General features: G+C 47.0%; 2 protein-coding genes and 1 long non-coding RNA gene across 4 annotated transcripts; 2 read left to right on the forward strand and 1 right to left on the reverse strand.

The window, feature by feature from the left end:
• Positions 1–14,201: 14,201 nt before the first annotated feature.
• LOC141155255 (uncharacterized) lies at positions 14,202–33,537 on the reverse strand. 2 transcript variants are annotated; one of them, XR_012247530.1, is made up of 3 exons: positions 33,223–33,537; positions 31,725–31,904; positions 14,202–14,455 (listed from the first exon to the last, which is right to left on the reverse strand). It is a non-coding gene; the product is annotated as an uncharacterized lncRNA (long non-coding RNA). The 2 variants fall into 2 exon arrangements; XR_012247529.1 differs by lacking the exon at positions 14,202–14,455 and adding an exon at positions 17,083–17,916.
• A 5,816-nt stretch (positions 33,538–39,353) lies between these two features.
• Positions 39,354–55,413, forward strand: LOC141155254 (class I histocompatibility antigen, F10 alpha chain-like). Its single transcript, XM_073642055.1, has 5 exons — positions 39,354–39,987; positions 45,961–46,230; positions 47,589–47,678; positions 54,217–54,254; positions 54,367–55,413. Exons 1-5 carry the CDS (start codon positions 39,729–39,731, stop codon positions 54,544–54,546), a joined length of 837 nt encoding a protein of 278 aa, XP_073498156.1. The 5' UTR covers positions 39,354–39,728; the 3' UTR covers positions 54,547–55,413.
• Positions 55,414–61,561: 6,148 nt separating this feature from the next.
• LOC141155253 (class I histocompatibility antigen, F10 alpha chain-like) lies at positions 61,562–105,078 on the forward strand. Its single transcript, XM_073642054.1, has 8 exons — positions 61,562–61,722; positions 67,997–68,260; positions 91,500–91,778; positions 95,063–95,335; positions 98,060–98,155; positions 102,862–102,888; positions 103,808–103,839; positions 103,924–105,078. The coding sequence occupies exons 1-7, from the start codon at positions 61,653–61,655 to the stop codon at positions 103,831–103,833; spliced, it is 1,035 nt and encodes a 344-aa protein (XP_073498155.1). The 5' UTR covers positions 61,562–61,652; the 3' UTR covers positions 103,834–103,839; positions 103,924–105,078.
• The last annotated feature ends 39,101 nt before the right edge of the window (positions 105,079–144,179 follow it).

Raw genomic sequence — 144,179 nt, forward strand, 5'->3', positions numbered from 1 at the left:
ACAGAGCTCCAGCGTCATTCTGTGCCTGCTCATCTGTCAGCAGACATATTTGTCTGATGGTAAAGATGTAACAGAGCTGAAGACAGAAGACCCATGGATTACGTCGGAGCGAGGATTTTTTTTCTATTAAAGATGGAGTCCCTTAGGCTACGTTCCCACGCGGCATAATAGCCGCATATTCCTGCTTTTATGCAGCGCTCCTGTCATCAGGATTTTGATAAGTAAACTACAGGCAGTGAAAGGTTGGCACTGTTACACTGATTAAACAAGAACCATAAGACAGATTTCTTCAACCCAGGTATCATTTTAATCTGTGTTTGCAGTTAATGAGATGCTCGTGCTCTGGGCTTAAATAACCTTCCATGACCTTCCTCCTATTTTAAATACTGCACATTTAATATTGTGGTCTTAAAAAAAAAATTTGGCTCCAACAAAATGGCGCCGGTGCATGGACAGTAGCATCTATCTGTACAAGCGCAGTATTTAAAGGTTCAGTGACCTGTCATTTAAGCCCAGAATGATGACAATGAGGCCAGAGAACCCAAAAAAGACCTGCCCACAGGCCGGTCTCGAAGCACAAGCATCTCATTAACTCCAAACTGCAAACACATTAAACAAGAACCACTAGACAGATTTCTTCAAACTGGATATCATTTTAATCAGTGCAACAGAACCAACCTGACAGTGCCTATAGTTTACTTAACAAAATCCTGATGACAGGTTTCCTTTAACGGTAGGGATAAACCTTCTAACAATCTCCCAATAGCTGCCAAAGTCAAACATTAAGCGTTTATGCTACACAGTGTTGAAGCATGGATGTACCTACTTTCAATCAAAGGTGACAAGAGAAACTTTTCTGTTTTACCAACATCTAACCTGTGGTATGTCATTTACTGTTTACCTGTTGAAATGTGGGTGCGGTCTCCAATATGTGAGACGCAACACTCAACAGGTTCACATCAGGTGATGGAGGGGATGTTACACAGATCAGCATTGATAGTGAAGTATACAGTCACCGTGTTCCCACCGCCATCACCCTTGTTATAAGATACCACACAGTGGTTTATATAGAAGCTGGACACTGCACCTCTCATTCATGTCCACTACCAACATTTCTGTACACTGAGGAAGGTCTTACATGACCGAAACGTTTATTTTGTACTACTTTTTCTACTATTAAATTCTCAAAATTCATTGAGTCATCTTGAGTGCCAAGTTTTTCATCTTATTGCAGTCACACAGAGTGACTGCATGTTACGCTCGCGCCCGGACTGACTAGCGTGAGTGTGATTAGTGATCCCACTGTACCACGAACTGATCAGTGCCTGGAGGGGCGTGACTAACTATCAACCCGATCCGACCAAGGTCGCACGGTGGCTCAGTCGACACCGTGAACCAGGGAGGAACCGAGCAGAGGGACCAGGTGCTACTCCAGGTCAGACCCCGGTCACAGCTGTTGACCCACACCGGGAAATGCAGGAACAGGCAGGTTAAACTGGCATATTGACTGGTGGGTACTGGCAGGCACGGCTGGTATGCAGACAGATGGATATTGACAGGCACGGCTGGTATGCAGACAGGTGGGCACTGGCAGGCATGGCTGGCATGCAGACAGGTGGGCACAGGCGGGCACGGCTGACATGCAGACAGGCGGGTACTGGCAAGTAGGAACATAGGCAGGATAGGGACCAGTACAGACTGGGATACAGGAACAGAGCTGCAGGTGCGGTAGACAAGCAGAGCGGAGCAAAACCCGCAGATGCGGTGAACATGCAAAGCAGAGCAAAACCGCAGATGCGGTGAACAAGCAAAGCAGAGCAAAACCCGCAGATGCGGTGAACAAGCAAAGCAGAGCAAAACCGCAGATGCGGTGAGCTAGCAAAGCAGAGCAAAACCCGCAGATGCGGTGAACAAGTAAAGCAGAGCAAAACCGCAGGTGCAGTGAACAAGCAGAGCAAAGCAAAACCCGCAGATGCTTTAGACAGGACAGGGCTCTGTTCACATGGAACATTCTGGAGAACACAAGAAGATAGCTGGAACACAGGAGTTAGATACAGAGGCAGGGAAACAGAACCAGATACACACAAAGTACTTGCAATGAAGTAGCGAGTGGACACAAAACTCACAAACAAAAGTACAGAGACGAGTTGGAGTTAGGTGCAGGTTAAGATACTGCAGGAAAAGGGTAAGGTGCAGACTTAGAGACAAACAGGTAACGGACTAGGACACTGTTCAGACAGAAACTGAACCGGGAACAAGATACAGGAACGAGCCTGGGAACTCAGCCCCCAGGGTGGCGGAAACTGACTAAGGTCACAGGTACAGGTAACAGGCCTGGGTATACAGCCCCCAGGGTGGCAGAAACAGACTAGATACAGGACAGGACCTGGCAACTAAGTTGCAAGAAACACACAGATGGAAAGTGTTGCTCAGGCACCTCCTACTGGGTGGAGGGGGTTTAAGTATCCAGTGACTCACAGCAATAGGCTGGGGACGCATTAGGACTGTGCACACTCAGTAGCTATAAGAAACAAGCAGAAAGCCGCACCGACGCCCTAAGCAATCAGACAAGAGACATGGACACAGCAGGTACTGGAGCAAAGAGTTCAGCATGGACTGACAGGTAAGATTGCGGTCTTGCATGGTGGGGGGTGGTGCACCATGCAAGCACGCTGCCAGGGATGTTACACTGCAGACTTATCAATTTAGACCAGACAATTCCTGTAAAGGGTAAAAAGTAGTCTCTGTGCTGCTTGGTATCATGGTGTGTACCACACTGAACATGGACCAAAGAAATGTAAGGAGAGAGCTGTCTCAGGAAATTAGAAAGAAAACTATAGACAAACATGTTAAACGTAGATGCTATAAGACCATCTCCAAACAAATGTTCCTGTTACAACATTTGTACATATTATTCAGAGCTTTAAGGTCTATGAGGCTGCAGCCAATGTCCCTGGATGTGGCCACAAGAGTAAATTAATGACAAATTGAAGAGATGGATAATTTGAATGGTTACAAAAGAGCCCAGAACAACTTTCAAAGAGATTAAAGGTGAACTCCAAGGTCAGGGTACATTAGTGTCAGATCGCACCGTTTGTCGCTGTCTTGACCAAAGTGAAATTCATGGAAGAAGAGGAGGAGGAAACCATTGTTCAAAGCAAATCAGAAAAAAAGCAAGACAGGAATTTTCCAAAGTTTCTGGGAGAATGTCCTTTGGACAGATGAAACAAACCTGTGCTTTTTGGCAAGTCACATCAGCTCTATGCTCACAGACAGGAAAATGAGAAAATAAAGCAAAAAGTGAAGGCGCGCCATGTATGTCACAGCATATAGATGGAGGGGTGAGAGGTATTCCACTCACCTCTGGTAGTTGTGCATGCCAGACACAAAGCTGATACTAAGCGGTAATGACTGCGGTCCTGGAGCATTGCAGCACCTTCTGCCCTCTCCGGCATCATGCTCAGGAGCCATGATACAGTGAAAGATAATGAATAGTGGGTGGTAGAGATCCACAGGTCACCACGCTCTGAGTTAGGAACCACCAGGTTAGGCTAGAGAAGTCGATTTATTCAACACATAACGCGTTTCAGAGACGATCTGTCCCCTTCATCAGGTGATTCCAGAATGTATACCACGCTGAGTGCTTTAAATAGATAGGCACTGATGTGATTGATAATTGCATACAGGCTTTAGAAATAAATAAATCTACATATAATTTTCATGATTACAAATAATTAAAACCAATAATACACAAAAAATTAACTCCTTTCTGACGTGTGACCTAATAGTACGTCATGGTGACCCGGGCCGATTGGACCAATGACATACTATTAGGTCATATGGCCATCGCGCCCGCACACAAGCGGTGCAGGGCGATCGCCGCCGGGTGTCAGCTGATAGCACCGGGTATTAGCTGTGACTATGTGCAGCGAGTGGTCCCTCACTGCTCCCGGCACATTAACCCCCTCAATGCTGCGATCGAAGTCGATCGCAGCATTGCGGGGGAAAGGGGAGGTGATCGCATTACTCACCTCGTCTTCCGGCCTCCAGCGCTGTCTACCGCAGCTTCCCGGATGTCGTCATGACAACATCCAGGTCACCAGAAAGCAGGAAGATATTTTGGTCATGCGCAGTACATGACCAAAGTGTCTTCTGCATCTGCAGCGCTGACAGCCTGTATAGCACAGGGATGGTGCTCCATCCCTGTGCTATACCAGTGATCAGAATAAAAAAAGTGAAAGTCCCATAGTGGGAAACAGAATAAAAGTTCAAAAAGTGTTAAAAAATGAAAAAAAATAATTGTAAAAATATTTTAAAAAAATAATCCACCAAAAAAAAAAATATAATGTACCCATCAATAAATATTATTATGAAAAAAACAAAAAAAACAATAAAAGAACACATATTTGGTATCGCCGCGTCCAAAATGACCTGACCTATAAAACTGTCCCACTAGTTAACCCTTTTAGTGAACATGGTAAAAAAAAAAAAAAATCAAAGCAAAAAACAATGCTTTATCATCATACCGCCAAACAAAAAATGGAATAACACGCGATCAAAAAGACAAATGTAAATAAAAATGGTACCACTGAAAACCGTCATCTTGTGCCGCAAAAAACAAGCCGCCATACAGCTCCATCAGCCGGAAAAAAAAAAAAAGTTATAGCTCTCAATATAAAGCGATGCAAAAAAATATTTTTTCTGTAAAATAGCTTTTATTGTGTAAAAACACCAAAACATAGAAATACGATATAAATGTGGTAACACTGTAAACGTACTGACCCGAATAATAAAGCTGCCTTATCAATTTTACCACACGCGGAACAGCAAAAAAAAAACCCCATAAGAACTATTCCGGAATTGCTGGTTTTTGTTTATTCTGCCTCCCAAAAATCGGAATAGAAAGCGATCAAAAAATGTCAAGTGCCTGAAAATGGCACCAATAAAAACGTCAACTCGTCCCGCAAAAAACAAGTTGTCACATGACTCTGTCGGCCAAAATATGGAAAAATTATAGCTCTCAAAATATGGCGATGCAAAAACTAGATTTTACAAAAAAAATTGTCGTTTAGTGTGTGACAGCTGTCAATCATAAAAACCTGATATGATTCTGGTATCACTGTAATCGCACCGACTCGAAGAATAAAGTCGTCTAATCACTTATACCGCACGAGGAACGGAGTGAAAAATAAACTCTAGGGTTAGGGTTGTGTTAGGGTTAGGATTGGGGTTAGGGTTGGGCTAGGGTTAGGGTTGGGCTAGGGTTGGGGTTAGGGTTGGGGTTAGGTTTGGGGCTAGGGTTGGGTCTAGGGTTGGGCTAGGGTTATTGTTGTATTAGGGTTAGGGTTGGGACTAGGGTTAGGGTTGGGCTAGGGTTGGGGTTAGGGTTGGGGTTGGGCTAGGGTTAGGGTTGGGTTGGGGTTGTATTAGAGTTGGGGTTAGGGTTGGCACTAGGGTTGTATTAGGGTTGGGATGTTTTTCAAAAGGAAAAAAAAAAAGATGATGATATGGTGACTAGTAGCATTGAGCGAGCATGCTCGACACTGCTCGGTACTCGCCCGAGCATCTTGCTACTCGAGATGTTCGGCGAGCACCGAGCATTTCCGGGTTACTTGGGCGGGAGCTCGGGTCTCCGTCCTGCACGTCTGGCGCTCTTTACAGAGCCAATGAACATGCAGGGATTGCCAGCCAGTCACTGTAATGCCGCAGCCATGTTGTTTGTGGGCATTACAGTGATTGGCTGGCCGCACAGCGTCAACTCGAGTATTTAAAACCGGGCGCCGCCATCTTGGACACAGTCGCTCCAGATCAGACAGTGTAGGGAGAGTGCTGCTAAGTTCGGGGGAGATATATAGTGTGAAATAGTTAGTGTAGGGTCTGTAAAGCCTGCCAAATCAAACAAACAGTCCTTCTCAGGACTAAGATCCATCCCAGATATCAGGCAGGCAGGCTGTATAGGAGACAGAGTGGTTATACCAGCAAACAGTGCATTACAGTCCTGTGTGCTCCTGCTGGTCAAATTGCTAGACTTATCCCCCGGTCTCAGGGGCCAGGAAAAATCCTTTTTTCATCTAAATCCTGTATTTTTTTTTCCTCAGTCAGACTGTACAAATACGCATCTTATTAACCTTTTAGTATCCCCCCCCCCCAAAAAAAAAAAGAAAAATTGAGTGTGTCTGTGACTGTTCAGACACAAATATATCTGTTTAAAATATTCTGGTGTAGGCCAGATAACTAGAAGTTTGGTTTTGCAGTTCCACGGTTCAAATCTCTGTATTATCCAGCTTTTGGCCTTGTTTACATAAAAAAAAACAGTAATAGTGTCTCCCTGACTGTTCAGACACAAATATATCTGTTTAAAAGATTCTGGTGTAGGCCAGAGAAATAGAACTGTGGTTTTCCTCTTCCACGGTTCTAATCTCCTTTCTATTACCCTTCTTCTATTGATAGTGCGAGTGTAAGCTATTTTACTTCATTTACAATGGGCAAGGCGCGTGGCAAGGGACGTGGAACTGGACGTTCTGGTGATGGTGCGTGTAGAGGACGGGGCCGTGGCCAAGGTGAAAATGTGCCACAACTAACAGCCACATCTTCTCGCTCCCACTTCTTGACCGAATTACTAGGGAAGCACACTACAACACCAGTATTGTGAACTGATCAGTGTGAACAGATTATTAATTGGATAGCAGATAATACTTCCAGTTACCTGGGCACCACCACCACCGGTCCGTCTTCCACACGGTCAAGTTTTAGTAGCCGTGAGTCTCAACCGCATACTCCTCCTCACCCTGATGCTCCTTCCTCCCACCATGCCGAGTGTCGTCAGACAGCAACTGTTCCCACAGTTGGACACTCTGAAGAGCTGTTCACTGGTCCATTTCTATATTTGTGCCCCTCGCCTGCTCCACTTGAAGTGGTGGAAGAGGAGATCCCATGTAGCGATGCCCAAATATTTGAACAGCTACGGCCACAGGAAGTCGACGCTGGCAATTTGTCACAAGAGGTGGACGATGACGAGGCACAATTGCCACGAAGTGGGGAGGAGGATCGTGGTGCACAAGTGGAAGAGGAGGATGTGGTGGATGATCTAGTAACTGACCCAACATGGCAGGAGGACACGCAGAGCGAGGCCAGCAGCACACAGGGGGAGGGAGGCAGAGTACCCAAACAGGCAGGAAGAAGCAGTGTGCTGGCCACACACAGAAGGCGGGCAACAGTTCCCCGTAACACCAACACGAGGGACGTTGCCAGTACAACCGGTAGGTCTTCCAGTGTCTGGAATTTTTTTAAACACTCTGCTGATAACCCCAAAAAGGCGATTTATACCACCTGTCATGCCAGCATCAGCCGGGGGGGACAAAACTACCAGCCTGACCACCACCAGCATGATCAGGCACATGTCAGCAAAGCACCGCAGGGTCGAACCGCAGGGTCCACGACCAGTGTCAGCGGGTGTCACCATTGCTTTTTCCGCTGTTGTGCTTGTAAGAGAACCCCCTGTTGTGTGTGCAAGGCAATCCCCTGTCCATACTGCATGCAAAGATGCCCCCTCCTCTCAGTCTTCACTTGTTAAGGCAGTTTCTCAAGAAACAGCATCAACGTCCACGTCCACGTCCCACCGCAGCGTTCAGTTGTCCATATCCCAGACCTTTGAACAAAAGCGCAAATTTGCAGCGAAAGCCCCGCAGGCCACAGTCCTAAATTCGCATATTTCGCGACTGCTTGCGTTAGAAATGCTGCCTTTTAGGCTGGTGGAGACGGAATCCTTCCGCAACCTTATGGTGGTGGCCATACTCGATCCCCAGCCGACACTATTTTGCCTGGGTGTGCCATCCCCGCACTACACAATCACGTGTCCCAAAACATCTGCCGTGCCCTCAACAATGCAGTTACTGGGAGAGTCCACCTGACAACGGACACGTGGACAAGTGCTTGTGGCCAGGGATGGTACATCTACCTGACGGCACACTGGGTAATCATAGTGGAAGCCGGGACCCAGTCGGACCTTGGGACGGAACACATCCTCCCCACACCGAGTATTTCGGGCCCTATGTCAGTCAGAGTTGCCCCCACAGTGTACAGCTCCTGTGTATCATCCTCCTACTCCTCCTCATGTTCAGCCTCCATCTCAGATATCACCACATCAGTTACAAGCTGGAAGCACTGCAGTACTACCTCAGCCAAGCGGCAACAGGCTGTGCTGAAACTCATAAGCTTAGGTGATAAACCTCACACTGCTTGTGAGTTGTGGACAGCTGTGAAAGAGCAGGCAGATCTGTGGCTGAGACCGCTGAACCTACATCCAGGCATGGTCATGTGTGACAATGGTCATAACCTGGTGGCGGCTCTGAGGCGAGGCGAGATCACACACGTACCATGCCTGGCTCATGTGCTTAACCTCGTGGTTCAGCGGTTTCTTAAATCGTACCCCGAGTTGCCAGATCTGCTCGTCAAAGTACGCCGCCTGTCAGCTCATTTTCGGAAGTCGGCTACAGCTTCTGCCGCCCTTGCTGTGTTGCAGCAGCGTTTGCAGCTTCTGGCACACCGACTGGTGTGTGATGTCCCCACACGTTGGAACTCTACCCTCCACATGTTGCAAAGGATTTGTGAGCAGAAGAGAGCAGTTGTGAAGTACCAGCTGCAACAAGGCCGTCGATATTCAGGTCAGACTCCACACATAAGACCTCAGGAGTGGACCTGGATGTCTGACATATGTACCATCCTGACAAACTTTGAGGAGTCCACCAAGATGGTGAGTAGCGATGATGCCATCATTACCGTCAGCATCCCACTTGTCTGTCTTTTGCAACGCTCTCTGCAGAGAATTAAAGAGGAGGCATTGCAGCCAGAGTATGATGAGATGGATCAAGAAGCCGTAACGGGCGATTACACACAGCCCAGCCTCATCTCATCCCAACGTGCATTGGGGGACAATGAGGGAGAGGAGGATGAGGAAGAACAGGAGCTAGTATCATGCGCTGTAGACGGTAGTACCTGTACAACTGTCATACCGTCGGTTCAGCGTGGGTGGCCTGAGGACAGGAGGGAGGAGGAGGAGGAGGAGAGCATGGTCAGTTGTCATCTTGGTGAGGACACGGAAGTCTTGCCCGTTACGTCTGGCACGCATGTCTGACTTTATGTTACGCTGCCTTAACCGTGACCCTTGCGTTGTCAAAATGTTGGGTGACAGTCATTACTGGTTGGTGACACTTTTAGACCCCCGCTACAAGGAGAACTTTCACTCTCTTATTCCTGAGGTGGAGAGGTCTACAAAAATGTAGCAGTACCAGAAGGCCCTTGCAGCAGAACTGTTAAAAAAATTCCCATCTGAACATGCTAGCGGCAGAGGTCACAGTTCGTTGACCAACCAAGGCGTACAGGCGAGAGAAACGCAACTCCAATCCAGCAGAGGCAAGGGAACACTGTCAACATTGTGGGACAGTTTTCTGAGACCCGCCCAGCTTACAGGCCCTGAGGCGCAGGGTACTCTCACAAGGAGTGGAAAGTTTCAAAAGATGGTGAGGGAGTACCTTGCTGACCGTACCAGCGTCCTCCGTGATTCCTCTGTGCCTTTTAATTATTGGGTATCCAAGCTGCACACTTGGAATGAACTCGCTATGTACGCCTTGGAGGTCCTGGCCTGCCCTGCCGCTAGCGTGTTATCGGAGCGTGTTTTTAGTGCCGCTGGGGGAATTATAACTGATAAGCGCACTCGCCTGTCAACTGACAATGCTGGCAAGCTGACCCTTATCAAAATGAACAAGGGCTGGATTTGGCCAGACTTCTCATCACCACAAAATGACAGTAACAAAAAGTCAAATCCACTGTGTTATTTCGGGAGGTGTATTCCCATGCACCGCTTCACACCCACACATGGGTATACGCTTCCTCATTTCGGCTGTATTTTGCTCTTCTCCTTATCCTCAGCCTCCACCACCACTATACCACCAGACCAGAGTGACCGTGGTCCATGTTGCCAGCATTGCACTTCCTCCGTCCTAATTTTTGGCAGCTTTTTCTTGGAAGGCATATGACTAGCCCAGGAGATGGGGATGACTCGGTACCCGGGCCTTGGGGATGTCGCGGTGGTCGGCTCCCGGGCCCATACCCTGGGGTCACTCTTTGAAAGGGCGATTGTATATTAGTTTTAAGAAAGTTTGTGACGCCACCTGTGGCTTCTGGTGAGAACCACCAGCACTGCGCAGTCCACTGAGGCCGATGATAAGGCATCTTGATGGTATAGCTCCCCACAGGTGAAGCTAGGCCTCAGGGCAGTGTATGAAGGGGGATGCAGGACAGGCGAGACCCAGCCGGGTCAGAGCAAGAACAGCGACAGACACGAAAGTCACTTCAGTACCTTTTACTGATGGAAATTCAGGCACATCTGGGAGCACTGTAGGGTGAAGGATGCATATCAGGATCCTCCCCAATGAGCGGGTGTAGGGCCTCCTGTTTGTTGTCTCTGCGTAGTAAGCTTCTGACCTGCCTGGAGATAGGCCTAACTTTGTCTCTGTCTTGCGCTGGCTGACCTTGTGGTAGGGCCTTTTCTTGGAGTGCACGCTCCTCACCTTGCGGGGCCTATGTGTCTCCCGGCTCTGTTACGTATCAGCACTTTAGCGATCCTGGGACTTGTAGTTCTCCAGGGATTCCGGTTATGCCTTATTGGGTCATAGAGATCCTGGTAAGTTTTGGACCCGGTGTCCGGTAACTGCTTCGGGGTGAGCTAGTTAAGCTCCTCTGCCCCCTATGTACTGACTCTCCACTCGCCTTCGGCCTACTCGGGCCCTCACTAGGCTATACACACTAATGGCTGCTTGCCGCGCTTCACCGATCTTATAGCGCCGGCACACCTAAAGCTCACTACTCTGATCTACAACTGAGTCTGGACTGTGCTCAACTGCAGACTGATCTCTCTCAGGCTTCTCTACTGCAGGAACTCTCTCAACAGACTTGGCTCTCTGTCGACTCCAGACCAGACTAACTGCTGCCTGGCTCCACCTTCCCTATTTATCTATCCCTAACGGGCTCCCTCTGCTGGTCTGAGGTGGAAGGTGGAGATGTGTGAATGGTTATGGGGGCCTCTTGTGGAGGAATCCATCAATGCACTCTTCCAGGATCTGTGATGCCAAGCGCAGCTGGGTGTCACACATAGGCAAAGGCTATGGGAGACCCACTCCCCAATAATGGGAGTAATGTTTTGAATATGCTGTACTGCATGGCTCTTGTTTGCCAGCATTGCAAGTTCCTCTGTCCTAATTTTTGGCAGCTTTTGCTTGGAAGGCATAGGCAAAGACTATGGGAGACCCACTCCCCAATAATGGGAATAATGTTTTGAATATGCTGGCTCTTGTAAGGGACATTAAAATAGTCTTGTTAAGCTACTGCGACCTCCACCACTCTTCCAAGGGGCATTGATATTGTCTTTTTATTCCACTGTGACCTCCACGTCTCTTCCAAGGGGCATTAAAACCATCTTGTTAAGCTACTGCGACCTCCACCACTCTTCCAAGGGGCATTAAAACCATCTTGTTAAGCTACTGCGACCTCCACCACTCTTCCAAGGGGCATTGATATTGTTTTTTTATTCCACTGTGACCTCCACGTCTTTTCCAAGTGGCATTAAAACCGTCTTGTTAAGCTACTGCGACCTCCACCACTCTTCCAAGGGGCATTAAAACCGTCTTGTTAAGCTACTGCGACCTCCACCACTCTTCCAAGGGGCATTAAAACCGTCTTATTAAGCTACTGCGACCTCCACCACTCTTCCAAGGTGCATTGAAATTGTCTTTTTATTCCACTGTGACCTCCACGTCTCTTCCAAGGGGCATTAAAACCGTCTTGTTAAGCTACTGTGACCTCCACGTCTCTTCCAAGGGGCATTGAAATGTTGTTTTTAATTACCTCTAACCTCCACCATTCTTCCAACGGACATTGCATTTCCACCTAATTTTAGTCAGCTTTTGCTTTTCAATGCATAGGCGAACACTAAGGGAGACCCACTCCCCAATAATGGGTAGAAGGTTTTTAGTATGCTGTAATCTACTTCTGTTTCAAGGGGCATTGCAGTTCCTCATAATTTTTGGAAAGCCTTCCATTCACTGCTTAGGCCATCAGTGTACAGGAGACCCAGTTGCTATAAATGGAAAAAACATTGCACTCACTGTATGCCCTATAACTGTGTAGCCGAACCGCTCCTTTTGGTACAGAAACATATCCTACAAGACATGTGTGGTTGACTGGTCTGATATTGATGTGAATGGTCCCTGTTCCTCCTGCTCTTTCTCCTTTGCCACCACCTCATCCATCATTCATCACCTGAAGCTTTGTTTTAACAGGAGTCATAGAACTTGGATAGTAGCAGGAAAACATCCAGCAATCCTCGGAGGAAGTAGGATATGTACCAAAACACTGACCACCTCAGGCCTAGCCGCTACTACATACATGCCCTTGCATTCCAAGGAACAGAAAGCTAAGGAGATGGATGGCCTCATGATCATAAATAATTTACTCGTTGTGTAAGAGGCCGACCACTGCTGCTGTCTACTTTCTGAACTTTGTGTTGAAGCCTGATTAACCCAGGACCCGCGATCCTCTATGTCGTGAGGACGTGTTGCATCCCAGTATCCAACTGTGTCCCGGCTTCCACAACATTAACCCAATGTGAAGGCGTCAGTGAGATGGACCATCCCTGACCACATTGACTTGTACACATGTTTGTGGTTAGGCTGTCCTTCAAATAGGGGCGGCTGGGGACCGTTTATGAACAACCGGTCGCCCCCAGGTGGCTGGGGACCGTGTGTGGGCACCCGGCCGCCCCCTGGCGGCTGGGGACTAAGCGTGGACACCCGGCCCGCTGGCGGCTGGGGACTAAGCGTGGACACCCGGCCGCCGGGTGGCTGGGGACTAAGCGTGGACACCCGGCTGCCAGGCAGCTGGGGACTGAGTATGGATAACAGGCCGCCGACGCAGCCATGACACGGTGGCCAGATTCCGCATCCACATGCCTAAAAGGCCCAATTTCAAGTGCAAGCAAGCTAGCAGTATGGTATTGCAGCCTGGGGGTGGGTGGGTGGCAGGCTGCATACTTGCACTTGCATTGCAAGGAATGGGGAGGTACAATTGAACACTGCCCTGGGACAAGGACTTGCACGAGGATAGTTGCAAGTCTGCATCTTCTGATGCGGCAAGGATCACTTCTGATGGACACACTTTTAGGCAGTGACCTGGGTGTCAGAAAGGCTTCCAGGGGTCTTCCCCATGCTGTTCCCATGTCTTTTCAGCACTGTATGCATGTGTCACACAGCACATGGCCAGATAAGATTGTAAAATGTTAAAATGACATTTCCCAGTGAATGCATTTGTCACGGTTGAAAGCAATACAAAAGTGCAAAAACGCATAAAAAATGCTACTTGTGAACATAGCCCAAGGTGTGGAGGTGTATTTTTGTTTTTGGTTATTTATTTTACCTTATACACAAGTCTTTACCCTGGAAAGGAAGTTCCTTAACATATTTCACAAGAAAGCAGTTTCAGTTTTGTTTTTGTGAGCCCATAAAAGTGGCTTAATACCTCTGACCATGTTGTTGACAGCAGTGACCTGTGGGTCAGAAATGCTTCCTGGGGCGATCCCCATGCTGTCCCCATGTCATTTGAGCACTGTCACTATCGTTTTGGACACTTTTTAGGCTTTCTACAGACTGCCGGGGGTGCCGCCGCAAAAATGCTTGGGTCTCCTATAGACTAATTGGGCTCGTTGCTCGGGTCGAGCACCCGAGTATCACGGTGAGCTCGGCCCGAGCTTCGAGCACCCGAGCATTTTGGTGCTCGCTCAGCACTAGTGACTAGTGTTGAGCGCAAGTGCTCGCTACTTGAGTTTGCATCGGGTGCTCGGGTATGCACTGAGTATCGCGGGTGCTCGAGTGACATGCTCGAGTCTCCGCCCCATATGCTTCGTGGCCAAAAAAAACTCGCAGGGATTGCCTGCCATGCACGAGCGATCCCCGGATGTTTTTTTTTGGGTGTCTGATAACCGTGAAGCATGCGAGCGGGGATTTGAGCATGTCACTCGAGCACGTGCGATACATGGTGCATACCCGAGTACCCAATGCAAACTCAAGTAGCGAGCACTTGCACTCAAGACTAATGACAACTTATTCAATATGATGACCTAATGTTATCAAATTCTGTGTCATACCTCCGCGTTCAAAATGTTCACTATACCCCTTGATAAAATCCTTGAGGGGTCTAGTTACCAAAATGGGGTCACTTGTGGGGGGTTTCCACTATTTAGGCACATCAGGGGCTCTTCAACTGCAACATGGCGTCCGCTCTCAATTCCAGCCAATTTTGCGTTCAAAAAGTCACACAGTGCTCCTTCCCTTCTGAACTCTGCCGTGCGCCCAAACACTGTATTTTCCTCACATATGGGGTATTGGCGCATTTTTTCCTGTTACCCCTGCGAAAATAAAAAAAATTGTGTCTAAAATAACATTTTTGTGAAAAAAGTTAAATGTTCATTTTTTTCTTCCACATTCCAAAAATTCCTGTGAAGCACCTGAAAGGTTAATAAATTTCTTGAATGGGGTTTTGAGCACCTTGAGGGGTGCAGTTTTTAGAATGGTGTCACTTTTGGGTATTTTCTGTCATAAAGGCCCCTCAAAGTGACTTCAAATGGTTTTGTAAATTTTGTTGGAAAAATGAGAAATCGCTGGTCAATTTTTAACCCTTATCGCTCTCTAATAAAAAAAAAATGTGGTTCCAAAATTGTGCTGATGTAAAGTAGACATGTGGGAAATGTTATTTATCAACTCTTTTGTGTGACATATCTCTCTGATTTAAGGGCATAAAAATTAAAATTTTAAAAATCGCAAAATTTTCAAAATTTTCACCAAATTTCCGTTCACAAATAAACGCAAGTAATATCGAAGAAATTTTACCACAATCATGAAGTACGTTATGTCACGAAAAAACAGTCTCAGAATCAGGGGGATCCATTGAAGTGTTCCAGAGTAATTACCTCATAAAGTGACAGTGGTCAGAATTGTAAAAATTGGCCCGGTCATTAACGTGCAAACCACCCTCGGGGGTAAAGGGGTTACCGTATTTTTCAGACTATAAGACGCACCGAACCATAAGACGCACCTAGGTTTTAAAGGAGGAAAATAGGAAAAAAAAAATAAGCAAAAAATGTGGTCATGATGCCCTGTTATGGGGAGGGGGTCTTCTGCTGACACTGGTATTGGGGTAATGTCCCCCAATTCTGTTAATATCCTCCATCCTGGTATGTATGGCCCCTCCTTCCTGATATAAGTGGCCCCCATCCCATCCTGGTATGCATGGCAGCCCTTTATCCCCCATCCTGGTATGCATGACACCCCTTTATACCCCATGTTGGTATGCATGGCGCCCCTCTGAGCCCCCATCCTGGTATGCATGGCACCACTCGGAGCCCTCATCCTTGTATGTATGGCAACTTCTGAGCCCCCATCCTGGTATGTATGGCACCTTCTGAGCCCCCATCCTGGTATGCATGGCACCCTCTGAGCCCCCATCCTGGTATGCATGGCACCCTCTGAGCCCCCATCCTGGTATGCATGGCACCCTCTGAGCCCCCATCCTGGTATGCATGGCACCCTCTGAGCGCCCATCCTGGTATGTATGGCACCTTCTGAGCACCCATCCTGGTATGCATGGCACCTTCTGAGCCCCCATCCTGGTATATATGGCACCTTCTGAGCCCAATCCTGGTATGTATGGCACCTTCTGAGCACCCATCATGGTATGTATGGCACATTCTGAGCCCCCATCCTGGTATGTATGGCACTCTCTGAGCCCCCATCATGCTTCCTACAAAAAAAAAAAAAAGAACAATCATACTCACCTCCTCTCTCCTCCAGCACTGTCCCGCTCTGCTGCTGACACTCTCACTGTGTGAGCGGCGCATGGCAGGGCGCGCATGGCATCCCTGCCATGCGCCCTCACACAGTGTGAGACGCTGTGCTGGAATAGTCACTGCTCCCCACGCCGGGACTCTGTGTGTGGGTCAGCAGTCTGTTCAATAGCCGGCACACTGTACCGCAGCTATTAAAGACCATAGATATTCACTACAACCCATGGGAGTGGGTTGTAGCTAATATTCATGAGCTTTAATAGCAGGCACACTGACCGCAGAGCGCAGCAGGAGCCGCGCTGCGGCTACAGTGAGCCGGCTATTACGAGAAATGAATATTCATTGTGACGCGCCCCCTGGGCCATGGGATACCCGGTGCCGGGCTAGTAGATACTGGGGGATGTCACAGTGGCGGTGACCCGGTCCATGACCCGTGTCGGTCAATAAAAAGGAGATTATTTACAGGGGATTTATAGTTTATATATAAAGTTGATGACGCCACCTGTGGTATGTGGCTAAGGGAGCCACCGCTGCGGAGCAAGTCCTCTGAAGCTGATGTTACTGCAGCAGGGATTGTGTGGCTCTCCACAGGTAGAGCTTAGCTCCAGGGCAGTGTAGATGGGGTAGGTTGTGCTGGGCGTTGTAGTGCAGGGGTTGTGATGGCGCAGGCAATAATCACAGAGACAGTGGGATGTGACTCGCCCCCTGGGCCGTGGGGCACTCGGATCCGGGCCATAGGGGGAACGATGGGGGTAGTAGTGGCGACCCGGTACCGTGGCTCAGGGTGGTCAGGCCAATGGTAGTCTGCTATGTTCTGCTGATAATGTCCGACTACGCCACCCGTGGATTTGCGGTTATTAGGAACCGCCGCTGCATGCAGACCGCTGGGGCTGATGAGGTGTGCAGCTAGGGTAATGTGACTCCCCACGGGAAGAGTGCGGCCCCAGGGCAGTATAGTGGATGGTGGGAGTGATGATAGTGAGAGTCCCAGTGATGATAGTGCTGGAGGAGCAAGGAGCACACAGACAATAGGTTGTAGTCCAGGGTCTTTACTGAAACAGGTAAACTGACCCATAAACAGTCCCGGCTAGGAGGGGACCTGGATGTCTGAGAGCAACGGGGAAATTGGCCCTGGTCAGGGTGAGGGTGTAGGCCTACCGTGCTTTCTGCGCTCCTTCTGGCTATCTCCTCCTCATAGGATAACAGCCCACGTTTCCGAGCTTTCCGTGCTTTCTCGCCTGTATGGCCTGCGACATGGGTTCCTTTCTGCTCCCAGCCTTGTACGGCTTTACTGGTCCCTTCGGTTGTGGCAGGGCCTCCAGGCTTCTTAGGCCAAGGAATGTACAGTCCCTTGCGGACTGGTTCTCTGCTGGGGGATGTGGAATCCTTCCAGCCTCAGACACCAAAGTCTGGTTAAGTAAGTCTTTTCTCTGCCAAGACAGGCTCACTGCGCCTCTTGTCTCTGGCTTGTGGCTCTTCTCCTGCCACACTTCCTCTTAGGTTACAATGCAACTGTCCCTCTCTGCTCTGGGACCTGAATCCTCAGATAGGTCGTCCAGTTCTCTCTAACCCTGTCCCCAGTACCAGCTTTTTATAGGGGCAGCCTGCTCCCCCTACTGGCCTGAGACAGGAGGCATTGCATGCTAATGTTCCCCTAACCAGAGAACCTCCCCCTTGCTCTCAGACACAGCTTTATTACACTTGTGGCATCCAGGTAGGGTGACACATTCCCCCCTAGTGAAATTTAGTACTCCGGGACTAAACAATAAACAAAGACAATATGCACAACAATAAAACATTAATAGACAGACGACGCACAAATTGAGTTCTTTAGGTCACAGTGTGGTCTGTGACCGGGTGTCCATATCACCAGAACCAACGGGAGCCTTAACCAGGTGGGGGTCTGTCCTTCCCCAAGTCCTTCACAGTCTTAGTTCATTCCTGGGTTAGGCTCAGAATGCAGTCCACACAAGGTCCCGGTTATAAAAAGTCCATAACCTGTGAGTCCTTACGGTTGCTGCAAGAGACTGAAACACACTATTAATAAACATGCAGGTAACTTTGGCAAACATTTTAACATTTGGCAACAGGGTTATTTACAATTTAATACACTCTATATTCTCCAGCGAGCGGGCATCTGTCCCTTTGTGCTCCTGGTTGACCTCCTTAACCCACTGTCTGGTGGTGGACCAACCTGGCTTTCCCCACTAGCGTTAGGGGTACAGCTACCAGCTGGGTGTACAGGTAGGGCAGGCAGCTGTCTGCGGGTTCTTTGGCTTACCGCAGGCATGGCAGGCTCACTGTCAGCAGAGGGTTGACTCTCCTGGGCTGCTGGAACAGGCTCTTCTGCCTCTGGAACCGCTTGCTCCTCTTCACCTTCCGGCTCTGGTGTTGGTTGTTGCTGTGCCGGTTGCAGGAAATGCAGGATGGGTACCACTATGGCATCATTTATGCGAGTCCAGGACTGAGGGAACTCTCCGAGAACGGTGCTGATCATTTCTTCCTTGTCCTCGGCGGGTTCAAGGTCACTCTGATCCTCTTCTGCACTACGGAGTTGCTCGGGGCACCTTTTGAGGTGGTCTCTGGAGACGACACTAGTGGTTTCTCCTCCGTCCTTGGTGATTACGCACACCTTTGGGTTGTCATGGTCAGACTGCAGTACGGTGTAGGGTTCCCTTTCCCACTGGTCGTCCAACTTATGTAGCCTTCTTTTTCGCTTTAGGACTTGCTCACCAGGTTCTAGGGGACCAGCAGGGGCGTGTTGATTGAAGAGTCTTTCTTGCTTCTCTCTCACCTGGGCCAGGCTCTTCTCCACACTCTCCTGTACCTTCTTGTACTGCAGTTGCCTTTCCGTATCCCAGTCCGCATCCGGGGAGGTGTCCTCAGGTATTAGGACTCCCATCTCCAGGTCTACGGGCAGCTTACCTGGTCTAGCTCGCATCAGGTAAGCCGGGGTGCAGTTTGTAGCGTTCACCGGGATGTTGTTGTACATGTCTACCAGGTCCGGCAATTTTTCTGGCCAGAGGCTGCGTTCCTCCAGGGGCAACGTCTTCAGGAGATCAATGACTATATTGTTCATCTTCTCACACATCCCGTTGGTTTGGGGGTGGTAAGGCGTTGTCCGAATCTTCTTACAGCCATAGAGGTTGCAGAACTCCTGGAAGATTTCAGCTTCGAACGCTGGACCCTGGTCTGTCAGGACCTGTTCCGGATACCCGTGTGGACGGCAGAAGTATTGCTGGAAGGCACGGGCCGCTGTTTGGGCTGTCAAGTCCTTTACCGGGACCACCACTAGAAAACGGGAATAGTGGTCCACGATTGTCAGGGCATAGATGTATCCGGACCGGCTTGGAGCCAATTTGACGTGGTCCAGAGCTACCAGCTCAAGAGGCTGCGTGGTGACGATGGGCCTCAAGGGTGTCTTCTGGCTGGTGCGGTCCTTCCTCCTCAGGTGACAAGGGCCACAGTCTCTGCACCACTTTTCTACTGCTCCTCTCATGCCGACCCAAAAGAACCTCCCTCTTAGTAGGAACTCCAGTTTCTTCCAACCGAAGTGTCCCGCTCTGTCATGGTAAGCTCCCAGGACCATAGCTGCATCTCGCCTTGGGACCACGACTTGCCAGGTCAGCTCGTGCATCCGGTGGTTGACAATCCTTCTGCACAACTTGCCTTCGTAGAGGAACAGCTTGCTCTTCTCCTTCCATAGCTGCTTGGCTTCCTCTGGGGCATCTGGATCTAGGCGGGCGTCTTCCCGGGTCAGCAGATCTTTCACCAGGCGGACAGCAGGGTCACTATCTTGGGTTTCGGCCCAGCTGTGGTGAGGTAGGGGATTCATCATCACAGTTGTTAGATCCTCCTCCTTCACGCGGTGAGAGTGTTGAGCGGCTCCATACCGGTGAAACGCGGGGAGTTCTACCTCTTCCAGCTCTTCTGGGTCTTCGTCACCTTCAGGTAAGTGAGGCATTCTTGATAGGGCGTCCGCGTTGGCGTTGGTTTTGCCTGCCCGGTACTTGATCACGAAGTCATAGTTGGAGAGACGGGCCATCCACCGCTGTTCCAGGGCACCCAGTCTTGCATTGTCCAGGTGTGTCAACGGGTTGTTGTCCGTGTACACGGTGAACTTTGCGGAGGCCAGGTAATGCTTGAAGCGTTCCGTCACGGCCCACACCACCGCCAAGAATTCTAGCTTGAAGGAGCTGTAATTCTCCGGGTTCCTTTCGGTGGGCCTCAGCTTCCGGCTGGCGTATGCGATCACCCGTTCTCTGCCCTGTTGGTTTTGGGACAGTACGGCTCCCAGTCCCACATTACTGGCATCTGTGTGCAGAATGAAAGGCTGGCCATAATCAGGGTAGGCCAGGATCTCATCCCCAGTGAGGGCCAACTTTAGCTGGCGGAAGGACTCCTCTTCCGGTTTATCCCACTTGAAGGGTGGCTTTTGACTTCTGGACTTGGACTGTCCGATCAGGAGGTCCTGCATAGGAGCTGCCATCTTAGTGAACCCGGGGATGAACCTTCGGTAGTAGCCTACCAACCCGAGAAACTGTCTCACCTCTTTGATGTTCGAGGGGCTTGGCCAGCTCTTGATTGCCGTGACCTTGTCAGGGTCGGGGGCCACTCCTTCCGCGCTTACCACGTGCCCTAGGTACTGGACCTTTGGTTTCAGCAGGTGGCACTTCGATGGTTTCACCTTCAGGCCATAGCCTGCCAGGGCTTTGAACACCTCAGCCAGGTGCTTGAGATGGTCCTCGTAGGTCTTCGAATAGACGATCACGTCGTCCAGGTAAAGGAGGACCGTCTCGAAGTTTCGGTGCCCTAGACAGCATTCCATCAGCCGCTGGAAGGTCCCTGGTGCGTTGCAGAGCCCGAAAGGCATACAGTTGAATTCGCTCAGTCCCATCGGGGTGGTGAAGGCGGTCTTCTCCTTGTCAGCCTCTGCCACAGGAACCTGCCAGTACCCGCTAGTAAGGTCCAAAGTAGAAAAGAAGTTAGCAGATTTTAGTGCGGCTAAAGACTCTTCTATTCTAGGCAGCGGATATGCGTCTTTGTGGGTGATACGGTTGATTTGTCTATAGTCCACGCACATTCTCATGGTGCCGTCTTTCTTTTTGACCAGAACCAAGGGGGCTGCCCAGGGGCTACAGCTGTCTCTAATGACCCCAGCTTCTTTCATCTCCCTTAGCATACCCTTGGCGTTCTGATAATGTGCAGGGGGTACAGGTCTGTGCCTCTCTTTTATTGGTGGGTGGCTCCCTGTGGGGATGTGGTGTTCTATCCCTTTTACTCTGCCGAAGTCTAGCGGGTGCTTACTAAAGACTCTCTCGTACTCCTGTACCACCCGGTAGACTCCTTGTTTTTGGTGCAGGGGAGTGGAGTCAGCACCCACGTGGAGTTTCTGGGAGCCATTACCCTCCGCCTGTGGAGATGGAGGCAAGGGTTCCACGGCCCTGATAGCTTGGTGTTCGACGACAAACAGTTTGGCGAGTGTAGCGTACCTGGGTAAGTGTACTTCCCTGTCCCCAATGTTGAGGATGCGGACGGGCACCCTCCCATGACGGACATCAACCACCCCCCGGGCTGTCAAAATGGTGGGCCTGCTGTCTGAGTACACGGGTTCTACCATGGCTTGGTAGTCTCTACCTCTCAACCCGATTGCAGTCCGACACCAGATCATCATTTCACTTTTGGGAGGCATGGAAATGGGGAATGGATCACTGAGTCTTACGCTACCGATCTCACCACCAGACAGTTCTACCTGCTGCCGTCTCATCAGGGCTTTTATCTCCTTGTTGAGGACTCTATGTTGGATGGAACTAGCATTCACCGCCACCTGTTGTAGAATTACAATTACCTCTGAAAGACAATTTTCAATTATGTTAGTACCCACAGTTATTTTAGGGTGACTTTCACGACGGTCAATGTCCACAATAATCACTCCCTGTGCCGGCAGTTCAACTTTACCAATTTTAATGGTCATCTCCTTGAACCCCATCTGCGGCACGGGTAAGCCATTACTGGCGATGATGCTCAAGTTACTGTCTGGATACCGTGTGATATCAGCATCAGTCCAATACTGCTTAAAAAGTACATAAGGGATTGTGGTTACTTGCGACCCAGTATCCAGCAAGGCGCTCATGGGGATACCGTCCAGTACCACGGGTAAAACCGGGCGCCCCCCAACGTACTTATCACGCCAATTATAAGGGCCTGGTGATCTTATGCCTGGGGGTCGGCCCTCTGCCCCAGGTTGGACCCGTTTAAATTACAGTACCTGGAAATGTGTCCGGGCTGGTTGCATCGACGGCAAATGGGCTGTCCATCCTCTGCGTAGCGGTCTGTGGGCCTCCCTCGGAACGACGGGATCCTCCTCTGTCGACGCCACGGGACATCCTCCGGACTTGAAGCCAGCTCGATGGGTCTTGACGGGTCCACTTGCAACGCCTGGACGGTCCTGGTCAACGCCGCGACGCTCCTGGTCAGCTCCTGGACTTGGTGCTGCAGGCCTTTCGACGGGGCTTGGTTCAGGGCCTGTGCATCAGCCTCCACGGAGTCCATAGAAGAGGGCGCCGCCTCCTGGTGGTGGGTGATAGCAGGGCGCCGGGGGTTTATAGCGCCACTGGTTGCAGATTCACGGAGCACCCTTATGGCCCTGTCCTTAAATTGGGCAAAGGTCAGGTCGGGGTTCTGGAAGAACATGAGGCGCAGCTGGGCCCTGTGGGCGCTGGACAGCAGACCTTCTATGAATTGTTCTGTTAGCAGTTTATCCGTTTCCTGCACACTGCCAGGGTCAGTTTGTTGAATAGCCCTCAAGGCTTCCTGCAAATTTAGGGCATAGTCTCTGATGCTGTCCTGTGCCCGCTGCTTACATCCATAGAACCTCATTTTAATTTCAGCGGAGGTACGCGTATCAAAGGTACCCCGCAGCCGGGCCAGAATACCCTTCACAGTCCCTTTCTCCTCAATGGGCCATGATTTTACCTCCCTTTGGGCTGCGCCAGTTAACTGTCCTGTCAATATGCTGACCTTCTGTCCCTCTGTCAGGGGGTAAACTTGGAACAAACTATACAGTCTTTCCTTGAAGTCAGTTAGGGCATGGGGCTCCCCTGAGTACTTGGGCAGCCAGGCCGCTCCCGGGATGTAGGGTAAGGAAAAGGGCATAACCGCTGCTGCAGCTGCGTTGGTGGTAGTGGGCGCCTCTGCGTCCGACATCTTCCTCCCCCCCTAGTGAAGTGTGGCCTACCTTCCGACGATCCTCTTCTGTAGGCCGCGGCTCCGCTGCTGCTCTGGACGAGGACCTGGCGTCGCACTCCGATGATGTCAGCGTCGCTCTCTCTCCCTTCCAGGACCTTGCGCAGCGTCGGTGCGTGGGGCGGAGCTTCGGATCTCGCGCGGTTTTGACGTCCACGCCCCTCTTCTTCCCGGGCGGCGTCCTGAAGATGGCGTCCGATGGCGGGAAACAGCTGCGGATGGCGGGAAGACGGCAGAAGACGGCGGGAAACGGTCCAAGATGGCGTCTGATGGCGGGAATCGGCTCCGGATGGCGGGAAACTTCTCCACAGGTAAGTTTACAACAGTCTTTTTCAGGCACGCAGTACCCGGTGGTTGCGGGCACGAAATCCTGCCGACTACGCCAAAGCTGACTCGCCCCCTGGGCCGTGGGGCACTCGGATCCGGGCCATAGGGGGAACGATGGGGGTAGTAGTGGCGACCCGGTTCCGTGGCTCAGGGTGGTCAGGCCAATGGTAGTCTGCTATGTTCTGCTGATAATGTCCGACTACGCCACCCGTGGATTTGCGGTTATTAGGAACCGCCGCTGCATGCAGACCGCTGGGGCTGATGAGGTGTGCAGCTAGGGTAATGTGACTCCCCACGGGAAGAGTGCGGCCCCAGGGCAGTATAGTGGATGGTGGGAGTGATGATAGTGAGAGTCCCAGTGATGATAGTGCTGGAGGAGCAAGGAGCACACAGACAATAGGTTGTAGTCCAGGGTTTTTACTGAAACAGGTAAACTGACCCATAAACAGTCCCGGCTAGGAGGGGACCTGGATGTCTGAGAGCAACGGGGAAATTGGCCCTGGTCAGGGTGAGGGTGTAGGCCTACCGTGCTTTCTGCGCTCCTTCTGGCTATCTCCTCCTCATAGGATAACAGCCCACATTTCCGAGCTTTCCGTGCTTTCTCGCCTGTATGGCCTGCGACATGGGTTCCTTTCTGCTCCCAGCCTTGTACGGCTTTACTGGTCCCTTCGGTTGTGGCAGGGCCTCCAGGCTTCTTAGGCCAAGGAATGTACAGTCCCTTGCGGACTGGTTCTCTGCTGGGGGATGTGGAATCCTTCCAGCCTCAGACACCAAAGTCTGGTTAAGTAAGTCTTTTCTCTGCCAAGACAGGCTCACTGCGCCTCTTGTCTCTGGCTTGTGGCTTTTCTCCTGCCACACTTCCTCTTAGGTTACAATGCAACTGTCCCTCTCTGCTCTGGGACCTGAATCCTCAGATAGGTCGTCCAGTTCTCTCTAACCCTGTCCCCAGTACCAGCTTTTTATAGGGGCAGCCAGCTCCCCCTACTGGCCTGAGACAGGAGGCATTGGATGCTAATGTTCCCCTGACCAGAGAACCTCCCCCTTGCTCTCAGACACAGCTTTATTACACTTGTGGCATCCAGGTAGGGTGACACAGATGCAGTCTTCCAAGCTTACTCACAGTTCTTAAGTTCTTCAGGCTGCACTGTACATGTACAGCCTCCCACGTCACGCTGCGTTCACCAAGCAGGGGCTCAGCAATCCCCCAGATAATTCAGGAGCACTTAACGGGACCCCTTTCTGTGTGCCTTTCTCAGTCGTCTTCCTGCGCTGGCTCTCGCCCTGCTGCCCTGCGCCTCGCAACCAGTGTCCCAGTCCGGTAGCCTCGGACCTTGTCGGGCGACCTGCAGTCCTCTGGACCCTCTGTGGCCACCTACTCGGCAATATAATTGCGGATGTGGCCATTACACCTTGCAAGTACAGCAGCCTCCAGTTCCTAGCTGAGCCTTGTAGTTCTCCACTAGTTAATGGGCCGGTCCCCTCTGCGGCTCGATCCCTCCACCGCCTGGCAGATTCGGACATACGGGTGGCCTCCAGCACTTCCCGTACCCCTGGGATCCCTTCTTTCCTTCTGGAGCCTTCCTCCCGCTCCTCTCTCTCTCTCTTCAGACTTGGGCCTCACCTCAGGTCCGCTCTGGAGCAGAGCTCCTGCAGAGCCTCTGCTCCCCTCACTTTCCTCCTCTGACTGGCTTGTCTTTCTAAGTTGGCTCCCCTCTTTATACAGCTACTGAAGTGCTCCCCCGATCTACGTCCTCCACCCACACCCACTACATGGTTCCCCCTCACTTGGTCCCCCCCCCCCACTCCAGCCAGGGACCAGGGACTGTGCTCTCCCATAGGAGCAATCTCGCCCTGCCCTCTGAAGTGTGGTGTAATGAATGCAGGTGTTAGGGTCCTGGGCAGTACTCCATCCTTAACATCTATTGTTCCTCCCTTATTAAATTTATAAATATCACATAGAGAAGTCATATAAATTAGTTTCATATAAATGCTTTATTTAGACACAGCAAGCAAAAAGTAAATATTTAAAATTTCATCATTCTACCCCTAAAAACACCTATTAAAAATTCCTGGCAGTGTGGTATACATATATCCTCATCCTACTAATATTATAAATGCGAAAGTTTGTGAGTATGTATGTTTGTTACTCTTTCACGAAAAAACTACTGGACGGATTTGCATGAAACTTTACAGTAATATAGATTATACATCGGAATAACATATAGGCTACAATTGGTAATGATTTTATGTAATTTTGGTCGTAATATAACGATACATGTCAATTAAGTCGAAAAAAATCTGGCCTCTGAGAGCTATCTTGGCGTACGCTGCCTAAACCGTTGGAGTTACACAAAGATGATGTACCGTAGAATTGTTTGTCTTGAATAGTTCTAAATAAAAGTCCGCGACAGCATATATCTACCTTTTATGTGGAAGCCACTATGACCAAAATTGTGAACCATAAATTTAATTAAATTAGATACTATTTTACAATTTTACAATGCACATTTTAGTATATTTATCAAACTCTTATATACTGTACACACATACACAGGTGATATTTAAATGGCTGATTTACATCAGTCAGAAGAGATTGATAATACAATAATTTGCCCATAGTGGATCATTGTATAGTGAGGTCACAGTTGTCGCCTGTCCACAGTCAGAATACAGGGGTCATCATATACCGTGGCCAGGTACAAGTGTGGCACAGGGGGTTCACACACGACCCCCAGGGACTGACATTTCCTAGAAACTTTGGCAGCTGTCAGTCATGAGCTCACCCTGATACATTACACTCTGGAAACAGCTGAAGGGAGAAGGATAATTTATGACATTTTCTCAGACTTAAAAAAAAAATAGCCCAGAAAACAGCCCATATGTCAGGAACAGGTTACTAGGGAACTACACGTCCCAGCACGGCCTGCCCGCACCCACAGCCCGGGGGGAGTGTGAAGCTGCTTCCTCCTGCAGGTTGCCCGGGGGCACCGGGCCGTCATTGTCCTCACACAGGGGGTCCCCGCCGCCATTGTCCCTCCACATAACACTCCATATAATAAAACATGCGCTCACCTGCGCCAGCTGCTGCAGCCGGGAAAGTTCCGAGCGCCTCACCTGGGCGGAGGGGAAGTGACTCACACACGGGGAGGGGCAGTAACCTGAGCGCGGCTCCATGGAGGATGCACACACTGCAGCCTGACAGCACCGGCAGCAGCGCTACACAAATGGCGTCCTCCCCTCCTGTGTGCAGCACAGCCCTGTGTGTGTGCAGCACAGCATGTCACCCACAGCACCAGCAGGCTGCTCTCAGCTCCCACAGAGCACTGGGAATGGTTGCTATGGGTAACCGCGCCACAGCTGCTCCTCATAGACCAGTCATATACAACTGATATCGTCTGTACAGTGATCGTAATATAACTAATTAGATTGTTTTAGTATTTTGTTTGAGCTTTACTAAGTACCTATTTTGTAATTAGTACTTATAAAAATGCCGCGAAAGCGTAAGTCTAACATTTCGCAAAGCTTTAATAAAGCCCGAGCTATGAAAATAATTAGACGTTATGAGACGTCTCAACAAGCCGAGCAACGAAGGCTTGAGCAGGCGGTGCGTTGTGCGGCACATAGAGCTGCAGAGACTCCAGAACAATCCCAAGCCCTACGTGAACGGAATGCGGAGTTTTTGGCATCTCAACGGGCGGCTGAAACTCAAGAACAGTCCCAAGCCCAATGTGAACAGCATGCGGAGTATCTGGGGTCTCAACGGGCTGCTGAAACTCAAGAACAGTCCCAAGCCCGACGTGAACGGAATGCGGAGTTTTTGGCATCTCAACGGGCTGCTGAAACTCCAGAACAGTCCCAAGCCCAATGTGAACAGCATGCGGAGTATCTGGGGTCTCAACGGGCTGCTGAAACTCAAGAACAGTCCCAAGCCCGACGTGAACAGCATGCGGAGTATCTGGCGTCTCAACGGGCTGCTGAAACTCCAGAACAGTCCCAAGCCCAATGTGAACAGCATGCGGAGTATCTGGGGTCTCAACGGGCTGCTGAAACTCAAGAACAGTCCCAAGCCCAATGTGAACAGCATGCGGAGTATCTGGGGTCTCAACGGGCTGCTGAAACTCAAGAACAGTCCCAAGCCCGACGTGAACGGAATGCGGAGTTTTTGGCATCTCAACGGGCTGCTGAAACTCCAGAACAGTCCCAAGCTCGACGTCAGCAGCAAGCGACTTACATGGCGTCCCAAAGAGCCACTGAAACTTATGAAATGGCCGAATCTCGCAGACGCACTGTTGCTGAAAGGGCAGCACAGCGACGTCAAACATTTACAAGAAATACATGGATATTGTTTAATAAAGCTGCATTTGAGTATGACGAGACTCTTGATTATGAAACTCACAAGCTTATAAAAATAGAAGCAATGACCATAGATTGCAAATATTGCGGAGCTCTTAAGTGGAAAGAGGAAGCAGCAGGTATGTGTTGTTTGGGCGGGAAAGTAGCTCTTCCTTATATAGACGAGCCAGTTCAACCTTTAAAAGAGCTTTTCTCTAATGAAACTGATGAATTTCGCCTTTTTCTAAATAATATAAGAAAATACAACATGTGCTTTCATATGACGTCTTTTGGAGCAGATCAAATTGTCTCAATGCCAGGGTTTTGCCCGACCTTTACAATACAAGGACAAGTATACCACCGTATCGGTACTTTAATTCCTACGTCCATTTCGCAACCACAATTTTTACAAGTTTATTTCATAGGTGACGAAGAAGAACAAATCAACAGGCGTACTGAGTGCGTGCAAAGCGTAGAAAGAAACATAGTTAAAAAATTACAACGAGTACTTCACGACCACAACATTTTGGTGCATGAATTTAAAACTGCTAGAGACAGAATGATCAATGACGATCATTTCAAAGTAGTGATTCACCCAGACAGTGTACCACGTGGTCAACATGAGAGACGATTCAATGCCCCTACTACAAATGAAATAGCTGCTGTAATAGTTAGTAGCGAACAAACTATGTCTCGGGACATCGTTGTGCAGCCGCGCGATGGCATGCTCACTAGGGTTCCCGATACACATAGATTCTATGACGCTCTCGAGTACCCAATAATTTTTTGGAAAGGACAAGAGGGGTACAGCATTGATATTCCTCAGATAAATCCAATTACCAAACAAGCAATGCCAAGCAAAAAGGTGTCCTGCAAAGATTTTTATGCCTTTCACTTGATGGTCCGTCGCAGCGATTTTAATTTGATGCTTAAGTGTAGGCTCCTACTTCATCAGTTTCTGGTCGACATGTATGTAAAGATGGAAAGTGAGCGCTTAAGGTTCATTTCTTTAAATATAAAAAAACTGCGCGCAGAAAATAATATTCACTTGCAAGATGCAATAAGAAATGATGCGGATTTGGATCCAAATAACTTAGGTCAGATGGTGATTCTCCCGTCATCATTTGTAAATAGCCCGAGATACCTACACGAATACACACAAGATGCGTTCACATACGTACGTAATTATGGGAGGCCTGATTTATTTATTACAATGACTTGCAACCCCGCTTGGCCAGAAATCACCAAAGAGCTTATGGCTGGTCAAAATTCAACGGACAGACATGACTTAACAGCCCGAGTATTTAGAATAAAAGTACAGAAGTTGGTAGCTCTACTTACAAAAGGTAACATATTTGGTGATATGCAATGCTTCATGTACTCGATCGAGTGGCAAAAGCGAGGTTTGCCTCATGTGCACTTACTGCTGTGGTTAAAGGAAAAATTGCATCCGAACCAAATTAATGAAATCATATGTGCTGAGATACCAAACCCAGAAACCGATCAAAAGCTCTATGATACAGTGACAAAGAATATGATTCACGGGCCATGTGGTACATTCAATTCTTCATCGCCATGCATGAAGGAAGGAAAATGTACCAAAAATTATCCGAGGAAGCTTTTAAAAGATACTCAAACCAATGACAAAGGTTATCCTTTGTACAGGCGCAGAGCACCAGAGAATGGTGGACGCACGACGATTATAAAAACCCGTAGAGGAACACAGGAAATATTGGTGGACAATAGCTGGGTGGTCCCATATTCTCCACTCTTATCAAAAAATTTTAATTCTCATTTAAATGTAATACGGTACAGGCGATAAGATATATTTGTAAATATATTAATAAGGGTAGCGACCAGGCTATGTTTAACATCCGCCAGCAAGGGAATGTTAACATTGACCCAAGAGATGAGGTGCAGACCTTTAGAACCGGCCGATATGTTAGTAGTAACGAAGCAGCGTGGCGGATCTTAGGTCTGCCTCTGCACGAGAGACACCCAACCGTCACTCATCTCGCGATTCATTTACCCAATGGCGAGAGGGTTTACTTTACGGAAAATAATTTTAGAGAGAGATTAGAAGCACCACCTAAAACTACACTAACTGCATTTTTCCTGTTGTGCCAAAGTGATACGTTTGCAAAAACATTACTTTACATTGACGTGCCTTGCTACTATACTTGGAATGTGGCACGGAAGCAATGGAAACGTCGTTTACAAGGAACACCTGTCGATGGCTGGCCAGATGTGAAGGCAGGAGACGCTCTAGGTCGCATTTACATGGTGCACGTTAGCAATTTTGAATGTTATGGCTGCTGAATGTAATAAGGGGTCCAACCAACTTCTCGAATTTAAAAACATTTGAAGGTCAAGAACTTGCTACTTTTCGGCAGGTGTGTGAGAAGATGGGGTTGTTGGAAGATGATAACCACTGGGATACCACCTTAGAAGAGGCCGTGCTATGTCGCTCACCGGCGCAAATAAGAGAGCTGTTTGCCATATTGATATGCACTTGCGGTTTATCCAATCCTCTACAACTCTGGCACAAGTATAAAACTGCGTTATCAGAGGATATCATGCACAGATTTGAAAGAATGGATCACGTTAACAATGATCTCTGTTTCAATGAGGCGTTGGGGCTTATCGAGGACAAAATATTAATAATTTCTGGAAAGAAATTGTTCGATTTTGGTCTACCCTCACCGCGGCGTAGAGGAGAGCTGTCGAACGAGTTGATAAAAGAGCTAAGCTATGATACCAACAAGTTAGACGCTCATGTTTGCGAAACTGAGCCACCTTTGCTACCTGATCAAAGAGAGATTTATCACAAAATAGTAGGACGAGTTGAGAATGGTGAAGGCGGACTTTTTTTCCTTGATGCCCCGGGTGGTACAGGAAAAACTTTCTTGCTTAATTTACTTTTAGCAAAAATTCATAGCGGTCATAACGTTGCATTAGCTGTGGCTTCCTCTGGAATTGCTGCAACATTGCTAAGCGGTGGACAGACGGCACATTCAGTCTTTAAATTACCTCTTAATCTGGTGAACGAAGAAACCCCATCGTGTAATATCAGCAAGAGCAGCGCCCGTGGCCTCCTGTTGCAACAGTGCAAACTAATCGTGTGGGCGAGTGCACAATGTCACACAAACGCGCCATCGAAGCTTTTGATCGTTGTCTACAAGACTTACACAGTAAACAAACAATAATGGGTGGTGTGGTTGTTTTATTGGCTGGGGACTTTAGGCAAACTTTGCCTGTTATCGAGCGAGGCACTGCAGCAGACGAAATTAACGCATGTCTGAAATCCTCATATTTATGGACCAAAGTTGAAAAGCTGCACCTCACCACCAACATGCGTGTCCAGTTATTCAGTGATCTAGAGTCGGGCGCGTACGCTGAGAAACTGCTCGAGATCGGTGAAGGTCGAATCGAAACTGACGAAGAAGGTATGGTTCTATTCACTAACCAATTTTGTCATGTTGTGGATTCGGAAGACGCACTTATTGCTCAAGTTTTTCCAAATTTGCAACAAAACATCCACGATGAAAATTGGCTATGTGAAAGAACTATACTAGCACCTAGAAATGAAACAGTTGCGAAAATCAATAAAATTATCTTGGACCAAGTAACCAGCGATGCAACAACCTACAACTCCATCGACACAGTCATGTCATCTGAAGACTGTACGAGCTACCCCGTGGAGTTTCTTAACTCTTTGGAGCTATCTGGGGTCCCATCTCATAAGCTCGATTAAAGGTCGGTATATCCGTTTTGTTAATGTGCAACTTGGACGCCCCGAGATTATGTAATGGCACTAGATTGCGAGTCACTGAACTAGGCAGGCACATTGTAAAGGCCACAATATTAACTGGAGAAGCTAAGGGTGAAAATATTCTTATACCACGCATCCCAATAATACCCAATAACTTACCCTTTAATTTCAAACGTTTGCAGTTCCCACTTAAAGTTGCATTTTCAATGACCATCAATAAATCGCAAGGGCAAACTTTGAAGGTAGCGGGGATACATTTAGGCACGCCCTGTTTTTCCCACGGTCAGCTATACGTAGCTTGCTCACGTGTTTCTAAATCGCAAAATCTACATATTTTCGCTGAACGAAAGAAATGAAATAACATAGTTTACAGGAGTATATTGCAGTAAAAACACATAGATAAATTACCTGCAGATGTCCATTATTCCAATTACATACTAATTCTTTACTAACACGAACAATATTAAACGCAAGTAACTTCAGTCCGTCCTGTTTATTAATCAGTGTTTAGTAATCCATTTGTGATGAAATTGGATATGGATAATTTCAAGCCTGGGGAAGGACATAGGGCTACTTTTTATAAACACACCATACAGGCGAAGATTATATAAAACTGTAAACCTGATTGACTGACACACCTAGCGGTCAACGCACAGCCGAAAGCACTGAACTTAGCATCTTGAAATTTGCAGATAGGTTCTATTATAGCTTAAATGAGCACTAAGAAAGGAATTTTGATAATTCCACCCTCAAGAGTTTCCCTCTTCATATTATAGGGGTTCAAAGATTGTATGGAATCCGTCAGTTTTGAAGTTAGACATCTGAAATTTTGGATGTACGAGTAACTAAATAAGATTATTTTTTTTTACTATTAAGATTATTTTTTTTTACTATTAAAATGATCTGTCACGAAACTTAATGTGGCAGACCAAATTCCACGCAAGCGAAGCCGCGGGTAAAAGCTAGTACATTATATATGTACTCTATGTAACATGTCACACATCCTACATATCAATGTACATGTGTAAAGGTGGAGAAGTTGTTCTGACACCGTCTTTGAAGTTTTCTTGTATTAATGTATTACCATAACCTGTTTTGTATGTGATTCTTTATGTACTTTGCTCTGCAGCAGTTTGTTAGGCTGTGACAGGGTTAACAGTCAGTACCTGCCCAGGTGGGGAGGAGTTACATGGGCACATAGGCAGTTAGTTCCTGATTGTGATGCAGTTATTGTTAAGCTACTGAGGAGATAGGAAGCATTGTCTATTAGATGGTCACAAGTTGAAGAATGTGTAGCGACAGAAGAATTTAAGGGTTAAAGAAAGTTCTAGAATAAGTTCTACATCAAGTAATTACTACCTAAACAGCTGGAGTGCAGAGATAGAAGAAGTAGCAAGAAAGTATGGCCCGGACTGCATCCCCTCATAGGGGGCTTAAGGGGAGGGCCGCATGACTCAGGAGGTCTGCTAGGCCGTAATTTGGGGTGGTAAGGGGTTAATCTAAGGAATAGAGTTTTGGGCGCAAATTTGTAGGGGAGGAGTATAGGGGCAGGGGGATAGTGCGGGGTTATCTGATTGGCTAGTGGGGGGTATCTCTGTGGGGGGTATATAAGGTGAGGGGTGGTAGGGGTAGTCCATTCGGGAAAAGTTTAACGTACGTGAATCTACGTCGGGTCCTGAGGAATGGAGGCTCTTTTCCAGGAGATCCGTTCCTTGGCTGAGAGCAGGGGACAGCTGTGGCTCGAGGATCAGCTGCAGCGATGGAAAACTGAAGGGATGGCCGGAGAGGTGGCTGCACCCGCAGCACCTCAGAGAGGTGCAAGGAGGTCCAGGCTGCCGGAGAGACTCAGCCCGGAAGGGACTCCCCGGACCAGGCGCCGGTTGCAAAGCCCCTCCAGGGACCCCTCCGGATCACAGGCACAACCCCAGCCCCCATCTGCCGCACGCCGCTCTGGAAGAAGCTCTCAGCGTCAGCATCATCCAGAGGCCGGGGTGAGTGACGTCGTTGGCTCCGCCCCCCTGTGAGGTCATCCCGGTCATGTGGCACCACTATCCAGGAAGTGCAGGCTGCTCAGGAGAGCAGGGCCTCTGCTACTCAAGGAGGGAGAGATACATTATATGAACGGCCGGGGCATCCACTTCGGGTCCAGCGAGCAGCCAGGGGAAGGAGAGCTGAGCCTGAAGGATGCCGGACCCAGGGAGCAGAAGGAGGCAGGAGGGTGAATAGGTCAGCCGGAGCTATTTCAGGTGAGCGGCAGGCACAGCCGTGCCGGGCCCATGCAGCAGGGAAAGCAAAGGAGTACCGGTCAGTTGGAGCTGACCCAGAAGAACGGCAGATGCAACCGCATCGGGCCCAGGCGTCAGGATCAGCAGGACCCCGGCGGCGGAGATCGGGAAGACCAGTGCGGGGGGCCAGGAGACGACCCACCCAGGATGTCGGTAGCACCGAGGACCGGTGCGATGTCCATGGGAGAGGGCAGATTGCTGCTAGGGATGCGGGCTGCAGGCGTGCAGCTGAAGTCTCTCCTCCTCCCAGACAGCGCGCTATTGTGGATAGGAGGTCCAGGTCTAGCGGTGGGTTGACTCCGTTGGGTTTACCTGGCGATGTCCCCGAGCCTGACTCTGCCTCTGAAGAAGAGGGCCAGATTTCATCTGGCAGTGAAGAGAGTGGGGACGATAGCCGCGGAGGACACGAAACGGCTGTTCCGAGGCTTCCTCGTAGTCGGCCTGGTAAGTCACATGGTTTAAATGCGCCTCGGGGGAATGCGGATGATGTAGATCAGAGGGAGCGGTATTTTCAGAGGGGCTTGGCGGCTGATAGGGCGACGGGTAGTGAACGGGTGAGCGATGTTGTGTCGGAATTTCTTAGCATGGTGCGGGGTTTTTTGTCACCTGCGGCAGGACCTAGCGGAGTTTGGCAGGGTGGTGCTGAAGGTTCAGGGGCAGTTGCGGAGACCCCTGCAGTTGTGAGTGGAGGGATTCCCGCGCCAGTTGCAGCTAATGAGATGGTTGCGGCACCAGCGGCTGCGGCGACTCCAGTGGATACAGTGCGGTTGGATGACAGAGCGAGGGGCGAGGTTTATGTGTGCTTTGATGGCCCTTTGGGAGCTCATTTTAAGCAGGAGGTGCGAGAAAAAATATGGAAGGATGAGTACGTGGAAATTTTTTCTTTGTTACCATTGGAGAAGTTTAATTTGGACAGGGTAAAGCCAGATGAGAGTAAGAAGGATCAGGAGGAGCGCAGGCATTATCGTCTGATTCCTCGCACTTTTCAAAATTGGCTGCAGGCGTTTACCACACTAGCGAGTGTCATTGGGGAGAAAGCTCCGGAGAAGTGTGCTGCGTTATTTTGTGATTTAGATTCGATTAGTGAAGCATACCGTGTTTATGGCGGGACGGCCTGGCTGAGGTATGATGAACAGTTTAGGCAAAGAAAGGCGGTCCGTCCAAGTTTACGGTGGGACCACAAGGAAATTAGTTTGTGGTTGCGATTGATGGCAGCACCAAAGTCGTCCTCGCAGTCCTTTCCTGGGAGTAGCGGGAGTTCTGCCAATTCGGCGGCATCCTCGTCAGGCTCCAGGAAGGGGCTGTGCTGGCAGTTTAACAAGCAGGAATGCCGTTTTGGCGCAGGCTGTAAGTTTAAGCACGAATGTTCAGGCTGCGGAGAGTCTCACAGCCATTCCAAGTGCTTTAAGAAAGGAAAAAAAAAATCAAGCGACTCTTTTTCAAAAAGGTAGGACACCAGTGAGAATAGATCGGATGCTTCCGTTTCTAAGTAGGTATCCGGATAAGGAAGCAGCTGTGTTGTTGAGGGATGGTTTTAATTTTGGCTTCAGGATTCCGTCAGCAGTTGTGCCACGTACGGTGCGGCCTAAGAATTTGATTTCGGCTCGGATGCATGCAGCAGTTGTTAAGGAAAAATTGGATAAGGAAATTAAGTTAGGTCGTATGACTGGTCCTTTTTTAGAACCTCCGTTGCCGTGTTTATGTGTTTCTCCTCTGGGCATTGTGCCCAAAAGGGAGCCTAACAAGTTTCGGTTAATCCATCACTTGTCGTATCCTCATGGTAGTTCAGTTAATGATGGTATTGATTCAGATTTGGCATCTGTATCGTATGTTTCTTTTGACAAGGCCGTGGACTGGGTGCGGAGGCTGAGAAAAGGATCTCTCATGGCAAAAACGGACATTGAGTCTGCTTTTCGTCTGCTTCCTGTGCACCCAGACAGTTTTCATTTACTTGGTTGTTTTTGGGACGGTCATTATTATGTGGATTGTTGTCTACCAATGGGATGTTCGATCTCGTGTTCCTACTTTAAAAAGTTCAGTTGTTTCATTGAAATCCGGAGGAATCCCGGCTTGGACTTCGTATTGCATTATTTAGATGACTTTTTGTTTATTGGGCCAGCTGGGTCCTCAGTTTGCTGCTTAGAGCGGTTGAGCAGGTAGCATCTCGCTTTGGCATTCCGTTGGCCCCGGAGAAAACGGAGGGCCCCTCCACGGTTTTGAAGTTTTTGGGCATTGAATTGGATTCCGCTTGCCAGAGGACAAGTTGTTAGATCTGAAGTCTTGTGTCCAAGAGGCTTTGCAGGCAAAGAAATTGCGCCTGCGCCAACTACAATCTCTTTTGGGTAAGTTAAATTTTGCGTGCAGGATTTTACCTATGGGAAGAGTTTTTTCACGTAGGTTGGCTCAGGCAACAGCAGGCATTAAGCATCCGTTGCATTTTGTAAGATTGAATTCGGAACACAAGGCGGATTTGTCCATTTGGGCGGATTTTCTTCAATCTTATAATGGCAGGTCGGTTTGGATGGATCTAGTCGTTTCTAATGTGGATCTGGCTTTGTTTACAGACGCGTCAGGTTCTTATGGTTTTGGGGCCTATTTCGGTGGAAAATGGTGTGTGGGAGAGTGGCCGGAATCATGGAAGGATGCAGGTTTGACAAGAAACATGGCATTGCTGGAAATGTTTCCTATTGTGGTGGCTTTGGAGGTTTGGGGCTCTGAGCTGAGGAACAAGAAAGTGCGTTTCTTCTGTGACAACTTGAGTGTAGTGCATTGTATTAACAACTTGTCAGCTGTTTCATTGCCGGTTCTGTCTCTTTTGCGCCATCTAGTGCTCAGATATTTGGATTTTAATGTCTGGTTTTGTGCTGTTCATATATCAGGTGTTCAGAATTCAATAACTGATGCATTGTCTCGCTTCCAGTGGGATCGTTTTCGAGAACTGGCGCCGGACGCGGAGCAGTTGGAAACCCATTGGCCCCGGTGGTTGTGGGATCTAGTGTCCGTGCAGCGTTGAATTTGGTGAGGTGTTCTGTTAACCCCAGTACTTGGTCTCCATATGTTTCTGCGTGGCGTCTTTGGCAGGAGCTAGAGGAGTCGGCAGGTGAGCAGGTGACCGTGCCTATTTATTGTTGTATATGATCGGCAGGGCATTTCAGGAGGGTTTATCGGGCTCAGCTGTAGCTGGTAGGTTAGCAGGTTTGGCCTTCTTCTTTAAGTTAAGTGGTTGGAGGGATTTTACCAAGGATTTCTTGGTTCGCCAGGCGATGAAGGCATTTCGGAGGAGCTATCCGGTACGAGATTGGCGGCGCCCGGTATCGTTTGAAATACTGGGTCAGCTTTTGCGTTGCCTTAGCGGTGTGTGTAGTTCTGAATATGAATGTCGGCTATTTGGGGCGGCCTTTGTTCTGGTGTTTTTTGGGGCATTTAGGGTAAGCGAATTGGTGAGCAAGAATGTTAAGTGTCATGGCGGGCTGTTATCACAGGATGTAGTGTGCTTGGAGGAGGCAGTACGGTGTTATTTGAGGCGGTCAAAAACCGATACAGCCGGCAAGGGTTGTTTGGTGGAATTGTGGGCTGTGGACGGTTTGTTTGAATGACCGGTGAGATGAGTTTCTGCATTTCTGGAGGTGAGAGGTCCATCATCGGGTGCCTTTTTGTTACATCAAGATGGATCTGCATTATCGGTGTATCAGTTTATTACCATCTTCAGGCGGGGTTTAGCTAGTTGTGGTCTGAATGGTTTGGAGTTTGGTTCTCATTCGTTTCGGATTGGGGCCGCCACTGAGGCTGCTCGCTGGGGTTTGGGGGTTAAAGCTGTGAAAAAGATTGGTCGCTGGGAGTTGGCGAGGTATCGGTCTTATGTCCGGCCTCATATGTTATAAGATTTTCCCCCAATTTTTGATAGCGTTATTATTTGGTAACGAGTTTCTTTTCTTTTTACATCTCCCCCCTTTGTTTTATGTTTCAGGACCCCCTCGGTTGATCTGGGTGCTAGGTCACTCGTATGTATATTGGGGTTCCATTCGAGCCGACGCAAGACCGGCGGGGCGCCAGTTGAGCATAACGAAGGATGTTGCGATGGTTCGGTGGATCGGTATCAGGGGTTTGCTGTGGAGCCGGGTAATGCCAGAATTTCAGTTTTATGCTAATTTGGATAGGCCCCCGGATATACTCGTTTTGCATGCGGGTGGGAATGACTTGGGCTCCAGGACGTCTAGAGACTTGATCCATGACGTCAAGTTTGACTGCCTGAGGCTTTTGGAAACCTATCCGAGATTAGTGCTCGTATGGTCGGACATCGTTGCACGCCTGGCATGGCGACACGCCAGGTCAGTCGAAAGGATAAATAAAGCTCGGAGCAAGGTGAATAGGGAGGTTTCCCGATTCATTGCTCGGCATGGGGGGGTTGTGGTTCGTCATCGGGATCTGGAAGTTCCGTCTAGGGAATTTCTGCGGTCTGATGGGGTCCATTTGAATGATATTGGCATAGATATGTGGGCATTAGCATTGATGGAGGGAGTTGAAAAGACACTTTTGGTATGGCGGGACTCTCAGGCATAAGGTGTCATGACTGCTCGCTATGGCAGAAAAGGAGGGGGGTTTTGAAGGTGGTTGCTTACATCGAAGGAGGACGGGGGAGCCTACTGCAGGGATGGGTGACTCCCATTGGTGTTAAGCAGGTGTTAAAATTTAAAACGGGTCCCTACTGAGCGAGGTCTCAGCGGGACATTTCTGGATGGGCAACAGTCAGCTGGGTCCCCCTGGGCCGGTTGCGGTGCGGCTAGGGGTGACATGGTGGAGCTGTTTGTTGCAGTTTTTCAAAATGTATGGGCAACAGTCAGCTGGGTCCCTCTGGGCTGGTTGTGGTGCGGCCGGGGGTGGCATGGTGGAGCTGTTTGTTGCAGTTTTTCTCCAAAAATGGTGGAGCCTTCATTTCCCCTCCTCCTTTTTCTGAGTTAATTTAATGTTAATTAATGTTATTTATGTTTATATGCTGTTATATAATAAATGAGGCTGCTGTGGCCCTTATATCCAATGTCACAGTGTGGTGGTTTTTATTTATAGTAAGTGGGGGGGTTTCAGTGGGCTGCGTATAGTAGGCCGTATAGTCATACATTCCGAAGTCAGGTTCCTTTCATTATCAGTAACTTTGTGCAGTAGCATTAAACAGCTGAGGGAGGCACATTTCCCCTAGCAGCTAGAAGGAGTTGGCTACATAAAGGCAACATGTAAACCAGCTCTGGAGGTCTAGAGAAGTCCTATTCCAACCACACAGGAACACGGGGTACTGCACTGTAGTGGAGGAGATAGAAAGTGGAAAGTCAACTGAACATCATTATGCTATTTGCAACACAACTTAAATATAAGCCTTTGCCTAACGGCGCAGTCAGATGGCCATATACTGTAATTTGGCCGAAGATCACAACCCAATGCTCGGACTGGCCGTTGGCTCTCCTGACCTGAGCTGTCATGCTTGGGTCAGGAGAGCCGATGGCCAGTCCGAGCGTTGTGATGCGATCCTCGACCGAGTTATACAGTCATCTGACTGTGCCCAAATGCAGAAGAAATGTTTAGGAAACTTTACGCCAATTACCAATTGTTGAAGCCCTATTTGAAGAATTCTAGTAAATAGTAAAGACGTATATAAAACGGATCCTGGTCTCACTGGTTTGTCGCAGATATTTAAGGTCTCCATACCATCATATCACTTATGGCCCAAGAAGGTGTGATCAGTAAACCGCACACACACTCAGAAGTACCATAACAGGGTGTTTAGGGACCTCAAAGCAAACCTTGCCTCCATGGGTCTCATACAAATGCCTTATATATGTGCTGTATGTAACATGTGCCGTGTGCAGGTTTCCATGTCTACCAGGTGATGTACGGCTGTGAGCTGAGAGATGACGGCTCCATCACAGGATACTATCAGGATGGATATGACGGGAAAGAGTTGCTGGCTCTGGACACACAGACCAGCACATTTGTTGCCACCATGGCGCAGGCGCAGATCACCACACAGAGATGGAACAGTCTGGATGTACATAAGGGAGAGAGATACAATCTTTTTCTGGAGAATTACTGTATCACATTGCTGAAGAAACATGTGGAGGATGGGAGAGAAGATCTGGAGAGGAGAGGTGAGCGCTCAGCACTGCAGATGTGCCATCTGCTTCTGACACATGTCCATAGGCAAGAGGGTAACGGGAGATCTATCACTCTCCCAGCGATCACCTCGTGGTGCAGTTTGTTCAAAAACATGAGTTAAACACAAAATCTTTCTACTAGTTTTTATTTCCAGCATTGGGAACATTGCACACTGTTTTCTAATTCAAAACATGAAGAGAAATTTATATAATTTTTAACTACTTTACAGAAAATATCAAAAAATGAACATTGGGCTCTTCTAAAAAAAATAGCAGTGTCTGCATTTGTCTTTACAAACTCACAATATGTCTTTTTTTTTAGTATTTAGCATTCCTGTGAATCACTAATCTAATATTTAGGTGTTACCCACAGTTTTTTAGAACTGCTTCACATCTACGTTGCATAGAGTCAACCAACTTCTGGCACCTGTCATCTGTTAGTGCAGCCCAGGATGCTTTGACTACATCCCACAATTTTTTGCCATTTGTTGGCTTTGCCTCAGAAACAGCATTTTTATGTCACCCCACAAGTGTTCTATTGGATTAAGGTCCGGGGATTGGGCTGGTCACTCCATAACCTCAATTTTTTTGGGACTGGAACAAAGATTTTGCTTGTTTACTGGTGTGTTTAGGGTCGTTGTCTTGTTGAAACACCCATTTCAAGGGCATATCCTCTTCACTGTAAGGCAACATGACTTCTTCAAGTATTTTAATATACAGTACAGACCAAAAGTTTGGACACACCTTCTCATCCCATCACAATGACTTGACTCAGTGTGAACGCCTGTATATTCACTGATCTATATGTTTAGGGTTCTCATTACTGGGGTGTCCCACGCCTGCTCCATACACGTGCATCCACTGTACATGTATGACAGATATCAGAAAGGGGATAGATGCAGCTTTGGACACATGGGAGCAGTGTACAAATGGGATGTGTGTGCACGTGTGTTTGTATATTACCACAATACTGTGACAGCGATCAGTGTCATTGATGTAGAGAGGATTTTAGAGATCTTCACAGTTTACATCGTTAATGTACAGTAGTGTTAAAAATGGGAATTGGATGTTTCGCCCCCAGCAGTTCGCCCCCAGCAATTCGCCCCCGGGTACATTTCGCCCCCGCACATTTCGTCCCCAGCATTTGGCCCACAAGATGTTTTGCTCCCGCACATTTCACCCCCGCACATATCGCCCCCCGTTCGCCCCCGGATGTTTCGCCCCGAGCAGTTCGCCCCCGGATGTTTCGTGTAGGGTGAGGCCTACTGATTCCAACTATGCCTCACTTGTTTAGTTGCAGTCTGATTCTCTGCTCAGCTTCAAAGTAGAAGTCCTGCCTTTGAGATACAGTGGTCTGCCATATTCATAAGCAGAGTGGTAACCTTGTCCACCAACCATGATTTGCAGGTATCCAGCCATTGTCAATCACAGCCAGAGGACAAGGTTGTCGCATCAAACCCGCATCACTAGATATCAATTTTAGTGTAGAATTTTCTGCTATAAAATAGCTGCAGATTGTCTGCTGCAACTACTTAGTGCATGTGAATGTACCTTAAGGATTCATTAACATGTTTCCTAACCTCTGTGGATTATCCACAACTGTAGATATACAGCTATTCTAGTGTAGATAATTCTACACCAAAATCTCCATTTAGCTCTATGGATTTAGGTGCAGGTTTTAGTGCAGAATTTTAGCCCCTTGTCTGAATGGCTAGAATCTTCGAAACGTCCGGGGGCGAAACGTGCGGGTGCGAAATGGGCGGGGGCAAATCTTACTGGGGGCAAAATGATAGGGGCAAAATGTGCGGGGGGCGAAATGTACCTGGGGGCGAACTGATGGGGGCGAACTGCTGGGGGTGAACTGCTGGGGGCGAAACTTCCTATAACCGTTAAAAATAATAGCAGTCCAATATGACTAACCAGATTAATCACTGTTTTTGGTATAGATTATATTAGCACATGTCAAACATTTCATGAGTTGGTGCAGCAGATTCTAAGAAAACCACCAGACTCCGCATTCATGATCTTCAGGTTTTTGAGTCTATGTATTTGAATAATTAATTGTACGGGGTGTGTTCAAATTAATAGCAGTGTGGAGGTCAATCAGTGAGGTTAATCATTCTGTGAAGAAACAGGTGTGAATCAGGGGGCCCTTATTTAAGGGTGAAGCCAGCACATGTTGTACACGCATTTCTCCTTGAAAGCCTGAGAAATATGGTTTGTTTGAGACATTGTTCAGAAGAGCAGCGTACTTTGATTAAAAAGTTGATTGGAGAAGGTAAAACTTAAAGAGAAGGGCAGACAATCATCGGCTGTTCAGCTATAATGATCTCCAGTGCTTTAAAATGGAAAGCAAAACCAGAGAGAGGTGGAAGAAAACGGAAGACTATCATTTGAATGGATGGAAGAATAGCTTGATTGGCAAAGGGTCAGCCAATGATCAGCTCCAGGATGATCACAGACAGTCTCCAGTTACCTGTGAGGACTGTGACAGTTAGAAGATGCCTGTGTGAAGCTAATCTCTTAGCAAGAAGTCCCCGCAAAGTTCCACTGATAAAAAAAAGACATCTACTGAGGCAAACACAATTTGAGAAAGAACACATCAACTGGCCTAAAGAGAAATGGAGAAACATTTTGTGGACTGATGAAAGTAAAATTGTTCTTTTTGGGTCCAAGGGCTTCATCAGACGACCCCCAAACTCTGCATTCAGCCACAGTACACCCTGTAGACAGTGAAGCATGGTGGTGAAGCATCATGATATGGGCATGTTTCTCTTACTATGCTGCCGGACCTATTTACCGCATACCAGGGATCATGGACCAGTTTGCATACAGTACAGACCAAAAGTTTGGACACACCTTCTCATTTAAAGATTTTTCTGTATTTTCATGACTATGAAAATTGTACATTCACAATGAAGGCATCAAAACTATGAATTAACACATGTGGAATTATATATTTAACAAAAAAAGTGTGAAACAACTGAAAATATGTCTTATATTCTAGGTTCTTCAAAGTCGCCATCTTTTGCTTTGATGACTGCTTTGCACACTCTTGGCATTCTCTTGATGAGCTTCAAGAAGTAGTCACTGGAAATGGTCTTCACTTCACAGGTGTGCCCTGACAGGTTTAATAAGTGGGATTTCTTGCCTTATAAATGGGGTTGGGACCATCAGTTGTGTTGTGCAGAAGTCTGGTGGATAGTCCTACTGATAGTCCAGCTGATAGTCCTACTGAATAGACTGTTAGAATTTGTATTATGGCAAGAAAAAAGCAGCTAAGTAAAGAAAAACGAGTGGCCATCATTACTTTAAGTAATGAAGGTCAGTCAGTGCGAATAATTGGGAAAACTTTGAAAATGTCTCCAAGTGCAGTTGCAAAAACCATCAAGCGCTACAAAGAAACTAGCTCACATGAGGACCACCCTAGGAAAGGAAGACCAAGAGTCACCCCTGCTTCTGAGGATAAGTTTATCCGAGTCACCAGCCTCAGAAATCGCAGGTTAACAGCAGCTCAGATTAGAGACCAGGTCAATGCCACACAGAGTTCTAGCAGCAGACACATCTCTTCAACAACTGTTAAGAGGAGACTTTGTGCAGCAGGCCTTCATGGTAAAATAGCTGTTAGGAAACCACTGCTAAGGACAGGCAACAAGCAGAAGAGACTTGTTTGGGCTAAAGAACACAAGGAATGGACATTAGACCAGTGGAAATCTGTGCTTTGGTCTGATGAGTCCAAATTTGAGATCTTTGGTTCCAATCACCGTGTCTTTGTGCGACGCAGAAAAGGTGAACGGATGGACTCTACATGCCTGGTTCCCACCGTGAAGCATGGAGGAGGAGGTGTGATGGTGTGGGGGTGCTTTGCTGGTGACACTGTTGGGGATATATTCAAAATTGAAGGCATACTGAACCAGCATGGCTACCACAGCATCTTGCAGCGGCATGCTATTCCATCCGGTTTGCATTTAGCTGGACCATCATTTATTTTTCAACAGGACAATGATCCCAAACACACCTCCAGGCTGTGTAAGGGCTATTTGACCAAAAAGGAGAGTGATGGGGTGCTACACCAGATGACCTGGCCTCCACAGTCACCAGACCTGAACCCAATCGAGATGGTTTGGGGTCAGCTGGACCGCAGAGTGAAGGCAAAAGGGCCAACAAGTGCTAAGCATCTCTGGGAACTCCTTCAAGCTTGTTGGAAGACCATTTCCGGTGAATACCTCTTGAAGCTCATCAAGAGAATGCCAAGAGTGTGCAAAGCAGTCATCAAGGCAAAAAGTGGCTACTTTGAAGAACCTAGAATATAAGACATATTTTCAGTTGTTTCACACTTTTTTGTAAAGTATATAATTACACATGTGTTAATTCATAGTTTTGATGCCTTCAGTGTGAATGTACAATTTACATAGTCATGAAAATACAGAAAAATCTTTAAATGAGAAGGTGTGTCCAAACTTTTGGTCTGTACTGTATGCAAACTGGTCCATGATCCCTGGTATGCGGTAAATAGGTCCGGCAGCATAGTAAGAGAAACATGCCCATATCATGATGCTTCACCACCAAGCTTCACTGTCTTCAGGGTGTACTGTGGCTGAATGTAGAGTTTGGGGGTCGTCTGATGAACTGTCTGCAGCCCTTGGACCCAAAAAGAACAATTTTACTTTCATCAGTCCACAAAATGTTTATCCATTTCTCTTTAGGCCAGCTGATGTGTTCTTTGGCAAATTGTGTTTGCTTCAGTGCATGTCTTTTTTTTAACAGTGGAACTTTGCGGGGACTTTTTGCTAAGAGATTAGCTTCACACAGGCGTCTTCTAACTGTCACAGTCCTCACAGGTAGGAGCTGATCATTGGCTAAGCCTTTGCCATTCTGGCTATTCTTCCACCCATTCAAATGGTAGTCTTCCGTTTTCTACCACGTCTCTCTGGTTTTGCTTTCCATTATAAAGTATTGGAGATCATATTAGCTGAACAGCCGATCATTGTCTGCACTTCTTTATAAGTTTTACCCTCTCCAATCAACTTTATAATCAAAGTACGCTGTTCTTCTGAACAATGTCTCAAACAAACCATATTTTTCAGGCTTTCAAGGAGAAATGCGTGTACAACATGTGCTGGCTTCACCCTTAAATAAGGGCCCCCTGATTCACACCTGTTTCTTCACAGAATGATTGACCTCACTGATTGACCTTCACACTACTATTAATTTGAACTCACCCAGTACAATTAATTATTCAAATACACAGACTCAAAAACCTGCAGATCATGAATGCGGAGTCTGGTGGTTTTCTTAGAATCTACTGCACCAACTGATAAAATTGTTTGACATTTGGTGATATAATCTATACCAAAAACAGTGATTAATCTGGTTAGTCATATTGGACTGCTATTATTTTTAACACTACTGTACATTAACGATGTAAACTGTGAAGATCTCCAAAATCCTCCCTACATCAATGACACTGATCACTGTCACAGTATTGTGGTGATATACAAACACACGTGCACACACATCCCATTTGTACACTGCTCCCATGAGTCCAAAGCTGCATCTATCCCCTTTCTGATATCTGTCATACATGTACAGTGGATGCACGTGTATGGAGCAGGCGTGGGACACCCCAGTAATGAGAACCCTCCACATATAGATCAGTGAATAGACAGGCGTTCACACTGAGTCAAGTCATTGTGATGGGATGTTAGTTAGAAATAGACCATCATGTCTGCAGATTGTGGGCAGGACTGGGCAAATGTGCAGCTTCATGTGCTCGTCTAGCTCACACACGTGCAATATCAGACTGGTGCACGCTGCGGTATTGTGCGCACAGACTGGAAATCCGCTCATGTGAACGTAGCTTTCTAAAAAAGTACAGGGGGCTCTGCTGATTGTACAGACCACCAAAGAGGAGGACAGGTCAGATCTGTGCTGCACGGACTCCATTTCTCTCTTCTTCCCTCTCAGTTCGGCCCCAGGTGAAGGTGTCAGGTCAGGAGAAAGGAGACACCATGAAGCTTCACTGCCAGGTGTACGGATTTCACCCCCGAGCTGTGGATGTGAAGTGGATGAACGGGGAGGACGAGGTTCACTTATATGAGACCACACGCGTCCTCCCCAATCCTGACGGCACCTATCAGATCAGGGTCAGCGCGGAAGTGACCCCCAAAGAGGGCGACAAACACTCCTGTAAGGTGGATCACAGCAGCCTGGAGGAGCCACTCCTTGTACAATGGGGTGAGTAGTGTCCGTACAGGGCAGATAACTCATCAACATAGGCTGACGTTTCCAATTTTAGGAGGATTGACTGATGACACTAGACTTATGTCATCACTATAGAGGAGAATGATGTGAGTGATACATGAGATAGAGATGTAGATGTACATGTATGTAATACTATACACTATACATACATCATCACCACAGAGGAGACTAATATGAGAGACACATAAGATAGAGAGGTAGATGTACCTGTATGTAATACTATATACTACACATACATCATCACCACAGAGGAGACTAATGTGAGTGACACATGAGATAGAGATGTACATGTATGTAATACTATATACTACACATACATCATCACCACAGAGGAGACTAATGTGAGTGACACATAAGATAGAGATGTAGATGTATGTAATACTATACACTACACATACGTCATCACCACAGAGGAGACTAATGTGAGTGACACATGATATAGAGATGTACATGTATGTAATACTATATACTACACATACATCATCACCACAGGGGAGACTAATGTGAGTGACACATAAGATAGAGATGTAGATGTACATGTATGTAATACTATACACTACACATACGTCATCACCACAGAGAAGACTAATGTGAGTGACACATAAGATAGAGATGTAGATGTATATGTATGTAATACTATACACTACACATACATCATCACCACAGAGGAGACTGATGTGAGTGACACATAAGATAGAGATGTAGATGTATATGCATGTAATACTATACACTACACATACTTCATCACAGAGGAGACTAATGTGAGTGACACATAAGATAGAGAGGTACATGTACATGTATGTAATACTATATACTACACATACATCATCACCACAGAGGAGACTAATGTGAGTGACACATGAGATAGAGATGTACATGTATGTAATACTATATACTACACATACATCATCACCACAGAGGAGACTAATGTGAGTGACACATAAGATAGAGATGTAGATGTATGTAATACTATACACTACACATACATCATCACCACAGAGGAGACTAATGTGAGTGACACATGAGATAGAGATGTACATGTATGTAATACTATATACTACACATACATCATCACCACAGGGGAGACTAATGTGAATGATACATAAGATAGAGATGTAGCTGTAAATGTATGTAATACTATACACTACACATACGTCATCACCACAGAGGAGACTGATGTGAGTGACACATGAGATAGAGATGTAGATGTACATGTATGTAATACTATACACTACACATACGTCATCACCACAGAGGAGACTGATGTGAGTGATACATGACGTTCTCAGTATAATCTGTAGCTTTTATTTGCCTTTCTGTTTTCTACGCAGAACCACAAACCTCCACTGTCTGGGTCATAGCTGTGGCCATCATTGTGGGGGTCGTCATTCTCGGCATTGTTGGATTTCTCCTATATAAATGTAAGTTTTGTGTTCCGCATATATTTATGTATATATCATATTATTATTAACCCATGAATGTGCTAATAAAAGGTTCATTTCATCGGATGTGTTGCCTCATGCTCCATATTTGTCGCTGACTGTTGGATCCAATCCTCAAAAGTGTCAGCTCCTCTTTCACTTTGCCAGTGCTCCTGCATTTCCTTTAGTTAAACATATATATATATGTACATTTGTATATTACAAAATGACCTCTGATAATAGCGTCAGGCTGCATTCAATTGCGTATTTGCTCTGTTTAGCATATACACCATAAAAGCTCCCAACAAACACACTGAAAGTGTTCATAGGGGTCCATTAGTTACTCAAACGCAAAAAGAGGGTCCTTATGGCCACTGTCTGGCAGTATACATATAGCGCAGAAAGAAGAGTATTGAATAGTGTCATAGACAATGCCACTCCATTCATCAGTGCGCAGTATAAAACGTGATGGGCAATGGATACCACTGTATGGCATTGCCCACAAGTACGGTATATATACTGTATATATACAGTACAGACCAAAAGTTTGGACACACCTTCTCATTTAAAGATTTTTCTGTATTTTGATGACTATGAAAATTGTACATTCACACTGAAGGCATCAAAACCATGAATTAACACATGTGGAATTATATACTTTACAAAAAAGTGTGAAACAACTGAAAATATGTCTTATATTCTAGGTTCTTCAAAGTCGCCATCTTTTGCTTTGATGACGGCTTTGCACACTCTTGGCATTCTCTTGATGAGCTTCAAGAGGTAGTCACCGGAAATGGTCTTCCAACAATCTTGAAGGAGTTCCCAGAGATGCTTAGCACTTGTTGGCCCTTTTGCCTTCACTCTGCGGTCCAGCTCACCCCAAACCATCTCGATTGGGTTCAGGTCTGGTGACTGTGGAGGCCAGGTCATCTGGCGTAGCACCCCATCACTCTCCTTCTTGGTCAAATAGCCCTTACACAGCCTGGAGGTGTGTTTGGGGTCATTGTCCTGTTGAAAAATAAATGATGGTCCAACTAAACGCAAACCGGATGGAATAGCATGCCGCTGCGAGATGCTGTGGTAGCCATGCTGGTTCAGTATGCCTTCAATTTTGAATAAATCCCCAACAGTGTCACCAGCAAAGCACCCCCACACCATCACACCTCCTCCTCCATGCATCACGGTGGGACCCAGGCATGTAGAGTCCATCCGTTCGCCTTTTTTGCGTCGCACAAAGACACGGTGGTCGGATCCAAAGATCTCAAATTTGGACACATCAGACCAAAGGACAGATTTCCACTGGTCTAATGTCCATTCCTTGTGTTCTTTAGCCCAAACAAGTCTCTTCTGCTTGTTGCCCGTCCTTAGCAGTGGTTTCCTAGCAGCTATTTTACCATGAAGGCCTGCTGCACAAAGTCTCCTCTTAACAGTTGTTGTAGAGATGTGTCTGCTGCTAGAACTCTGTGTGACATTGACCTGGTCTCTAATCTGAGCTGCTGTTAACCTGCGATTTCTGAGGCTGATGATTCAGATAACCTTATCCTCAGAAGTAGAGGTGACTCTTGGTCTTCCTTTCCTGGGGTGGTCCTCATGTGAGCCAGTTTCTTTGTAGCGCTTGATGGTTTTTGCAACTGCACTTGGGGACACTTTCAAACTTTTCCCAATTTTTCGCACTGACTGACCTTCATTTCTTAAAGTAATGATGGCCACTCGTTTTTCTTTACTTAGCTGCTTTTTTCTTGCTATAATACAAATTCTAACTGTCTCTTCAGTAGGACTATCAGCTGTGTATTCACCAGACTTCTGCACAACACAACTGATGGTCCCAACCCCATTTATAAGGCAAGAAATCCCACTTATTAAACCTGACAGGGCACACCTGTGAAGTGAAAACCATTTCCGGTGACTACCTCTTGACGCTCATCAAGAGAATGCCAAGAGTGTGCAAAGCAGTCATCAAAGCAAAAGGTGGCTACTTTGAAGAACCTAGAATATAAGACATATTTTCAGTTGTTTCACACTTTTTTGTTAAGTATATAATTCCACATGTGTTAATTCATAGTTTTGATGCCTTCAGTGTGAATGTACAATTTTCATAGTCATGAAAATACAGAAAAATCTTTAAATGAGAAGGTGTGTCCAAACTTTTGGTCTGTACTGTATATGTACTGGTGTACATGACGCGCCCCCTGGGCCAGTGCTGTTTGGGGATTACCCGGAGCCGGATCTGATGGGGGTTGTAGTCTCCGAGTGGCGGCGACCCGGTCCGTGCCCAGGGTGTCAAACTCAGTGTGTGGCAGTCCTACAGATGTTATTAGAGTTCTTTGTGTCGACTACGCCACCCGTTGATTTGCGGTCAAAAGGCCGCCGCTGCAGCAGGGTCCGCTGAGGCTGTTGGTATGTGTGCAGCTTTGGTAGTATAACCCCCAACGGGAGGGGTATAGCCTCAGGGGGTCAGCCGTGGAGGATGGTGGTTGTGAAGGTGCAGCAAGGAGACTCAGAGGCATAAAATGCAGTTCCAGGGTTTTACTTACTGGTGTTGCTCGGGTCACTGTGTACAGCAGTGACCACCCAAGCCGTGCTGCGTCCACCAGGTCCTGGACTCGGTCAACTCCCGGGCAATTCTTGAGTATGGTCCTGAGCTCCTTTCTGACTCTCCCTTCTTCTGGCCGTTCCCACCAGGGATCCACTTTTGGCCGGCTCCCTCGGGTCTCTTGGTGGTCAAGCCTCCTCTGGGCTCCCTGACCCTATGCTTGGTATGCCTTTCTAGTGGATTTGGTGAGGGTCGTGGCAGATCCTGCCCACGACCTCCGGTTCCTGGCTAAGGTGTGCTGTAGCCTCTGCCAGCTTGGGATCCGGTACCCTTTTGCCGACCCTTCACCCTTTTGTCCTTATTCTGGGATCTTGGGGTCCCCTCTGCGCCTCTGGGTCTCTCTTCCTTCTCCTCTGCTCTGCTTCTCAGGCTCTCAGACAGACTGTCTGACTGGCTGACTGACTGACGTCTCACAGACTGACCCTGATCTAAGATGGTTCCCACCTTATATACTCCCTCTATGTGTGAGCTCAGGTGACCAGCACCCAATGAGCTCCTAGCTTTACCCAGGCTGCTCCCCCTATCTGCCCCTACACTACTGGGATGTTCCACCCCCCTCCCACTCCAGCCAGGAACAGACACTGTCGTACCTGCACATTTCTCTAGTGGGAGTACCATCGGTCTGTTCCCCGGAAATGGGATGTGTGTAGTGCATGCAGCTAACTGAGCTCAGTTCCACACTCCATCCTTACCCGGGAGTGGAATACCACACCTCTGGCTTGAGGTGTAATACCCCTGTAGCAGCCGAGTCCTCAGGGTGCTACATACACATTAAACAGAAGCCATAAATATCATCTTACAAAGGCAATTGACCCCTATGAGTAAATAGCTGCCCAGCTACAGTATGTAGCACTAACTGAATAATTAAGGGGAAGGTGCCATGTATTAGTGCAGAGCCGACTGTCAGTGCTGTGAGCGGTGACTGTAATTGCTCCGGGTTCCCGGCTCCCATATGACTAAAATCTGGCGGCTCCCGGGAGAAATAAAGTTCATGTTCTCCCGAGTGCTGCAGTTTAAATATTACGGCACGGCCGAGCCAAGCACATTCACATATAGGGTTAATCTAAATATCTGAAACACCCAATAGTTGTGCATCATAATTAATACTCAACAACAATTAAATTCAAATTAGATGCACCTGGACTGAACAGTATAGGGATGCAATCGCTAATTAACATCAGACAGCAAAAGAAAAGAACAACGAAAAAAAATCCCAAAAGTCAGAGGAAAAGTATAAAACCTCATCTTTATTGAAACTAGTAATAAGAGTTCATATAGTGCAATAGAGCAAGTAGTAACGTAGCGTTCAAGTAGAAAACAAGGGACGTACTGCACATCCAGGGACAATGAATACATTTAAACATCTATCAGATATCTAACCCAAATGTGGGACTTACTATAGAGTGAGCCAGCTACACATTCCCCACACATTGGTGAGGGTTCATACAATATATCAAATGCCAATAGGTACCCAATAACAATGTTGTAAACTCTCAAATTCATATGAATTACCTACTGGAGTCAAGAGATGTGGTCACACTCTCCCTGGGTGGGCGCATGTCCACCCCTACGCGCGTTTCACATATAAGGTTAATCTGCAGGTTTATAGCATTAGAGGACCTAACAGGTTAACGTTAATGTAAATAAATACTATCTCACTACCAGGTAAACTAAGCAGAAGACCACTGGCACAGCCCATCCCTGTGCAGCTCATCGGACAGGTAGCAGCTGACAGTCACAGCTCGCCATCAGCACACTGATTTCATCCACATAACCGACTAAGTACAGCCAGGTCGACACCCTAGTCACATATACAGTGCCATCCCTTATGTTATACAATGTCCTCCCTTATTATTATATACAGTGTTTTTAATTAAAACTTCAGAAAGTGTTGTCCCTTATTATATATTATATCCATTCCTTACTATGAACAGTGTCATCACTTATGATTATGTACAACTTTGTCTCTTATTATGTATAATGTCCTCTTTTGTATATTCAATATAATCATAATCACATATATTGTGTTACTTGGTACAATATGCAGTGTCCTCCCTTATTACTGCATACAGTGTCATTCCAATTTACATACAGTAAAAACATGTTGAGTGTATGTGGCAAATCACCATAAAAGCACAGCCGGATGCATTACATTGTGGTTATTTGTGGAAATAAAAGCTGCTTGAACAATGTAATGATTGTAATGGCCTTTGCTTCTCTTTACGTGGATTTCTGCTAAACAGATCGAGACTGAGACTGAAATTCAGCCCTGGCATTAGAAGGTCCACAAGGCCCATGCTGCCCCCCTTACTTTCGCCAGATGGGGGTCTCTATTACAAATATTGAAAATCAGGATTTACTGTAAAATAAATTTCACCGCTGTATAAAATTAAATAATACTGCAACGCTCTGACTATACAATACCAGCACATAGTGACAGAATAATGGCATCATATTTACTCTTTAAGAGACAGTCCACTCCTTAAGATTTGGCAAGCTGCATGACTTGCCAAAGTTTTACTAACAATGTGTGTTTAATATATTTGTTATGTATATATTTTTGGGATTATTGGAGATTTTCCGGGTATCCTGCGCTGCAGGTATAAATCCAATCGATGAGTCAGATAAAACATGTATAACATTGCGGTTTTAATCTCTATGCATTTTGATGAAACCCAACTTCTTCTCCAGGAGAACCATGAAGATATCACAATTCACAATTTTCAAACTCTAAATGTATTTTCAATTTTGAAGTTATGTTGAGGGTATGTGGAAACTATGTTTTTTTTTCAGGCAGATTCCATCTGGAACCCGTCTGAAAAAGTGGCACAAACCTGCTGCAAAAAAATGAACATTATGCTCTCTTATCCACTTAGTCGAGTACGACTCTCGGTCAGTCTATCGATCATCGCAGTTCTATCCTGCGATGCTTCTTTTAGTTCGCCAATGGCCATTCCCATGTCGCTCTTTATGGTGTTGATCAAGCGATTTCTTATTGCCTACACCTGTTACTTGCCACAGGTGAGTTTGAACGAGCATCACATGCTTGAAACAAAGTTGTTTACCCACAAATTTGGAAAGGTGCAAACAATTTTGTCTGGCCCATGTTTGGGATTTTGTGTGAAATTATTTCCAATTTGCCTTTTTTCTCTGTTTTTTTTTGTGTCCAATACACACAAAGGAAATAAACCTGTGTATAACAAAACATGTGGAATTGCTATCATTTTCTGGGAGAAATATTTCATTTTCTGGAACAATTTCAAGGGCGCCAACACTTTCGGCCATGACTGTATATTGGAAAACCCACAAAAATGATGCAATTTGAAAAACTGCACCCGTCAAAATATTCAATACTGCTGTCAAGAAGTTTAACCCTTCAGGTGCTTTACAGGAAGTAACGCAAAGTGGAATGAAAAAATGAAAAATTATTATTTTTTTTTTACTACAATATTGTTTTAGCCCCAAATTTGTCATTTTCACAAGAGTACCAGGGGAAAATGGACCCCACCATTTACGCAAATACTTTCAAGTGCAGCAATACCCCCAATATGTGCGGAAACTGCCAAAAAAGTTTTTTAAAAAAAGGGGGTGTGGCTCATAGGGTTCTATGGGGGCGTGTCTTTGGACTGCTCTGCATAATTACCTTTTGAGCACCGCCCCTTTGGAAAAGACCAGAAAAATGAGCAAATTGGGTGCACTGAATGAAAAGGCTCAGATCGATGGAACCGTAGGGAGAATTTAAAAAAAGAAAAAAATGGAATATTCAGAGGAGCAACGGGAATAAAATAAGAGCACAAACTGGACAGACCCTTATTAAATAAGAATTTATTTAGGTGCAATCTATAAGTGCATGGGCAGAACTGAGATAAGAAATAATTTGGGTTTATTTATTGTAATTCTGCCATTTTCTGCTGTTATTTTTCATTATAAACTTCTTTTTCTCAGCTTCAGACCTGTCCTGTGACTCTGAGACCTGCGAGACTGTAAGTGAATATCTGGATCTTGATAATAAAGGCTCTGTAATAAAATATTATCGGCCATAGGCTTTTATAGGAACGGTATATATAACTCTGTTTTCTATCATTTTATCTCTAGGTGGAGATAAGGGATTCTGAGACGTTCATTCACAAAAATTCTATACTTAGAAATATTGTAAGGGAATGGTTTACAGGGAAGGTTCAATCACTGCGACCTTCTGATCACCGATCACCATCATCGATGCAGGGGAGGTCACATTATTATTCAGTATTACTGATACAGCATCTGTTACTTTAAATTGTCTTTAACCAGTTCAATACCGCCTCCAGTTTTTCCCCGGTTATGATCAGGAACATTTTCATATTTTTTTCCTACCTGCGGTTTCAAGAGCTCTCAATTTTTTTCTTGATTTGGACTTTCAAATCATTTTTTGTTTGTCTATTTTTCACTTTTTTAATTTTTTTTCAACCACAAAGGGCTAAAATATATTTTATATTGTGTTTCCCTTTTCTGTAGCAATTATTTTATGTATTGGAAACATGTTTTTTCCTATGGAGGAGAGGCTAGAAACAGCAATTTGGACTGAAGGTGCCTTATTTTTTTTATTTATTTTGTTTTTATTTAGTTTTTCTTATTTATTAGGGCTATAAAAGGTCATAAAATATTTTTGGGTGGGCATTAGTGTTCAGCGAACGTGCTCGGATAAGGTGTTATCCAAACACGCTCGAGTCCTAACCACATCAATCTCCCCCCTGATTGATTGGATTGTGGTTGGTGTTTCGCCGCATGTCGCAGCCCAGTATCCAGCGCGCGCTTTCCCTCTTTCTTCTGCTTTCATTGGCTGCAAGCGCGCGCTGGATACTGGGCTGTGACATGCAGCGAAACACCATCGACAACCCAATCAATCAAGGGGGGTGCGTGCAACTGGGTCACGCTTGGGTGATGCAAAGAAGTCCGGAAGTTGACGTGACATCAGTGGCGGCTGCACCGGGGTCAAGTGATGCAGACTGAGCAAGCAGCAATAGCGCCGCTCACAGGCAACATAAGGTATTTACAAAAATACTTATTTAATAAGGTTTAAATCAATGGGCGAATTATACATTGTAGTGGAGCACTTCTTCAATGTTGTGGAGAAGTTTGAAGCAGCTAATAAAAGAAAAAAAATGAAGGAAGATTTTTTGGGCAATTATGTTTTATTTATTCTTGTTTTTTACTAGTAAACTGCAATGTGTTACTGATGCATCTATCTGCTATAGTAGTACTAATAGGTACAGTTTCTATTGGCACAGTATATATGTATTATTAATATTCCATTTAAGTGTTTATTTTGTTACCTGCGATGTAGATACACAGTATTAATATATGGGGCAATGAATATCACCTCTGTAATGCAAGGTCTGCTCTGTCATAAGCTATTCTTCAAATAAAGCTTTTATTCATAGGAAACCAAATCTGTCAGAGTTTCTATATTGACATATAATAAGCTCAACACAGTTAACTCACATTAGAGCACATTACAATTATGAGGGTAAGCTCAAGTACGAACAATATTAGACATTGCACGTAACAAACTAAAACAATAGGAGTGAGGTCCTTGCCCACAAGAGCTTACAATCTATAAGAAGTAACATGTATTGTGACACTGGACACTCCCTCGGAGCAGATTCTGACATCTTCTGTAACCGCTGACGCATTTCAGGTTCACATGTAATTATTAACACAGTAAATACTTTTTACTTTGCATTTGAGTTTCTTATAAACTTCTGGTCTAACAAACACAAAACCCAGCAAAGTTAACGGAAAACAGTTTACTTCTTGTAGGGACGTTTCATATTTTGATGTTTGATTGCTTAGAAAATAAAAAAATAAAAAAAATCACTGTGCGAGTCAAAGCAGAAAAACTGTTTCATCAGTTTATAATTAAAAATATAAAAAAATTGATCAAAAAGTGATCAGAAATAATCCCTTTAGGCGGCATATTTCTAAGTGTTATAATTATTATACCATGTTCTTGGTGCTATTACATTGAAATTAGATTTTTTATTCTCTTGTTGAAGAAACACCATCACTTTTTCTAACATTTGTCATTTTTTGCTTGTATGTTAGATAGAAGAGGGGTGAATCTTTCACAGACGATCGTTTTTCATCTACGTGTTATATCCATGGGTTTCACTGATAGAACACGGACCCATTATAGTCTATGTCACGTGTCCGTTTTATTATCAGCGTCACGGATGAAAAGTAAGAATACAACTCTATGGGTCTGTGAACATCACAGACAGCACGTGGATGGCATCAGCGTACAGTCTGTGGTCCGTCTATGATTAACATTGCAAGGATAGGAGAAGCTTTGTAATGTATTTATTTTTTCTCTCATACGTGAAAAACACTGTTGGTAATAACGGACACACGGACCGTACACTGAGGACACACTGACCAAAACACTGGTGACACTAGGACCAATTTTTGGTGTACATGACAAATCACTGACGTCTGAATGAGGCCTAAACCAAAGTCTTTCATAAACATACAAACTTATTACTTAGTAAATATTTTCTTATGAATAGAACATGGATATGAGCAAATGACAGCTCACTCCACCGGCCAGCAGTTTCTCCATGTGTGGGATCGAACCTTTGAGCCTGTGTTTTGTGGTCAGCTTCTCTGTCCGCCAAGTCACAGCAGACACACCTTTTTTAGGTTTAGGTTCTGTTATTTTGGCTGCAGTCTGTTTAGCATAACACAGATGTTTTAATTTGCCCTATCGCCTTTTAGGTGCGGCTTTATATCCTTTCCCCTGCTGGTATTTCCTGCTGGTGATAGTCTCATTTGGATGTTCAGTCATTCTGTTGACATTTAAAGCCAGTCAGTGAAATTCCAGCTAGGGTTTATCTCTTTCCAGTTTGTTTCTTTACTTTGCACCTATCTTATGTTTCTTTTTGGGAAGTAGGTGGCATATTATGTAACTGTGTGTACTTCATACTTAACTTTGTATTTAGTGGTTTATTTTACTCACTCTGGGATCTTTACTTTTTTCAGCATACAAGTGCTTCTCGCTAAATTAGAATATCATCAAAATAATTTATTTCAGTTCTTCAATACAAAAAGTGAAACTCATATATATATAGAGTCATTACACACAGAGGGATCTATTATATAGAGTCATTACACACAGAGGGATCTATTATATAGAGTCATTACACACAGAGGGATCTATTATATAGAGTCATTACACACAGAGGGATCTATTATATAGAGTCATTACACAGAGGGATCTATTATATAGAGTCATTACACACAGAGGGATCTATTATATAGAGTCATTACACACAGAGGGATCTATTATATAGAGTCATTACACGCAGAGGGATCTATTATATAGAGTCATTACATGCAGAGGGATCTATTATATAGAGTCATTACACACAGAGGGATCTATTATATAGAGTCATTACACACAGAGTGATCTATTATATAGAGTCATTACACACAGAGGGATCTATTATATAGAGTCATTACACACAGAGGGATCTATTATATAGAGTCATTACACACAGAGGGATCTATTATATAGAGTCATTACACACAGAGGGATCTATTATATAGAGTCATTACACAGAGGGATCTATTATATAGAGTCATTACACACAGAGGGATCTATTATATAGAGTCATTACACGCAGAGGGATCTATTATATAGAGTCATTACACACAGAGGGATCTATTATATAGAGTCATTACACGCAGAGGGATCTATTATATAGAGTCATTACACACAGAGGGATCTATTATATAGAGTCATTACACACAGAGGGATCTATTATATAGAGTCATTACACACAGAGGGATCTATTATATAGTCATTACACACAGAGGGATCTATTATATAGAGTCATTACACACAGAGTGATCTATTATATAGAGTCATTACACACAGAGGGATCTATTATATAGAGTCATTGCACACAGAGTGATCTATTTCAAGTGTTTATTTCTGTTAATGTTGATGATTATGGCTTACAGCCAATGAAAATACAAAAGTCATTATCTCAGTAAATTAGAATACTTTATAACAACTGCTTGAAATATGTTTTTAAAATCTGAAATGTTGTCCTAATGAAATGTCTGGTCAGTAAATGCCCTCAATACTTCGTCGGCCTCCTTGTGCATCAATTACTGCATCAATGCGGCAATGTGCCACGGAGGCGATCAGCCTGTGGCCTGGAGGGATCAGCCTGTGGCCCTGCTGAGGTGTTTTTGGAAGCCCAGGTGGCTTTGATAGCAGCCTTCAGCTCGTCTGCATTGTTGGGTCTGGGGTCTCATCTTCCTCTTGACAATACCCTATAGCTGGAAAACTATGAAGGCGGCAGGTGAGTATCAGACAGGAGGCAGGGGACTTACATTTAAAGTTCCATTCCAGTGGAGCAATAAAAAAAACGACTGGAGTGGTGCTTTAAATATAGTTCATAAAAAGAGTAGAGAAAAAGCGTCACTCACCAATTAGTTAAAATAAAATCAAGCCATTTATTCCAAAATCCAGGACATGGACATGGTATGCAGGGGGTGTGGGGCGAGAGGAGAGGACGACGTCCGTTTTGCGTTATTAGACTACAACACTTCTACGGGTCCATTCAGTACATTACCTGTAATTGAAATAGTGCTGTTAAAATAAACTCAATTTTCAATCACTGATGACACACTGACCATTTTTTTTTGTGTGTATGTGAAAAACACTGACGTCTGAATAAGGTCTTCTATCTATAGCTGATAAGGAAACATTGTCAAAGAGGCTAGAGCTAAAGAATTCAGGTCTATAATGTTGTTTATATTGCAGAGAATAATTTTAGAGAGTGGTGGTAAAAAAAATTCTCTGTGCATACTAGATAAAAGTTGGAAATGTGATTGATCGGCAAATGATCCCTTTTTCTCTCTCACATTAACATGCCAGATGTAAGTGGCCAAGCAGTACATGGTTCAAAGCATAGCGCTCAACTATCAAGGATCCAGAGGGCAGTCCAGGTTTGGAAGGGCTGTCCCGGGAGGTCAAGGCAATGTACCAAATTCCACTCATTCTGTGCGATGTATCTGTCCTGCCGACTGTCATCTTCACTGCTCTGTAAGTCCTCCTCCTCCCCTGACTCGAGGAAGCGCGGGGCAGCATCTTTCTACTTTATACTCACCATCAATTAAATAGCTAATTTTTCTCTTTTCTTGAGATCTGAACTCCCAGGGATTCTAACACCCAACCTTTATATTTGCAGGCAGCAGCAAAAGGTATGAGCCACAGCCTGCACTGTTAAACGTGGGAGAACTTTCTGTACATGAATGTGCATTGCATTCTCCAAAATTACAGGCAAATGTTACTGGCATGTAGAGATACAGTTCTATGTACCAGTGCATTTATATATACACCTTTATTCTAGGGGTAAAATAAAAGTAAGATTTTTTTCTTCCTAAACTACTAAAAAATAATGAAAAAACAATTACAATAATGACAATTTTAATGCACTTTTAAACAAATTATATTTGGTGTCTCTGTAATGTACAATACAGTAAACAGATTTACAGTGATCAGTAAATGGCGCAAAAGAAATGGCGTGATTGATCTTTTTCTTCATTAAAACCATAAAAATGTAATAAAAATGTAACACTGAGGCCATAATGTACCGTAAATGCTGTTGTTCTTTTTATCTGCATGTTTCTTGCAGGTGTCCTCACCTGACTACGCAATAACAATCTTCTCTGATTAGTGCATTTTCTGCGTTTTCAATGCCTTCTCCCCCCTTACTTTGATGCAGATTTGAAACAGCATTTTTAATGCTTTTTTTATAGAAAAGCTTTGATTCTACACTTAAAAATGCAACTGCGTATATTTCCATGCGTTTTTTTTCAGGCCCCACATAGAAGCTTATAGAAAAAAAAGCACCAAAACCGCAAAGTTCAACAGCGTCTCTAGACGTACTGTGAGTGGAGTTTTCATGAAATCACACATTGGACATTCAGGCCGTGTTCACATGTAGCATAAGTGCTGCATTTTTTTTGTTCAGAAATTCTGTTATTTCATGAAAACTGCACTCAGTGCATCTAAAGACTCTGCTGAATTGTGCGGTTTTGGTCCTTTTTTTCTCTACAGGCGTCTATGGGAAAACTGACAAAAATACATGTAAAAAACACAGTTGCTTTTTTTTTTTAAGTGCAGAATCAAAGCTGCTTCAAATCTGCAAAGAAGGGTGAAAATACTGAAACAAACGCAGTAAAAATGCAATAACCTAGGAAGATTGTTATTGCATAATTTGGTGCAGACACCTGCAGAAAATGTGCAGAAAAAAACTCGCAGTATTTACGCAACGTGTGAACACAGCATAACACACACGAAAAAAGCAAGACCTCATACAGTATAATGAAGCCTACGTAAAAATTGGAAAGTTCTGGCTACAACGACGAATGAAGGGACAAAAAAAGAAATGCATAGGTCCCAACCGTCCTGGATGCATGGACAGTCCCAGATTTGGGTCCACATCCTGCAGTCCTGGGTGTCTGCTGAATGTCCCTCACTGCCACCACTCCTCTAAATATTCTCCTGCCAGGGTAGAAAAAAATGGTGAATGGGTGTGGTTTGGGGTGTCGTCAGGGGCGCGGTTAGAATTTTCCGTGGCACTTCACAAACACCTACAGATATCTTGTTGCAGACGTCAGTATTACTTTCCATGTTTCATATTTTTGACCACAAAAAAAAACAACAATCCGCATTTTAAATTGAGTTTTAAGTGAATTTTAATCCCGCTCCTACATTGGATTGAGCCCTAAATGACCACATCTTAAAGGGAACCTGTCAGCATGAAAGTACCATAATCTAGAGCAGGAGGAGCGGAGAAGACTGATATATAGTTTTGTGAGAAAAAAAACATTTTAACCTGGTTTTAATCATTTAATCCTCTGCTCTTTCTGAGATTTTTGGTCCTATGGTCCTATCAGTGACTGACAGCTATCTCTGTACTGCGAGGCCCACTGGACCAAACACCCCGAGAATGCAGAGGATGAAATAGTTAAAACACGAATTAGACGGAATATTTTATCACAAAACTATATATCAATCTACTCAGCCCCCCGACCCTCACTCTATAACATGAGGCCTGTGGATACTGTAGGACGGCATTTCCCATGGTGACAGGTTCCCTTTAATTACTGAAGAATATCATACTTTCACTTTTACTTTGTAACCACTCCTTTAGTCTGCCCGGCAACTGCTGATCATTTTCAGACTAATTTTCCTATTGGAGTAAATGTAACAACCGTCCAATCAGAGCACAGCTCCTTCCCTTATATATAGTACGGCCCAGCTTTGTGTTTTGCAGTTTAGCCTCACGCTTCTCCCTGGCAACTTCATTGAGATCGTAATTAATATGACATACAGGATGGAGAAGGTGTGCGCCGTCACCGTGATGTTTCTGAGTGTGTCTGGCGCGTATTCTGGTGAGTACGGAGACGCCTGTTATATTACTATCCATTATATTCTTCATTATAAGGTCGGCTGCCACCACTTTTATATCATAAATAATTAATGATCTGTTGTCAAACTGTTTCAAATGGCCGCAGTGTCTATCTGTTTGTCTTTAAACATATATTTTGCATCCTTTTTTTAAAAAAATTACATGGAGGGGAAGTATCAGGAGATCATGACACTTGTTTTCTTGGGGGGGGGGGAAAGCATGAGAAAAAACAGAAAAAAGTGATGAAAGCGCATGACAAAGTTACATCAGCTTTCCATAGCTTGTGGTGTTCTAAAAACGGATCACTTTTTTTTCTTTACGGATGAAAAAGTGCAGAGGATGGTATATTTTATACACTGTAAAAATGATGTGATTGTGCGCTCTGCTCTTTTAGTATAATAAAAGGTAGGTTCACACTAATAAATCATACAGACATGGGTCTCCCAACCCGACCTGTAAATTAGGTTACTTGTGTTATTTCATTGTGTTTTTTATCACTTTTTTTTCAGCTGCAGTTTTTTATCTCTTTTTGGTCATATTTTAAATAAAATTGCTTTTTCTCTGGAAACTTCCTGTTACTTAACTTTGATATAACTCTATAGAAAAAGTCATGTGTAGAAATACAATAAAAATACATATGCATTGTTTATCTGCGATTTTCCTCATTTCATTCCAGTCTATGCACATTTTAACTGCAAGAGAAATTAACAAGTTTCAGACTTGGCTATTGCACCGCAGGTGAATTTCTGTAGGTTAAAAAAAAGTTCATTGGGTATGAGATGTATTTCAATCCCATCCATTTTGCTGGAACTGTAATTTGCTGCATTATTTGCACACAAAAATATGCAGCAGAAAAAAACACCAGATATTCATTGTGGGCACTTAGCCCTATACTTCCTTAGTTTATCCTCATATCTACTATAAAGTCTAAAAAAAACTAAATAAAACATCAGAAGTGACAAACAAAATACTAATGAAATCAAACAATTCACCGTAATGTTGATCTATGTCCAGGCATACATACATTCATGGCCAAAAGTTTTAAAACTGACACAAATGTTTTCACATTTTTCAGCTTCTGTGTTTTTTCGCTCTTTGAGTCGGAGGTTTCTCTGGTTACTGATGGACAATTATAAACATTTCATAAGTTTTTACACTTTTATTGACAAATAGATGACGTTTCTGTGACTCCTCAATGGTCCCAGTACTGTCCCCTTATTCTCCAGACTTCTGCCCTTCACCCCGGCAGATGGATATCGGCTTCTGGGCAGATCCTGACTGATGGCCGCCCGTTCTTGCCTCATCAGAGCTCGGAGTTATCATAATTTCTGGGTTTTGTTTGTCGCTTTTTGAGGATTGACCGCAGGTTCTCACTGAGACTGAGATCTGGGGAGTTTTCTGGTCATGGACCCAAAATATCAATGTTTTATGCACCAAGCCATTTACCGTAGCCTTTTGCCTTGTCACATGATCTCTATTATACTGTTAAAACCATCATCTCCACTTTGTCCTGGATGATCCTATTCTTTATTCATAGACATGTTTTTAGGTATAATTGTGAGAATCCCTGACACATGAAGGGTCTCAGAAGACTTTACTGTTTCATGACACACGACTCATGGCAGTGTCACCTTTTCTTCTCTGGACAATCATTCTTCCCAATGTCCCAAACAGTCGAAAGGCTTCATCATAGAAATAGCTTTACCACAGTCTTCTGCTGTCCGATTCTTGTAGAATGTTGGTCTGTACGTGATGGTATTCTTTACAGAGAAGTTGCTTCTTTGCTGCACTTCTTGACACCAGGCAGCCTCCATAAACCTTTGCCTCACTGTGCATGCAGATGCACTGACACCGGCCTGCAGTTGTTCCTGAGCAAGATCTGCACTAGTCTTGAACCAATCCCGTAGCTGAATCTTCTTCAGGAGTCAGTCATGGCACTTGCTGGACTTTCTTGGGTGTCCTGTAGTCTTCTTCACACAAATGGAATCTTTCTCTTTGATATTCTTGAAGATCTGATAAATGCTTGATATAGGGACAATCTTACAAGCAGCAATGTCCTTGCCTGTAAAGCCCTTTTCATGCAAAGCAATGATAACTGCCAAGCGTTTCCTTGGAGGTACCCATGGTTAACAGAAGAAGACAATAATTTCAAAAACCAGCCCCCTTTTAAAGCAAACATTCAGCATGGTGATATCAGCTACCTTGTCATTGTTAACACTTTCTCCTGCCTAAACTAACAAGAAGATCTCTGAAATGATGTAAACAGGTCATTTTGTGCCAGGGCTGAAATTCAGTGGAAATGGGGTTTCTGTGATTAGTTAATTTTCAAGGCAAGGAATGACTTTGCAATCTGATCACTCTTCATAACAATCTGGAGTTGATGTAAATTGCCACAGCAAAAACTGAAGCTGCAAAGTTTGTGAAAAAACAAAATTTGTTTCAGTCTCAAGACTTTTGGCCACAGCTGTATGTTAAATGTTGTGTCTGAACATGGTGAGAAACTAGGTGTAAAAGGAAGAGATAAAGAGCAACACATGATAAAAGGAGAAGCAGAAGGCATGAGTAGAAGGCCGGTTTCACATGTCATTTTTCTCTAATACTTGAAAATGGCCTGTGTTTTTTTCAGTGTGCTGGATCCATTTTTTTGTCTGTGTGTCAGTTTTTAAAATTCTTCTTGCATACGTTTCTCATGTGAAAAAAAGGATTCTTAGCTCCCACGACTATACTGTACAATAAAGACAGCACACAGGTGACATCAGAGGGACGTGTTGCAGCATGGGAAGGGGCAGTAATTGTGCCCCTATTGAAGTCCCTCTGCATTTTCGCCTACTACGATATGCCTTTCATGGCTCCCTTTGATTATGTCCACCAGCATACAGTATGATACACCCACAGTGAATTCCCCCACAAAAGCACTGTATGAAGACCCCAGAGGAGCCCCAGCAAAGTGTATTGCTCTAACAACACAGTATAATATTCGCACAACTCCCCTACATATAGTATGATGCCCCCACAGCTCCCTATATATAGTATGATGGCCCACAGCTCCCCATATACAGTATGATGGCCCCACAGCTTCCCATATATAGTATGATGTCCCCAAAGCTACCTCTATACAGCTTGATGTCTCCACAGGTCCCTATATGCAGTATGATGTCTCCACAGCCCTTATATATAGTTAGACTGCCCGACAGCCCCCTATATACAGTATGATGTCCCCAATGCTCCCTATATACAGTATGACATCCCCACAGCTCCCTATATACTGTCTAGCATCCACACAACTCCCTATAAACAGTATAATGCCATCACCTTTCCCTATATACATTATTATGTTCTCACAGTACCATATATACAATATGATGTCTCCACCATTCCCGATATACAGTATTATGGCCCCACAGCTCTCTAAATACAGAATAATGTCCCTGCAGCTCCCCTATTCTCAGTATGATGCTATCACAGCTTCCTATATACAGTATAGTTGCCCCACAGCTCCCCTATGTACAGAATGCTGGCCGCACAGCTTCCAATATACAGTATTATGGCCCCACAGATTTCTATGTACAGTAGTATGTTCACACAGCTCCCTATATTCAGTATGATGTTCCCACAACTTCCTATATACAGTGTGATTGCCCCACAGTTCCCCATATATAGTATGCTGCCCCCAAAGCTCCATATACACAGTATGATTCCCACATACGTCTCTATATATAGTATGATGTATCTACAGCTCTCTATATGCAATGTTTGACAGTCCGACATTGGTTATAATTAATGAAATATTATAATGTTTATCCCATGGTTTCGATGCCAAACCCTCAAACAAAGATGGCAAAATTGCTGTTTTTTTTTACTTTACCTCCTCCAAAAAATGGAAGAAATAGAGATTAGAAAGTCATATCGCCCCCAAAATGTTACCACTAACAACTACAGTTTGTACTGCAAAATAACAAGCCTCGATATAACTCTTATCGACTGAAAAATAAAAAAAAGTTATAGCTCTTGGATGGCGAGAAGACAAATTGAAAGCAAACAAGAAGCCATCCCTAAGCGTGGGTCACTGTGATACGTTTGGAGAATTTTAACTGTCTAGTCTAAATTAATGATGGATACATATTTATCCATTGTCTGAGGGTCCTGGAATCATGATTACACTTTCTGGCTGTTTATTGTGTCAGTGATTGATAGTATTGATCCTTCCTTGGCCCTTCACACTGGCTGAGCATTAATCAATGGATTGCTACATTAAATTATAGTAAAACTAAACAGCAAAAAGCCATCATGGTATATTGTGTAAATAATAAAAAGACATATCCAGTTGGATGGTTTGTGTTTTTGGATGAAAAAAATCTGTTACAAAAAAAATGTCATACTTAGATAACCCCTAAAACATACAGTATAGATGAGCCTCGCATTTCAGACTCCCCTTGGATTGTCCCATAGATCTCTAGAAGACTTTCCCAGTGATTTTTCCTGATTACCGGGCCCTCGTCTCTTTCAGAAGAGAATTCCAGTTGAGTCCACGATTAGCCAGACGGTACAGACACATACAGTACAGACCAAAAGTTTGGACACACCTTCTCATTTAAAGATTTTTCTGTATTTTCATGACTATGAAAATTGTACATTCACACTGAAGGCATCAAAACTATGAATTAACACATGTGGAATTATATACTTAACAAAAAAGTGTGAAACAACTGAAAATATGTCTTATATTCTAGGTTCTTCAAAGTAGCCCCCTTTTGCTTTGATGACTGCTTTGCACACTCTTGGCATTCTCTTGATGAGCTTCAAGAGGTAGTCACCGGAAATGGTCTTCTAACAATCTTGAAGGAGTTCCCAGAGATGCTTAGCACTTGTTGGCCCTTTTGCCTTCACTCTGCAGTCCAGCTCACCCCAAACCATGTCGATTGGGTTCAGGTCTGGTGACTGTGGAGGCCAGGTCATCTGGCGTAGCACCCCATCATTCTCCTTCTTGGTCAAATAGCCCTTACACAGCCTTGAGATGTGTTTGGGGTCATTGTCCTGTTGAAAAATAAATGATGGTCCAACTAAACGCAAACCGGATGGAATAGCATGCCGCTGCAAGATGCTATGGTAGCCATGCTGGTTCAGTTTGCCTTCAATTTTGAATAAATCCCCAACAGTGTCACCAGCAAAGCACCCCCACACCATCACACCTCCTCCATGCTTCACGGTGGGAACCAGACATGTAGAGTCTATTCGTTCACCTTTTCTGCGTCGCACAAAGACACGGTGGTTGGAACCAAAGATCTCAAATTTGGACTCATCAGACCAAAGCAGATTTCCACTGGTCTCATGTCCATTTCTTTTGTTCCTTAGCCCAAACAAGTCTCTTCTGCTTGTTGCCTGTCCTTAGCAGTGGTTTCCTAGCAGCTATTTTACCATGAAGGCCTGCTGCACAAAGTCTCCTCTTAACAGTTGTTGTAGAGATGTGTCTGCTGCTAGAACTCTGTGTGGCATTGACCTGGTCTCTAATCTGAGCTGCTGTTAACCTGTGATTTCTGAGGCTGATGACTCGGATAAACTTATCCTCAGAAGCAGAGGTGACTCTTGGTCTTCCTTTCCTGGGGTGGTCCTCATGTGAGCCAGTTTCTTTGTAGCGCTTGATGGTTTTTGCAACTGCACTTGGGGACACATTCAAAGTTTTCCCAATTTTTCAGACTGACTGACCTTGATTTCTTAAAGTAATGATGGCCACTCGTTTTTCTTTACTTTGCTGCTTTTTTCTTGCCGTAATACAAATTCTAACAGTCTATTCAGTAGGACTATCAGCTGTGTATCCACCTGACTTCTGCACAACACACCTGATGGTCCCAACCCCATTTCTAAGGCAAGAAATCCCACTTATTAAACCTGACAGGGCTCACCTGTGAAGTGAAAACCATTTCTGGTGACTACCTCTTGAAGCTCATCAAGAGAATGCCAAGAGTGTGCAAAGCAGTCATCAAAGCAAAAGGTGGCTACTTTGAAGGACCTAGAATATAAGACATATTTTCAGTTGTTTCACACCTTTTTGTTAAGTATATAATTCCACATGTGTTAATTCATAGTTTTGATGCCTTTAGTGTGAATGTACAATTTTCAAAGTCATGAAAATCCAGAAAAATCTTTAAATGAGAAGGTGTGTCCAAACTTTTGGTCTGTACTGTATATGAGCATTGTATTATCCTGTAGTAGATGATAATATGATCGGTACAGTATGTAACACTCTGTATGTCTCTCAGACAGTCACTCTCTGCGCTATTATTACACGGGGGTCTCAGTCCCTTTACCTGGAATACCCGAGTTCTCCATAATTGGATATCTGGATGATCAGTTGACTGAGTTATACAGTAGTGATATTCAGGAACGTATCCCTGTGGCTGCATGGATGAAGGAGTACAAGGATCCAGAGTACTGGGAGAGAACAACACAGGTTTGTAAAAGAGACGAGGCGTTGTTCAGACACGAAGTGAAGACAGTGATGAAGAGATTCAACCACACCGGAGGTGAGACATCCAATACCCTATATAATCACTATACTGTAATATACATGATTCTTCTATACCCAGAAAAATATACTCTGCCACCCATTTTTCTGCAACTTCGTTTAAGGACTTCATTAGTCCCAGAAATTCAGTGCAAATCGATTTTTCTAGTAATTTGTTCTCAGGAAGCCATGGTTAGATCAGAGGCAGGGTTCCACCGAGAGTTGTCTCTGCCACCATGAGATTGGTGCCCTAGGATCACAAATCTACCTCCTGGTATCTCAACTTGCCCCATTGCTCCAAGATGAAAAGACTTAAAATGAGTAATAATTCTCATTTCCTTTTGTAAACAAATATGTTCATTGGAGTCTATCAGATTGGGGGTAGGTAGGGGTGATGTCTGCAGTGTTGGAGCCTGAGAAGAATGGAGTTAACATTTTCTGGTATATGGGACCAATGGATTTTTGAGTTTGAAGGCGTTAATGAGGACCTTTCACCTGTTTTAGCATATTAAACTGGCCACATCATGGAATAGTGGCCTCAAAGCTGAATAAAACATCATTTATTTTTTTTAATTTTTCCTATATGTTGTGGAGATATTACGTAGCTTGTAAATTTTAGGTTATAATTTATGATAAGTACAAGAGGTCGTTACCAGGGATTCTTCTCAGGGTACGTGTACCTTTTCCCCAGCATGATTGTGAAGACATGGGGTCTTCTGTGGGCATAGTACCACTCAGACAACACAGAGTGATGGAAAAACAGTGTGGCAATATTTTATTGAACCACCAAACGGACAATAAACACATAGAACATTCCCAGCAAATACTCAAGATGGTACAACATTACACAGTCTCACCCTTCCGCTGGCCCTCCCGGGATAGCACAGCTGCGACTTTGAGACTTCCAAGGCCAACTACCTCAACCAGTGGCCCCCCGCTTTTGGCGGGCCCCCACAGAGAGAAGGTAGCGGCAAGCATAGGAAGTTGACAGCCCATCGAGGTACAAGGCCAGGAGACCCAAGGGTCCCACCCTTGCCTCTCCGAGAATTTCCATGGTGCCAGATGACCAGTAGGTCCCAATCTGGCTTCTCTGAATGTCTCCATGGGTTCCATGCGACCGGAAGGTCCTATCTGGCAACCCCAAACAACATATCCATGGGGCCAGGTGACTTCATCATCCCAACCTGGTCTCCCCAAATGTATCCATGATACATGATCTCTGATGGTCAATGGAGCAGATCCGTATGTTTCCAGTCAGGGGTGTATACCCTTAGACTGGAATTATGTAGAATCCAAATCTGTGTCTCTTTGGATAAAGCCATGCTACCAAGCTGATGGTCTGAAGAAAGTCTCATCTTTGATTCTCCTTGTAAATTCTCTTTCAATTCTCGGTTTCAAATCCACCTGCTACAGAGGCATATGTTCCTTAAATAGTTCACATTTGTTCTTCCAAGTACACATCCACATGGCAAGGGTTAAGGAGGGTATTATTCCACAGGGCTCATGTCTCACTGTTTGAAAATGTAATCAATGTACAGTACAGACCAAAAGTTTGGACACACCTTCTCATTTAAAGATTTTTCTGTATTTTCATGACTTTGAAAATTGTACATTCACCTTGAAGGCATCAAAACTATGAATTAACACATGTGGAATTATATACTTAATAAAAAAGTGTGAAACAACTGAAAATATGTCTTATATTCTACGTTTTTCAAAGTAGCCACCTTTTGCTTTGATGACTGCTTTGCACACTCTTGGCATTCTCTTGATGAGCTTCAAGAGGTAGTCACCGGAAATGGTTTTCACTTCACAGGTGTGCCCTGTCAGGTTTAATAAGTGGGATTTCTTGCCTTATAAATGGGGTTGGGACCATCAGTTGTGTTGTGCAGAAGTCAGGTGGATACACAGCTGATAGTCCTACTGAATAGACTGTTAGAATTTGTATCATGGCAAGAAAAAAGCAGCTAAGTAAAGAAAAACGAGTGGCCATCATTACTTTAAGAAATGAAGGTCAGTCAGTCTGAAAAATTGGGCAAACTTTGAATGTGTCCCCAAGTGCAGTTGCAAAAACTATCAAACGCTACAAAGAAACTGGCTCACATGAGGACCGCCTGTTACGATGTTAGTAGATACCCTGAAGTTCAATGGCGTGGGCCAAGGAAGAGACTGAGACAAGAGTAGTGTGAAGGTCTATTTTAAACGCAAGTGCAAAAGGGATCACAGCAAACAGTTTATGAAGGTAAGTTCATTCCAAACAATACTTCTCAGAACATAATCTGTAAGGCACAGGCTTCCTTACTTTGTGGAATGTAAACGCTAACAATAGTCCAAGTTTACTTAGGTACAGTAATATGCAAGCAGAAATAAGGATAATAAGCAGGCGTAGGTATTCCTCAGTTGATTGTGGACTCACGTAGTAAGTAGAGAAGACAAACTGGAATATGGACCTTGATGCTGAGGAATGCAGGAGGTGCAGCGGTGGAAGCAGCGATGTCTTAGGTAGAGCTGGAGCCGGGTATTAAACACTGAGCAAAGATGGTGACTTTACCGGAAATGTGAAGATCCAGGAGAAGTCCACTTCAGGAAGACAAAAGTTCTGAGATCCCAGAGAGAGTGAAACAACAGCCAGCAGTTCCTTTCAGCAGAAGTCCCTTTAGCGGAGGATTCAGGCAGCAATCCTTTCAGCGGATGACTAGAAGTAAACACAAAGTCAGCAAGACTCTATTCAGAGGGCTAGCACAGGTGAGTAGCAAGCTACAGGCACACAATACTCAGGCAAGGCATGATTGCAACACATGCAGTTTAAGTAGATCCACAGGCAGGAATCACATGACCCCAGTGAGGCAGTGGAAGCCATCTTGGCTAAGGGAAAAACTACTGGCAAAGTAAAATTAAACCTGGCATCCTGACATTACTCCCTCCTCAGGGGTGGCCTCCGGACGTCCCCAAACCAGGCTTTTCAGGATATCTTTCATGAAATTCGGCTATCAGTCGAGAGGCGTTGATGTTCTCCACAGGTTCCCAAGAGTTCTCCTCTGCTGAATAGCCCTGCCATTTTATCAAATACTGAAGCCGGTTCCTGTGAATCCTGGAGTCCAGAATCTTTTCCACCACAAATTGTTCTTGCCCATCAACCACCACAGGATCAGGAGGAGGTGCTGTGCGTCCCTGAAAAGTACTCGATATCGTGGCCTTTAGTAATGATACATGGAAAACAGGGTGGATCCTCATGGTCCTCGGTAACTTCAGGCGACATGCAACTGAACTCACGATACCACTGATCTTAAAAGGGCCAATGAATTTTGGTCCCAATTTCTGTGAGGGAACATTTAACTTCACATTCTTGGTTGACAGCCAAACCGAGTCTCCTACCTTGAAAATAGGTGCTGGCTTCCGGAACTTATCAGCAGTCCTTTTATACCTCTCTTGTGCTGACGTCAATGTTTCCTTTAGGAGTTCTAGATGTCGTTTCAGGGCGGTTAACCTCTCTGCGACCGCCGGTACAGGAGCCTCAACTGGGAATCTAGGTAGAATATGTGGATGATAACCAAGATTGGCAAAAAAGGGTGTTACCTTTGTGGATGCACTTTGGGAGTTGTTGTAGGAGAACTCTGCCAAGGGAAGCAGATCTACCCAATCATCCTGTAGATGGCCAACGTAGCACCGAAGATAAAGCTCTAGCGTCTGGTTAGTCCGCTCTGTTTGTCCATTCGTCTGGGGATGGAAGGCTGTGGATAAACAGACATTGATATTTAATGCAGAACAAAACCCCTTCCAGAATTTGGAAGTGAATTGTACCCCCCGGTCTGAGATAACTTCATCCGGAACCCCATGTAGCCTGAAAATATCTTGTATCACCAGATCTACCGTGTCCTTAGCCGATGGAAGGCCTGTGCATGGAATGAAATGGGCTGCCTTAGTTAGACAATCTACTACTACAAAGATCGAATTTTTTCCCTTGGAGGTGGGCAACTCCACAATGAAGTCCATTGAGATAGACCCCCAGGGACGAGACGGGATCGGTAGAGGCTGTAACAATCCAGTTGGTGGTGAACGAGGGGTCTTACAACGGGCACAGACTTCACAAGAACGGACATAATCCCTCACATCCTTCAGGCAATTAGGCCACCAGAAGAAACGGCTCAGAAATTCCTGTGTCTTTTGTACTCCTTTGTGGCCAGCAATCTTTGAGTCATGCACAAACTTCAGGATCTGCAGCCTCATGGCTTCAGGAATGTATAGTTGTAGATCTCGAGACCACATCCCATTTTTGAAGGTCAGATTTACGTCTTCAGTAGGCTGAGATAGAAACGAATCCGAACTGTAGGCCTCCTTAATGTCTTTCCATAAATCCTGGTTCTGGATTACTCCAACAAAATTGGCATCGGACAGAATTGTCTTAGACGGGGCATCAGATATAGCATCTGTAGCGTACATTCGAGATAATGCGTCTGCTTTACCATTGCGGGAACCTGGACGGTAGGAGATGATGAAATTAAATTGGTTTAGGAATAAGCTCCATCGAGCTTGACGTGGAGACAAACATCTAGCTGATCTGACAAACTCCAGGTTACGGTGATCTGTGAGTACCGTTATTTGTTGTGCAGCTCCTTGAAGATGGTGCCTCCATTCTTTAAAGGCAGCGATAATCGCCAGTAACTCCTTATTCCCAATGTCATAATTCTGCTCTGCTGAAGAAAGTCTTCGTGAAAAGAAAGCACAGGGATGTAGCAGACTCTTCTCTCCGGTTCTCTGAGAGAGTATTGCCCCTAAAGCGCAATCAGAAGCATCCACTTCAATGACAAATGGAAATGCAGGATCTGGATGAATCAGTACTGGTGCAGAGGTGAAATGATCCTTGAGGCCTTCAAAAGCCTGTTGGGCTTGCGGAGACCATGAAAAGGTTCTTCCCTTCTTTGTAAGTTGTGTAATGGGTAGGGCGACTTCCGAGAAGTTACGAATGAATCGTCTGTAGAAGTTGGCAAAGCCGATGAAGCGCTGCACCTCCTTGACACTCCTTGGGATGGGCCAGTCCTGAATCGCCTGGATCTTGCTAGAGTCCATATTTATTCCCTGTGGGGAAATTACGTAGCCCAAAAACTGAATTTCTGTCTTGTGGAACTCACATTTCTCAAGTTTGATATAGAGGAGATTCTCCCTAAGTCGCCTTAGCACAGTCTTGACATGTTCTTGATGCTCTTGTAAAGAATCAGAAAAAATCAAAATATCATCCAAGTAGATCACAACAAAATGGTCCAACAAATCCCTGAAAATGTCGTTAGCTAAATGCTGGAACGAAGCAGGCGCATTGCAGAGCCCGAAAGGCATCACCAGGTATTCAAAATGTCCATAGCGACACCTAAACGCCGTCTTCCATTCGTCGCCTGGTCGAATACGAAGTAAATTGTAGGCCCCGCGGAGGTCTAGTTTAGAGAAGATTTTAGCGTGTCGTACTCTTTCAAGCAGTTCGGGTATCAGGGGTAACGGATACCGGTTTCGAATGGTAATTTTATTGAGTTCCCGATAGTCTATACAGGGTCTGAGAGACCTATCCTTTTTCTTCACAAAGAAGATGGGAGCTCCTGCTGGCGAAGAAGAGTGTCGAATGAAGCCCTTGGCCAGGTTTTCATCAATATATTCTTTTAAAGCTTGCAGTTCTGGTCCTGCCAGGGGATAGATGTGACCAAAAGGTATCCCTGCACCTGGAAGAAGTTCTATAGGACAATCGTAAGGTCTATGTGGAGGAAGCTGATCTGCGTTCCGTTTATCACAAACATCAGTGAACTCCTTGTAAATAGATGGTAAAGATAATACCTGTATCAGATGTCTCGGCTCCTGAGGCTCCTGAGTCGGTAGTGTTGCGGTTGGGCTCCCCTTGAGTGGAAAAGAAATCTCCTTGGTCTCCCAGTCTATAATGGGATTCTGTGACTGCAGCCAGGGTATTCCTAGAATTAGGGGAAAATGAGGAGAAGAAATTAACATAAAGGTGAGCGACTCCTGATGGTTGGGTTCCATGAATATCTCAAGGGGAACCGTCTCCTGATCCACGGGCCCTGAGGCTAGAAGGGAACCATCTACTGTCTCCATTGTTACTGGAGTGGCCCTCTTTTGTATTTTAATGTCATGTTTTGTGGCGAATGCAAGGTCCATAAAGTTACCACCGGCACCTGAATCAATCATTGCTGAACTGGTGATCCATTGTCCTGCAACCAAAATCTTGATGGGGAGAGAAAGGTGTGAGTTCTTCTCTTTTCGCCCCCTAGAAGGAGCAGCCGCCGATAACGAGCGGATCACCGCATTAAGAGGCAGACTGGATTCTGATGCAACTGATTCCGAGTCGGAAATATCACACTCAGCGATGGCAGCTATGGACTTGCGGGGCCGACTTGGGCAGTTGATGAGGAAGTGATCTGATTTACCGCAGTAAAAGCACAGGCTCTCTCGGAGTCGGTATTCCCGTCGCTCATCACTCCCGCGTCTCTGTAATGCGTCGACTTGCATAGGGATCGGTTCTGCATCTCGAACAGTTCTGCTGACAGGTTCCTTAGAGGAGGAAGAGAGGAAGACACTTGAACGATTCAATGCAGTCCATCTTTCCTGCTTACGCTCTGTGAGGCGAATATCTATGCGTACACAGTGATTAATAAAAGCTTCTAGCCCTTGGGGAGACTCTGTTCGGGCGAGCTCATCCTTGATGGTACTAGATAATCCTCTTCTAAAAATGGGCAGTTGAGCATTACTGTCCCAAGTCGTGTCCACTGCCAGTCTTCTAAAGTCTGTTGCATACTCAATTACAGAGTGCTTACCCTGGCGTAGTGATAACAAGGCAGCCTCAGCTGTGGCGCGACGATTGGGATCATCAAACATTTGCGCCATCATTGCCACGAAATCGTTGAAATTATTCAAACGCGGATCACGAGTTTCAATCATTGGATTTGCCCAGGCCAGAGCTCGATGAGTAAGCAGCATAATAATGCACAACACCTTCGATCTATCAGTCGGGAACTGAGCTGCATGAACATCAAAATGCAAGGTACATTGATTGATAAACCCACGAAACTTGTCACGGTCACCATTGAATTTAAACGGTGGCAGTTTTGGACTGACGGCAGAAGGGGGCTGAACCAGGTTTTGAGTCTCTAGATTTGATAGCCGTGCCCGTAGTTCCTGAAGAGACTGCCCCCACACTTGCGTGTTATGATTTGTCTGAGCCTCCAAAGCATCCATCTTTGTCTTCAGGTTCTGCACATCAGTATGTAAAGCATTAGTAACTGTACATAGTCTCTTAACACGTGTCTCCAGAGTTTCAGACCCCGCGGACTCCATCTTTAGGCCTGAGTATCCTGTTACGATGTTAGTAGATACCCTGAAGTCCAATGGCGTGGGCCAAGGAAGAGACTGAGACAAGAGTAGTGTGAAGGTCTATTTTAAACGCAAGTGCAAAAGGGATCACAGCAAACAGTTTATGAAGGTAAGTTCATTCCAAACAATACTTCTCAGAACATAATCTGTAAGGCACAGGCTTCCTTACTTTGTGGAATGTAAACGCTAACAATAGTCCAAGTTTACTTAGGTACAGTAATATGCAAGCAGAAATAAGGATAATAAGCAGGCGTAGGTATTCCTCAGTTGATTGTGGACTCACGTAGTAAGTAGAGAAGACAAACTGGAATATGGACCTTGATGCTGAGGAATGCAGGAGGTGCAGCGGTGGAAGCAGCGATGTCTTAGGTAGAGCTGGAGCCGGGTATTAAACACTGAGCAAAGATGGTGACTTTACCGGAAATGTGAAGATCCAGGAGAAGTCCACTTCAGGAAGACAAAAGTTCTGAGATCCCAGAGAGAGTGAAACAACAGCCAGCAGTTCCTTTCAGCAGAAGTCCCTTTAGCGGAGGATTCAGGCAGCAATCCTTTCAGCGGATGACTAGAAGTAAACACAAAGTCAGCAAGACTCTATTCAGAGGGCTAGCACAGGTGAGTAGCAAGCTACAGGCACACAATACTCAGGCAAGGCATGATTGCAACACATGCAGTTTAAGTAGATCCACAGGCAGGAATCACATGACCCCAGTGAGGCAGTGGAAGCCATCTTGGCTAAGGGAAAAACTACTGGCAAAGTAAAATTAAACCTGGCATCCTGACACCGCCCCAGGAAAGGAAGACCAAGAGTCACCTCTGCTTCTGAGGATAAGTTTATCCGAGTCACCAGCCCCAGAAATCGCAGGTTAACAGCAGCTCAGATTAGAGACTTGGTCAATGCCACACAGAGTTCTAGCAGCAGACACATCTCTACAACAACTGTTAAGAGGAGACTTTGTGCAGCAGGCTTTCATGGTAAAATAGCTGCTAGGAAACCACTGCTAAGGACAGGCAACAAGCAGATGAGACTTGTTTGGGCTAAAGAACACAAGGAATGGACATTAGACCAGTGGAAATCTGTGCTTTGGTCTGATAAGTCCAAATTTTAGATCTTTGGTTCCAACCACCATGTCTTTGTGCGATGCAGAAAAGGTGAACGGGTGGACTCTACATGCCTGGTTCCCACCATGAAGCATGGAGGAGGAGGTGTGATGGTGTGGGGGTGCTTTGCTGGTGACACTGTTGGGGATTTATTCAAAATTGAAGGCATACTGAACCAGCATGGCTACCACAGCATCTTGCAGTGGCATGCTATTCCATCCGTTTTGCGTTTAGTTGGACCATCATTTATTTTTCAACAGGACAATGACCAGAAACACACCTCCAGGCTGTCTAGGGGCTATTTGACCAAGAAGGAGAGTGATGGGGTGCTACGCCAGATGACCTGGCCTCCACAGTCACCAGACCTGAACCCAATCGAGATGGTTTGGGGTGAGCTGGACCGCAGAGTGAAGGCAAAAGGGCCAACAAGTGCTAAGCATCTCTGGGAACTCCTTCAAGATTGTTGGAAGACCATTTCTGGTGACTACCTCTTGAAGCTCATCAAGAGAATGCCAAGAGTGTGCAAAGCAGTCATCAAAGCAAAATGTGCCTACTTTGAAGAACCTAGAATATAAGACATATTTTCAGTTGTTTCACACTTTTTTGTTAACTATATAATTCCACATGTGGTAATTCATAGTTTTGATGCCTTCAGTGTGAATGTACAATTTTCATAGTCATGAAAATACCGAAAAATCTTTAAATGAGAAGGTGTGTCCAAACTTTTGGTCTGTACTGTACATAGTTGGTATAGGAGGGGGCTCTTGTAAATAAACATCTAGCTGACTTTGATACAATATGCAATTAGCATAGTAGCAAACATCATTGTTTCAGAACCAAGTGAAGACAACATTCAGGGTTATACAAATATGTCCTCCTTGACCAATCACAGAAATACACATACATTTACAAGTCAACACAAACACAATAGTGTATTTCTCTTGGCTTAACAAATCTAGACGTCTGGCTGATTAAGATAAGAAGCTGTTTTATCATAATGATGTTGACCAATCAGAATCAGGAGATGTCATGAAGGCGGAAAAAAGAACACTTCTACAGAAAGTCAGGTTCTGTGAGATGTAGTGATAAACATCCCTGCTATCAGCTCTGAGCTCTGCAATTGCTGTGTAAAATATAGCAGAGTTGAGTGTGATGAAAAACCCTTTAGACTTTTATGCCACAGCAGTCATTGTGGCATGACTGCCAGGAGATGAAAGCTGAAGGTGTTTGTAATCACACTCCACTCTGCTCTATACTGCACAGTAGCTGCAGAGATCAGGACTGAGAGCAGGTCGGTCTGTAATTACATATCTCACAGGAGAAGGCTTTTTCTTTTGACCATCTGGGAACCTGTTCTTTTTTCCTTGCATAACACCTCCTGCTTATGATTGGTCAACATCATGCAGGGGGAAAAATACACACCCCCAGAGAAGAATCTCTGGTAATGCCCATCTAACTTACCATAATTTAGAGTCTAAAAGATGTTTTATTCAGCTTTGCAGCCAGTATTCCATGATGTGGGCAAGTTAAAATGCTGATGCTGGTGACAGTTCCACTTTAAGTAGGGCCTAAGGATGTGTGAGGCTAGGGAGTGTTTCATTAATCATTTCTAGGGCTGTATTGTGATTCTGAGGAATATGGCCCGATGTCAGGTCTGTGTCACAAAATAATAATCCCCTGTCGCTTTTATAAGGGTCTCACTGGTCAAGGTATAGCGCTGCAACGTCCGATACCAGTGAAACTGGTTACTTTGATTTGATTCTGGTATCCCTCACCTGGGCCACATACTCTATGTTGGTATAGGAACCCCCGGTTTATGCAGTATAAAATAAAGATCTCAGTCCACTTTGTTAACATAGAATATTCTTTAATGTTGGAACCGGTATAACATATATAGAGTAGGTAGCAGCTACACGGCTTGGTGTTCACTTCATCTTCTGATTTACACAGAGCAGTGGCGTAACTAGAGTCTGATGGGCCCCGGTGCAAGATTTGGACATGGCCCCCCCATCCTGAATAAATTACCATTCTGGTATATATATCACTCATTCTGCTATATGTTCCTTATCCCGGGCCCCATCCTGGTATATATATCCCCCATCCTGTTATATCTGTCCCATGTTCTGCTACTGTTATTTAATGTATAGAAGAAAATAAACCTTATACTCACCAGGAGCGTACATAGAAGTCATGGGGCTCAATAGAGGAAGTATAATGCACCCCCCCATAGTACTCCATATAATATAATGCATCCCATAGTGCTCCATATAATATACTGCACAGTCCATAGTAATCCATAAAGTATAATTCACAGCCCATGGTCATCCATATTATAATGAACCACCATAGTCATCCATAGTATAATGCACCACCATAGTCATCCATAGTAAAGTGCGCCACCATAGTCATCCTATAAAGTATAATGCACAGTCCTCCATATAATATAATGCACCCCATAGTCATCCATAGTAGTATAATGCACCCCATAGTCATCCTATAAAGTATAATGCACCGTCCACAGTTCTTCATATAGTATAATGCACCCCTATAGTCATCATAGTAGTATAATGCACCCCCATAGACATCCTATAAAGTGTAATGCACAGTCCACAGTCCTCTATATAATATAATGCACCCCGAAGTCATCCATAGTAGTATGGCCACTGTTTTTGTTTTTTTTGTAATAAATATTCACTGTTCCTTCTCTCATGCACTGCGCGTGTCCTCTTGTGGAGCCAGCACGACTCGCCATGCGACAGGAGCGTGTGACGTCACTGCCATGCGCCCCGTCACGTGCATGCCGACATCAGCTGCTGGCCTCTGATTGACCGGCAGCGTGTATTGTGGCGCTCGGACCCGCTGACACAGAGGCACAGACATTTTCAATTACACAGCATAAATAACTTGAACTCTCTATCTCCATGTTTCTTCTTTCTGTCGCTGTATAGCCCACTTCTGCAGTAGTACCCGTGCACCGACCTGGTCAGCTTAGTCTTGTTCCTAGGACTCCAAGACTGGCTAATACGTTGCCTCTTCAGCCCCACTCCTTTACTAGCTGCCTTGGGCCCACAACTCACAACTCTATTTCTGGCTTCAGGCCATACTAACTACAACTGGCTCCCTCCTCTCATGCCCACTTCTCAGTGCCTAGGATCTTCCGTCTGTGTCTGGATATTTCTGCCACTTTCTATCCAGTATAATGAATTTCAAGGCTTGTTGCCTCAGTAATATTTATAGTCATCGTCATATATTTGCTATTACATTATGCATTACAATCATCATCATATCTTCAGGGGGGATCTTTCATCTTCTGACATATTCTTAGATCTTGTTTTGATGTCTGTGGTGACTAATCTCAGGTCAAAAGAAGCCCAGGTTTTCACCCGTAAACCTCTATATGGAGAGGTGGAGTTTGCAGTATTCCAAGAGTGGACTGGAGTGTCGTTAGATGGAGCCAGGTGTCATTTCCAGTACGGTGCAACTTCAAGTTCCAGGACTGGTGTTCAAAGCATAAAGAAGGAGAGAGGTCAGAAGGCGGGTATAGAACTACAGGTAACTAGTGATGAGAAGACCTATGCAAGTTCGAGTTCTGATACCTCACCTGTACTGGAACTTGAACCAGAACCTGGGCCCTATTGAAAACAATCAGGATCCAAATTTTTGAGCTGGAAAATTTCTCTCTCTCCTTCCTCCGGAACTCCAAACATTGCAACGGACTTCAGGGACAAATCTGTGTTCGGCGTTTAGCACCGGACACTAACTGTCCTGTACGAACACTGAACTTTGAAGTTCGGGTTCGCTAATCTCTACAGGTAACTCCCCAGGACTGGACAATAGGAATAGAGCTAGCTGATGCACAGGTGATCAAACTGGAATGTCAGTTGCCTGCGGATTCATATTTGTCATAGACACAGATTGCCAGCAATACAGCACAACCACCACAAGAACGTCAAAGGGAATCACACCAGGTTTTTGCTGCCCCATCTGCAAGCAAAATGACGTAGGACAGAGACCCTGATTCCAGCAATGTGTTACTTACTGGGCTGCTTGATACAGTTTTGATTAAATCAGTTTTATCTGCTGCAGTTCTGTAGTCCTCTAATGCTGAGCTCTGTATAACCCCGCTCACAGCACTGCTGCCTATCAAGTTTCCTAGTCCTCTAGTGATAATGTCCTGCTGATAAAACAGTGATTTTAAAAAATCTGCAGCAAGCAGCCCAGTAAGTGGCACATTGCTGGCATCAGTCTCTGCTCTTACATTATGCTGCTGTAGTGCGGCGCGGGGACGTAGCCATGGGCGAGGCACTCGTCTCCTCCTTTTACACCCTGGCACTCTACATGAAAGTGTAGGTCCTATCTTGGTGTTGGTTTTAGTGCTGTGAGGGCCGTACGTCCGGCCAGGACCATATGTTCCATCGTTCAAAAAAGGAGACTTCCATTCAAAAATAAAGTCTTTACTGAACAGTAACTTGGTAAGGGTTAGGTATAAGGGATAGCAGGCACAAAGTCTTATGGACTTTTCTTTTACAGTACAAAGTGTAACATACCTGGTGGCGGGCTTGCATAGTGCACCATCTCTCACTATGCAAGATCGCAAACTTGATCTTCAGTCCAGTCTGCTAGCCTGGCTTCTATTCATGCTGTCTGTTTGTCTCTGTTCTGACTGCTTAGGGCGGTTACTTCCTGATTCTTGTAGCTGCTGTGGGCACACCCCTAATGCGTCCTCAGCCTATTGCTCTCTGTCACTGGATATTTAAACCAGCTTCACCTGGAAGCTGATGCCTGAGCAACGCTTTCATTCAGTGTGCTCCTTGACTCTGAATGTGTCAGGTCCTGTTCTGTTCTTGTCTGTTTCCGCCACTCTGGGGACTGTATTCCCAGACTGGCTCCTGTATCTCTTTCAGTAGCTGTTCCTGTCTGAACTGTACCATTGCCTGTTCGTCCCGCCTTCTAGGGGCCGCATACCTAGATCTGTTATCTGTGTTTTCTTGCCTGTCTGTCCGCCTTCCTGGAGGCTGTATTTCCAGGCCTGTCTGAACACGCTCCTAGCCTGTTCGTTTCTGCCTCTGGGGGCCGTATACCCAGGCTCTTTCCTGTATTTCGCTGCAGTAACAGTTCCTGTCTGAACTGTCTCCTAACCTGTTACCTGTTTTGTCCCTTTGTCCGTTTCCTCTCTTTTTCTGCAGAGTCTGTACCTGCACCTAACTCCTACTCATTTTCGCTGTACTTCTGTTTGTGAGTTTGGAGTCCACTCGCTACTTCTTTGCAAGTACCTTGTGTGTATCAGGTTCTGCCTTTCCCTTCCAGTCTGTTCCGTGTGAACAGAGCCCTGTCCCCTCTGCTCTGTCTTACTTACCGCTCTGGCGGTTTCTGCCCGCTCTGCTCTGCTTTGTCCACCGCACTTGCGGTTTCGCTCTGCTCAGCCTTGTCCACCGCATCTGCGGTTTCGCTCTGCTCAGCCCTGTCCACCGCACCTGCGGTTTCGCTCTGCTCAGCCTTGTCCACCGTACCTGCGGTTTCGCTCTGCTCAGCCCTGTCCACCGCACCTGCGGTTTTGCTCTCAGCCTTGTCCACCCCACCTTGGGGTTTCGCTTTACTCTGCTTGATTAACGCATCTGCGGCTCTGAACCCGTCTCCTAGTCCGTACTGGACCCTACCTAGCCTGTGCTCTAACCTGCCTGTTCCTGTATTCCCCGGTGTGGGTCAACAGCCATGTCCGGGGTCTGACCTGGAGTCGCACCTGGTCCCTCTGCTCGGTTCCTCCCTGGTGCACTGGCGTCGTTAGCCGTCGTGCGACCTTGGTCGGATCGGGTAGATACTTAGTTACGCCCCTCCAGGCACTCTCTGGTTTATGGTCCAGTGGGATTGTGGCACCCCAGGGGTCTGGTTTCCACAGTAATGTAATGTTATGTCTGAGAGCAGGTGGGAGGTCCTTTGGTCAGGGATCCTGTGCATGCCACACCTCCTGCCCAGTCTTGGGAGGGGAAGAACTTCCCCTATATAAACCCGGGGCTGAAGCAGGGTTAGGAGTCAAGGAGAGTAGAGACAAGAAACAGTCACAGGAAGAAACAGCAGAAGCTCAGTGGGAGCAATACTACTACACGTCAGGGGCTGGCAGCTGCAGAGCTCGCCCTGACTGAGAAGCTTTCTTACCGGACCCGGCGTCCGAGGCTGTGGGGACTAACTCTTACCCAGCAGCAGAAGCCGATCGGCAGGGGATTTCAGGTCCTGAGGCCCAGAAACCCGAAGGCACGGTCACACGCGTGGGACCAGCGCCGCCATCGTGGAGCGGAAGCCATTAGAAGGCCCCGAGTCACCGGCCATACGGGTGAGCACCACACGGTACACTCAGGGACGTGGGCTACTTATATCCGCTTCTAGCAAGGTAGCCAGAAGAGTACAGTCAGTTTGGGAGGCCTACAACTCCGCCTGGCCAGGGGAGATCCCATCTGCTCAAGGACTGACCAGGCCCCGTTCGCTAGCAAGTACTCCGGGAGGTTCTATCGTTGTTACCAGTAAAGACCCTGAATTACGCCGCACCGTCTCTGAGTGGTTCCTGCTACCCTCATCTTCCACGTCGGCTGCCCTGAGGCCATACCCCTCCCGTCGGGGGTTATACTATCACGCTGCACAGTTCTACACCGGCCTCAGCGGTCTGCCCTGCAGCGGCAGCTCCATAGCTGCAAATCAACGGGTGGCGTAGTCGACACTCAAATAACATCTATCAAGACTGCCACACACTGAGTTGACTCCCTGGGCACGGACCGGGTCCCCGCCACTCGGAGACTACAACCCTCATCTGATCCGGTTCCGGGTAAGCCCCCGTGCGCGAGACGCTGCGCGACACAGCAGGCCCAGGGGCGCGTCAACTTTGGCGTAGTCGGCAGGATTTCGTGCCCGCAACCACCGGGTACTGCGTGCCTGAAAAAGAGACTTTTCAAACTTACCTGTGGTGAAGATTCCCGCCATCCGGCGCCATCTTCAGCCTTCTTCCCGCCATCGGTGAAGTTTCCCGCCATCCGGCGCCATCTTCTGCCTTCTTCCCGCCATCCGTGGAGTTTTCCCGCCATTGGACGCCATCTTGAGGACGCCGCGCGGGAAGAAGAGGGGCGTGGACTCCGAAAGCGCGCGAGAACTGAAGCCCCGCCTCACGTCCGGACGTTGCGTAAGGTCCTGGAAGGAGCCCAGCAGACGCCGACGTCACAGGAGCGCGACGGAAGGTCCTCAACCATCCACTGCGGAGCCGCGGCCTACGGAAGAGGATCATCGCAAGGTAGGCCACGGTCCACTAGGGGGGAGGAAGATGTCGGATACGGAGGAGAGCTTCACTGCCTCAACCCCCGCCAGCGCTACCGCTGCTGCAGTTATGCCCTTCACCATGCCCTATATCCCGGGAGCAGCTTGGCTACCCCAGTACTCAGGGGAGTCACATACCCTGCATGACTTTAGAGAAAAGCTGGATAGCCTCTTCCAGGTGTACCCCCTCACAGAAGAGCAAAAAGTGAGCATCCTGGTGGCCCAACTAACCGGGGCAGCCAAAAGGGAAGTAAAATCCTGGCCACCTGGGAGGAAGACTGTCGCAGGGATACTAACCCGGCTGAAGGACACCTTTGATACCCGCACCTCAGCCGAGATTAAGCTTAGATTCTACGGGTGCAAGCAGCGAGCGCATGAGAGTATAAGGGACTATGCACTAAACCTACAAGAGGCCCTGAGGGCCATTAAGCAGACCGACCCTGATGGAGTGGGAAACGAGGACAGGCTGTTGACCGAACAGTTTATAGAGGGACTATATTGTAATACCCACCGAACCCAGTTGCGGGCAATGGCCTTACAGGATCCCCATCTGGGCTTTGCACAGTTCAAGGACAGAGCCATCCGGGTGCTCCGAGAACCGGCACCGGGTGGCGTTGTGACCCACAGGCGCCCTGCTATCACTTACCACCAGGAGGCGGCGCCTTTGTCGGCAGGGCCTGTGGGAGCTGATGCGCAGGCTTTGGACAATGACCCGGCTCCAGACCTACACCATCAGGTCCAAGAGCTAGCTAAGAGCGTTGCTGCGCTAACCCGAACTGTGCAGTCTTTACAGGCTTCCACCCCAGGGAAGATCCAGCTGGCATCCGGACCGGAGGACATCCCGTGGCGTCGATCAAGGAGGACCCCACCGGCCAGAGGAAGACCCAGTGACCGATACAGCGAGGACGGACGACCCATCTGCCGCCGCTGCAATCAACCCGGACATATGGCAAGGTACTGTTCTTTAAACGGGCACAACCTGGGGTAGAGGGCCAACCCCCAGGAAAAAGATCACCAGGCCCATCGAACTGGCGCGACAGATATGTGGGAGGACGTCCAGTCTTGCCTGTGGTACTGGATGGCATTCCCATGAGTGCCCTACTGGACACCGGGTCACAGGTCACCACCATCCCGTACGTGCTCTTTAAGCAGTACTGGAATGACTCGGATATTACCCGCTACCCTGACGACGACTTGAGTATCATCGCCAGCAATGGCCAGCCCGTGCCACAGATCGGATTTAAAGAGGTGACCATCAAAATCGGTAGAGTCGAACTGGCAGCACAGGGACTGATCATTGTAGATATTGACAAACATGAGAGTCACCCAAAAATAACTCTAGGAACTAATGTAATTGAAAATTGTCTTGCAGAGGTGATTTTCCTTTTACAGCAGGTTGCCAAGAACGCCAGCTCCGGCGAGCAGCGGGTGCTCCAGAAAGAGATCCGGGCACTGATGCGACGGCAACAGGTGGAACTCTCCGGCGGTGAGATTGGTAGCGTAAGAATGTGTGACCCTTTTCCTATTGCCATGCCCCCAAAAAGTGAAATGATGATTTGGTGCCGGGCAGCTATTGGTCTGAGAGGTAGGGATTACCAGGCAATGGTAGAACCAGTTTACTCGGACAGTAGGCCCACCATTTTGACAGCACGGGGGGTGGTTGATGTACGCCATGGGAGGGTGCCCATTCGCATAATAAATATCGGGGAGAGGGAAGTGTACCTGCCCCGGTATGCCACGCTAGCCAAATTATATACCATTAACCAAAATTCTATACAATCTGTGGAACCCTTGCCTCCATCTCACCCGGAGGAAGGTAACGGCTCTAAGAAAAACATGGAGGACTGGTGTCAGCAACTACATCTGGGTACTGACTCCACTCCCGCACACCAGAAACAAGGAGTCTATCGGGTGGTTCAAGAGTACGAGAGAGTGTTCAGTAAACACCCGTTAGACTTCGGGCGAGTCAAGGGGGTAGAACACCACATCCCCACGGGAGACCATCCTCCTATAAAAGAGAGGTATCGACCCGTACCCCCTGCCCACTACCAACACGCCAAGGGGATGCTTAGAGACATGAAGGAGGCTGGGGTGATTAAGGATAGCTGTAGCCCCTGGGCAGCTCCACTAGTCTTAGTCAGAAAAAAAGACAACACCATGAGGATGTGTGTAGATTACCGGAAAATCAACCGTATCACACACAAGGATGCGTACCCCTTACCAAGGATAGAGGAGTCATTGGCTGCTTTAAGATCTGCTAACTTCTTCTCTACCTTGGATCTCACTAGCGGGTACTGGCAGGTTCCTGTAGCAGAGGCGGACCGGGAGAAGACCGCATTCACCACCCCGATGGGACTTAGCGAGTTCACCTGCATGCCGTTCGGACTCTGCAACGCACCAGGAACCTTCCAACGACTAATGGAGTGTTGTCTGGGCCACAGAAACTTCGAGACGGTCCTGTTGTACCTGGACGATGTCATCGTATATTCCAAGACGTATGAGGACCACCTGAAACACCTGGCGGAAGTGTTCGAAGCTCTGGCGAGTTATGGCCTAAAGGTGAAACCCTCCAAGTGTCACCTCCTGAAACCAAAGGTGCAGTACCTGGGACACGTGGTGAGCGCTGACGGAGTGGCTCCCGACCCTGATAAGATCACCGCAATTAAGGAATGGCCAAGCCCCTCCAGCGTAAAAGAAGTGCGGCAGTTCCTCGGGTTGGTAGGCTACTACCGAAGGTTTATTCCCGGTTTCACCAAAAAGGCAGCACCTATGCAGGACCTCCTGATAGGCCAGTCCCGGAAGGCCAAGAACCAGAAGCCGCCCTTCAAATGGGAGGAGCTGGAAGAAGAGTCCTTCCGCCAGCTGAAGATGGCCCTCACGGGGGACGAAATCCTGGCGTACCCGGATTATAGCCAGCCCTTTATCCTCTACACCGACGCCAGTAACATCGGGCTAGGAGCCGTACTGTCCCAGATCCAGCAGGGGAAGGAACGAGTAATCGCCTACGCCAGCCGAAAACTGCGACCCACCGAAAGGAACCCCGAGAATTACAGCTCATTTAAGCTGGAGTTCCTGGCCGTAGTATGGGCAGTCACCGAGCGCTTTAAGCATTACCTCGCTTCTTCCCGGTTCACCGTGTACACGGATAACAACCCGTTGACACACCTGGACAGGGCAAGACTCGGTGCCCTGGAGCAGAGGTGGATGGCCCGTCTGTCCAACTACGAGTTCACAATCAAATACCGGGCAGGACGCTCCAATACCAACGCGGACGCCCTGTCCAGGATGCCCAACCTGCCGGACGGAGGAGAAGATCCGGAGGGACTGGAAGAAGTTGAACTCCCTGCGTTCCACCGTCATGGGACTATCCAGTATTCCCACCGGGTAAGGAGTAAGCAGGCTGCTACGTTGAACCCCTTACCCCACTACAACTGGGCGGAAACGCAAGACAGCGACCCTGCCGTCCGACTGGTGAAGGAGATGCTGACTCGGCCGGAGGCTCGCCTTGAACCAGACGCTCCGGAGGAAGCCAAACAACTATGGGCAGAGAAGAGTCGACTGTTCCTTTACAAAGGGAAGTTGTGCCGCCGAATGGTTAACTCCCGGACGCATGAATTACTCTGGCAAGTAGTGGTGCCACGAAGAGACGCAGCCATGGTGATGGAGGCATAGCACGACGGAGCTGGACACTTCGGGTGGAAGAAGCTGGAGTTCCTGCTGCACGAGCGGTTCCACTGGGTAGGCATGAGGGGAACCATCGAGAAGTGGTGCAGAGACTGTGGCCCGTGCAACCTGAGAAGGAAGGACCGTGCCAGCCAGAAGACTCCCCTGCAGTCCATCGTCACCCGGCAACCGTTGGAACTGGTAGCCTTGGATCATGTAAAACTGACCCCAAGCAGAAGTGGCTACGTCTACGCGTTAACCATCGTGGATCATTACTCCCGGTTCTTGGTTGTCGTCCCCGTCAAGGACTTAACGGCTCAAACAGCAGCTAGAGCCTTCCAGCAGCACTTCTGCCGTCCACACGGGTACCCGGACCAAGTGCTGATGGACCAAGGACCTGCCTTTGAAGCGGAGGTCTTCCAGGAATTCTGCAATCTGTATGGCTGCCGGAAGATAAGGACGACACCCTACCATCCGCAAACTAATGGACTTTGTGAGAAAATGAACCAGGTGGTAATGGATCTTCTAAAAACGTTGCCCCTGGAAGAACGCAGTCTGTGGCCTGAGAAGTTGCCCGATCTGGTGGACCTATACAACCACATCCCGGTAGGTTCCACCAACTGTACCCCGGCTTACCTAATGAGGGCAAGACCTGGTAAGTTACCTGTTGACCTGGAAATGGGAGTCCTGACACCCGAGGACACTTCACCAGAAACAGACTGGGACACAGAGAGGCAGCAGCAGTACCGGAGAGTACAGGAGAGCGTGGAACGAAGTCTCTGTCAGGCTAGGGAAAGACAAGAGAAAACTTACAACCAGTATGCTCCCGCTGTTCCCCTGGTACCCGGAGAGCAGGTCTTGAAGAGGAAGAGACGGCTCCACAAGTTGGACGACCAGTGGGAGAAGGACCCGTACACCGTACTGCCCTCAAGCCACGAAAACCCGAAGGTTTGTACCATCAGTAAAGATGGAGGGGAAACCACAGCCATTGTATCCCGGGACCACCTGAAGAAGTGTCCCGAACAACTGAGGAACCCTGAGGAGGAACAAGAAGACCATCGACCCGTAGAGGAAAGGGAAGATATGGTTAGTACTGTGCTCGGGGACTTCCCTCGGTCTTGGACTCAAGTCAATGGTGCAGTTGTGGTACCCGTACTCACCTTCCTCCAACCAGCATCCCAAGCACCTACGGAGCAACAGGTAGAGCTGGAAGAACAGCCGGTCCAGGAGGCAGAAGACCCCACACCCGCAACCCAGGAGGATCAACCCTCTGCTTGCAGTGAGCCTGCCATATCCCTAGTGAGCCAAAGAGCCGGTAGACAGCTGCCCAGTTTGCCCTTGACAGCTCCTACACCCTGTAGTTCAGGGCTAGGCAGTCAGCTCCGTAGGTCCACTAGGGCCACTAGAGGCCAGTTACCCGCACGCTGGAGGATTTAAAGTGTATAAATTGTTTTATTTATGTTTACCTGTGTATTGTTGCTTGTGTATAATTTTGTGTTTCTAGTTATTTTTAGGAATCCTTGGTGGATCTACCGGGAATCCTTGTACAATTAGTTGGAGCGTAACCCAGGATGGACTAGAGACTGTTAAGGACTCGGGGTAGGACAGACCCCTACCTGGTTACGTCTCCCTGTTTTGGTGAAATGGACACCTTTGTTTCTTCAAAGACTGCACCCGGTTACGGACATGCCGTGACCACCTTTATGTGTTTCTTTATTGTGTTGTTATTGTTATATCTTGTTATGTTTTTCTAAAATATGTTTAGTCCCGGAGTACTAAATTTCACTAGGGGGGAATGTGGCACCCCAGGGGTCTGGTTTCCACAGTAATGTAATGTTATGTCTGAGAGCAGGTGGGAGGTCCTTTGGTCAGGGATCCTGTGCATGCCACACCTCCTGCCCAGTCTTGGGAGGGGAAGAACTTCCCCTATATAAACCCGGGGCTGAAGCAGGGTTAGGAGTCAAGGAGAGTAGAGACAAGAAACAGTCACAGGAAGAAACAGCAGAAGCTCAGTGGGAGCAATACTACTACAAGTCAGGGGCTGGCAGCTGCAGAGCTCGCCCTGACTGAGAAGCTTTCTTACCGGACCCGGCGTCCGAGGCTGTGGGGACTAACTCTTACCCAGCAGCAGAAGCCGATCGGCAGGGGATTTCAGGTCCTCAGGCCCAGAAACCCGAAGGCATGGTCACACGCGTGGGACCAGCGCCGCCATCGTGGAGCGGAAGCCATTAGAAGGCCCCGAGTCACCGGCCATACGGGTGAGCACCACACGGTACACTCAGGGACGTGGGCTACTTATATCCGCTTCTAGCAAGGTAGCCAGAAGAGTACAGTCAGTTTGGGAGGCCTACAACTCCGCCTGGCCAGGGGAGATCCCATCTGCTCAAGGACTGACCAGGCCCCGTTCGCTAGCAAGTACTCTGGGAGGGTCTATCGTTGTTACCAGTAAAGACCCTGAATTACACCGCACCGTCTCTGAGTGGTTCCTGCTACCCTCATCTTCCACGTCGGCTGCCCTGAGGCCATACCCCTCCCGTTGGGGGTTATACTATCACGCTGCACAATTCTACACCGGCCTCAGCGGTCTGCCCTGCAGCGGCAGCTCCATAGCTGCAAATCAACGGGTGGCGTAGTCGACACTCAAATAACATCTATCAAGACTGCCACACACTGAGTTGACTCCCTGGGCACGGACCGGGTCCCCGCCACTCGGAGACTACAACCCTCATCTGATCCGGTTCCGGGTAAGCCCCCGTGCGCGAGACGCTGCGCGACACAGCAGGCCCAGGGGCGCGTCAGGATCACTAAACACGCACACGCCAGTCAGTCTGGGCGTGTGAATAACACAAAGCATTTTCATTCACACAGTATCCTTCCTCTGTAGTGTACCCTAGGGCTAGTGAGGCACACTGTTTGGCCCTACTTCGTGACAACCCATCTTCTATGCCACAGTCATGATCAGCACGTCTTTCTCCTCGCTCAGCGGTTCCGCTTCCTATTCCTTTCACTAACTGCGCCCTGGATCTACCGCTCGTGACCCCCACTAGTCCCACGAACTCAGTCCTGTTTAGGTCCATTACCTTCAGGGTCTGAAATCTCTTTGCTTTCGTGGCTCAACGTCCTTTCCAAGGACCCTTTTCTGGAAAAAACACTCTCGTCAGTTACTTCAGGATCCCACTATTCCCCTTTCCTTAGTCTCCTCTTGCTCAGGATCACCCTTAAGGCAGCTCTGCTCACTTTGCACTTCCTACTCGCACTTGAAATCAAACTATCTACAGGAAGCAGTCTCTTTTCCAAACACTAATCCCCTCCCACTATAGGCTAGTCCCAAACAGTAATGCGATCCTATCTTACCCTAATGTCACTAGCTAAACTACAGTAACCTATCTACATATACTGTACATTTCTAACACTACCTTTTAACATTATGCATTACCGTTACATTACAGTCACACTACACAATATATACAAAGACACAAAACATAATACACATTACACTACAACACATAACACGATTGGTGTCTTCAGGGGTAGGAACGTGACAGCATCGTGCACCATCCTTGCGCTACTGTTAGATTAGGCAGCAAAAACCTGGTGACAGATTCCCTTTAAAGAGCGATGTTTGAAGTGGAGATGGCACTGACGGTGACACCACTTATGTAGTCCATCAAAAGACATCTGGAGAAATTGCAGAAAAGCACAATGTGCATGAAGATGTGGAGACTACTCTGCAATTTCCTGAAGCATACATTTATCACATCCCTTTTCATAATTCTTAGGTAGGGTAAATATGGTGTCCATATTCTGCATGTAACTTGTTCCTGTCTTTTGTGCAGGTTTACATATTGTGCAGGTGATGACCAGCTGTGAGCTGAGAGATGACGGCAGCGTCTCAGGGTATCAGCAGTACAGATATGATGGGACAGAGTACATGTTCTTCGACACACAGAGAGTGACCTATATCCCTACAATGCGTGAGGCTGAGATCACCACACAGAGATGGAACAGTCTGAATGTAAGAATGGGGGAGGCAGCCAAGAATTTCCTAGAGAATACCTGTATTGATCGTCTGAAGAAATTCATTAAGTTCGGAAAAGAAGATCTGGAGCGGAGAGGTAGTAATAATGCTTCACATGTGGCATTTTGATGCAGTTTTTGAAAGCAAAACTAGAAGTGGATTCAAAGAAAGTAAATTAGGACCTTTCTTCTCAATCTTGCCCACCAATAAGACTTCTCCTTGATACATCCCTGCAGAGTTTGGCACCAACACATTTTGTCTAACTTGCATAAACTTCTAATAGTGCCACACACTGTTCCCCTGAATGCAATGATGATGATGCCAAGACACCTTTCCAACCCCCAACCCTGATTGATAAGGCCACAGTCCCCTTTGAAAATAGCTATCATAAAAGAAAAAAAAGTACATTCATCAGTTTCTTCTGGACTTGTGAAGCTATGTCAGTTCAGGGGCATACATAAAAATGAAGGGGCACCATAGCAAAAGTCCTAATTGGGCTTCCACCTCCCCCTCCAAAACAAGATAAATTGGTAAAGTAGGTGAGGTCACAGTGCATTGGCAGTCACAGAGGGGCATACCTCCCAACTTTTAAAGACAGGGGCGACGGACATGAATTGGGGCATTTCAAAAGTAATTTTGCCCCTATTGAAGCCACTCATTGTCACAGGTCAAAGTCAGAGACCCCATAGTGGCCATGTGGTCTGCCATTTATAGCAGTATGTCACTGTGTCATAGAAACATTTTTGCTGGCTGTGACTTTCTGTTATTTTTATTGCTGATGTCTATCAGTTAAATCAGTTAAGTCTCTCTCCCTGGGGTCAGGCAAAAATCTGAGGGCAAAAGTAATAAAAGCCAAAGAGTTTTTTTTTGTAAACCTTAAGCACCCCATACACTTTAGATAACTGTCTGCTGAATGATGGTCCGGCTGGTATTTCAACCGACAGTTTTCTTGGTCGTCTCTCACATACAAAGGAGCACTCTGCTGCTCTGTGTTCTCTATGAGACAGCTGAACACTGACATAAAAGCTTTGAAAATTCACAAAACTTGTGTAATGCCCCATGTGTGGTCAGAAACTAATGTTTTGGCATCCAGCGGGGTTCCAAAAAGAAGGAGCGCCATTTTAATTTTGGGCACAATTTTGGCTGGAATAGACTGCAGATGCCATGTCGCATATGCAGACCAAGAGGTACCAAAACACCAGAAACCCCCCACAAGAGACCCCATTTTGGAAACTTGAGGAATTTATCTAGGGATGTGGTTAGCATCTTAAATGCCCCAAAGTGCTTCACAGAGTTCTATAACAATGGGGCGTGAAAATGAAAAATTGAATTTTTTTTCCACTAAAATGTTGCTTTAGCCCCAAATATTTTATTTTTACAGAGGTAACAGGAGTCACTCGATCTCCCAATATGTTACACAATTTCTCCTAAATATGGCAACAGCCATTATGTGGTGAGAAACTAATGTTTAAGCACTCGACAGGGATTCGAAAGGAAGGAGCGCTTTTTCGAAGTGCAGATTTTTGCTGTAATATTATTTGGGCGCCAGGTCACATTAGCAGAGACCCTCAGGTGTCAGAACAGCACATCCCCCTCCCCCCAAAAGTGACTGCATTTTACAAACTACGCCTCTTAATTAATTCATCTTGGGGTGCAGCAAGCATCTTGACCTCACAGGCATTTCACATAATTTAAAAAAATAGAGGAGTGAAAATGAAAAATGTCTTTTTGCCACAAAAAAACATTGCTTTAGTCCCAAGTTTTTCATTTTCATAAGGCATAACGGGAGAAAAAGAAGCTCATGGTTTGAATGTGACTTGTCCTGAGTTCACCAGTCGGTCAGTATGTGGTGTGAATTTATTGCATAGCTCAGAATAGAAGGCGCGCCATTTTGGACAGCAGCTTTTGCTGGAATGGGTGTCAGGTGACCAAATATTAAGAAGCCCCCCAAACGTGACACTAAGTTATAAAATGATCTGGGGAGATAATGAGATAGTAGCTTTATATGGGGTCATTGCGGAATATGTAAGTTGTGTTGAGTATATAAAAGTTAATAAGGTGATGCAAGAACAGTGTAAATCAGAAATAAGATGAACAATCAATGGATATGTGGTAGACTTTGAAACGTTCCTTGATATAGAGACCATGTTTTCCAGAGCAGGTTTCTCAATGTTGCATGGTGTCCTTTCATATCCCCGTATTTCGCACACTCTGCACATTCTGTGTTATTACCTTCTTTGTTGTTTGAGGGACCTCCCCAAAAAGATGTTGCCCTGGTGCAACGTGGGCACCTTCATTTCCAGAGGGAATGGGGCTCTCCCCTACATCTCCCCTACTACATGAGTGGAACAGGCGGCCACGAGAGGTGGTGAGTTCTCCTTCAATGGAAGTCCTCAAACAGAGACTGGACAGACATCTGTCTGAGATGGTTTAGTGAATCCTGCATTGAGCAGGGGGTTGGACACGAGGACCCTGAAGGTCCCTTCCAACTCTAACATTCTAGGATTCTATGACCTTGAAATTGGAGGGATTTGCCAGTCTGGACTCCACATCGGGATAGTAAGCGTTGTACATTGCCATCTGCACCATGCGCACGGCCGGCTTTATGTACCACACTTTAGTTTTCTGCATAGCACTGTAAGGCAGGAGGACCTAATCTGAGAGCTCAACCCCTGCCATGAATTATAATCCCGGATACAATCTGGCCATTGTGGTGAAATCATGGATGCAGATTGGAGTTGGATGGAATAGAAAGCATAGGCTTCGTACTGGCTCCAAACTCAATTCTGTATATAGGCAGGAGCTATCTGCTTCTGACTCCGGAGCAGCGCACCTCTCTTAGCATTTTTGAGAGTCTGTTGGGGTCTCAGGACCTGCAACCCCATTAATCTATTTGTAATGAAGAGACCTACAACATATAAAAACTCTTAGCCACACTTTAAATCGGAACTCGCAGTCTATGAGTAATTTATGCAAACTTTGTCAACAACACTGACTTACGTGAAATGTAAATTCAATCATGAGCACATCCAAAAGCCTTCATAAGTTCGATGTTCATAAAGCCAGCTAGCTACAGTTGTTTTTGGGGGAGGAGGATTTTTTTTCTTGAAATAACTGGTGCATTTTATGTCACTGTACCCATGGCTGTCCCATCCCTTGTTGACCCAATCTCAACAAATCTGGCATTTTTGGTTCATACATAGGGTTTTGTAGTAGGGGACATATAAGGTCACTAATTGGATCTACTGTTCCAGCGAGGAAGACCAGTGGATTTCCATCCCATGATGATTATTTTACAGGCATAAAAAGTAGATTTCATAGGTGCTAAAGGCTTTGGTGTCAATATAGGTTTGATTTTATGTTTTTTATTTTCCCTCTTAGTTCGGCCGAGGGTGAAGGTCACAGGTCGGGTATCAGGAAAGGTCACAAAGCTTCACTGCCAGGTGTACGGATTTCACCCCCGAGCTGTGGATGTGAAGTGGATGAAGAACGGGGAGGACGAGGTTCACTCATATGAGACCACACACGTCCTCCCCAATCCTGACGGCACCTATCAGATCAGGGTCAGCGCAGAAGTGACCCCCAAAGAGGGCGACAGATACTCCTGTTATGTGGATCACAGCAGCCTGGAGGAGGAGCTGAACATCGTGTGGGGTGAGTGCGATCTATGTGGCCTGTATGTCAGAAGGAAAACTGTAATATGGACTGTAATATGGCACCAGCTACGCAGACGAGACTTTAAAAAATCTAATTTATACATTGCAGAATTTTTTTGGTGGATAAAATGACCTCTGGTGCAGATTGTGAAATTCGCAGCATGTCAAATTTTTAAGAGGATTTTTATTGTGGATATTACCCTTTGAGGTGGATTCACAAATAGCAGATATTGTTGTTGTTAGAATCTATGTTGTTTTACTATCGGCCATCTTGTTGTGGCTTGCTAACTTCTAGTCTTTTCCTCTGGTGCTGGGTGTCTTGGCCACGTGATCTCTTCACTCTTTATTACTCAGCATCTGTCTACCATTCCCCGCTGGACATCAGTGTTGTTATGCTTGTGCTCTGGCTAAGTTGCCTTGTTAAGTTCTTTGTGCTTTGGACAATTGATATCCTGGGACTTCTTGTTCCACCAGTTTTGTTCCCTTTAATCTTCGTTTCTGCAACTAACTTTTCTGTTAGGAGGCCTCCTGTTTTTGCTCCCAGTCCTTAGATCTTTTAGGGACCCCTTTCCCCTTCCTTCAGGTCTTCGTTTGAGTTCAGTGCAGGAGTTTCAGTGGGGCTATTCACAAGGAATAGGGCACCCAACCCAGCATAGGGTTAAGCTGAGTCTCAGTGCAGAGACAGCTTTTCCCTCCTATTCCTTAGTTCTAAGTTGCAGAACATAACAGTTGTAAGTGTTGTTCAGATGAATAGCGCGGATTTCCGCATGTAGAAATTTCTGGAAAAAAATCTTCCACATGTGAATCCCCCGTTGCAATGTAAACACGTATGGCTATGCTGAAAAAATGTATGAGATCTGCAACCTCTGTAGATGATTCTTCTTCCTCCTCCTCTTCCTCCTTCCTCCTTCCTTCTTTCTTCTTCTTTCTTCCTCCCATTGACCATCACTGTAGTAGCAGTGTTTCATTCATTTACTGAGATAGCAGCATTTCTTGTTTTGTCTAAGTTTTGTTGTTGTTGTTGCCTTTTTTTTTCAAAATTAACTAGATGGAAGTGCAGCCATATTAATTGTCTGCAATAAAACAGCTGTAAGGGTTAATCATACATGGAAGATTGGCAGCTCTTAATGGAGTTTCCAAGCACAGAGTTTGTATAAACCATTCTGCTTAGCAGGTACCGTGGCCTTCACCCTTTAACCCTTATATAGGGATCTGGACTTACAACAGGGGGTCCTCCAGCTAGTGTCCACAGAGTAGCTGCTGGCCGGTGGAGTGAGCTGGCTGAGAAGAGTCGTTTAGCTGGGTCAAAACCAGGAAGGCCAGATACAGGATAACATCAGGAGTCAGAGACAAAGTCAGGAGATAGCCGAGGTCAGGACAAGGATGTGACAGAGTCAGAGGCAAATCGATAGTTAAGTAAGTTCAGAGTCAGCAACAGGTATCAAACAAGCTGGGTCAGATATTTGGGTGAAGCAGGAGACAAGGACCAGGGTCAGGATAAACTTTTATATAACTGTCAACACCCAGCAGTATACAGTAGGGTGTCTGCCCCATTAGCTACAGCTATAGCTTCTGTACCGTACACACACTCCTCCTGCCTAGCTGGGTGGTGCCACAGGTCCCGCCACTCCAGTAACTCCAGCTGCACAGTGCCTGGAGCTCTTGGCCATGATGCCTCCTTCCTCACCACTGCCACCTGCTGAATGATTGCAGGAGCACATGGTGATATATGGTTCAGGTAAAGATGCAACAGGTTCATGTAGGTAGCCCCTATTAGGAGACCCTATGGTTCAGGCTCATCAAAAAATGAAATAATGACATTTCTTGATTAGGTTTTGATGTTACTAGATGAAACCAGTTTACAGTTATCATAGTTTCTCTATGCAGATGTAATTATTCTGGAAAAGAAGTCGCATGGACAGAGCCGAGTAAGAGATGGTGTACTTTGTGATTGCACTGCTCCAACTGCAACCTCTGAGGCATCGACCTCCACTACAAAAAGGAAAGCTTAGACTCCCCGAGGTATCCAGTTGACCACGTCAGCCCCTTTTTAGTCAAGTCACTCAATGGTTTGATAATCTTGGAAAAAAATGTAATACATTTACAATAATAATACTGTGTAAGGGTTAAAAGGGTGGTCCGAAACTAACACTACTTTAATTCTAAATATCGGTCTGTTAATTGTAACAATCTAATTGATTTTCTAATATGATTTAATTAAGACGTCCCTACCATTCCCTCTCTACTCTCTCTAACTTCTTTAGTTTATTTTAGCTTTTCTCCCGACCTTGAAACAAAGTGTCATCAGTATGTCGATTTCAGGGCCTCGACTAGTCTCTGCTCTCCTTGGCATTCGTCGGTTGTTAATTCCGACGTATGCTCAGTAGGATCATGTCACTGTGCAATATTGTTTTCAATGTGCAGTGACAGTGCGCTCCCTCGTCGTCTGTGATGAGAAGTTACAAGCCGGCAAGAGAGCGCACTGTCTGTGTGCATTGTAAGGAGATAACCCGGCACGAAGAGAGAACAGAGACCAGTGCTGGCCCCCGAGAGTGACATTGGTTTTGGGGGCGGGGATGGTCTGTTTCCTGCTCGCTCTCCTTACATTGTGCACTGACAGTTTCTGGTAGGAAGGTGACATTAGCTTCTCAGAAATTGATCAATATGTGTATATAGGTCATTTCAGATCATTATATCAGATTCTCCTTCTTTTATCCTTTAGAACCTCCTCAGACCTCTCATCTGACTGTGATCATCTCTGCGGCCTCCATCGTTCTTATTCTCACACCTGTCATTGCTGGAGTCATTATATATATGAGTAAGTACAGGAATAAAGGGCTCAGTGCAGCGGGACCCCCCACAAATTAGGGGATCATCACTGTACACACAGTAAAGACCATTCAAACTGCTGCAGTCTTGACGGGTACTAAGGCTGTGTTCACATGGGGCTGTCACTGAGTCGTCCTTCCATCTGGCGTTTAACAAAGATGCTGTGAACGTTTCATGTGAGGTTCGGACCTGGCTCTGGTCCAGCCCCTGGCCGTGAATAGTGATGGATTTTAAGGGTATGTGCACACTACGACTTTTTCAGGTGTATTCTGCCTGGAATCCGCATGAACAAGCGCTGCAAAACCGCCACAAAAAATGAACATATTACACAGCAATGTAAAAACAAGATTGCTGTGCACATGTTCCATGACTTATTACTACTTTTAAGCAATTTAAAAGAAGTAATGATCATTCTTCCACTTAGTAGTTGTTCACCGCTGTAATGGAAATCATAGAGAAACGACGCAGAAAAATACGGCAAAGCCGCCAGCAAAGCAGCTTCAGGAAAAAGGAAAGCTTGACGACTCTGGAGCAAAGACGTAGTGTGCACACAGCCTTACATGAGTGCGGCCATCAGTTATGATCCATTCATAGTGATGCAAAGGATATACGTGAGCGCAGCCTAAGAGCGCGTTCAGACCTACGAATGCCGACATGTGAAGATCGGAGAGCGCACCGACCAATGTTATTCCACAGGACAGGGAGGGAGTATGGATGATAATACCGATGACACACGGGGGAGTATGGATGATAATACCGATGACACACGGGGGAGTATGGATGATAATACCGATGACACACGGGGGAGTATGGATGATAATACCGATGACACACGGGGGAGTATGGATGATAATACCGATGACACACGGGGGAGTATGGATGATAATACTGATGACACACGGAGGGAATATGGATGATAATACTGATGACACGCGGAGGGAATATGGATGATAATACCGATGACACACGGAGGGAATATGGATGATAATACTGATGACACGCGGAGGGAGTATGGATGATAATACTGATGACACACGGGGGAATATGGATGATAATACTGATGACACGCGGAGGGAATATGGATGATAATACTGATGACACACGGAGGGAATATGGATGATAATACCGATGACACGCGGAGGGAATATGGATGATAATACTGATGACACACGGAGGGAATATGGATGATAATACTGATGACACGCGGAGGGAATATGGATGATAATACTGATGACACACGGAGGGAATATGGATGATAATACCGATGACACGCGGAGGGAATATGGATGATAATACCGATGACACGCGGAGGGAATATGGATGATAATACTGATGACACACGGAGGGAATATGGATGATAATACTGATGACACGCGGAGGGAATATGGATGATAATACTGATGACACGCGGAGGGAATATGGATGATAATACTGATGACACGCGGAGGGAATATGGATGATAATACCGATGACACGCGGAGGGAATATGGATGATAATACCGATGACACGCGGAGGGAATATGGATGATAATACTGATGACACGCGGAGGGAATATGGATGATAATACCGATGACACGCGGAGGGAATATGGATGATAATACCGATGACACGCGGAGGGAATATGGATGATAATACCGATGACACACGGGGGAGTATGGATGATAATACTGATGACACACGGAGGGAATATGGATGATAATACTGATGACACGCGGAGGGAATATGGATGATAATACTGATGACACGCGGAGGGAATATGGATGATAATACCGATGACACGCGGAGGGAATATGGATGATAATACTGATGACACGCGGAGGGAATATGGATGATAATACCGATGACACACGGAGGGAATATGGATGATAATACCAATGACACGCGGAGGGAATATGGATGATAATACTGATGACACACGGAGGGAATATGGATGATAATACTGATGACACGCGGAGGGAATATGGATGATAATACCGATGACACGCGGAGGGAATATGGATGATAATACCGATGACACACGGAGGGAATATGGATGATAATACCAATGACACGCGGAGGGAATATGGATGATAATACTGATGACACACGGAGGGAATATGGATGATAATACTGATGACACGCGGAGGGAATATGGATGATAATACTGATGACACACGGAGGGAATATGGATGATAATACTGATGACACGCGGAGGGAATATGGATGATAATACCGATGACACGCGGAGGGAATATGGATGATAATACCGATGACACGCGGAGGGAATATGGATGATAATACCGATGACACACGGAGGGAATATGGATGATAATACCGATGACACGCGGAGGGAATATGGATGATAATACCGATGACACGCGGAGGGAATATGGATGATAATACCGATGACACACGGAGGGAATATGGATGATAATACTGATGACACGCGGAGGGAATATGGATGATAATACCGATGACACGCGGAGGGAATATGGATGATAATACCGATGACACACGGGGGAGTATGGATGATAATACCGATGACACGCGGAGGGAATATGGATGATAATACTGATGACACACGGAGGGAATATGGATGATAATACTGATGACACGCGGAGGGAATATGGATGATAATACCGATGACACACGGAGGGAATATGGATGATAATACTGATGACACACGGGGGAATATGGATGATAATACTGATGACACGCGGAGGGAGTATGGATGATAATACTGATGACACACGGAGGGAGTATGGATGATAATACTGATGACACACGGAGGGAATATGGATGATAATACTGATGACACACGGGAGAGTATGGATGATAATACCGATGACACACGGGGGAGTATGGATGATAATACTGATGACACACGGAGGGAATATGGATGATAATACCGATGACACACGGGGGAGTATGGATGATAATACCGATGACACACGGGGGAGTATGGATGATAATACCGATGACACACGGGGGAATATGGATGATAATACTGATGACACACGGAGGGAATATGGATGATAATACCGATGACACACGGAGGGAATATGGATGATAATACTGATGACACACGGAGGGAATATGGATGATAATACTGATGACACGCGGAGGGAATATGGATGATAATACCGATGACACACGGAGGGAATATGGATGATAATACCGATGACACGCGGAGGGAATATGGATGATAATACCGATGACACGCGGAGGGAATATGGATGATAATACTGATGACACGCGGAGGGAATATGGATGATAATACTGATGACACACGGAGGGAATATGGATGATAATACTGATGACACGCGGAGGGAATATGGATGATAATACTGATGACACACGGAGGGAATATGGATGATAATACTGATGACACGCGGAGGGAATATGGATGATAATACTGATGACACGCGGAGGGAATATGGATGATAATACTGATGACACGCGGAGGGAATATGGATGATAATACTGATGACACGCGGAGGGAATATGGATGATAATACTGATGACACACGGAGGGAATATGGATGATAATACTGATGACACACGGAGGGAATATGGATGATAATACTGATGACACACGGAGGGAATATGGATGATAATAGTCGGTTTTTGATGAATAAAATCAGATGATATTTCAGACACTCGGATGATCCCGGCCTGAAGATGCAGTCGCTCATCTGTGTAACATGGACGGTTTTTCATCCTTGTGTCATTTGTTTCTTCTACGGTTTTCTTCCGTGTTGCAGCCTCTTTTTTTCTCATTTCTCATTTGTTTTTAAAAACAGAAGGAGTTTAGTCTTTCTGAACTTTCCTTTATCCATTTTTAATGGCTTCCCATTGACTTTAATGGCCAATTCTGTAAAACGTCTGAGAAGACGATGTTCTCGGAGCCGACACTGATCTGTTCTTACAATGGACGTGTGTATGGACGAATGAAGCTCTACTGGTCAATGTGCTGACCGAGAAAACACGGCGTCAGCCGGATGTGTCACTGTGATGTGTGAATGAAGATGACCGAGAGCCGAGACATCCGAGGCGATGGCCGAGAGCCGAGACGTCCGAGGCGATGGCCGAGAGCCGAGACGTCCGAGGCGATGGCCGAGAGCCGAGACGTCCGAGGCGGTGACCGAGAGCCGAGACGTCCGAGGCGAAGACCGAGAGCCGAGACGTCCGAGGCGGTGACTGAGAGCCGAGACGTCCGAGGCGAAGACCGAGAGCCGAGACGTCCGAGGCGATGACAGAGAGCCGAGACGTCCGAGGCGGTGACCGAGAGCCGAGACGTCCGAGGCGGTGACCGAGAGCCGAGACGTCCGAGGCGATGGCCGAGAGCCGAGACGTCCGAGGCGATGGCCGAGAGCCGAGACGTCCGAGGCGGTGACCGAGAGCCGAGACGTCCGAGGCGGTGACCGAGAGCCGAGACGTCCGAGGCGGTGACCGAGAGCCGAGACGTCCGAGGCGATGGCCGAGAGCCGAGACGTCCGAGGCAGTGACTGAGAGCCGAGGAAAGATGAGAGAAGCTCAAATCAGTCCAAGATACAGTAGAGAAATAAACGTCTCCATGATCGTGTTATCTGTAGAAAATTATATTATATATACACTTATATACTCAGAAGGAAAGAGGATCTTTGTAACTTTCTTAAAACTAATTTTGTTCCTGAGTTTTCTGTATTTAATCCCATCTCCTCTTCTTATTTCAGAAAGGCAGAATTACATGGCAGCCGGCAGTGAGTATTCAGCTCTGGGCTCTGATCCCGGCATTCACTATTATGGGTCTAATATACATATTTTTAGTCTCTTATTTAGCGCCATTAATTCCAGACCTCATCATCACTGTCCCCATTGGGGCTCACAATCTACATTCCCTCTCAGTATGTCTTGGGGTATTACTGCTATTATATTTATATCCAGTGCGGTAGCATATGTGATGGTTAGATACGGTACTTTTATTAGTTCGGGGCACTTGTGATGGGGGTTAGATAGTTTTTAGGACTGCGGGAAGTTGTAAGGATCTGTCATAGATTAGCAAGAAGAAACGCCTTATCTACAGATCTTCTCTGGCTGGAAATGTCCTTCCCTCCGCCGCACCGCCACTGTGATGGCGGACTAATAGTGTAGTAATATCACCACCGGGGGCGTCCGCTGGTCCTACAAGTATATAGTATACACCGTGTTCAGTGGAGTAAGATCTGACCATGAATACGACATAATAACAAGTAATCGAAGGCCAAAACTTATTAATCTGCAAATCTCGTAGGCCAAAACTTACGTCCCTTATTAATCTGCAAATCTCAGAACTGATTTCTGACCGTTACTAAAAAAAAATATATTATTTTGCAGCAAAATTTCTCATTTATTAAGTGTTTAACAACCAGAAACCTAAAATCACAGCTCGGGGCCATGTGCTGCATTAAGGCTTCATATTATCACCCCTTAGAATATAACATAATGGTGACCAAGAAAAAGCAAGAAAATCCGCCTCATCCAATGAGAAGATTATTATATAAGTGCTATATTCTGTATAATAACGGCCCAGACGGAGCTCGGAGAAGCAGATATGAAATCCTTTCTGCATTTATCAATGTCGTTCTTCAGTTTTTCTGCTGTTATTTTACAAGACAAATATTTTTTTTGCATTTTTCACAGCTTCGGACGCGTCGCCTGATTTATAACTGTAGGTAAATATCCGGACCCTGATAATAAAGACTCTCGACCTCTGACATGAAGGATATAAATGACTCTTATTATCATTTAATCTCTAGGAGCAGAAGATCGGAGCCTCCATTGCCATCGGCTGTGACGTTCCCCTTCACCTGCCATTCCTCACATCCGCTCGATCTTGGGCGCGTCGTCCTGAAGAAGGCGCAATATGTCCGAAAGAAGTTTAGGGCAATTTGTCAGATATTTTTTATTTATTCTTGTTTTCACCGACGCACCTGTCTCCTATAGGAGATCCAGTAGGGAACGTTTCCCTCGGCTCAGTATTTCCTATAGATGTTGAATAGAGATGAGCTGACCTGACGTTCGTTTCGGGCTGATTTTCTTGCAGCGGACGGTATATACTATTCAGTTTAAATAAGTTCAGGCCGAAACAAAAAAAAAAAAAACCATTTGCCATTTATTATTTATTATAATCTGAGGTCTCACCAGACACCGAGGCATTATAAACGGGGGGCTGGGAGGGGATTAATAAATGCGGACATCCTCCCGTGTCCTGCAGTCTTCCCATAGCTGTAGATGGGGGTGATTGTTCTTCGCTCTCCTTCACCTTCCAGCACGTGACTACTTTCACAGACAGAACATGAACCCATTACAGTCTATTGGGGCTGTTCACATGTCCAAGTTATTCTGCAGACATGTGTTCATGGATTAAAATTACCATTGAAGTGTATGGATCCGTGGAAATCACTGATAGCACACGGACGCCTTGTGCCGCCCTTGATTAACATTACAGTGAATAGCAGAAGATTTACTATTTATTTATTGTTTTACTATGTGAAAATCACTGGAGAAAAACCGACACATTGACCAATATGTAATAAGCTAAACTCCATTAATTAACTTTCTAATATTATAAATAGTATAACAGCTAACATTAATGGTTAATATTATTATCTACCAGAAGAGGGAGCTCTAGCTCATTGATTTCTATAGCAGGAAAACATTAATTCACCACAAGAGGGAGCTCTTGCTCATTTATTTCTATATCAGAAAAACATTAATGTAATCTACCACAAGAGGGAGCTCCTGCTCATTGATTTTTATAGGCCCTCTCCCCTCTGTACCAGTCGGTCATTGTTAATTTGTTCACTGTAACTTATATTTGTGTTTTGTATGTGCAGCAACATGGAATCAATAGTGCTCTAAAATTAAATACTAATAATATATTGTGAAAAAATAATATATATATGCCGCCAGAGGAGGGAGCTCCTGCCCATTGATTTCTATATTGTTAAAATATTAATACAATCCACCACAAGAGGGAGCTCCTGCTCATTGATTTCTATAGTGTAAAAACATTAATACAATCCACCACAAGAGGGAGCTCCTGCTCATTGATTTCTATAGTGTGAAAACATTAATACAATCCACCACAAGAGGGAGCTCCTGCTCATTGATTTCTATAGTGTGAAAACATTAATACAATCCACCACAAGAGGGAGCTCCCACTCCCCGCTATGTAATCTGAAGACAGCAGGAGATAGAGGCTAAAACACAGAATCCAGGGACACCTAAGCAACTGCAATGCCCTGTGTATGAGGTAAGCAACATAGGTTATCAGGAGAACTATACAACATTTCTAATTGAAGGTATTTGCTAATATTATTAATATTATTACACCTACTACAAGTTGGGGATAGGATCTTGGAGATGGGAATACCCTTTTAATACAATCCACCACAAGAGGGAGCTCCTGCTCAATGATTTCTATATTGTGAAGCTATTAATATAATCCACCACAAGAGGGAGCTCCTGCTCATTCATTTCTATAATGTGAAAAAAATAATATAATCCACCACAAGAGGGAGCTCCTGCTCATTGATTTCTATATCAGAAAAACATTAAAGGGAATCTGTCAACAGGAGATAGAGGCTGAGGCACAGCATTCAGGGATACTGAAGCAACTGCAATGCCATGCACATGGGCTAAGTAACATAGGTTATCAGGAGAACTATACTACATTTCTAATTGAAGGTATTTGCTAATATTATTAATATTATTACACCTACTACTTAATGGGGATAGGATCTTGGAGATGGGAATACCCTTTTAATACAATCCACCACAAGAGGGAGCTGCTGCTCAATGATTTCTATATTGTGAAACTATTAATATAATCCACCACAAGAGGGAGCTCCCGCTCGTTATTTCTATACCCCTTCTTGAACTAAATGTTTGACCCCGATAAAATAAGAAAAGCTATGCTCACCACCCATGCTTGTGCCGATCCCATGGTGTCGGCAGTCGCTGTCCCGGGGCTCCCGTTCGGTCGTTGTGACACATGAGCCAGACGCCCAATCAGCGCTGGCCTCACTGTCTCCGCCTACATAAGGATTGACCATGAAGAGTGAGTCAGAGATCGGCTGCAGCCCGGACCTCCTCTTCATGTTCAATCCGTACACAGGTGGGGACAGTACCGCCAGCCCTGATTGGGCGTCGGCATCATGTGTCACAACAACAGCGCGGGAGCCCCGGAGAGAGCGAGTGCCGACACCGCAGGGACGGCGCCAGCATTGGAGGTGAGTATAATTTTTTTTATTTTATTGGGGCCAAACATTTAGTTCGAGAAGGGGTTGTCTTAGCAGTGGAGAAGCCATTTAACCCCTTTCTGACGTGTGTCGTAATAGTACGACACATGTCGGCTCTTTCCCTTTGGTGCGGGTTCCAGAGCTGAGCCCGCTCCTTTCCGGGCACATGACAGCTGATCTGTACAGCTGTCATTTGCCCCTAACAGCCGCGGGTGGAATCGCGATCCACCCGCGGCTGTTAACTAGTTAAATCTCTGACAGCTGCATTTAACTCGATCTTACAGGAAGCGCGTCACTAACGCTGCCCATCGGCGCCCGTGTCACATGACCGTGGGTCGCTGATCGGTTGGCATGACAACCCGGGGTCTGCAGGAGACCTCTGTGGTTGTCATTGCCGGGATGAAGCTCTGCTGTGTGTAGCACAGGCGATCAGACACCTGCAGCTTCTAGTTTTCCATGGAGACTATTGAAGCATGCAAAAAGAAGTGGAAAAAAAAAGTTTTTAAAAATAATAAAAAAAGTATAAAATAAAATATAACAATAAAAAAAAAAATCAAATATACACATATTTGGTATCACCGCACTCAGAATCTCCCGATCTATCAATATATAAAAATAATTAATCCAATCGGTAAACGGCGTAACGAGAAAAAAATTAAAAACGCCAGAATTACGTTTTTTTTGGTCGCCGCAACATTGCAATAAAATACAATAACGAGCGATCAAAATATCGGATCTACCCCACAATGGTATCAATAAAAACGTCAGCCCAACGCGCAAAAAATAAGCCCTCACCCGGCCCCAGATCACGAAAAATGGAAACGCTACGGGTCTTGGAAAATGGCGCCATTTATTTTTTTTTACAAATTTGGATATTTTTTTTTCACCACTTAAATAAAAAAGACCCTAAAGAACCTAAAGAACCTATACATGTTTGGTGTCTACGAACTCGTAATGACCTGGAGAATCATAATGGCAGGGTAGTTTAAGCATTTAGTGAACAATAAAAAAAAAAACAATAGTGGAATTGCACTTTTTTTTCAGTTTCACCACACTTGGAATTTTTTTCCCATTTTCCAGTACACAATATGGTAAAACCAATGGTATGGCTCAAAAGTACAACTCGTCTTGCAAAAGACAAGCCCTCACATGGCCTCATATTGACTGAAAAATAAAGTTATGGCTCTGGGAAGAAGGGGAGCAAAAAATGAAAACGAAAAAACGGAAAATAGCCCGGTCATGAAGGAGTTAATACAATCCACCACAATAGGGGGCTCCTGCTCATTGATTTCTTTGTTGTGAACACATTCATAAAATCCGACACAAGAGAGAGCTCCTGCTCATTAATTTCTATATCAGAAAAACATTAATATAATCCACCACAAGAGGGAGCTCCTGCTCATTGATTTCTATATTGTGAAAAAAATAATATAATCCGCCACAAGAGGGAGCTCCTGCTCATTGATTTCTGTAACATACCTGGCGGCGTCCTTGCATAGTGGTCCATCTCCCACTGTGCAAGAGCGCGCACTTGATCTCCAGTCCAGTCTGCTAGCCTGGCTTCCCTCCATGCTGTTTGCTTGCCTCTGTTTCTGCTGCTTAAGGGTGGTGCCCGATCACTTCCTGTTTCTTGTACCTGCTGCGGGCACACCCCTTGTGCGTCCTCAGCCTATTGCTGTCTGTCACCTGGTATTTAACCCAGCTCCTCCCAGGAAACCCTGCCTGAGCATTGTGTTTCATTCAGTGTGCTCTTTCACTCTGAATGTGCCTGGTCCCTTTCTGTGTTTGCTTGCCTGCCTTTCCTGGAGGCTGTATTTCTAGGCCTGTCTGAACACGCTCCTTGCCTGTTCCTTCCGCCTTCTAGGGGCTGCATACCTAGACCCGCTCCTGTATCTCGTCTGTCCTGTCTGAACACGCTCCTAGCCTGTTCCTTCCACCTTCTAGGGGCTGCATACCTAGACCCGCTCCTGTATCTTGCTACTGTGTCTGTTCTTGTCTGTATACTCTTCTAGCCTGTTTCCTGTTTTTCTCTATGTCCGTACCTTTCCTTTTTCTGCAGAGTCCGAACTCGTACCTAAATCCTGTTCGTTGTCACTGTACTCCCGTTTGTGAGTTTGTGGTCCACTCGCTATTTCACTGCAAGTACCTTGTGGGTATCTGGTTCTGCCTTTCCCTTCCTGTCTGTTCCATGTGAACAGAGCCCTGTCCCCTCTGCCCTGCCTCGCTCTCTGCTCCTGCGGTTCTTGCTCCGCTCTGACCCTTTGCTCGCTGCTCCGGCAGTCTCGCTCTGCTCTGACTCTTTGCTCGCTGCTCCGGCAGTCTCGCTCTGCTCTGACCCTTTGCTCGCTGCTCCGGCAGTCTCGCTCTGCTCTGACCCTTTGCTCGCAGTTCCGGCAGTCTCGCTCTGCTCTGACCCTTTGCTCGCTGCTCCGGCAGTCTCGCTCTGCTCTGACCCTTTGCTCGCTGCTCCGGCAGTCTCGCTCTGCTCTGACCCTTTGCTCGCTGCTCCGGCAGTCTCGCTCTACTCTGACCCTTTGCTCGCTGTTCCGGCAGTCTCGCTCTGCTCTGACCCTTTGCTCGCTGCTCCGGCAGTCTCGCTCTGCTCTGACCATTTGCTCGCTGCTCCGGCAGTCTCGCTCTGCTCTGACCCTTTGCTCGCTGCTCTGGCAGTCTCGCTCTGCTCTGACCCTTTGCTCGCTGCTCCGGCAGTCTCGCTCTGCTCTGACCCTTTGCTCGCTGCTCCGGCAGTCTCGCTCTGCTCTGACCCTTTGCTCACCGCTCCAGGCGGTCTCGTCCTGCTCTACTCTTGCTCACCGCTCCAGGCGGCCTCGTCCTGCTCTACTCTTGCTCACCGCTCCAGGCGGTCTCGTCCTGCTCTACTCTTGCTCACCGCTCCAGGAGATCTCGTCCTGCTCTACTCTTGCTCACCGCTCCAGGCGGCCTTGTCCTGCTCTACTCTTGCTCACCGCTCCAGGCGGCCTTGTCCTGCTCTACTCTTGCTCACCGCTCCAGGCGGCCTCGTCCTGCTCTACTCTTGCTCACCGCTCCAGGCGATCTCGTCCTGCTCTACTCTTGCTCACCGCTCCAGGCGATCTCGTCCTGCTCTACTCTTGCTCACCGCTCCAGGCGGCCTTGTCCTGCTCTACTCTTGCTCACCGCTCCAGGCGGCCTCGTCCTGCTCTACTCTTGCTCAGCGCTCCAGGCGGTCTCGTCCTGCTCTACTTTTGCTCACCGCTCCAGGCGATCTCGTCCTGCTCTACTCTTGCTCACCGCTCCAGGTGATCTCGTCCTGCTCTACTCTTGCTCACCGCTCCAGGCGGCCTTGTCCTGCTCTACTCTTGCTCACTGCTCCAGGCGGCCTTGTCCTGCTCTACTCTTGCTCACCGCTCCAGGTGGCCTCGTCCTGCTCTACTCTTGCTCACCGCTCCAGGCGGCCTCGTCCTGCTCTACTCTCGCTCACCGCTCCAGGTGGCCTCGTCCTGCTCTTCTCTCGCTCACCGCTCTTGGCGGTCTCGTCTTGCCCTGCTCTCGCTCACCACTCTGGGCGGCCTCACTCTGCTGAGTTTGTCCGCCACGTCTGTGGTTCTGTTCCTGAGTCCCAGTGTGTACTGGGTCCTATCCCGCCTGTGTTCCTACCTGCTAGTGCCTCCCTGTCTGCACTCTAGCCGTGCTTGCCTGTACCCCCCTGCCTGCATACCCGCCTGCCTGCATAACAGTCGTGCCTGCCTATTCCCACCAGTCTGTGTGCCAGCCTAGCCTGTCTGTTCCTGTATTCCCCTGTGTGGGTCAACAGCCGTGTCCGGGGTCTGTCCTGGAGTAGCACCTGGTCCCTCTGCTCGGTTCCTCCTTGGTGCACTGGCATCGTATGCCGTCGTGCGACCCTGGTCGGATCGGGTGAATACCTAGTTATGACCCTCCAGGCATTCACTCTCTGGCACGGTCCAGTGGAATCACTACATATACACGCACACGCCGCTCAGGCTGGGCGTGTGCATTACAATTTCTATATTGTGAAAAAAATAATATAATCCGCCACAAGAGGGAGCTCCGGATCATTGACTTCTATAGCAGAAAAACAATAATATAATCCACCACAAGAGGGAGCTCCCACTGATTAATTTCTATGTCAGGAAAACATTAATTCACCACAAGAGGGAGCTCCTGCTCATTGATTTCTATATTGTGAAAACATTAATTCACCACAAGAGGGAGCTCCTGCTCATTGATTTCTATGTTGTGAAAAAAATTAAATATTCAGGCCGAAGAGGGAGCTCCTGCGCAATAGTTTCTATATTGTGAAAACATTATACAATCGGCCACAAGAGGGAGCTCCTGCTCATTGATTTCTATACTGTAAAACATTAACAGAATTAACCTCAAGAGGGAGCTCCTACTAAATTATTTCTATATTGTGAAAACAGAAGGGGCTCCTGCTCATTGATATCTATATCAAAAATACATTAATATAATCTACCACAAGAGGGAGCTCCTGCTTACTGATTTCTACATTGTGAAATTGTCGTAGAGAAAAATTGTAAAATCCAGAAAGACCATCTCCAGAGAGGGGACATATCACCCTCACATTGAACATATGGGATTATTATTGGGGAAGTGAAAAAGAGCTGACACTTAAACCTCCATTGAAGTAGGACATCTTGCCGCGAAAAGATAATTACAGCAGAGATCTGTTGAGAACCAGCCAACAAGTCCAGGATTCGTATCCTCAGAGGTGGAGAAGCGCAGGGGCTCGACTGTTCAACATAATTATCTCAGCCTGTCTGGAGCCGGGGGTCAGTGATGAATATTGGGGTTTGCATCGATCTGATATTTATGGGAGATATATTTTTGGCATCGTAGCGAAGGGACAAATGTACCGTATTGTTTTGTTCCCATTTTGTAACATCTTTGCATATTTTTTATAAACACTGCCCCAACCCTTCCGGATTAAATATATAAATGTAATGTAAACCGCACCCCTGAAGCCGTACGCTGCCTGTAACCGCTGTCCAAACGGCCTGTATAAAGGATTGGTGGTGGCAGGTGGTAGTCCTTTTGTTATTGTGGAGGAGTTGGCAGTGATGGTATCGGGATATATATATATATACTAGATGGTGGCCCGATTCTAACGCATCGGGTATTCTAGAATAGGTATGCGGCCGACCAGGCGCAATCAGCAGAGCGGTATTTAAATTTGGCGCCAAAATCGCTGATTGGTCGATGCCGGCAACCGCGACCAATTAGCAAAGCGAGGTTTAAATTTGGCGCCAATACTGCTGATTGGTCTCAGCCGGCGACCGCGACCAATCAGCAGAGCGGTTTTTAAATTTGGCGCCAATATTGCTGATTGGTCGCGGCCGGAGACCGCGACCAATCAGCAGAGCGGTGTTTCAAATTGGCACCAAAATCGCTGATTGGTCGCGGCCGGCCACCGCGACCAATCAGCAGAGCGGCGTTTAAATTTGCCGCCCATCTCGCTGATTGGTTGCGGTCGGCCGGCCACCGCGACCAATCAGCAGAGCGGCGTTTAAATTTGCCGCCCATCTCGCTGATTGGTTGCGGTCGGCCGGCCACCGCGACCAATCAGCGTCGTATTAGTGTGGGCCCGGGAGCGGCGCTGCTTGTGTGGCTCCGTATTAGCGAGGATCGGGGAGCGGCGCTGCCTGTGCGGCTCCTTCTGCTGCGAGAAGCCGGGAGATGAGCGGCTACTCGCAGCAGAAGCATCCCGACCGGCGGCGCCGCTCCCCGGTCCTCCGTTCACACTTGCTGTCGGGAGATCAGCGGGCCAAGCCGCTGATCTTCCGACGTTAGCCGCATGGAGGTCAGCGGCGCCGGTCGGGGTAGTTGTGCTGCTAGCGCCGCTCATCTCCCCACTGCATCGCCGCTGACCTCCGTCCGCCAAATGAGCCGCTAACGGCCGCCATCTTTTTTCAGAAATCCCGCGGCGCTGATTGGCCAATGAGCGACACGGGATTTCCAGGACAGACAGAAAGACGGGATAAGACAATTATATAGTAGATTCCATGTGTTTTAGAATCAGAGGTGTATATGTAATGCCGGTGTCTGAATGCAACAGCGGAGACAAATGGCCGGATCAACAATCTACTTCTACTTTGTTCACTTAACAGGGTTAAATGCGGGAACGATTATTATCGTCGTTTTTTTCCTATTTTCTAGAGTAGTAATGTAACTCAAATATCATATATTTCATGATTACATGCTTTACCGTAAAAAAAATACAGAGTGCAACTTTATTTGTTAGTTGCGACAGTTTGTGATGGACCGGGAGCCAAGGGAGGGCGCACAGATTGCCGATACCTATGAGGCCAACTATACACCTGAGGTGCGGAAGTCTGCCCTCGCCAGCTAGAAAGGGGGTAAGCCGACACCCAATGCCCCTACCAGCCGGTCCTCGGGGGGTCTCACCCCATCTTCCAGCACCCGGCCTGCATCTGACTGCCGCCGGTGCTATACCTGCGACCGACCTGCATCTGACTCCCGCCGGTGCTATACCTGCGACGCACCTGCATCTGACTCCCGCCGGTGCTATACCTGCGACGGACCTGCATCTGACTCCTGCCAGTGCTATACCTGCGACGGACCTGCATCTGACTCCCGCCGGTGCTATACCTGCGACGCACCTGCATCTGACTCCCGCCGGTGCTATACCTGCGACGGACCTGCATCTGACTCCTGCCAGTGCTATACCTGCGACGGATCTGCATCTGACTCCCGCCGGTGCTATACCTGCGACGGACCTGCATCTGACTCCCGCCGGTGCTATACCTACCACGGACCAGCATCTGACTCCTGCCTGTGCTATACCTGCGACGGACCTGCATCTGACTCCCGCCGGTGCTATACCTGCCAAGGACCTGCATCTGACTCCCGCCAGTGCTATACCTGCGACGAACCTGCATCCGACTCCCGCCGGTGCTATACACCTGAACATATTAGCATCACCTGCCCGGAGAGGCAGAAGAGGAACCCCACATCCGAGGCCCAGGGTCCTAATATGACAGTCCTTTTTGTGGGTGGAGCGATTGCGAGGGCCCGTGAAAACTTGCAACCGGTTACTGTGGGCAACATCGTCACTGTGGGGCTCAAGGACACCGATGCAGAATGAACTCTCACGGGCCCTGAATTTGGGTTCCCTGAAGAACTTATCCCTGGGAAGACCCTTACTGTCACCGGGATTGGGGGTGTTCGCCGACCTTTACCAATGACCCGGATTTTCCTAGACTGAGGTGCTGAGAGGGGGTTAAGGGAAGAAGAGGTATTCAAGAATCTCCGCACAAATTTTTTATTGGGGACCGATCTGGAACAGTTGGCTGCTTAATGCGCTCCTGACAACCCCCCCAGATCCGGCCTTCATGTGATTCAAATGAAGATAACTTGGATGTCAATGTGATGCATAATGATAAGGTGTCTCGTGGTATAGGAGAACTCAGCTACGTCACGCTGCGGGGATCAGGAGCAGCCATGGGGATCATGAAGCAAGTGGTCTTGTGCAGCAGACCAGTGTCACGACGGACTTTGACATGGCCGGTGGTAGCTGCCCCATGATTAGCACTGCTCCTGAGGTATCAGGGAAGGCAGGAAATGTTTTTTCCACAGCCTGTCAGGATGGTGGGAAAGTGTGTCCCACAGCCTGTCAGGGTGAAGGAAATGTGTTGCCCACAGCCTGTCAGGGTGATCGGAAAGCAGTACCCATACCCTGTCAGCATGTCTGTTGGGAAAATGTGTCCCACAGTCTGTCAGGGTGAGAGGAAAGTGTTACCCATAGCCTGTCAGAGTGATGGGAAAGTGGTATCCGCTGTCTGTCAGGGTAAAGGGAAAGGGTTACTGTGAGGGTCATGGGTGGGTTGTTATCCCCCGGGGCGACAGCCTACTTATCCGCTGTCACCCGCAGTCAGTGTGCCCAGAATGCTGCCTTCTGGATCCTCATCATCCAGCGGTGTAACAGAACCAGTTACTGACCCCCGAGCATGTCCCAGACGGTTCCTATCAGGTTGGGGCCTTAACGCTTCTGGCTACCTCTGCCCAGGAGTTTCAGACTTCACTGCCCATACCGTTGTGGGGGTCGTGATGACATTCCACTCGTCCTCCAGTCACTCCAAATTCAAACTATGAGCATGGGTCAACCATTCAAAGAATGAGTCAGACAACAAGCTGGTTCAAGCTCAGAGCATGCTCAGAAGACTACTACAGTCAACATCCTCAGCAATGTTCTGCGTTTATTTTTACATACACAAATCTAAATACACTACATAATGGGAGGGAAAAGGGGTTGTCCGGGGCGGGTTAAACAATGAAAGTCCAGTGTCTGGCCACTCCTGATTGGTCCACATCTCCTTATCTCAGTCTCTGGGCAGATATTGCAGCCGTCAGCTTATAATCTTGTTTCGTTTCTCTGAAATGTCTTGGCAATACTGGAAATGTCTTAGTTTAAGTTTCGATTTGAGTAATTACGTAGCAAGGAAAGCTTATTGTTATATGACACAAAATGGTGGTTAGTACATTAGCAAAAAAGCGTATAAAAGTTACAAAAATATAAAAGTTACAAATATATATATTCTCTTTTACCCCGACATTCCCCCCTAAACACTAAGCTTTCCTTTGCTTCGGGGCCTTTGAGACTGTCCATGTGTGGGGAGAGGGGAGGTGGATTTCTTCACCCAATCATCTTAGAAGCTGCCCCCTTATGGGACGCCCCCAGACAATCGAGCCCTACCCTAAATGACACATGGAGTTCTCCCAACTGATCCTAAACTGAATCTTTCAATTGAACTTTGTTATGGGGGGTCTGGTTAGACTTGTTCAAAAAAGTGTATTTCTCTATATAAGGGGACTATGCAGCACAGGACCACCAGGCCCAATACTAGTAGGCCTCCCATTACTAGACAAACTTGTTGGAGGAATCCCTTGAGCCCTCCCAACCAACTTGAGAAGAAGGAGGTATCTACCCCTGTGTGGTAGCTGTCCACTCTGGGACAGACAGTAAGCATATGGAAAGGATATAGAAGAAGGTAGTCATCTTTTATAGACTCGTTCTGTCTCTCTTGCAGTGGGAGGCGTGAATCCAGGTGCTCTTGCCCTCAAGCTTCAGAGCCGTCGGGGTGGTGAGAAGCACAGTGTACGGTCCCTCGAACCGCGGCTGGAGGCAGTCTTTCCGGACAAACTTCTTCACATACACTAGATCGCCTGGGGTGAAATCATGTACTGCGTCACCTGTAGATTCTGGGAGAGAAGCAGATACTGGAGAGCGGGTGTTAGTCAATTCTCTAGACAAGGCAATCACAAATTTTACCACTCTATCATGTGTTTCAGACAACTCTTGGGGCCTAATCTCTCCTATCTTGGGTGGGGTCCTAAACAAAATTTTATAGGGAGTCAGCCCATGTTTGGCCTGAGGAGTGTGTGTGATATGATACAATACTATGGGGAGTAGGTCGGGCCAGGGGAGGGGATGATCTTAGGTCATTTTCAAGAGCTGGGTCTTGAGTGTGGAATTCATCCTTTCCACTTTGCCTGAACTGGCAGGATGGTATGGAGTGTGGAGGCCCAAATCTGTTCCCAACATGTTCCAGAGTTCTTCGTAGATATTTGCTGTGAAAGCTGGTTCTTGATCCGATTCTATGACTTGGGGAACTCCAAATCTGCAGGCAATTTCGGTGATCAGTTTCTTGGCTGTGACTTTAGCAGTCATGTTGACGACCGGGTAGGCCTCGGGCCAGGCTGAGAACATATCCACGGCTACCAAAACGTACTCCTATTTTCTTGCTTTAGACATTTGGATATGGTCGACTTGTATTCTCTGCCAAGGGTAGTCTGGTTTAGCCAGGTGTTGAAGAGGGACCCGTGCCGTACACGTTGGGTTGCAGGTAGCGCAGACAGAGCAGGATTTTGAGTATGCAGTCACAGTGGAAGAGATTCCGGGTGCAAAGTACAGTTTCTTGATACATGCCAAGGCTTGATTCTTTCCTCTGTGTGTAGGCCCGTGAGCCCATGCTGCCACAGCTGAGTACACGCGTCTAGGCAAGCAAGGCTTCCCATCCACTTGGTAAAGAGTCGAGTTGACCTTTGAATCTTTGCGACCTGCCAGCACGGCTCCTGCCGCTTTCCATTGCTTGACTTCTTCAGTGGGGGTCTCCCTTTGTTCCTCACACAATTTTTCTTCAGGCATCCTGACCCCCCTGGATTCCATTCGTGTCTCCGCTGGACTTGTATGGTCTTCCGCCGGCTGTTCTTTGGCTCTTGCTCTAGTGAGCGCCACAGCTACGGTTTGCAGGGTTTCTCCTATCTCTTCTTCCTTTTCCTGCCACTTTGATGACACATTCTCCACTGCTGCAGTCTTGGCTGCTTGGTCAGCTAGGTGGTTGCCCCTGGCTTCTCTGGATTCTAGTCTTCCATGAGCCTTGACCTTGATAACAGCAACCTGAATGGATAGTTCCAGGGCCTTCATTAGGGCCTTAATCCATGAGACATGTTTCACTGGTGTACCTGTAGCTGTGATGAATCCTCTAGACTTCCACAAAAGTCCAAAATCGTTGCAAATTCCATGTCCATACCTGGAATCGGTATATATATATATACGCCTTTGTTCCTGCTGCCAGGTGGCAGGCCTCTGTGAGAGCCACAAGTTCAGCTTCTTGTGCAGACATGTATGGTGGTAGAGCTTCAGCCTTCAGAACTGTTAGATCTATTGTGACAGCATATCCCGTGTGGAACTTCCCTTGAGGGTCTGCGAGCGGATGTGCCACCATATTCTCTGGAGCAGAAGTCTCTTCCTGCAAAATTTTTATACAATCATGAGGTTCCACCAATGGACCTTCACCCTCTTCACCTTCCCCCCTAGAAGGTGGAAGCAAAGTGGCAGGATTGATAGTCAGACATCTGGTAAATGTTATATTGGAGGGCAACAATAGGGAACACTGCAGACGCAGGTGTCTTTGGTTGGTGAGATGTTTCGGAAATGTTTGTTGCAGAACAGCTGAGAGATCATGACCGGCCTGTATAACTAGATCATGTCCAAGGACGATATCAGCTGACTTGTCAAGGAGGATGTGAGCAGCGTGGACCGCCTTAAGGCACATGGGGGCAGTTCGGGCGACAGGGTCCAGGCGGGCTGAGTAGTAGCCCAAAGGCCGATACTTATGATCATAGCGTTGTGCTAGAACTCCAGAGGCATGACCTTCCGATTCCGAGGCAAAAAGATGAAATGGCTGAGTATAGTCTAGTAAGCCCAAGGCCGGGGCAGAGACAACAGCCTGTTTAAGGCGGTCAAAACATAGTCTGTGTTGATGAGACACACGTGGATCTTCAGCATGAAACCAAACTGAGCCTTCATCCTTGAAACAATCGTACAGGGGTTGCATGAGCTTTGAGGCATCAGGGATCCATTGCCTGCAGTAAGTGATAAGGCCAAGGAAAGTCTGCATAGCGGAATAGGTGGTTGGGAAGGTGATATCCATGATGGCTTGCTTTCTTTCTTCAGTCAGATGTCTAGCACCTTGTGATATACAATGTCCGAGGAAAATGACCTTGGGCAGACACCATTGGACTTCGCCTTTCGAGACTTTACAGTTAGCTGAGTGAAGAAACCAGAGAAGGGATGTTGACATCTCTGGCAAATTTTCTTCAGTGCTACAGAGTAAAAGATCATCTACATACTGTAGAAGGGTGACCTGAGGGTTCTCTTGAACCCATGGCTCCAGAATAGACTTCATAGAATAAGTGAATTGGTTAGGAGAGTTTTGGGCTCTTTGCGGAATCCTGGTCCATATAAGCTGTGCTCCTTGAAAGGTGAAGGCAGAAAGAAACCACGAATCTTCATGTAAGGGTATATTGAAGAAGGCGTTGGCCAGATCTAACACCGTAAACAAGGTGGCCGTTGGAGGCACCTGAGACAAAAGGGTGTTTGGGTTGGGTACCACTGGAGTTTCTAAAATGGTAGCTGCATTGACGGCTCTGAGATCCTGAACCAACCGGTATCTTGGAGGCTCTCCCGGAACGGTTTTCTTTTTTACAGGAAAGAGGGGTGTATTGCATGGAGATACACATCTGACAAGGACTCCTGATTCCAGGAGGGAAACGATTTGGGTACCCAAGCTTTGTTCTTGTGCAGCCTTGAGGGGGTATTGTGGCAACCGTGGATACCTGTGTCCAGGCTTGAGGTGTACTCGGACCGGGGGAACCTGCAGGAGGCCGACGTCCTCTGGCCCACTGGACCACAGAGAGTGAGGGAACTGTGAGGTTGTATGGTCATCATCATGAGAGGGAAGGCTTTAAAAACACAGTGGTCTTCAGTCCCTTGTTCGGAATGAGGGTCCCGCAAAAGAAGCTCCATACCATGGTTTCCGAAGGTAATTGTTGCCTTCATTCGCTCTAAGAGATCGGTTCCCAACAGATTGACAGGACAAGTTTCAGAGACCAAGAATCTTGTGAGTACTCCGGTGAACGGTCCTGCAGACACAGGGACTGTGGGTGGAGAGGAAATATGTTGGCCTTCCACCCCAACACAGGTGAGGGTATCCGGTGATAGGGATACAGAAGGAGGGAGCTGTGCAGAGGAAATGACAGATGTGGCCGCCCCAGTGTCCACCAGGAACTTCAGTGGTTGATGGTCCACCTGTAAAGTGACAGTCTCTGAGGATGTGGTCAAGGCTACCACACTGCCAACATAACATTCATCCTTCAGAATCACGAGGTTGTCTTCTGTTTTTAGATGATCCCTTGTCATCTCTTCTGTCTTGTTTTCTATATGTGGGAGGAGTATCATCACCTGTGCCTTTAACCATTACCCACTTGATTCCATGTTGGTTGCCAGGGGTGGGTAGCTTTCTTGAGCTTGATATACCGTGGCAGAAGCGGCTTTCTTCCTTGGCTTAGTATCCTTTTCCATTTTTAGCATGGCTTTTTGGAAAGCTTTGACAATGTTTACTGCGTCATTAAAAGAAGAAGAACGAATCTCGGGCCGTACTCTCAGGACTTCATCTCTGAGAGCGTCTTGTAGGCCATCTACTAGGGCCTGAACCAACAGGGCGGCCTGCATCTTGACGTGAGGACTGTATCCGAGATCCTTAAAATGCATGCTGAGTCTTGCAGCAGATCTTTCCACAGATTCATCAGGGTCTTGTTGAACATCTTGTACAGACCCAGCTTGATCTGACAAGCGATTCTGAGCCCAGGCTTTTAACTGTTTCATGTATTCTAGGCCGGATTCATACGTACTAAGGGGTCCTGCTTTTGTGGAATCCATGGCCTTTTGAAAGCTCTCCGTTTTCGGCTAAGTGAGCCTGGCATTCTGCAGCCAGAGTAGAACCAGCAGCAAGGGCAATTTTACGAGCCAATCCTCCAACATGGCTCATACAGGTGTTTGCAGGGTTGACTATGGCCCCCACCCGATATGTAAGGATGTCACCATAGCCTATTGACAGAGTGACAGGGCGTCCTGATGGGTCTACTAGATTCCGGAAGCGGCAGGGGTCCTAGACTTCTGAGGGGCTGGAGGGGGGGTGGTGCTCTTTCAGCAGTTGCTTGGAGCAAGGGCCGGAGTACGGGTAATGGATGTGGGGTGAAGGATGCCATAGGAGACGTATGGGGTAAAGGGGGGGGGGGCTGGAGTATCTTGAGCCCATCCCTCATCTGGCTCCGTATCGTCTTGAGTAACAGTATGTTGGCGGAAGGAGAGCAGTCTGGCCTGAAATTCTGGGGAGTTGAGGAGGATATCCCCAGGGTTGTGGGTGACTCCCATAGGAAACAGGGGAAGCGTCTCAGCATCGTGGACTGGAGCAGAGGGTGTCACATTAGTTTCAGATGGGTACTCTGGGACTACGGGCTTTTCCACCTGTGCTGGTGGCTGGTAATATGCACCGGACGGATCTAGTAGTGGATATAGGCTGGATTGGGGCTTTCCGGGCCTCCCACAACAAATAAGAGGTGTAGTAAGATGGCCGTGGGAGGGAGGAGGTGGGAGTGGGATTATTCTTGGAGGCAGGAAAAGGTGTAGTAAGATGGCCGTTGGAGGGAGGAGGTGGGAGTGGGGGTGGGATTGTTCTTGGGGGCAGGGAAAGGTGTAGTAAGATGGCCGTTGGAGGGAGGAGGGGGGAGTGGGGGTGGGATTGTTCTTGGGGGCAGGCTGGGCATCGTGCCATGGGCGGCCCCCCCCCCACAGACACAGCAGAACTTCGGGTTCTGCTGTCAGCACATACGACACATCCATCCTTCTGATGATTTAGCGTCGGCGCCATTATAGGGTGGTGGCTGAGGGCTCGGTGTAGTGACAGGCATCAACGGGGTTACGGCCAATTTAGGGTCACATAACAAATCACATTCTGCAGCTTTCATGTATCCGAGCAAAGGCTCGGCATTCTCTGTTCCCCCCTGCACCATCTACTCTAAAATGTGCTTGCAGAAATCCTCACCCAACTTTCCCAACTTGTGTGTAACACATTCTTTCTAAACTGAAAACTAAAGCCTGCCTGTACTGGATAAGCTTATCATATTCTACAAATTCCTAACATTCTTCTTGCCTTCTTGCCTTCCCGTAACTCCACTAATTGGCTTAACTCCTACAGCAGCATTCCGCAACTTACGAGATCTTTCAAATTTGAATATACTCAACATTTTCTTATAGAATGCAATGATCTGTCGCGACTCAGATCACTGGTGCAGCCGACAGGTCGCCACTCCTCAGTGTAGAGACACCTCGATACACTGTTGAGATAGAGAGACACCTCAATCTAACTCCTTTCCTAGCCTTGAATGGCGACTTTACAGTGCGACTCACCACGGCACCCTGACTACAGGTCACCACCCGTCAGTGTAGAGACACCTCGATACACTGATGAGATAGAGAGACACCTCAATCTATCTCCTTTCCTACCACGGTACCACCCGACAGTGTAGAGACACCTCGATACACTGTTTAGATAGAGAGACACCTCAATCTATCTGCTTTCCTACCACGGTACCACCCGACAGTGTAGAGACACCTCAATACACTGTTTCCTAACCTTGACTTTACAGCAGTCTCTGTATTAGACGAAGAGTACTCCTCAATTCGTCACAGATTCTTTCTCCCTTACACTACAATTCAGGAATGCTTTGTAACCTTGACTATCAGTCACGGGAGGCAGCTATCTAAGAAAAGTACAGTGACCGGGGGAGGAGGAGGTGGTGTGCACACGAGCACGCGCAGGCATGCGACGTCACTCGGTTTAACACTTGCTGGTTCAGGACGTGGTGCGGGACGCCCAAGGTCTCACCACTCGACCGGTCACCCACCCAGATCCAACCTGACAACCCCACAGAAACCGCTGCGGCTGACACACAGGCAAGTGAGACATATAAAATACATCTCAACTTACCGTGTTCGATGGAGGTTGATCAGGCCTCAAATTCAGCCACCGCGGTCACCACCAGGGAAGTCAGCAATATGGGTCCGGGAGGGCGGCGTACCGCTAGCCACGCCGCACGTTGAGCGCCATTTGTGGGGGTCGTGATGACATTCCACTCGTCCTCCAGTCACTCCAAATTCAAACTATGAGCATGGGTCAACCATTCAAAGAATGAGTCAGACAACAAGCTGGTTCAAGCTCAGAGCATGCTCAGAAGACTACTACAGTCAACATCCTCAGCAATGTTCTGCGTTTATTTTTACATACACAAATCTAAATACACTACATAATGGGAGGGAAAAGGGGTTGTCCGGGGCGGGTTAAACAATGAAAGTCCAGTGTCTGGCCACTCCTGATTGGTCCACATCTCCTTATCTCAGTCTCTGGGCAGATATTGCAGCCGTCAGCTTATAATCTTGTTTCGTTTCTCTGAAATGTCTTGGCAACACTGGAAATGTCTTAGTTTAAGTTTCGATTTGAGTAATTACGTAGCAAGGAAAGCTTATTGTTATATGACACAAAATGGTGGTTAGTACATTAGCAAAAAAGCGTATAAAAGTTACAAAAATATAAAAGTTACAAATATATATATTCTCTTTTACCCCGACACCGTAGTGTTCAAAATAATAGCAATATGACTAACCAGATGAATCACTATTTTTGTTATAGATTATATCACCACATGTCAAACAATTTACCAGTTGGTGCAGTAGATTGTAAGAAAACCCCCAGACTCCGCATTCATGATCTGCAGGTTTTTGTGTATTTGAATAATTAATTGTACGGATGTGTTCAAAATAATAGCAGTGTGGAGGTCAATTAGTGAGGTCAATCATTATGTGAGGAAACAGGTGTGAATCAGGTGGCCCTTATGTAAGGGTGAAGCCAGCACATGTTGTACATGCATTTCTCCTTGAAAGCCTGAGAAATATGGGTCGTTTGAGACATTGTTCAGAAGAACAGCGTACTTTGATTAAAAAGTTGATTGGAGAGGGTAAAACTTATAAAGCAGTGCAGACAATGATCGGCTGTTCAGCTAAAATGATCTCCAATGCTTTAATGAAACGTAAAACCAGAGAGACGTGGAAGAAAACGGAAGACTACCATTCGTATGGATAGAAGAATAGCTAGAATGTGAAAGGCTCAGCCAATGATCAGCTCCAGGATGATCACAGACAGTCCCAAGTTACCTGTGAGGACTGTGACAGTTAGAAGACGCCTGTGTGAAGCTAATCTCTTAGCAAGAAGTCCCCGCAAAGTCCCACTGTTAAAAAAAAGACATGTACTGAAGCGGATACAAATTGCCAAAGAAAACATCAACTGGCCTAAAGGGAAATGGAGAAACATTTTGCGGACTGATGAAAGTAAAATAGTTCTTTGGTCCAAGGGCAGCAGACAGTTCGTCAGACGACCCCCAAACTCTGCAATCTACCATCAGATGGCGCTCTGTATATTTTGTAAGCTAATAATAAAGTATCTAATTTAAAGTGAACCTGTCAAGTGAAAAAATGCCATTAACCTGCATCTATGAGGTTAATCTGCAGGTTAATAGCGTTGTGAACGTATCTGATATAAAAAGTTATTCTCATCCGATAAAAAATCTATCCTTTATTAATACCTTATTAAAAAGGAAACTTCCTATATGTTCCCAGTCAAGAAGCAACAATCACACAATATATAGTGGCAATCCTGTGTACAAACACAAGGCCGCACATAGAAACACAGGGACCTTCCGTTTGCATTCACAGACCCCTAATGGGTTAAATGAACAACTGAATTTTGGATGCTTTATTTAAAAATGTTCCCCTCTTTTTTCGTTGTCTGAGAGGCAACCTACAGAGAGGATTTTGAACACTCAGTGGGCTGCATTATTTATCCTGTTTATCTTTAGCCAAAATATTGCCTTACATTAGCCCAAAATGTGGGGCACCTTCGAAATCCATCAGATATTTCGCAACCCTGATTGGGTTACACGTATACAGTATATATCTATCACCATCTGATTCTCTTTTTGTATCCTTTATATGTGTATATATGTATATACAGTGGGGAAAATAAGTATTTGATACACTACTGATTTTCTAGGTTCCACCTACAAAGAATGGAGAGGGCTGTAATTTTTATCATAGATCACTTCACCTGTGAGAGACAGAATCTAAAAAGAAAAAAAAGAAAATCACATTGTATGATTTTTAAATAATTAAATTGCATTTTATTGCATGAAATAAGTATTTGATCAGCTACCAACCAGCAAGAATTCTGGCTCTCACACACCTGTTAGTTTTTCTTTAAGAAGCCTCCTACTCTGCACTCATTACCTTTATTAATTCCACCTGTTTGAACTCGTTACCTGTATAAAAGACACCTGTCCACACAATCAATCAATCACACTCCAACCTCTCCACCATGGCCAAGACCAAAGAGCTGTCTAAGGACACCAGGGACAAAATTTTAGACCTGCACAAAGCTGGCAGGCAACAACTGTTGGCACAATTATTAGAAAGTGGAATAAATGCTAGATGACTTCACAATCTTTTTCTGTCTGGGGCTCCATGCAAGATCTCGCCTCGTGGGGTAAGGAGGATTCTGAGAAAGGTCAGGAATCAGCCCAGAACTACACAGGAGGACACATGGTCAATGACCTATAGAGAGCTGGCACCACAGTCTTAAACATTACTGTTAGTAACACACTACACCGTCATGGATTTAAATCCTGCGGGGCACGCAAGGTCCCCCTGCTCACGCTAGCACATGTCCAGGCCCGTTTGAAGTTCACCAATGACCATCTGGGAGAAGGTCATATGGTCAGATGAGACCAAAACAGAACTTTTTGGTATCAACTCCACTCGCCGTGTTTGGAGTAAGAAGAAGAATGAGTATAACCCCAAGAACACCGTCCCAACCGTGAAGCATGGTGTGTGAAACATCATATTTTGGGGGTGCTTTTCTGCAAAGGGGACTGGACAACTGCACCGTATTGAAGGAAGGATGGATGGGGCCAGGTTTCGCGAGATTTTGTCCAACAACCTCCTTCCCGCAGTAAGAGCATTGAAGATGGGTCATGGCTGGGTTTTCCAGCATGACAATGGCCCAAAACACACAGCCAGGGCAACTAAGGAGTGGGTCTGTAAGAAGCATCTAAAGGTCCTGGAGTGGCCTAGTCAGTCTCCAGACCTGAACCCAATAGAAAATCTTTGGAGGGAGCTGAAACTCAATGTTGCCCAGTGACAGCCCCGAAACCTGAGAGATCTGGAGAAGATCCGTATGGAGGAGAGAGCCAAAATCCCTGCTTTATTGTGTGCAAACTTGGTCAAGAACTACAAGAAATATCTGACCTCTGTAATTGCAAACAAAGGTTTCTGTACCAAATATTAAGTTCTATTTTTCTATTGGATCAAATACTTATTTTATGCAATAAAATGCAAATTAATTATGTAAAAATCATACAATGTGATTTTTCTGGATTTTATTTTTAAACTCGGTCTCTCACAGGTGAAGTGTACCTACGATAAAAATTACAGACCTCTCCATTCATTGTAGGTGGGAAAACCTGCAAAATCGGCAGTGCATTAAATACTTAAAGTCCTGCTCATCGTTATTGGCCCCATGAAGTTTAACTACATAATGTGGAATATCTCCTGGAAAAAAATGAAAATGAATCAAGTGAAACAGTTTTCTGTATAGAGACTCGTGTTAAATACAAAAGAGCAAATGATAAACAATAATTTTAAACCAAAAACAATGGGAGAGAAAAATAGAAAAACCTAAAGCTGCTGTCACTGGTATTGGTACCTTTACATTAATTTAGTATGGAAACACATTTTGACTCGCCTGAGGTAAATCACAATAGAGATTCACCTGTGATTAATTGTCGGTGTCCATGTGACATGAATTAGCCAATAAGCCACATGGTAGGCCCTGTTCCTTTGTCACAGTGGTGAAGACAAAGGAGCTGTCTGAGGACATCAGAACTGCTATCTTTAGCAAACACAAAACTTCCAAAGGGTATAAGGCCATCTCCAAAGACCTTTATATCCCAGTTTCAACAGTGTGCAATGTTATTAAGAAGTTTGTCAAGTTTGGAACCGTCAGGAACCTCCATGGATGTGGGGAAAAGAGGATGTCTTCGAAGGTTTGTGCGAATGGTGGAAAAAACACCACGTCAAACATCCAAAGACCTGAAGGCCAAACTGGAGCAGTCTGGGGTCATGGTTTCAACAAGTACCATATGCTGCATGTAACGGGTCCGGGAGGCGGAACCTCTGAGCTACTATACAAGGGGGCGGCCCTTGTAAGGGAGCGGGTGGCAGTCTCTGGATGAACGGACAGGGAGATACGGCAAGTGATCAGGGCAGTCTCTGGGTAAGGGGTAGGTACGACCTGTGATGGCAGAGCCTCCGGGTAGGCTAGCAGGCAGATGGTAGATTGGTGCTCCCAGGTGAGCAAGCGAGAGTCTCTGGAATAGCAGGTGGTCACGGCACGTGACGGCGAAGCCTCCGGGCTGGCAGGCAGGCAGGTAACGGAGAAGCGCTCCCAGGTGAGCGGGCAAGAGTCTCAGGAATAGCTGGTGGTCACCGCACGTGACAACGGGACCTCCGGGCTGGCAAGCAGGTAGGTAACGGAGATGCGCTCCCAGGTGAGCGGGCAAGAGTCTCTGAGCTAGCTGGTGGTCACAGCACGTGACAACGGAGCCTCCGGGCTGGCAAGCAGGCAGGTAACGGAGAAGCGCTCCCAGGTGAGCGGGCAAGCTGGTCCATAGACAGACTGACCGGAGTAGTAAGGCAGACCGTCGGACCTCAGGCAAGCAGGCAGGTAGCAGATATGCGCTCCCAGGTGAGCGGGCAGGCTGGTCCTTAGACAGACTGACAGGAGTAGTAAGGCAGACCGTCGGACCTCAGACTGGCAGACAGGTAACAAGTATTCAGGCAGGAATCAGGCAGGTAACTGGCAGGAATCAGGCAGGTAACTGGCAGGTAACTGGCAGGTAACTGGCAGGTAACTGGCAACGGGACCTGAGGGCTGAAGCACAGGTGAGACACAGGTGCAAACAACATTGCTCGGGCACCTCCATTTTGGAGGAGGTGCCTAATATATGATGAAGTCCTCCGGCCATTGGCCGGGGACTCCTTAGGGCGGCGCGCGCGGCCCCTTTAAGAGGAGGGGAGCGCGCGCGCGCGCGCCCTAAGCACAGGGGCCGGGAAGGGGCGCGCGCTGAGAGCAGAGCGGGAGGAGGACGCCGGGAAGGAGCGCGCGCTGACAGCAGAGCGGGGAGAGGACGCCGGGCACGGAGCAGAGCGGTGAGGGGAGCAGCGTCCCTGCCTAGCAGAGGGCAGGGACGCCAGCGCTACAGTACCCCCCCCTTTAGGCCCCCCCTTTTTTAGGCCAGACAGAAATTTAGCTAGGATGAGAGGGGCATGGATGTTCTCCCGGGGCTCCCACGTTCTCTCCTCAGGACCAAACCCCTTCCAATCTACCAGAAAAAAGGTCTTTCCTCTTACCCTTTTGGTGGCAAGAATGTTCTCTACCTCAAACTCGTCCTCAGCAGAAACCGGAGCAGGAGGCGTACCTGTAGACTTGGAAAAAGAGTTAAGTACCACAGGTTTGAGGAGAGATACATGGAAGGAGTTAGGGATCCGTAAGTTGGCCGGGAGTTTCAATTTATAGGCCACCGGGTTGATCTGACTGATGACCTCCAGTGGGCCGATGAACCGAGGCCCTAACTTATAGGAAGGGATCTTGAGCCGGACATATTTGGACGAGAGCCAGACTTTATCCCCAGGGCGGAATTGAGGAGGGTCCAGACGTTTTTTGTCAGCGTGTCTTTTCATACGCTCGGATGACAGAAGGAGTGCGGACCGGGTACTCTCCCATATGGAGGAAAATTTGTTAACAAGAGATTCCGCAGCCGGATTGTCCGCCGAGGTGGAGACGGGAAACGGGATCCGAGGATGCTGACCGTAGACTACAAAAAACGGGGATTTGGAGGAAGACTCGCTCTCGTGATTGTTGTACGAGAATTCGGCCCATGGCAGGAGATCCACCCAGTCAGAATGGTGGGCATTAACGAAGTGCCGAAGGTAACTGGTCAGGTTCTGATTGATCCGCTCCACTTGACCATTAGACTGTGGGTGGTAAGCGGAGGAGAAGTCCAGGGTGACGTCCAGCAATTTACAAGTGGCTCTCCAGAAACGGGAAGTGAACTGTACCCCACGATCCGACACGATGTGACGGGGCAGGCCATGAAGACGGAAGATGTGGCGGATAAAGTCTTTAGCCAGCTCGGGTGCAGACGGAAGACCTGGCAGAGGAATGAAGTGAGCCATCTTGGAGAAGCGGTCAGCGACCACCCAAATGACCGTACAACCGGCAGAGACGGGCAGATCAGTAATGAAGTCCATCGCTATATGCTGCCAGGGGGCAGCAGGTACTGGCAGAGGTAGGAGGCGGCCGGCCGGCAGGTGTCTCGGAACTTTGTTGCGGGCGCAGGACACACAGGCAGAAACAAAGTCTATTACATCCTTGTGCAGGTTAGGCCACCAGTAGTGCCGGGTAATAAGCTGGAGGGTCTTTTTCTGACCGGCGTGGCCAGCTAGTTTAGACGAATGACCCCAGTGTAGGATCTTCTCCCGATCAGGTACTGGTACGAACGTCTTACCAGGAGGAAGACGATTTAGACTCACGGGAGCCACCTGCATTACTCTGGCGGGATCGATGATATGTTTCGGATCCTCCTCGAGATCAGACACCAGAAAGGATCGAGACAAGGCGTCCGCCTTGACGTTTTTGTCAGCCGGGCGAAAATGAAGGACAAAATCAAAACGAGCAAAAAACAAGGACCACCGGGCTTGGCGCGGGTTAAGTCTCTGGGCATGCTGGAGGTAAGCCAAGTTCTTGTGGTCAGTGTAAATTATTACCGGGTGAAGAGCCCCCTCGAGCAGGTAACGCCACTCCTCCAATGCCAGTTTGATGGCCAATAACTCTCGGTCTCCTATGGAATAGTTGCGCTCAGAGGAGGAGAAGAGTTTAGAGAAGAAGCCACAAGTTACCATCCTCCCGGAAGATGATTTTTGAGTAAGTACCGCTCCGGCTCCAGAGGAGGAGGCGTCAACTTCCAGGAAGAACTGCTTGTTGCCATCTGGGCGATGCAGCACCGGGGCGGAAGAGAAGGCCTGTTTAAGGGAAAGAAAGGCCTCCTCTGCTTCGGGTGGCCACTCTTTGGGATTAGTACCTTTACGGGTGAGCGCAGAAATTGGGGCCGTCCGGGAAGAGAAGTGTGGTATGAAGAGGCGGTAGTAGTTGGCGAAGCCCAGGAATCGCTGAATGGCCTTCAACCCCTCCGGTCGGGGCCATTTCTCGATGGCAGACAGTTTCTCAGGATCCATTTGTAGGCCGGTCTGAGAGATAATGTAGCCCAGAAACGGAAGCGAGGTCTGCTCAAAGAGGCACTTCTCAAATTTAGCGTAGAGATGGTTCTGCCTTAGCCTGAGCAGGACCTGACGAACGTCCCTCCGGTGAGTCTGGAGATCCGGAGAGAAGACCAAGATGTCGTCCAGGTACACCACTACGCAGGAGTAGAGAAGGTCCCGGAAGATGTCATTGACCAACTCTTGAAAGACGGCAGGAGCGTTACAGAGACCAAAGGGCATTACCAGGTATTCATAGTGGCCGTCCCGGGTGTTGAATGCCGTCTTCCATTCATCCCCCTGACGAATACGAACCAGGTTGTACGCCCCACGAAGGTCCAGTTTGGTGAAGATCCTAGCCCCCCTCAGACGATCAAATAATTCTGGAATGAGCGGAAGGGGGTACTTATTCTTCACCGTGATCAGGTTTAGGCCTCTATAGTCTATACAGGGACGGAGAGAGCCGTCCTTCTTTTTGACGAAAAAGAAGCCTGCTCCCGCCGGGGAGGTAGATTTCCGGATGAATCCTCTGGCCAGATTCTCCTCAATATATTCGGACATTGACCGGGTCTCAGCAGCGGATAAAGGATAGATACGCCCACGGGGAGGAGTAGTACCGGGTAGCAGATCGATGGGACAGTCGTATGGTCTATGTGGTGGTAATGTCTCTGCCTCCTTTTTATTAAAGACATCTGCATAAGACCAATAAGGAATCGGAAGTCCAGGTAGATTAGCTGGGGTAGGAGAGGGACGGACGGGATGGACGGGAACCAGGCAGGTTTTATGACAGTCTTGTCCCCAGCGAAGGACCTCTCCGGTTTGCCAGTCTAGCACGGGTGCATGTCTCTGGAGCCAGGGCAGACCTAGCAAGAGGGCGTGAGAGAGTCCAGGTAGAACATGAAAGGAGATACTTTCAGAATGCAGCATTCCCACCTGCAGGGTAATGGATTCGGTGATGAGTTGAATGGGGCGAGGTAAGAGGCCCCCATCCACGGCAGCGACAGACAAGGGTACAGCCAGAGGTTTGGTGGGGATGCGGTATTTCTCAACCAGGGACTGTGAAATAAGGTTCCCGGCTGCTCCAGAGTCAAGTTGGGCTAGTTCGAAATAACGGTTCTCCCCGTAGATGATCGAAACTGACAACAGCAGGGATGGAGAGGATTTATTCTTGTCTAGGTGGACCTCTCTGAGCGAACCTAGACACAGGCGTTTCCCGACCTCTCCGGGCAGGCACGGATCCGGTGCTCCTTACTGCCACAGTAGAAGCAGCTCCCCTCGGCACGGCGTGAGTCCTGACGGGTTTTGACCATCTTGGTCTGGTCGACCTGCATAGGCTCAGGAGAGTGTACCTGGGGAGAAATGGAGGGAATGACGGGTTTCTGGAAAGTAGGAGCTAAACGTGGAATCCTTCTCTCACGGGTGACCTCTTTGGCACGCTCCTGGAACCGTAGGTCAATCCGGGTGGCAAGAGTTATTAAGTCATCGAGAGTGGTAGGAATGTCCCGACCGGCAAGTTCATCTTTAATACGGCCGGACAGACCCTCCCAGAAGACGGAAACCAGAGCGTCGTTATCCCAGGCCAGCTCCGAGGCAAGGGTACGGAACCGTATGGCATATTGGCCCACGGTGAGACTCCCCTGACGGAGGCGTAGCAACGATGATGCAGATGAGGTCTTCCGTCCGGGTTCGTCGAAGACTTTCCGGAAAGCCGTGAGAAAAGCAGGCAAGTTGGACACCAGGGGGTCTCCTCTCTCCCATAGAGGATTCAGCCAGGCCAGGGCCTCCCCGGTGAGATGGGACATGATGAAGGCAATTTTGGCCCGGTCGGAGTTAAACTGGTAGGACAAAAGTTCAAAATGCAGGGTGCACTGATTTAAGAAGCCCCGAGCCTGGACGGGGTCGCCTCCGAAGCGAGGAGGTGCAGAAAGCCGGGGTCCGGGGTAGGATACCATAGTATTAGTGGGCAGCGGAGCTGCCGGATTGCAAGATATGGCACTGGCGGAGGTTGTTGGTGGATCAGACAGAGTGTTCAGGCGAGTATTAACATTCCGCAGGTGACCCAGGATGGCCTCCTGTTGGGACCTCTGACGGGACAGTTCTAGACAGAGGTCCGAGAGCGAGGGAGCTTGGGTGCCACCGGGTTCCATGGCCCGAGCAAACTGTAACGGGTCCGGGAGGCGGAACCTCTGAGCTACTATACAAGGGGGCGGCCCTTGTAAGGGAGCGGGTGGCAGTCTCTGGATGAACGGACAGGGAGATACGGCAAGTGATCAGGGCAGTCTCTGGGTAAGGGGTAGGTACGACCTGTGATGGCAGAGCCTCCGGGTAGGCTAGCAGGCAGATGGTAGATTGGTGCTCCCAGGTGAGCAAGCGAGAGTCTCTGGAATAGCAGGTGGTCACGGCACGTGACGGCGAAGCCTCCGGGCTGGCAGGCAGGCAGGTAACGGAGAAGCGCTCCCAGGTGAGCGGGCAAGAGTCTCAGGAATAGCTGGTGGTCACCGCACGTGACAACGGGACCTCCGGGCTGGCAAGCAGGTAGGTAACGGAGATGCGCTCCCAGGTGAGCGGGCAAGAGTCTCTGAGCTAGCTGGTGGTCACAGCACGTGACAACGGAGCCTCCGGGCTGGCAAGCAGGCAGGTAACGGAGAAGCGCTCCCAGGTGAGCGGGCAAGCTGGTCCATAGACAGACTGACCGGAGTAGTAAGGCAGACCGTCGGACCTCAGGCAAGCAGGCAGGTAGCAGATATGCGCTCCCAGGTGAGCGGGCAGGCTGGTCCTTAGACAGACTGACAGGAGTAGTAAGGCAGACCGTCGGACCTCAGACTGGCAGACAGGTAACAAGTATTCAGGCAGGAATCAGGCAGGTAACTGGCAGGAATCAGGCAGGTAACTGGCAGGTAACTGGCAGGTAACTGGCAGGTAACTGGCAACGGGACCTGAGGGCTGAAGCACAGGTGAGACACAGGTGCAAACAACATTGCTCGGGCACCTCCATTTTGGAGGAGGTGCCTAATATATGATGAAGTCCTCCGGCCATTGGCCGGGGACTCCTTAGGGCGGCGCGCGCGGCCCCTTTAAGAGGAGGGGAGCGCGCGCGCGCCCTAAGCACAGGGGCCGGGAAGGGGCGCGCGCTGAGAGCAGAGCGGGAGGAGGACGCCGGGAAGGAGCGCGCGCTGACAGCAGAGCGGGGAGAGGACGCCGGGCACGGAGCAGAGCGGTGAGGGGAGCAGCGTCCCTGCCTAGCAGAGGGCAGGGACGCCAGCGCTACACTGCACACTAAAGCAAGCAGAGCTTTATGGGTGAATGCCAAGGAAGAAACCATAGATGAAGAAAAGACATAAAAAGGAACGACTGAACTTTGCCAAAGAGTACCTTGACAAACCACAATCCTTCTGGGAAAATGTTCTGTGGACAGATGAAACAAAAATAGAGCTTTTTGGCAATGCAAAGCAACAGTTTGTTTACAGATGGTGCAATGAAGTTTATAAGGAAAAGAACACCTTACCAACAGTTAAGAATGGTGGAGGATCCATATTGCTTGTGGGGTAGCTTTGGTGCATCTGGTACTGGAGGTCTTGACAGTATCACAGGAATCAAGAGATTAGAGAATTATCAAGAGATTTTAGAGGTAAATGTCCTACCCAGTGTAAGAAAACTTGGTTTGAGTTGAAGATCATGGGTTCTCCAGCAAGACAATGACCCAAAGCACACATCCAAAAGTACACAGGAATGGTTGGAAAAGAAAAAATGGACTGTTTTAAAATGGCCAGCGATGAGTCCTGACCTCAATCCCATTGAAAATCTTTGGGGTGAGCTGAAATCTGCCATTGGGAAAAAGAACCTGCAAACATTCAAGAGCTCAAACAAACTGCAAAGGAAGATGGGAGAAAACTCCAGCTGAGAAGTGCAAGAAGCTTACAGATGGCTGCAAGAAACGTGTGAAGGCCGTCAGCAATGTCAAAGGGTGTGCAACCAAGTATTAATTAGGGGGGCAACCAAGTATTAATTAGGGGGGCCTTTATTGCTGCATGTACTGTTTATTCTGTTTGTTTTTTTTCTTTAAAATTGCAACATGGAAGTTGAAAAACAATGTTTTATTGTTGTATTACTTTGGACCATTAATTAAAAAATCCTGAGGATATAACTTTGGTACATTTCTATTTATTTCTGAAGATATTGTACAGTCTATGAAAAAAATAAAGGATGCCAATAATGGTGAGCAGCACTTTATTTTCTCCACATTATGGGCTCTCGCATGGCCCTCGGAGTGACCCATTGTGGCGCTGATGCGATGATGAACATATATGCATTGGAATATTTCTTTTCTCACCAAGTATGAATGTGAGGATCAGTGGCGTAACAACCCACGAGACGCCAGCAGAAACTTCAACTGGATGTGCGTCCTGCATTGCATTGTAGCTGAAAAGGTGGGAATCTACAGATTGGCCTCTTGAGTAAAAACTGTCCTGAAATGTCCCCGTTGTTCCTGCTCCTAAATATTTGATGCCACACACACCCATCTTTTCCTTGTTCTTGTCTAGTTCCTTTAGCACAAGTGTCTCCTTTGAGGCTCTGTCACCAACTGAACTAAGATGGATGCCCCCAACTCCCAGAATCCCTCAGTTTAATTGCCTTCCCGGCCTAAACCGGTTAACTAGGCAAAGTGAAACTAACTTTAAATACAATAAGTACATTGCTGCCATCTAATGGCCGTACAATAAATAACACATATTTATATTAGGACACAATAAAACATTATCAGAGGAGCATAGGAAACCTTGACCACCCACTCACATATCTAAGAGGGTTCTTATTCCTCAACTTCCTGCCACATATATGACGTGCCCAAGGGATGGGGACTCGGCGCCCGGGCCTGGCTGTTTGGTTTTGGGGGATGCCGCGGTGGCCGGCTCCCGGGGCTGTACCCTGGGGTCACTCTTAAAAGAAGGAAGGGATAATGGGGGGAAGGTGTATGGGATAGGAAAAGTTTGTGACGCCACCCGTGGTGTCTGGTGAGGATCACCAGCGCTGCTACAGTCCTCTGAGGCCGGTAGTCAGGCAGCTTAGTTGGTGCGGCTCCCCACAGGTGGAGCGGGGCCTCAGGGCAGCGTAGGAAAAGGGATGCAGGATAGAGGGGACCCAGCCGGGTCAGGAGAAGAATAGGCACACTCACAACAGTTCACTTCAGTACCTTTACTGGTGGTGTTTCAGGCACGATCCAGGGCACTGTAGGGTGAAGGGTGCATTTCAGGACTCTCCCCAGTGAGTGGGTGTGGGGCCTCCTGTTTCTTGCCTTTTTCTGATAAGTTTATGACTTGCCTGGAGCTAGGCCTAACTTGGTCTCTGTCTTGCACCTGCTGACCTGGTGGTAGGGCCTTCCATTGGAGATCACATTCCCTGGTCTCTTGGGCCTCTGTGATTCCTGACCCTGGGATAACCATCAGCTTCTGGTGTTCCTGGGACATGTAGTTCTCCAGGGGTTCCGGTTGTTTCTGCTGGTCCTAGAGATCCTTGCAGACACGGACCCGGTGTCCGGTATATGGTCTTGGGGTGAGGTGGCTAAGCTCCTCTGCCCCTTATGTAGCTCGCTTACTCCACTCACCTTCAGCCATGCTCGGGGCCCTCACTAGGCTTCACACTGGCAGTAGGCCTCGCTACTCTTCACCGCTCTTATAGCATCGGCACGCCTTTGGCTCACAAGTCTGAGCTTTATGAGTCTGAACTCTCTCTAGAGGGACTGGAACTACCTCTGTCCCCTGAGGAAACTGTTCTCTAGACTGCTTACAGACTTGACTGACTGACTGCCTAGCTCCACCTTCCCTATTTATATCCCTATTCGGGCTCCCTCTGAAGGTCTGAGGTGGAAGGTGGAGGTGTGTGTATGCTATGAGGGCCTCTTGTGGAGGAATCTGTCCATGCACCCCTCTAGGATCTGTGGCACCAATGCACAACAGGGCGCCACATATATATTATTTTTTAATTCTGTTCTGAGGGTCTTGCGCGTGCGTCACTGATAAATTCCTGGTTAAGTGGCCGGGATGTAAAGTATCCATTCACACATGTGCAAAAGCCACCACCTGATAGGCGGAGGATTGGGGCACTTGTGGCACGCACTGGTAATCCTCACACGCCATTACACGTGCGGGGGACGCTCACTGGCATCACCGCACATGCGCTGGGGGAGGCATCTGATTGGCTGGTGCGGCCATTCTTCAATGGAGCGCTTCTGTGGTGTGCATGCCCTGTGACTCTCCTCTAATTGGTTGATTGCAATAATGACATGCCCTCTAAGCTATAAAGGATTTCCCCTGATTGGCAAATGACGGCCCTTTTTGAAGCATGCAAATGAATCGGTGTATCACTATTAAATTGGAATTGCATTACTGCTTTAGAAAATAGGAAAAAATGAAAATTCTTATCATATAATTTGGCCAATTCATGTGTGCCCATTAGCCAGGACAAGGCAATATTGTTTTGCTGGGAACCTATCCTAATGTGATTCCTCTCTTGGGCTAAAGCTGACATTTATATGGGTAGGTATGATCCTACTGTAATTTAAACCAGCACGGGCTGATGGGTGAAGTGCCCAGTCATAGGGCCTATGCATATAAATACCAGAGACTGACCGTCACTTCCAAACAGAACACTGGTCTGAACAGGCGCATACAAATGAAGTTGCGCTCTGTATTTTTTAACGATAAAGCATGTAAACATGAAATCTGTGAAATTCGTATTGCATTACTTGCTCTACAGAATAGGAAAAAAGAAAGATACTTAGCACTAATTTGGCCAATTCATGACTACTCTTAGTATGCACACTGTCACATCCCTGGCGGCATGCCGGCATGGCATCCCATCTCCCGCCATGCAAGGTCGCCGACTTATTCACCAGTCTGCATTCTTGCATCCTGGCTCTGTCTGTCCCGTTACCCTGTCCCTGTATTTATCCTCTTTGTACTTGCTATTTTTCTGTGCTTTCCGGACCCTGTCTGTTCCATGTGAACAGAGCACTGTTTTGCCTGACCGCTCCTGCAGTATTCCTGCCTGACCGTGCCTGCAGTACTCCTGCCGAGCGCTCTTGTGGTATCCCTGCCTGACCACACTTGCGGTATCCCTGCCTGTCCGTGCCTGTAGTTCCGGTTCACACCTGCGAATCGGTTCCTGTATTCCAGTCTGTACCTGGCCCTATCGTTCCTGTATTCCAGTCTGTACTGGGCCCTATTGTTCCTGTATTCCAGTCTGTACTGGGCCCTATCCATTCCTGTATTCCAGTCTGTACTGGGCCCTATCCATTCCTGTATTCCAGTCTGTACTGGGCCCTATCCATTCCTGTATTCCAGTCTGTACTGGGCCCTACCCAGCCTGTCTATCTACCCGTCTGTACACCAGCCATGACCGACAGTACCTACCTGCCTGCCTGTATACCAGCCGTCCTCAACTGTACCTGCCTGTCTGTATACCAGCCATGCCCGCTACCACCTGGCCGTCTGTATACCAGTCATGCCCACCTGTACTTACCTGCATACCCGCCAGACCTGCCTGCACCTGCCAGTGCGTATCTGCATACCAGCCGAATCTCGTTGTGGGTCAGAAGCCGTGTGACCGAGGTCTGCCCTGGTGTAGTACCTGGTCCGCCTCCTTCATCCCTCCTCGGATCATGGAGTGGTCAAGGTCGGATTCGGTGAGGTTCCTAGTCACGCCCCTCCAGACACTCCTCAGTCTGTGGCCCAGTGGGACCACAATCCACGCTCATGTTAAACAGTCAATGCGCGTGCGTTACACACCTGTTCAGACCAGTGTTCTGTTTGGAAGTAACGGTCAGTCTTTTGTTATTTATGACTTTTTGAAACCAGAGTGGATTTTCTACCTCCTGAAAAGTTACCTCTCAAAAGCCTCCAGTTGAACCATGAACAGAAATGGAGAAATGCGTTGAGGTCGCGGTAAACTGGTAGCTATGTGGGGTTTCTATATTCAGTGACAGGCTGAGATTTACTACTATTGCTTTGGATCTATGTACTCACATTTTCATTATAAAATAGGGTCTGCTCCCTCTGTGATGCCACTCGAGCACAACTAGCAATTTATTATGGGCACTGACATTTGGTATTAAGTTTTTTGGTTTATGATCCTTACTGTATTTGTGAAAGTATATATTGTGGTATTGCCACTAATTTTGTCTTTTCTCCTGTCACTTTATTCAGGTCATTTTTTGCATCTCTGTATACCCCATTCTTCTGGGGTGTATATATCCTTTCCTCCTGTGAGGGGTCCTAGTGCCTAGGATCATCTAGGGCTTACCAGGGCAAGATGATGGTGAGCGGTGGCACCATAACTTGTGTTCTTTATTAGGGTGCCAACCTCCGCAGTCAGGTAGAGGCGTCAATAGGGGAAAGTTACAACGAAAAGTACTGAGGTCTATTTTTTTCTCCCCCTAACCCCACCTACCTTGAAGCCCTGTGTTTCTATGTGTGACCTTGTGTTTGTACACAGGATTGCCACTATATATTGTATGATTGTTGCTTCTTGGCCGGGAACATATAGGAAGTTTCCTTTTTAATAAGGTATTAATAAAGTATAGATTTTTATTGGATGAGAATAACTTTTTTGTTAGACACGTTTAATGGTCTCCACTTTATCACTATATATGTTAGTGGTTGTGAACCTGCCCACTCTCAGTGCCAGCGCCGGTGGCTTTGACGAAACGTGCGTCTTCCCTCATCGAAGCCACCAGAGAAATGTGCGTCGGGAACCTGCTCAGGGTGTGAGGTCTGTACACATGTACTATTACTTTCTATTCATCTGATTGTTTCTTTTTAATAGTTCTGTTCCTTTTGTTCTGTAAACCGCACCCCTGAAACCATATGCTACCGATAACGGGTGTCCAGTCGGCCTGAAAATGATTGGTGGTGGCAGCTAATAATCTCTTTTCGGTTATTGTGGAGTTAGCAGTGACCGTAATGGAGCAGCTGGATGACCTGTACTACCTGGATGGGCCGCAGGTATGGCTTTATGCTACCAGAAGTCATGAGGACAATAGCAAGGTGCAAAACTAGAGAAGAATCAGCCAGGAAGGAGATGCACAGAGGACTTGTCTGTGGCCACCACTCGCACCGTTCCTTTTTTGGGGGTCATGTTACTGTTGCCTCACTAGGGTTCCTGTTGTCACTTTCATTTGCACCAAAGCTGGAGAAATCAGATAAAGTGTTTTACTACAAGTAAATAAAGGAGGGGAGGAACTAACATCGGCCCTCGGTGCCGGTCTGACCAGTGTTGATGAGACCCAGATTTCTCTGATTTTTGCAGTGGGTTCATTTTGTAGGGAAAAATCCTCTGCATCAGGTTACAACCTGTTCCCCTCCGGTGAAGCTCAAGATACAAAAGCAGCAACAACAGAACTTTTGTTTCCTGCTCAGAACTTGCTGAATCATCTCATATTTTCACTTTTCTTCTTCCTCACTTTCACTTCACAATCACTTGCTGATCACCTACAGCGCCGGCCGTGCGCCCAGAGCTCAGCGCCCCCCAGTATTTACACACGGATCTTATTGGTTTCTGCTTCTTCCTGGGAAATCTTTGTACTTTGTATCACAGACAAGATGGAGAATATGTTCGTCCTCCCCCTGATCCTTCTGACCAGGGTCGGACTGGGGTGCCTAGGGCCCACCAGGGGAACTGACTCTAGGGGCCCACACTACAGCCCACCATAAACGGTTTTATTACTTGTTATGCTTGTCTATAATGCACTATAGTTACATGATTGGCCGCGCTGTGAAGCACTGAGCGGCAGGACTTTGTTCGAACAGTCATTCCGTACTGCCAGAGTCCCTTTAATGGTAACTTGTCACCTTGAAAAACGCTATTTATCTGCAGATATAGGGGTAATCTGCAGGTAAATAGGGTTTAAAGCCTGGTTAGACGGCTTATTGGAAAAGCGTTGGCTACACAGAGAAAATTACATTTTATTCTCCCTGCCGCCACTCGCTTCCTGTCATAGGATCGGTGCAAGGAGGGAGACATTACAGTCACTGCGAACTACAAAGTGAGAGTGCTGCAATAACGTCCAGCACCTGGATTGTGACACTTCCATGGAGCCCAACCTCAGGCTGAGCTTCATTGAACGACTAACATGGCAGCAGCACCTGGTAACTAGTGCTGAGCGAGAATGGTCAGATAAGGTGTGATCCCAGCATGCTCGGGTGTTATCCAGGTATCTTGTAGTGCTCTGCTAATATGCTCGAGTCCCCAGGGTAGCATGTTTTGCGGCGGTAGACAGACGCAACACATGCAGGAATTGCCTGTTTGTTAGGTAATCCCTGCATATGTTGCTTCTGTCTACCGCCGCAAAACATGTTACCGCAGGGACTCGAGCATATTAGCAGAGCACTACAAGATACCTGGATAACACCCGAGCATGCTGGGATAACACCTTATCCGACCACGCTCACTCAGCACTACTGGCAACCCATCAGCAATCTGCAACTGCGTCACAGGGGGCAGAAGGGAGCAGGTGACTGCATGTGCGACACCCCAGGGGTCTGGTTGCCGCAGTAATAGAGATATTATGTCTGAGAGCAAGTGGGAGGTTTCTCTGGTCAGGATCCCTAAGCATGCAACACGGTCCGCCCAGACCTGGGAGGGGAGGAATCTGCCCTTTTAAAACTGGGTCTGGGGCGGGATTAGAGCAGTCAGAGTGAAGCTGCAGACAGAGTCAGAGCCTGAACAGGGAAAGGAAGAACTAGGAGCTCTGTAGGAGCAGTAGCAGAAGTCCAGGGGCTGGAGCTGTGAGCAGAGCTCGCCCTGGATGAAGACACTAAGACCGGACACAGGAGTCCGAGGCTGTGGGGACTGATATACACCCAGCAGCAGAAACCAGCCGGCAGGGGATTCCAGGTCCTCTGGCCATAGAAGCCCGGAGGCTCAGTCACAAGGAAGGGACCAGCGCCGCCATCCAGGAGCGGAGGCTAACAGAAGGCCCCAAGTCACCAGCCATACGGGTGAGCACCACACGGTATACTCAGGGACGTGGGCTACTTGTAACCGCTGACAGCAAGGTAGCCAGGAAGAGTGCAGATAAAAGGGGAGGCCTACAACTCCACCTGGCCAGGGGAACTCCTGCTTGCTCGCAGACTGACCAGGCCCCTTATACTAGCCAGTACTCCCGGGAGGGTCTGCCTTGTACCATCAGTAAAGACCCTAAACTGCACCTCCCGTCTCTGTGATTCCTTGCCGCTCCTGCACCATTAGCACTGGGACCCTCACACCATTACTCCCATCATCTCCCACATTAGCTGCCCTGAGGCAATACTTCTCCCGTGGGGAGTCATCCCATACTCAGCTGCGCAAACAACATCAGCCTCAGCGGTCTGCAGCGCAGCGGCGGTCCCCACTGACCGCATTCCACGGGTGGCGTAGTCGGACACTTATTACAATACAAATAGACTGCCACTGGTTTGACCACCCTGGGCACGGACCGGGTCACCGCCACACGGAGACTACAACCCCCAGCATCTCAGCGATCCGGCTCCGGGTATTCCCCTGCACAGCACAGGCCCAGGGGGCGCGTCAACTTTGGCGTAGTCGGCAGGATTTCGTGCCCGCAACCACCGGGTACTGCGTGCCTGAAAAAGAGACTTTTATACTTACCTGTGGTGAAGTTTCCCGCCGTCCGGAGTCGTTTCCCGCCATCCGGAGCCAATTCCCGCCATCAGACGCCATCTTGGACCGTTTCCCGCCGAAAGCGCGCGAGATCCGAAGCTCCGCCCCACGCTCTGACGCTGTTATGTTCTGCTACCAGAGCTAAGGAAAGAGAGGAGATCTGTCCCTACGATAGAACTCAGCTGAATCCCTACGATGTAACAGGGGACCTGATCCTGCGATCAGACCTGCTAAAGTCCTAAGCTAGTCTGTACGGAGACCTATAGATGTGGGGATGGAATCCCTACAAGTACTAAGGACTGGGAGGAAAATGGACACCTCCTAACAGAAATAGTAGCAGACAGACGAACATACAAAATACATAGAACATAGAGGTCCGTAGACCAAGCAAACTAACAGAGTTGGATACAGAGCACAGGCTAGCTAGAAAGTAGTTATACAATGAAGTCCAGCAAAGCCAGAAGGGCGGAGCAGGATTAAATAGGCCAACAAGGTCATGTGACCAGCAGAGGAAAAAACCTAACAGTACCCCCCCTTCTAAGAGGATCCTCCGGATCCCCTAGGACCAGGCTTATCAGGAAATCTCCTGTGAAACGCTCTGATAAGTCTGGACGCGGAAACATCATCTGACCTCACCCAAGAGTTATCCTCGGGTCCGAAACCTTTCCAGGCCACAAGATACTGCAAACTACCTCTATACCGTCTAGAGTTAAGGATGCGAGAAATTTCATATTCCCCGTCCTCCACCACCGGAGGAACAGAGGCAGAGGCGTCACCATCCGACACAACAGCTTTTTTTAACAGAGAGACATGAAATACCGGATTAATTCTCCAGGAGGTAGGAACCTCCAACCTAACAGCAGATTGGTTGACAACCTGAAGCACCTTAAAGGGCCCTACAAACTTGGGACCCAATTTCTTAGAAGGAATCCTCAACCGCAGATTCCTAGAGGACAACCAAACCATGTCACCAACAGCGAACAAAACCTCCTGTCGTTTCCTATCAAAGTAGTCTTTAGATTTTCTGTTGGCCTCCTGAAGATTACCACGCACATCCGTCCAAACTCTCTCCAAATCACCGGAAAAATTCTCCTCCTCAGGCACGGCAGATCCCAACTTGGAGAACGACCCAAACGACGGATGTCTCCCAGAACAACAAAAAAAAGGCGAACAACCAGCAGAAGAAGATGTATGATTGTTCAGAGCAAATTCAGCAAGTGGCAGAAACTCAGACCACCCCTCTTGATTGTCTGCCACAAAACAACGCAAGAACTGCTCAACATCCTGGTTTTTCCTTTCTGTCTGGCCATTAGATTCAGGATGATATCCGGACGAGAACGATAAATGAACTCCCAACCTGTCACAAAAGGCACGCCAAAAACGAGCCACGAACTGAGGACCCCTATCAGAAACAATGTCAGTAGGAACGCCATGAAGTCTGACAATTTCTTTGACAAAGGCCTTAGCGAGAGTTTTAGCGCAGGGCAGTTTGACGAAGGGAACCAAGTGACACATCTTGCTAAAACGGTCCACGACCACCCAGATGACAGTAAAACCCTCAGAGGGGGGAAGGTCAGTTATAAAGTCCATAGCCAAATGTGTCCAAGGAGCACTGGGAACCTCCAAAGGACAAAGCAACCCCGCAGCAGGAGTATGTGAGGACTTAGATCTAGCACATATAGTACATTGACGCACCCACTTAATGACTTCCTTCTGCCATCCAGGCCACCAAAAACTGCGACCCACCAGTCTCTTGGTCTCAGAGATTCCGGGATGACCTGCCAACCGAGATTCGTGACACTCAACAAACAAATCTCTCCTAAAGGTCCCAGGCACAAACAACCTCCCATGAGGAGTGTTAGATGGGGCATTCTCCTGTGCTTTAAGAATCTCATCTTCCAAAACGGAGTCCAAAGCAGCTATCACAACACCTTCTTGTAAAATGTTCTCCTCTTTCTCAGCACCGACTATGGGAGAAAAACTGCGAGATAAGGCATCCGCCTTAACATTCTTAGTACCAGGGATGTAAGTAACGGAGAAATTAAACCGCGAGAAAAACAGTGCCCACCTAGCCTGACGGGCATTCAGGCGCTTGGCAGCATCAAGATATATCAGATTTTTATGATCCATAAGAACCTGAACGGGAAATTCCGCACCTTCCAAGAAGTGGCGCCAGTGTTCAAATGCGAGTTTAATAGCCAATAATTCCCGATTACCAATATCGTAATTCAGTTCAGTCTCCGAAAAATTTTTTGAAAAAAAGGCACAGGGATGTAATCCATCCCCGTTATCCTGAGACAATACTGCGCCAACCCCCACAGAGGAAGCATCAACCTCAACCAAAAACGGCTTAGTCACATCAGGCTGCATAAGGATGGGAGCAGAGGTGAACCTCTCCTTGAGATACACAAAAGCTTCAATAGCCTCAGAAGACCACTGAACCGCATCAGCACCTTTCCTTGTGAGATCGGTCAGAGGTTTGACAATACTAGAAAATTTTTTTATGAATTTTCTATAATAATTGGCGAAACCTAAAAACCTCTGTATCGATTTCAAACCAATAGGCCTAGGCCATTCCTGTACAGCTTGAACTTTAACCGGGTCCATCTCAAAACCTTCGCTGGAGATAATGTAACCCAAAAAACTAATTCTCTGTACAGCGAACTCACATTTCTCCAGCTTAGCAAAAAGCGAATTGTCCATTAACAACTGTAATACCTCACGTACGCTCCGCCAATGAGACTCCAGATCCGGCGAATAAATCAAAAAGTCATCCAAATACACAACCACATTTTTGCCGATCAAAGGTCTAAGGATGTCATTAATAAGATTCTGAAAAAATGCAGGAGCATTGGTAAGACCAAAAGGCATCACCAGATTCTCAAAATGACCCACAGGAGTGTTAAAAGCAGTCTTCCATTCGTCACCCTCCTTCATGCGCAACAGATTGTATGCCCCCTTAAGGTCAATTTTAGAGAACCACTTGGCCCCCATTAACTGGTTAAATAAATCAGGAATCAATGGCAGTGGGTAAGGATTGCGTACAGTAATTTTGTTAATCTCACGAAAATCCAGACAAGGACGTAAACCGCCGTCCTTTTTTTTTACAAAAAAAAATCCAACCGCCACAGGAGACTTAGAAGGCCTAATGTGACCGGCGGCCAAACTTGTCTGTATGTATTCCTCCAAAGCCTTCCTCTCAGGAATAGTAAGGTTAAATAAACGACTTTTAGGAAGAGTCGCTCCAGGGACAAATTCAATAGAACAATCATAGTCTCTATGGGGAGGCAAAACCTGCGATTCCTTCTCAGAA

Source organism: Phyllobates terribilis, unplaced genomic scaffold (assembly GCF_046119375.1).
Source record: "Phyllobates terribilis strain yellow unplaced genomic scaffold, ASM4611937v1 Scaffold_7__3_contigs__length_470593459, whole genome shotgun sequence".
Classification (NCBI taxonomy): domain Eukaryota; kingdom Metazoa; phylum Chordata; class Amphibia; order Anura; family Dendrobatidae; genus Phyllobates; species Phyllobates terribilis.

Coding starts and splice junctions, on each gene's coding strand:
- LOC141155253 (XM_073642054.1), top strand. CDS start 61,653: ATGACATACAGGATGGAGAAGGTGTGCGCCGTCACCGTGATGTTTCTG. Junction 95,336..98,059: donor GGAGCTGAACATCGTGTGGG/GTGAGTGCGATC, acceptor TTTATCCTTTAG/AACCTCCTCAGACCTCTCAT. Junction 98,156..102,861: donor TGGAGTCATTATATATATGA/GTAAGTACAGGA, acceptor TTCTTATTTCAG/AAAGGCAGAATTACATGGCA.
- LOC141155254 (XM_073642055.1), top strand. CDS start 39,729: ATGTACGGCTGTGAGCTGAGAGATGACGGCTCCATCACAGGATACTAT. Junction 39,988..45,960: donor AGAAGATCTGGAGAGGAGAG/GTGAGCGCTCAG, acceptor CTTCCCTCTCAG/TTCGGCCCCAGGTGAAGGTG. Junction 54,255..54,366: donor ACTCTGAGACCTGCGAGACT/GTAAGTGAATAT, acceptor TTTTATCTCTAG/GTGGAGATAAGGGATTCTGA.